We start from the raw sequence: 144,179 nt of genomic DNA, 5'->3' as shown, positions 1-144,179 counted from the left end.
AAATGGGCTTAGGCGGCTTAGATTAGGATTAGATAAGATTAGAATGAACTATGGAAGCTTGGGTTTAGAGCTTAAGGCCTGTGGCTCTCTTCTCGGGAGAGAAGAAGAAAGAATTCGAATGGATCAAGAAGGGTTTACTTAAGTGGATTATGGAAGCTTGGGGATGATGAAACTTGGTTCAAGAAAAGCCTTGGATTCTCCTGCTAAGGAATGCCCCCCAAGAAGACCCAAAAGATCCGCTCCCTCCTTTTTTATAGTAGCCCCCTTTGGGCTGCATGGGAAACTCTCCTCTTTCTATTCGCGGCTAACCCATTAGCGATATCGCTAATGGGCACAACCTCTTGATGATGTGGCGGTAGATTTTGGAGCAGCACTAAAAATGGAAGAACCGGTGCCTAAAGGGAGTGCTATGGCGAGCCAAGCCATTTTCGTCCCCTGGGTGCCGCCGTTTGAGCAAAGATGCAACAGTGCAAGCTGCTCTCTGCCTCTCACGCTACCCTGCGCCCTCCTTGCCTTCACGCCATGGCCCTTTTTTCTTTATGGCTTGACACCCCATTACAAAATAGGGTGGCCATTAACTTAAGTGGGAGGGCGTCCATTTAGTTGGCCCTTGGGCATGGGCGGCCGGAGTAAAGGGTCCAAATTTGGCATGCATATCGGGCACTGCATCTTCTTATAGTGACTTCAAAAAAAAACACACCATATTTGGTAAGCATTGCTAAGTTTTGACAATTATCCTGGGCAAGCACTACTCCTCTTTTGCCATCCATAAGCGGCCATGGTTTGCCGCAGTGGAAACCATCATTGGACTTGAAAATACACCTGCTAGTGGAGACAGTCTCCGATTGCCACCATACCTGGCATATATATTGATCAAGGCATTTCGCTCCGACGGCTCCTATGGTTTGAATAAATGAATCTGAACTGCTGTTAGCCAACCATATATATAATTCGACTGAAGCACTGGGAAGCACTGGTTGATGAATCTGATTGAGCAAGGCGACCAAAGCGGTACAAAACTGGCCCCCGATGATACTTAAACTGGCCATATCTTGTCAATCGAAACCCTGATTGACGAACTGGAAAGATCGACATGCTTCTGGAAGTTAGCACTTCGGACCCATGCATTTCTATCATCTTTGACCCTTTATCAGTAGCTACCCAATCCGGTACAGATCTGCTACTGACTCAACTTCCAACTATCATAACTTTCTCCATGTAGCTCCAATTGACGAGCCGTAAAGAGAGGCCTGTAGAGCACTTCAAGTACTTCAACTTTGATCAATAAAATCCCAGCTATGACCACTTAAGCATACTCAGTGTTAGCATTACCAAGACATCTTTTGGCCCTTAGAGCCACATCTAGCATACTTTTATCTTAAAGTTGGCTTGTTAGCAAGTGATAGCCGACTTTCGAAAATCAAGAAAAAAAAAGAAAAAAACTCATTTCACCCCCCCCCCCCCCCCCCCCCCCCACTCTCAGTACCCCCCCACCGTCACTTATTTTTTCCCCCTCCCACCCTACGGGCATCGGATAAAACCCTCGGACTCTCTCCCCCCATTTTCCCTACATACCCCCTTCCCTAATATCTCTCTCTCCCGATTTACCCTCCCCAGCCAGGCAAAATTCAGAAAAGAAACCCCCAACCCCTCTCTCGTGCTCCCTCGATGTGAGCCGTGTGAGAACCCCCCCCCCCCCCTTTTTTTCGCTCTCGGTATTCTTACACACTCACCCTACACCACCCCTCACATTACCCTCTACCCTTATTCCCCCCCCCCCCCCTCTTTGGCCCGCGGATATATTCCCTTACATCCCCCCCCCCCCCCCCCCCCATTAACTTATTTTCCCTTCGTCCTCAAGCTCCCATGCAAGACAACACACCCCCCCCCTCTCCCTCTCACCCACACATCTCCCATACCCCCTCTCCCCTCACTCTCCCTCACACACTCTCTCTATCTCTTATCCCCTCACCCCTCTCCCCTCCCCCTCTCCCTCACTCTCCCTCTCACGCCAGCGCGCACGTCTCTCTCTCTCATCTGGATACCGGCAGCATGCCAAGGCTCTCTCTCTCTCATGCGGGCAGCGCTGCAATCCAACACACACACACACACACACACACCCTCTCACTCACACACACACACACACACACCCCACAACACCCCCCCCCCCCCCTCTCTCCTCTCCCTCCCCATGCGCTGTGCGCCGTAGCTTGCATCCCCACACACACACACACACCCTATCCTACCCCCCCCCCCCTCTCCTCTCCCTCCCCATGCGTTGTGCGCCGCAGCTTGCATCCCCACACACACACACACCCTATCCTACCCCCCCCCCCTCCCTTTCCGCCTTGCGCAGAAGAACAGGCCGCCGGCCATCCGCAGAAGAAAATAAAATAATAATAAAGAATTATATAAAATTATTATTATATATATAGCCCCCCTTCCCACGCACGCTTTCGCACACACATGCCTATACAAAACACACACACACCCACCCCATGCACAACTACATACACACACGCATATACGCACCGCACCGCAATACGAAGGAAAAGGCTACGACATCAACAAACAAAAAGAAGAAGGATCCAAAGCACGCGCCGCCAACAACAAAAAAAGAAAATGCGCCAAAGGCATGCCCCGGTTGACTCCGAAAAGAAGTACGCTCGACACCGACGCACCGGTAGCACGCCATTCGCCGGCAACACGCAACCACGATGCCATCCCAGTAATTTTTAGGTTATTTTTATCATTATCTTCAGTTTTCACCCGAGCCATTGTAAATTTCCATTTTGTAAATATCCTCTCTCTAGGTGATGGTGATAAAGGCCCACCTAGAGATTCCCATCTTTTAATAACCTTCGCCAAAACAAAGCAAGGGTCAACCACACCGGGCCCACCACTTGCTTTGTCTCCCCGATTAAGATTACCCTAACCACACTGGGATTACCATAATCCAAGAAGCCAACACCTATAAATTGGCACTGAGAGGTCACTATCGGGGGGGGGGGGGGGGGGGGGGCAACTTATGTGGAACCAAGCATTGGGTAAAGTGTAGTAGGAGGGATTGACACCATCACCATCACGGGGAGGGGGGGTCTTGTGTGTTGGGTTTGCCTTGGAAATTGCATCATGCGAAGGAAACCACATCCACCTCTCAACTCCAATGGTCGATGCACACACGTATGCATGCTCTTGGCAATGAGTATTCACAGTCATTGAGTCGCCCTAGTGAACGCACCAAGTAGGTTGCACCATCTCCTTCCCCTACCTCTCTACCACCACGGCATGCCACCTTGTAAATATTGCAGAAATAACTCACCCTCACACCCCCGAGGTTGTTTTCATCAATTGCAAGTATTCTCTCTCTCTCTCTCTCTCTCTCTCTCTCTCTCTCTCTCTCTCTCTCTCTCTCTCTCTCTCGGTGTGTAGGCTTGCGGTGTTCATATCATCGTGGGCTTTGCGTCCTAGCCGCTCAAAGCTAGGTGGTGCCCCCTGTTTGCTTTACCGTGGCAGGCTCGAGGCGAGCCATTCCGCCCCCGGCGTTTTAGAGGCCGTCGGGGTTCGGGGTCCGCTTTGCGTCCGTCATTTGGTGCCCCCACTGAGGAGGGCTTTTCTAAGACCCTTCAGTTTACAATGCTGAAAGTGACGCCCACTATCAATCATGGACGAGTGGGTAAAGGAATTTTCTAACTGGAGGACGGAAGAAGAAGAGACGAAGGAGGCCTTAGCTGCCTTCATTGAGGTGCTACTGCCAGGCTGCAATGTCATCAACATTCAAGAGGTAAATTCTCCATCTCGTGTCGCTCGTTCTAACTATAAATCGAAAGGACCAGGTGGGAGATTGGTGAGGTGCCATCACTGTTGTCAACCAAGGCACACGGTCAATGAGTGCCAGCAACGAAGGCAGCGGAAGGGCTGAAGTCTTCTACATTGACATTCATCGCAAGGAGGTCATTCACGTCAAGGAAGGGAAGCAGACGGTGAGGCCTCTTTTCCCTAAAGAAACTGCAGTCAAAGATAAAACCCCAAAGTGGCCTAAAGGGGCTGCTCAAGCCAAGGGCAAGGAGAAGATAGGCTAGCCTGGAAACACATGACCCCGAAGGGAGAGGCATCTGGCCAAGCAAGTGCTTCAAGCTTAGAAAGCCGGGTTGTACCCACTTTGTCAAAGAAGAAGTCATCCGAAGCTAAGCGGCGGAAGGTCGCCTACCGATTTGCACGACGCATGCGAGTGCTACTAATCCACTTCGACAACCCAGAAGAAGAAGTGGTGAGAGTATTCCCATGTCCTAGAGAGGAGTGGTTCGGCTACTGCTCTCGCTGTTTTGGGAAGTGAGTGGAGGACCTTCCTCCCCTCCCTGTACAACTTATCCTGAAGAAGCTCTCTACCACGGGAGAGACCCAGTGGGCTGGAGATGAGTTGCAACTGAATGGAGTAGAATTCATGCAACACGCTGATTACGGAAATTACCTACAATTGCCGTTAGCCAAGAGACTGGGAGTGGTCAGACGCGTCGCCATCACCCCGTACGTGCTAAGCAACTAAGGAAGGGTAGAGCCCATGAAAGGCGACGGCCTCTTGTGGATGTGCCGACTCATCAAAACTCGCATGGTAAGAGTATAAGTAAGTATTTCACCCTTTGTGCATGATGGAAAACGGGCTGACGGCATTCCCGTTCAGATTCCTGCAGCATATGCATGTGAATATCTATGTAGATAGGAAAGTCTTCTACCAACAAAAGATCGTTTACCTATTAGGTGCGGCAGTACTAGGAGAAATCCTCAATTCCCCGAACCCTATCATTCTCCCCATACTAGATTACCATCATTCCTTTAATGTCTCTATTTTTATCCTGTTTTAGCCTATCCGTTCGCCCCTGTAAAAACCGCTATGAGCCGTTGCTGTTGATGTATATAAAAAAAAAAAAAAGGTACCACCATGGCAAGTGTTTCTTTCCCCACGTTCAATGGAAAGAAGGGTGAGGATCTCACCACTGATTTTTTGGATGATTTTGACATTGCTTGTGTCGTCTCCAACAAAGATGACGACGCTTCACGACTCAGAATTTTTCCTCTAATGATGAAAGTAGAGGCCAAGTCCTGGTATAATGCATTACCCCAAGCTACCAAGAATGCATGGGATGTGTTAAGGGCTGCTTTTGTAAAGAGGTTTGGTGGAGACACAACCTCGGAGAAGCTATGGCAGCTATTGACAGAATTAAAGCAGGCAAGCCTACTGGAGTACGCCACCTATGAGTCAAAGTTTGTGGACTTATGGGAGAGGTGGGTTGCCACACTGGAGGAAGGCGAAGGAGCGCCTAATTTCCTAAAGAAGGACCGTTTCATTGCTGGTCTATGGTCGTCGCTTAGAGAGAAGGTGAAGGGAAGGTTTCCTGCAACATATGAGTTGGCAGTCGAAGTAGCCCGCATTAAAGACAAGAAGCTACGCATGCAAGCAAGAGTGAACGAGTCAGAGGAAACAAGCTCGGCCCGACCAACCCTAGTGGCTGCAACAGCCAATCATAGAGTCCAACCACAGGAGACATCAGAGGAACAGCAAGACCTGCTCAGTCGCATCACCACCCAACTAGAGAGTTTATATGTGCATCTGGTGCAGCAAGGGCATGCATCTGGCAGAAATCTAGAACAAGAAAGAGGACAATGAAGGCAGAACCCAGAATACCATTGTTACAACTGCGGGGAAGACGAACATGGAATGTACTACTGCCCACACCCAAGAAGGCAGAATTTCAATAGAGGGGGGAGACAGAATCAGATCTCTCCGCAAAGAGAAAGACCACCACCAAGGCAGCCAGGACCAATCCCAGCAATCCAAATCTTGCGACCACCTATACAACAACAACAACCACCCCAACCTCTGATTCCGCCAGTACCCCCACCACCTGCGGTGAACCAAGCGGTGAGTTTTATTAGCTTAGAGGCTAAAGGGAAGGCAAAGGTAGAAGAGTCAGCTCGAGAGAAGCACAAAGGAAAAGCGAAGGTAGAAGAAGTGGATGCTATGGGAGTGAAACGTGCGAGGCACGAGGAGGCATCTCAAAGAGAAGAGAAGATGAAAGGGAAAGCCGAGTCTAGCAAGCAAGCAGCTAAACCGCGGCGAAAGATAGACATCGTGGAATTCTCACTACGTGAGGAAGCACAACCCTATGACTTAGTTCAGGATGTGTTAATGCAGGGCCCGAAGATAACTTGGCCCCAATTACTCCACCTTGCACCCAGAATGAGGAGGTAATGGACGAAAATGGTAAGTACCAGGAAATCAAAACCACGGATAGCTGGGGCTATCTCTGGGAGGGATCTCGATGACATCTTGCCAACCATGGACGCTTACATCAAAGGGCAGGGTATTTCAAACATCTACATAGATGGTGGCGCGCAGATATTGTCATGAGTGAAAAGATGATGCAGCATCTAGGTCTAGAGGTAAGTAGGCCGGCACCCTGCCGAGCCAAGATGGCAAACAATGTAAGAGTAAAATGCGTAGGCATTGTAAATGCGGTCAAAGTAAAAGCATTCAATACGGAAGTGGAAGTAGACATCTTCGTCATGCCACACAAAGGGGAGGGCTACCCCATCATTCTTGGAAGGCCTTGGCTTATGGCCATGGAAGCCAAACAAGACTGGAGCACCGGGATGATCCAGATGAAGGATGCTAAAGGGAAGTCCATATTCTACAACATGAGGACTGGAAAGCAGCGCAATATGATCTTGGAGGCTTCAGAAGACGAGTCCACCAGCGACTCCTCATCTACCTCAGGAGAAGACACAACCACCATCGATGGGAGTGACAGTAGCATCGAAGTAATGGGAGTCATTCTTGAAGACCCAAACAGATTAACACAATCTGAAGCAACCTCAGCAAACCAAGAGGGACCATCAGGTAAGCAGTCATTGGAAGATGCAGGTAAGCTACAAAAAATGCTCTCAAATGAGTTGTTAAGGACCTTCTGAAGAAGTTTGAAGCAGTAAAGCTCTTCCATATTCCCAGAGCAGAAAATCAGGAGGCACATGCACTAGCTAAAGAAAGAATACAAGATGTTCCCATAGGAGCAATCAAGTTAAAACTACCCCTCTTCCAAGGCAGTGACGTTATGCCTGACATCATCAGCTTCTGAATACAGTGGAATGTCCAACAGGACACACTAAAGGCCAAAAACAATGGCTGGTAAGGAAGGCTACTAGGTACCGCCTTATAGACGACCACTTGTATTGTAAGGGCAAAGATCAAATTCTCAGGCGGGTGCCAACCTCCAGTGAGATCACAGAGGTAATTTCAAGCTGCCATGATAGCGTCTGTGGTGGTCATTTTGCTCTGGATATCACCAGTAGGAAGATTCTACAACCAAGATACTTTTGGCCTAGTTTGAACAGAGATGTACACCATTGGTGTAAAACATGTAGGGCTTGTCAAGTGGCCAATGATCGCACGCTAACCTACGAGCCACAAACCCCTATCATTTCATATGGTCCGTTTGAGAAATGGGGAATAGATGCAATTGGTCCCTTACCAAGGGCCCAATCAAGTAAACTGTACATCATAGTGGGTGTAGACTACATGACGCGATGGGCAGAAGCAACGGCCACCACCCGCATCACAGCCCAAGAGGTGGCAAAGTTCATTTTTGAGCATATCGTTTGCCGTTTTGGCACTCCTCTTGAGATAATATCAGATAGGGGACCAGGATTCAAAGGTGATGTGGTAGGAGAACTGATGAAGAAGTTAGGCATCACACGTCGGCATTCCACACCATACTATCCACAATGCAATGGTCTGGTAGAGAAGGTAAATGGAATGATTTGCAAGATCATCACAAAATAGGTGAACAACCATACAGGAGATTGGGATAAACATCTCATGGCAGCTCTTTGGGCCTACAGAACAACGTTCCGAACATCACTAGGTTTCACCCCTTTCCATCTAGTTTATGGGAAGGAGGCAATTCTACCCATTGAGGTACAAATAGCTTGCTTACGAGTCTTGGCCAGCCAGACCCACCATCCAATCGTAAACCTTAGAAACCACATCTTGGATCTAGAGAGACTCCAACTGGATAGGGAAGAAGCAATCAATCACTATGCAGCACAGGGAGAACGACGCCGATTCACTTTCAATCAAGGGCTTAAAGAGAAAGGACTGGAAAAGGGCATGCTAGTACTGCAATACGACAACAAATTTGATACCAGGAAGGATAAGAAATTTCAACCCAGATGGGAAGGGCCATTCATCATCAAGAAGCGCTACGACAACGGTAGCTATAAGCTGATGGAAGTAGGTGGGAGAATTCACAAGACTAGAGTCAATGGATGGAGACTGAAGAGGTATTTTCTTAGGTTTGACCCAGAATTCGTGCTAAACATTCCAGAAGAGGGAGAACCCTCTAACTCTACAGCCGAAGAAACTGAAGAAGGGCTAGAAGCATGAATGCCTCTAGCCAAAAGAGAGAGGGCTAATGATAGCCGACTTTCGAAAATCAAGAAAAAAAAAAGAAAAAAACTCGTTTTTCACCCCCCCCCCCCCCCCCCCCCACTCTCAGTACCCCCCCACCGTAACTTATTTTTTCCCCCTCCCGCCCTACGGGCATCGGATAAAACCCTCGCACTCTCTCCCCCCATTTTCCCTACATACCCCCTTCCCTAATATCTCTCTCTCCCGATTTACCCTCCCCGGCCAGGCAAAATTCAGAAAAGAAACCCCCAACCCCTCTCTCATGCTCCCTCGGTGTGAGCTGCGTGAGAACCCCCCCCCCCCCTTTTTTTCGCTCTCCGTATTCTTACACACTCACCCTACACCACCCCTCACATTACCCTCTACCCTCATTTCCCCCCCCCCCCCCCCCCCCCCCCCCCCCCCCTCTTTGGCCCGCCAATATTCCCTCCCCCCGACCCCTCCTCCCTCTTCCCCACCCGCTCGCCTCACCCCCCCTCGGCCTCATCCCCCCCCTCTTTGGCCCGCGGATATATTCCCTTACACCCCCCCCCCCCCCCAAATGACTTATTTTCTCTTCGTCCTCAAGCTCCCATGCAAGACAACACACCCCCCCCCCCTCTCCCTCTCACCCACACATCTCCCATACCCGGCCCATACCCCCTCTCCCCTTACTCTCCCTCACACACTCTCTCTATCTCTTATCCCCTCGCCCTCTCCCTCACGCCAGCGTGCAAGTCTCTCTCTCTCATCCAGATACCGACAGCACGCCAAGGCTCTCTCTCTCTCTCACGCAGGCAGCGCTGCAATCCAACACACACACACACACACACACACACACCCTCTCACTCACACACACACACACCCCACCCCACAACACCCCCCCCCCCCCCCCCCTCTCCTCTCCCTCCCCATGCGCTATGCGCCGCAGCTTGCATCCCCACACACATACACACTCACCCACCCACACACACACACACCCCCTATCCTACCCCCCCCCCCCCCCCCCCCTCCCTTTCCGCCTTGCGCAGAAGAACAGGCCGCCGGCCATCCGCAGAAGAAAATATATATATAATAATAATAATAAAGAATTATATAAAATTATTATTATATATATAGCCCCCCTTCCCACGCACGCTTTCGCACACACATGCCTATACAAAACACACACACACCCACCCCATGCACAACTACATACACACACGCATATACGCACCGCACCGCAATACGAAGGAAAAGGCTACGACATCAACAAACAAAAAGAAGAAGGATCCAAAGCACGCGCCGCCAACAACAAAAAAAGAAAATGCGCCAAAGGCATGCCCCGGTTGACTCCGAAAAGAAGTACGCTCGACACCGACGCACCGGTAGCACGCCATTCGCCGGCAACACGCAACCACGATGCCATCCCAGTAACTTTTAGGTTATTTTTATCATTATCTTCAGTTTTCATCAATGCCATTGTAAATTTCCATTTTGTAAATATCCTCTCTCTAGGTGATGGTGATAAAGGCCCACCTAGAGATTCCCATCTTTTAATAACCTTCGCCAAAACAAAGCAAGGGTCAACCACACCGGGCCCACCACTTGCTTTGTCTCCCCGATTAAGATTACCCTAACCACACTGGGATTACCATAATCCAAGAAGCCAACACCTATAAATTGGCACTGAGAGGTCACTATCGGGGGGGGGGGGGGGGGGGGGGGGGGGGGGGGCAACTTATGTGGAACCAAGCATTGGGTAAAGTGTAGTAGGAGGGATTGACACCATCACCATCACGGGGAGGGGGGTCTTGTGTGTTGGGTTTGCCTTGGAAATTGCATCATGCGAAGGGAACCACATCCACCTCTCGACTCCAATGGTCGATGCACACACGTATGCATGCTCTTGGAAATGAGTATTCACAGTCATTGAGTCGCCCTAGTGAACGCACCAAGTAGGTTGCACCATCTCCTTCCCCTACCTCTCTACCACCACGGCATGCAACCTTGTAAATATTGCAGAAATAACTCACCCTCACACCCCCGAGGTTGTTTTCATCAATTGCAAGTATTCTCTCTCTCTCTCTCTCTCTCTCTCTCTCTCTCTCTCTCCCCTTTCCTCTCTCTCGGTGTGTAGGCTTGCGGTGTTCATATCATCGTGGGCTTTGCGTCCTAGCCGCTCAAAGCTAGGTGGTGCCCCCTATTCGCTTTCCCGTGTCAGGCTCGAGACGTGCCATTCGGCCCCCAGCGTTTTAGAGGCCGTCGGGGTTCGGGGTCCGCTTTGCGTCCGTCACAAGCTCTGCTGAATAATCATGTAGGATTCAAATAAACCTGATTGGCATCCCTTTGCTCATTTTCTTGTCATGGAAGAGAAGCTACACAACAACGTTTGTAGATTTATTTCAGTTTATAGGAGTAGGTTAAGTACCAATCTCGCCATCAATTGATGTTAAAAGAATCGAGGTGGAAATTGCCCAAAACCTTATTTTGGTACCAAAGATCATAACTCTGAAAAATTTGCAAAATTGATGGTCAGAGCTTCAAAGCTGAATTAAACTCAAGAAAACCTGGCAAAATGGGATATACAAGCTTGCAAGAGGTAAACTGAACAATTTTTTCCTAGATTGCCTACCCAACATGGATCACAATCCATGTACCTTTATGGCCAATTGACTAAAAATTGCCCTCATTTTTTCAAACTAACTCTCAGACATCAAGATCCTGAGTTTGGCCAAAAACAGGTTGCTAAAAGAACATCCAAATCAAGAAATTGGGCAAATCTATACAAAACCTTGAAAATTAAGTAAAATTTGGGGGAATTGAACTTGTAATTGTCCAAATTCAAAAAGGGGTGAGAATTGGGTTCAACAAAATGCAAGGAATCAGCAGGACAAATTTCATGACCAAATGCTGTCCAACATGGATCGCGATCCATGTTCCAAGTTGACATTTGGATATGATAATTGACCAATACACTCCTGAGAACTGAGGGAACAACCTTTCCAAAAGAGTCCACAACAAAAAAGTGCAAAAGCTTAATTAAAACACCAAAAAATAGTGGATATCCAAGAACCAGAAAACAGACACAAAATCTTGCTTTTGGCTGGGCAAAAGTGATTCAAATCTAAAAAGATTTGGGGAAGAGTATCACCATACCCAACATTATAAGCTAACCAAATTTCATGACCAGATGTTGCCCAACATGGATGGCGATCCATGTACCTCATTTGGATTTTGAGCTTATATTTGACAGGTAGATAATTGGTAAGATTTGAAGAACACTTTCCAAAACAACTATTGTCAAAAGAGTTCAAAAAGTGGGTCAAAAGGGCAAAACACAGTTCAAGGTGAAACCCTGAAACAGACCTAAGGATTAACTTCTGGTTGGCCTAAAACAGTCCAAATGCCACAAAAACCATATAGTAGACATCAGTGGACCAAGGGGAAGATGTGTGCCAAGTTTTATTGCAAACTCACACTTAGGTTCATGGATCATGATCCATGTTCCTCTGTCACAGATTGATACCAAACATGCCCCATAGCTAGAGCACATCACGGGAGAGAGATGGGGGGTGGAGAGAGAGAGAGAGAGAGAGAGAGAGAGAGAGAGAGAGATAGAGAGAGAGAGAGGGGGGGGGGGGGGGGGGTTTGGTAGAGAGAGAGAGAGAGAGGGAGAGAAGGGAGTAGTAGAGGAAACGGGTTGAAGGGGTCATGAGAGGGAGAGAGGGGAGGGGCGAGGGGGTTTGACTATTATAAAACCCCAAGGCACTAGCAAAACTGCTAGCATTCGGTTTTTTTAAAGAGAGATATAAGAAGAGAATTTTAACAAAGTAGGAAACCATCCACACACACACACAGATAGAGAATTTTAACGAAGTAGGAACCCATCCACACACACAGACACACAGACACACACACACAGATAGAGAGAAGGGGGAGGGGAGGGTTTGGTAGAGAGAGAGAGAGAGAGAGAGAGAGAGAAGTGGGCAGGAGAGGAAACGGGTCAGAGAGATCATGAAGGGAGAGAGGGGAGGGGCGAGGGAGTTTGATTATCAAAAAACCCCAAGGAACTAGCAAAATCGCTAATGCCTTGGGTTTTTTTAGAGAGAGAAAAGAAGAAGAGAATTTTAACAACATAAGAAACTATCCACAGAGAGACACACACACACACACACACAGAAGTGGGCAGGAGAGGAAACGGGTCAGAGAGATCATGAGAGGGAGAGGAGAGGGGCGAGGGAGTTTGATTATCAAAAAACCCAAGGCACTAGAAAAATCGCTAATGCCTTGGGTTTTTTAGAGAGAGAAAAGAAGAATAGAATTTTAACAACGTAACTATCCACAGAGAGAGAGAGAGAGAGGAGAGAGGGGCAACAATGGGCGATGGTGGTAGGAGTAGGGGTGGCATATGGTGGTAGTAAGATAGCACCACTAACCGTACCAGCGGTGGGCTAGGGTGGTGGTAGTGATGGGTTCTAAGGTGCGGCAATGGGAGGTAGTGGTGGTGGGATGGGAGGGGGGGGGGGGGGGGGGGGGGGGGGGGGGGGGGGGGGGGGGGGGGGGGGGGGGGGGGGGGGGGGGGGGGGGGGGGGGGGGGGGGGAGCTCTTTCCAAAGCTCACTCCATTGAGCTCGCTCCATAACCATCCCCTTCCTTTTGGTCTCAGCAGTGCACCAGCAATATTCTCTTGCATGATGAAAAAAACATTTTTGGAGCACCATCATTTTGTCGTTGTCTTTTTTTATGATATTTTTATTTTCAATAAATCCCAAAAAGAACATGAACAACATTTGCACACTGTCTTTGAGCTTTTACGTGACCATGATCTCTATGCTAACCCCGATAAGAGTCATTTCTTTCAAACAAAAATAGAGTATTTAGGTCACATCGTCTCAGGTGAAGGTATTCGCATAGACCCCAAGAAGATAGAGACCCTCTAGAATTGGCCAACCCCCAAGACCATACACGAAGTTAGGTTATTTTTAGGTCTCTCTAGCTTTTATCGCAAATTTGTAAAGAATTACGTCCGCATTGAACTCCATCTCACCGTTCTCACACGTAAGCATACAGCTTTTCGTTGGGGTGAAAGTCAGCAAAAAGCATTTGACACACTCAAGTATTTTCTCACACATGCACATGTTTTGCAATTGCCTAATTTCACACAACCTTTCTTTGTTGTTATCGTTGATGCTAGTGGATCTGCAATAGGTGATGTGTTAATGCAAAATGACTACCCCATTGCATATGAAAGTAGCAAGCTTAAACCTAGTGAAGCCAACTACATTGTATATGATAAGGAGCTTGTTGCAGTAGTTCATGCATGAGACATCTAGAAACAATATCTGATGGGCTCCAAAATCCTCATTAAGACTAACCAACAGGATATCAAGCACCTACTCTCTCAATATACTATCTCTGGTAGGCACATTAAGTGGGCTAGCTTCATTCAAAAGTTTTAGCCAATAATATAGTACCAACATGGCAAAGCAAATGTCATAGATGATGCCCTTAGTTGTAGTCCAAAAGATGATGAGAAACCCTCTAATCTTCACTCTTACACGTTTGCTAACATTCAAGAGGTGTATCTTAATCATCTTTCTGTTGTTGAAATTCGATCTTTTGATGCTTATGAAACAGATATGGATTTTTCACATGCCGGTCTAATTTGGTTGCCAATAATTAGTTTCATGTTAGTGCCTACTCTTTTATGAATGGTTTTGTCTTTTATCGTAAAAAGCTTTGTGGGACTGCACACTTTAGAGAACTCGCTATTCACAAAATGCATGCACCAAAGTATACGGGTTGCCATGGCATTCAAAGGACTCTCTCTTCTTGCACTAACTACTTATTTTGACCTGACATGAAGCACGATGTTGTACAATTTTTCTCCCATTGCATTGTTTGTCAGCGTGTCAAGAGGCACCACGGTAAAACTCATGGACTTCTCATGCTTCTGCCTACTTCAAAGGGGCCTTTGGAAGAGATTTCCATGGATTTTATCACAGGTTTCCACCCACCTCTTCACACAATGATATGATATGGACTATCGTAGATAGGTTTAGCAAGCAAGCATGTTTTATTCCCTATAAAAAGACTCTCACTGTACCTCAAGCTGCAAAAATATTTTTGAATCTCATTTTTCCTACCATGGTTTTCCTCCCGGGGCAGTCACTTATCAAAAGACCCCTATATCACGTGCGTTCAAGAGGTAATTAATAATACCCCAATATACATACTATACTTACACTATGAGCCTATTTAAAAAAACCCCACCCCCCTCTATATGTATACATTTTGGTCTTTTAATAATCCTCTCCGGTTAACTCACGTGATATCATACACATTCTAAAAAGTGACCGCCCCGGGGTTTTCCTAAAGTATTAATTTTTTATCGTGATGGTTGATTTTGCAATCATTTTTTATCTGCACCATCATCACTAGTAATGTTCTTGCGGCCAACACCCTTGCACAAGATCACGTTCGCATTTCTCAAGAAGTCACCATAGCTATCCAAAAATCTCAAGCATGCCACACCCCACAAGCAAACAAAACGCATAAGTTTGCTGAGCTCATTTTGAATGATTATGTTTGGTTGCGTATTGAAGAACATTGAAAAATACCCCAAGGTCAAGTTAGCACCTAGATTTTATGGCCCCTTCAAGATCATCAAAATCATTAACCCCAATGCATATAGGCTTCACATCCAACATCACTGACGCATACACAACTCCTTCCATGTTAGTGTGTTGCAAAAATTTAAAGGCACCCCACCTAATTGCACTTGTTTTAGGCAACTCACTCTAGGCATGGGGGGATGATTGCACCCAATGTTCTCTCTCTCTTTCTCTTACTCTATCTTGCTCTCTATCTCTCTCTGATTGTTTGCAATCTTGAGTATGTGCTATGGAATTTGCCAGGTATGCAGATTTGTCATTTTTATGGTTTGTATTGTGTTATTTTCAATATTTTGCAGGGCTCTCTGCGCCTATTTTTGTAGCTCTCTCTCTCTCTCTCTCTCTCTCTCTCTCTCTCTCTCTCTCTCTCTCTCTTCTCTCTCTCTCTCTCTCTTCTCTCTCTCTCTATACTAAGCAAGGCAGGAAGCCCGCTCTCTTGCTCTCTTGATTGAAAGAAGAGGAGAAAGGAGGAGTATTGTGCGGAGGGAATAAGAGGGGAATTTGGAAGCAAACTCTCTCTCTCTCTCTCTCTCTCTCTCTCTCTCTCTCTCTCTCTCTCTCTCTCTCTCTCTACTAAGCTCTATGTCTTGATGGATGGCATGAAGCAAGGGAGATAACATAGGGTGTGGTGAAGGATACAAAAGAAGCATGATATGAAGGGTGATAAGAGTGTTCTCTTCCTCTCTCAATTTAAAGAAATAAGGGATAGCAGGGAGAGCTCGGCTTTGAGATCATGTTCTCTTTGTCTTAACTTGAAGAAGCGGGCACAAGAGTAAAAAGCAGGGCTTCAAGATTTGGAACTCTCGATCTCTCTCTCTACCATACTTGGGAGATACAAGGATATAAATTTGCAGGTAATTTAACCTAGGTTTGCATGTTCAAGAAACAAAAGGATTGAAGGGATGGTTTATGATAAGGGTACATGAGTGCTAAAGACAGAGAAGAAAGTGAGGCTTTGGGAAAGTAAGGGTGAGCTCAGCAGCACATGGGCAGTTACCAAAGTTTGGAGCAGGGCTAGTCTATGTTCATTGAGGGGTTCAAGTGCATGCAGCTATGAGGGCTTGGATACGCAACAAGAAGAATTATCGACTAGGAGCCAAGCGGTGATTTTGATTGACTATCAAAGCTAGAGCTATTGATTAAACTTTACTTAGATTCTTTATTATAATATCATGATGATTGTTAGAGGTCGATTAGACCACATCTAGTACAATTTATTCTAGTTTTAATGATATAATACTCATTTGGGGTTCCTATTGGCATTCATCTATCTTTGTATATTGTTTTCTCTCAATTCCATCTCTCGCAGCAAGAGGCCCCATGCCTTCTCGGCTCACCTCAGAAACACATATCCCGTGACACTACCTATAGAAGTTGACATACCCCAAAAAAGAGCTCAGTTCAAACACTGTTGTCGTCACTCTACCTTGTTGAACACACTTAACTTTATCAGTGGCCATCAATTCTGGAGACAATGTGTCTGAGAAGCTGCACCATGAACACTGATTAGAAAAGGTTTAGGCATATTCTTTTCTCCATGTACCCCCGAGGCATTCACTATGTAAAATTTTTCTATATCACGTTCATAGACCGCTTTTGGCGTGTACAAAGTAGCGTTTATACGCATGGTCATATGTACAAAAAGATGTAAATACATGCATTTGGGAGCTTTGCAAAGTGGTTTCAAGTTTAAAAAAGGATGCAATGTGTACACATTGTGAATAGTCAGTTTTGCGCGCTAGCAGTCGGACACATGTACATGCCCATATAGGGTATCGGGGCCTTGGATATGGTTTTAGGTGGCTTATTTTGGCTCTAGAGAGTATGTTTGAGATTTCTAGAATGTAAATAATGCAAGTGACAAGTATGAGTACTCTCATCCTGCTCAAGAAGTTTGGGATGTGCAGTAACTGTCTATTTACGGTGCCTGATCTGCAGTGATGCGTGCACTGCCCTAGAGTGTGGTCAAAAATAGAATTGGGGATGTGGCAAAGTGATTTCGGTATCGAGGATCAAGTGTGCAAAATTTGGTGAATTTTGGAGTCTGTTTGGAGGTTTTTCGCGTGAAAAATGCCCGCTTGGGGTTAAAATTGGCCAAAACTGGGCAAAAAAAGGTCAAAAAATGGTGTCAAAAGGTGTGAAATGGCTTCAAAGTGCCACATCACTCACGATGCCATGAAGGTCCAGGCTGGGGAGAACTTTTGAAGAGCAATATGAGCACTTTCACCTCTCTGTGTGTGGGAGGAAGCAGGGTTCCTACAGGTGGTCTAGTGCAGTCCCGTTGCGTTCCTATCCTGTTTTCGAGTGTGTGGAGGAGTGAATGAGAGCTTTCTCTCTTCAATTTTTCACTTGGGAGAGTCTATGGAAGCTCTAAGGTTTCCATGGATGTATGTGTGCAAGGAATTGAGGGAAGCAGGTGCGGCTTTCTGCAAGACTATGTGACCCTGATCGGTGCCATGAGGGTTGGCGCTTCTCCAAAGAGTCCAACAAAGTGGAGTTTGGTGAAGCTTCTGCAATAGTTTGAGAGTGGTCTTTTGTGGCTGGAGTTTTTGGGTTTTTGATGGTTTTTTTGTATATTTTGGTCACCATCAAGCGTAATTTCGAGTGTTGATCACCTCGACTCACCTTGTAGTGTCTGCGGGCAGGCAAGGGCTTGTAGGTCAAGGCGTTTGGAGTTTGAATTGAGCTTGTGGGTAAAGTTTTTAGGGATATTTTGAGTGGTGGTGTGTGTGGCTTGGAATTCAAGTAAATTCCTTGTGTGGTGTTGAGTTGTCTGGGTGTGTGAGTGTGCGCATGGCGTCTTTTTCTCCATCATCCTTTGGCGATCTTGCTGGGGAGCGGAAATTTGCCGGTTGTGCACCGAGGTGAAGCGGTTTTGCTGGGAAGTCCGAGCTTCATTGAATAAAAGTGGTGGATTGGTTGAGGTGCAAGACTTCAAATTTTGTGGAGTTACTCACCCAAGGGAGAAGCAATTCCAAAGAGATGGCTTATAGTCGGCCAGTGTGCACAGGGAAGGAGGATGTGAAGGACTAGATTAAAGACTTTGGATGGCATACGCTTGGTATGCACATTGTGAATGATGAAGCAAAGCTTCATGTATTTCCTCTTGCACTCAAAGGAGAATCTCAAGAGTGGTTTGAAGGTTTAGAGGAAGACAAAAAGCAAACATGGGAGCAGGTGAAGCTAGAAATTTTTGACAGGTTTGGGAAGAAACTAATCGCAACAGAGGCGATGACAAAATTGAGAGGTTTGCAGCAAGATGTTCATGCTAACTTTAAAGAATTTTTGCAACACTTCAAAGGACTTTGGGTTCAATTAGAGGCGGCATCCCAAGTACCTCCAGGGGATTTCTTTAAAGTGCGTCAGTTTATGGATTGTCTCCATCCAAGTGTAAGGGAGAAGGTCAATCAAAAGGAGCCTGCTACATTTGAAAGAGCTGTGGAAATTGCCGAGGCCAAGAGCAAGAAGATCAAGAGAAGGTGGGAGCAAGGAATGACACATGCTGAGCCAGTTGTGGTGCAACCAATGGTCCCTGTGACAACGGATGATAGAGTGGAGCGAGTGGTTCAAGGTCCAGATCCCGTTAAGGCCTGGGTTTTGCATGATCTTGCCGGTCAATTGCAAGAATTAATAATTAACATAATGAATAGGAACCAAAGAGAAGAGTGGCCAACTGGGAGAGGTAGGGGGCGAAGGCTACAAGGCAAGTGCTACAATTGTGATGAAGAGGGTCACTATGCCCCTGATTGTCCTGAACCACCAAGAGAGAGAGCAGGGACATACCCCTTATATGGACGTGGTCGAGGGAGAATAGAAGAAAATCATCAAGAGCGGGCACTAGAAGCACCACCACCGCAACAACAACCACAACCATTGCCTGGAAATGGAGAAGGTAGAGCTATTAACATCATTACCCTTGAGCATCAAGATGTGGATGTTTTGGCCAATAAGAGAGCCAGGCATGATAAGAGACAGAAGAAGAGAGGAAAACAAGAGCAAGGAAAGGAAAGGCTAAGGTAGAAGACAGACCAGAGAGTAGCAAGAGGCGGCGAAGAAGGAAAATTGGTCCAAAGGACTACCTCCTTGGCCAAGGTGTTGAAGACTATGATATTGTCGACGACATACGAAATCAAAAGGCAAATGTATCTTTTGGTGAGTTGGTGTCTTTGAACGTTGAATTGAGGAGGCAGTGGACCAAGTGTGTGAGTATGCGGCTCCCTTCCAAGAAGGAAAAGCATCAAAGCATGGTTTCATCCTTGAGGGTTGGTCACCCAGTGGATATGGTGCCAATAGTTGAAGCTATGCTGGGAAAGAAGACGAAAGTGCAGCATATGTGGATGGTGGTGCCCAGGTGTGTGTCAAGACCGAGGCTATCATGAAAGAAGCAGGTGTCAAGATGTCAGTGAATGCTTCGATCCATATGAGGATGGCCAACCACAAAAAGGCAAGGTGTCTTGGAATAGCTCAAGATGTCAGTGAATGCTTCGATCCATATGAGGATGGCCAACCACAAAAAGGCAAGGTGTCTTGGAATAGATGAAGATGTGAAGATAAAAGTCTTGGGGATTGAGTGCTTGGTTGATTGCTACGTGATGCAAGTGGGTGAGAATGCGTATCCAATAATTTTAGGGAGGCCATGGCTTATAACCCTTGGTGCTAAGCAAGATTGGGGCACGGGTTTGATCACCATCCCCGACAAAGAGAAAGGAAGGACCATTGTCTACAACATGAAGACACACGAGAGTCGTACACAGCCCCTAGTGGAGATGCAAGATACGAATTCTACAGAAACCACGTCATACGATAGTGATGCTTCGTCTACATCATCATAAGAAAGTGTAGAGGAAGGCTTGATGCAATTATGTCCTGATCTACTTGGGATAAATGTTGAAAAGGAAGCAGCGATGCATGATGTGAAGGTCAAGGAGGATAAGGATAGTCCAAAAGTAATTGTAGAGCCTGCCAAAGTGAATGTAAGGAGCATGCTAGCAAAGGACTTGACAGAAAAAGAAAAAAAGGAGTATGAAGACAGCAGGAAGAGTGGCCTCTTTTTTATATGAACAAGTGTGTTGCAGGTTTGGATCTCCTATGGTTATCATTTTTTATCGTGGACCAGGGTTTAGGGGAAAACTTGTTGCTGCTCCATGGAGAAATTGAAAATTCAGCATAGGCATTCTTCTCCTTACTACCCACAATGCAATGGGTTGGTTGAGAAATGGTCAAATTGTGAAGATGCTATCAAAGTATGCTAGAGAGCATCCTAAAGAGTGGGACTTGGACTTGGAAAAGTGTTTGTGGGCTTATAGAACTGCGTATAGAGTGTCAACACAGTTTACACCATATGAACTTGTTTATGGAAAGGAAGCTCTTATGCCCATACAAGTGCAGTTGGATGCCTTGAAGTTGTTGTGTAGAATGCAAGGTGAGCATAATGACAAGCTGCAAGAAATAATTCTTTCTCTAGAGTTGCTGCGAAGGAAATAGAGAGAAAGCCAGTGATTATTATCTTCAACAAGCAGAGACAAGGATGGAGAAAATGAATAAGAGGCTGCCAGAGAAAGAGATCAAAGAGGGAGATCTGGTGATGAAGTATGATTCTCGCTTGGATTTTACTTTTCAAAAGAAGTTGAGGGACAAATGGATGGGTCCATACAGAGTGAAGCATGTATTTCCTAATGGCACCTATGAGTTGGAAAAATTGTCTGGTGAACATTTGCGCTACAGAATAAATGGGTATCGATTGAAGAAATATTTTGCAAGGGATGTGGTTCCAGATACAAATAGTCTCTTGGTTGAGCATAAATGCTCTACCTAGAGGGTGGACAATGATGATAGACCGCTTTTGGCGTGTACAAAGTAGCGTTTATATGCATGGTCATATGTACAAAAAGATGTAAATATATGCATTTGGGAACTTTGCAAAGTGGTTTCAAGTTCGAAAAAAGATGCAATGTGTACACATTGTGAATAGTCAGGTTCGCGTGCTAGCAGTCGAACACAGGTACATGCCCGTATAGGGTATTGGGGCCTTGGATATGGTTTTAGGTGGCTTATTTTGGCTCTAGAGAGTATGTTTGAGCTTTCTAGAATGTAAATAATGCAAGTGACAAGTATGGGTACTCTCATCCCGCTCAAGAAGTTTGGGACATGCTGTAATCGTCTATTTACGGTGCCTGATCTGCGGTGATGTGTGCACCGCCCTAGAAGTGGTCAAAATAGAATGTGGGTATGTGGCAAAGTGCTTTGGGTATCAAGGATCAAGCGTGCAAAATTTGGTGAATTTTGGAGTCTGTTTGGGGTTTTTCCTGCGAAAAATGCCCGCTTGGGGTCAAAATTGGCCAAAACTGGGCAAAAAAGGTCAAAAAATTGTCAAAAAAGGTGAGAAATGGCTTCAAATTTGAAACCTCTCTGAGTGTGGGAGGAAGCAAGGTTCCTAAAGGTGGTCTAGTGCAGTCCCGTTGCGTTCCTATCCTGTTTTCGAGTGTGTGGAGGAGTGAATGAGAGCTTTCTCTCTTCAATTTTGTACTTGGAAGAGTATATGAAAGTTCTGAGTTTTCCATGGATGTGTGTGTGCAAGGAATTGAGGGAAGAAGGTGCAGCTTTCTGCAAGACTATGTGACCCTGTATCGGTGCCATTAGGGTTGGTGCTACTCCAAAGAGTCCAACAGAGTGGAGTTTGGTGAAGCTTTTGCAATAGTTTGAGAGTGGTCTTTTGTGGCTGGAGTTTTTGGGTTTTTGATGGTTTTTTTGTATATTTTGGTCACCATCAAGCGTGATTTCGAGTGTTGATCACCTCGACTCACCTTGTAGTGTTGTAGGTCAAGGCGTTTGGATCGGAGTTTGAATTGAGCTTGTGGGTAGAGTTTTCAAGGAGATTTTGAGTGGTGGTGTGTGTGGGTTGGAATTCAAGTAAATTCCTTGTGTGGTGTTGAGTTGTCTGGGTGTGTGAGTGTGCACACAGTGTCTTTTGCTCTATCAACGTGTGTTCACCAAAATGGATTAAAAGTACCCCTTATAGGCCTTATGTACACATGTTTCTGCAACTTTACAAGAATATAAAATCCCTTCTGTTGAACTCACGTGCTATGCTACATATACTTTAGTGAAGAGTCCCCGGGCCTGTAGCTCTCAAAAACCATCTCCAAGTATAGCAAATGCATTTCCTCTATGGAGAAGATGGTGAAATCATCTAGGAAAATATCCAAAAACTTGTGCAAGAATTAACTGAATATTTCCATCATATGTCGTTGGAAAGTTGTTAGAGCATTACAGAGACCAAATGGCATAACTAGGTACATGAAATCCCCCCATTGAGTCATGAAGGTTGTTTTGGCTTGATCTTCAAGTGCAATCTTAAGTTGACTGTAGCCATTGTAATCGTCCATAAAGCTGTACATTTCATAGCTTCCAATCTCATCCAATAACATATTTGTAAAGGGTAGTAGAAAAGGTTATTTAATTGTCTGAGCATTCAACTTTCTATAATCCACACATACCCTGACTTTTCCCAAACTACAACTATTGGAAATAGCTAGTCAAAAACTTGTGTTATATACCCCGACTTGAGAAGATTGTCTATCTCCTCCTTGACTTTCTTGGCATAGTTGGGGCTCATCCTATATCTTTTCAGTCTCAATGATCTGGCATCTGGTTTTAGTGGTCTTTGATGTTGGCACACCTTTGGATCTATTCCTTTCATATCAATGTGTTCCCAAGAAAATACATCCTTGTAATGTTGGAATAGTGCCTTGCTTTTTCCTTGATCATTATCTTTAGATGCTTGTTAATTTTGATCATTTGAGGGTTCTTCTCTGAGCCAAGATTCCATTCTTCTACTTCTTGGTCATCTAGAAGCAACCAATTGGGGCCTCCTCCCTTTCACTTGGCCAGTAACTCGGGTTCCTTTTTAGTCCTAAGGCCAGCAACATAATCATTGAAGGGATTGCTTAACTCCAATAATCCATTCTGAGTTTCTATTTCATTGACTGCTTGATTTCTTCAATCCAAATCTGTCTGATTGGTTTCCTCTGTTGTTCTAAAGTCAAAGTCTAAAGTCAAACTTATCTTGTGCTTGCTACCTTGGTGGTTGTTGATCTAGTTGAACTAATCTTGCTCTAAGATTTAGCTCAATGAACTGATATGGGTATTGTTTCCTCTGCCTTTCGGCTTGTTCTTTATCCATCAAGACAACACTCAAATCTATCTCCGTTAATGGAAAAATGTTCATTGAAGCCAACACTCTCTCAATCTTCTTAGTACTGTACTTTTTGCATAGCTCCTCTAGTTTGAGAGATTTCTTCCAACTTCTAGTATTATCAATCTTTACATGTACTTTCCTGCTAGATCCCCAAATTTAGTCATGAATTGCTCCAGTTGTTCGTAACCATGGTCTGCTCAGAAGCATCCCATAGGCTCCTTGCATGTTTAGAACTAGGAAATTGGTCTTGAACTTTTCTTTACCAACTCTGGTCTCCAGGTTCTCAACTATTCCTATGCCCTGGACCACCCTATTGTCAGCCATTATAGCTTTGAATGGTGTTGGTTTCCATTTAGTAATCCCTAGTTTTTGCCTCAAATTATCTTTGAGGATGTTGACTTCCAATATTACTCCTAATAACAATTCCCACTGCTTCCTCAGCTTGTAATCAACTTGATTAGCTCCAACCTCATCATCCTTGATGGCTACAAGGTCCACTGCTCTCGCTTCAGCTTCAACTTTTCTCCTCGTATTATGAACTTTGTAGCTTCTGGTAATGTGTGTCTGATATCATCTAATTCTACCGTCAACTTTTGAATCCTTTCATCTAGACCTTTATATATATTTTGTCATGTTCATTACCATAGCTACACTATGAGCTAGAAGATTTCTCCTTTGTTTGACTGTATTCACAGTTCCACTAGGTTGACTTTCTTGATCTGGTAGATGGCCGACACTACGATGGACTCTTTCTCTGATCCTTCAACAGCTCACTACCTCACTTTGGCCAAGTCTGATCTGACTTGCCATACTTCTTTAGCCAGACTCTGAACTACAGCTATCATGGACTCATTCAATTTGGATAATGTCATCTCCCCTTCTTGTTGTACTTGCTCTCCTTGAGCTCCTAAAGGTGAGGTTGTAATTTTTGAATTTTACGAGCATCTAGACACTCTAGCTTCTTCTTTGCAAGATTTTCTATAATTTTAGATGCTATTTCTTGCTTCTCTTGCCATTTATCCATTACCTTCTCTTTGCCTTTTGCCTTCCACACAGTTCTCTGCTACTTCCACTTCTTGGTTTCAACAATTTGCTTCTTCTCAAGTTCATCAAGAATTTCTTTAATTATGACACTTTTACTCATGGGCTACTACTCTGACTGGCACTGGTTTTGGTGCCTTCTGTTCAGGTCCCTTCGGTTCGGAAGCATTGGGGCTCTATGCTGCAAAGTGACCGTATTTCCCACATGTATAACAGTTCAAGATTCTTTTTGTAAAGTCTCCTCTACCTCTACCTCTACCTCTACCTCGGCCAATAGCCCCCTCATCATCTGCCTCTATCATTACCAGTACCTATATTGGTTTCAGTTTCTTTGGAACCACTTGTTCCATCGGTCTTCACCGCCTCAGGATTCATCAATTCAATCATTAATAAATATTTTTCCTTCTTGAAATGATGAATCTTAATGCCATAGTTATTCCATACATGCCTAAAGGCCTTGCAATATGTACACTATGAGCATTCATCATATGTGTGGTATTTTGATCCGCATTTTGAACATCAAATCTCCATCTTTTTTATTGAAGGCCTTGTCTTGACTATTTCAGCAATTTGCTTTGACATCTTTTCCAACTTTTTGATCCATGATCCCTTCTTGGTTTTACCCTTTTAGTCACTCTCAGATGAGCTGGAAGTAGTGATGGACTTTGATCCTTCAATTGATGACTCACTGTCACGGGATTGTCATTTCTTGTGGCCCTTCTCCTTTTTTCCTTGCTACTCCAATTTCAATGCTCTTTGAACCAGATCATTAGATTTCTTTGTGGGTGTTGGAACCTCCCGTTCTTTTAACTTCTTGATTTTGAAACCTTTAAGGAACTAGGCTCACATCCTCTTTTTTTTAATGGAGGCTCTTGTGGTTGTTTAGTCAATTCCTTAATCTTCTTCACATAGCTTCCGACCCACAATTTGACTTGCTTGATTTTACCTAGTTCACATAGTATGTCCTCATCACCCCTATTATTTGAATACACCAAGAGAAAAGCTCTTACTAGCTTGTTATAGGATCTGAGCTAGCAAGATGGATAATGGTAATACCATTTTCTAGTTGCCTCTTTCGATGTTTGAGGAAAATATTTCTCCCATTTGTCCTCATCTATGCCCTTGAGTTTAGCATATTGTTCAAAGGTTTGGATGTGTACATCCATGCCATCTTTCTTTCCTCCTTTTAAGACTAGAAATGAGATTTTTAGGTCAGTAGAACGTTCATGGTGGCTGATTTTGCTCCTGTGAGGTGGTTTCATGTCTTTGGATCTTCTTTTATTGTAATGTTATGTATCAGCTTCCCAATCATTGTCTTTTTCAAACTTAGTCATTGTGTCTTCTACAATCTTCTTTGCCCATTTATGTCCTGTGACTTGGCTTGCTACCCTCACTTTCCTCAGTCTGTTTCTTGCCACCCTAAGATCCTTGAGATAGGGTACGTCTCTCTTCTCTCTTTGCACACCTTCACCCCTGTAATGGGTCAACTACCGAGAATCCTTTGATTCATCAGTTGTTCTTGGTTCTGGAGGAGCGTCTGTCTCATTATTAGGTTCTCTCTCACTATTAGAGCCTCACTCTAACTCTTCTAGAATTGGATTGACATGTTCCAGATTATCCATGAATCTGGTAGCTGGTCTTCTACCATGTGCAACTCGTCTTGGTGGTATGGTTGATTCTTGATAGCTCTTAACACCAAATGGGAGAAATTCTGGCTGTCAAGAGCAACTTAGGTCAAGCCACCATGATCACCAAAATGGAATGATCTGAACACTTATGATAGCTATCTAGGTTGATAGTTAAAGTTAGTTCAGATCAAATCACGACTTCACATCAGACAAGACTGGAATGAAATGTAAAGATTGGAATTGAAATATATACTAAACTAGAAAATAATACTGAACACTGAAATTGGAGACCAAAATTGGAATATATTAAGATTAGTGTAAACCAGTACAACAATATGAGCCAAGTCTGCTTTGAGTTTGATTAGAATTAGAAGAGCATAAAGAGCTCCAAGATACAAGATACAAGAGAAGGATAATGAGAGTGCTAGTGCTCAAAGATAGATCGCCATAAAACTGAGTAGTGAACCCTAGTCATAGCCATTAGATTGGAACTCTGACCGATTACACACTGTACCAATTATCGCAGTAACTGGCCGTGATAGCTACCAATCCAGCCGATTTAGGAGCCCATCTGAGTCTTTGTTTGGAAGCTATTCCCACCATTCACAGAGAGAAATATAGGGAGAGGCAGCAGGAGATAGAAGGGGATGAGAAAGAGGAGATACAGAGAGGAGAGAGGGAAAGGGGGAGAGAGAGAGAGAGAGAGAGAGAGAGAGAGAGAGAGAGAGAGAAAGAGAGAGCGAGAGAGAGAGAGAGAGAGAGAGAGACAAACTCGCTTTGAAATCTTTTTTTGGAGTAAGCTTTTTTTCTAAATTTGGTGAGTTGAGAAATATATGAAAAAAAACTCACTCCAAAGTTCGCTCAAAAAGCTCACTCCAAACCTCAACTCAATTGCTGTAGAGCTTAAAAAGAGATAAATTTTGACAAAAAAAAGTTTTGCGATCCGACCTCATTTGAGCGAGTTATGCTCAATTTAGTGAGGACTTCTCTTTTCACAAATAGTAACTTTGAAATTTTCGAGGGGATGTGGAAGTGTTCAAAGTATGGGAGTATGAACACAGAGATTTAGCCTCTTTTGGGATGTTTGAATAGGCAAATGAATTTTTCAGGTCCTCAATCCGATCCACATGCCCTTCTACCTTCTTTCACTACAAGAGATCACCTAAATACCGACGTCAATGGTGGGCGTCAATATATGTGTAGGTAATTCTGGAGGAAGAACCAATTTTTTTAAAAATCAAAATTTGACTTTTAACGGCTATTTGGGTGCATATTCCAATGGTTATTGCAACACTCATTCCGATGCGTATTTCAAAGCTCATTCCGACACTTCTATCGATGCATGTACCGACGAAACCTGGAAAAACAAAACGCGCGGGTTCTTTGTGCATGTTTTTGTCTCATTTATCATCTCCCTACTTGCTCTCCTCCTCCTCACTTGCTGCAAATCCAGTGATGTAGGGCTTGCCAGACTCGAGATGTCCACTCACACGCTCCCCCCATCAACAAGGTAAGGTTCTTTTCAAGATTCATAGTACGTTTCTTCACTTTTGTGTGCGTGTGTGTTTTTAAGTATGAAAAGTGAAGAAACGTACTATGAATCTTGAAAAGAACCTTACCTTGTTGATGGGGGGAGCGTGTGAGTGGACATCTCGAGTCCGGCAAGCCCTACATCACTGGATTTGCAGCAAGTGAGGAGGAGGAGAGCAAGTAGGGAGATGATAAAAGAGACAAAAACATGCACAAAGAACCCGCGCGTTTTGTTTTTCCAGGTTTCGTCGGTACATGCATCGATAGAAGTGTCGGAATGAGCTTTGAAATACGCATCGGAATGAGTGTTGCAATAACCATTGGAATATGCACCCAAATAGCCGTTAAAAGTCAAATTTTGATTTTAAAAAAAATTGGTTCTTCCTCCAGAATTACCTACACATATATTGACGCCCACCATTGACGTCGGTATTTAGGTGATCTCTTGTAGTGAAAGAAGGTAGAAGGGCATGTGGATCGGATTGAGGACCTGAAAAATTCATTTGCCTATTCAAACATCCCAAATGAGGCTAAATCTCTGTGTTCATACTCCCATACTTTGAACACTTCCACATCCCCTCGAAAATTTCAAAGTTACTATTTGTGAAAAGAGAAGTCCTCACTAAATTGAGCATAACTCGCTCAAATGAGGTCGGATCGCAAAACATTTTTTTGTCAAAATTTATCTCTTTTTAAGCTCTACAACAATTGAGTTGAGGTTAGGAGTGAGCTTTTTGAGCGAACTTTGGAGTGAGTTTTTTTTCATATATTTCTCAACTCACCAAATTTAGAAAAAAAGCTTACTCCAAAAAAAGATTTCAAAGCGAGTTTGTCTCTCTCTCTCTCTCTCTCTCTCTCTCTCTCTCTCTCTCTCTCTCTCTCTCTCTCTCCGCCCCCCCCTTTCCCTCTCTCCTCTCTGTATCTCCTCTTTCTCATCCCCTTCTATCCCCTTCTATTTTCGAGGGGATGTGGAAGTGTTCAAAGTATGGGAGTATGAACACAGAGATTTAGCCTCTTTTGGGATGTTTGAATAGGCAAATGAATTTTTCAGGTCCTCAATCCGATCCACATGCCCTTCTACCTTCTTTCACTACAAGAGATCACCTAAATACCGACGTCAATGGTGGGCGTCAATATATGTGTAGGTAATTCTGGAGGAAGAACCAATTTTTTTAAAAATCAAAATTTGACTTTTAACGGCTATTTGGGTGCATATTCCAATGGTTATTGCAACACTCATTCCGATGCATATTTCAAAGCTCATTCCGACACTTCTATCGATGCATGTATCGACGAAACCTGGAAAAACAAAACGCGCGGGTTATTTGTGCATGTTTTGTCTCATTTATCATCTCCCTACTTGCTCTCCTCCTCCTCACTTGCTGCAAATCCAGTGATGTAGGGCTTGCCAGACTCGAGATGTCCACTCACACGCTCCCCCCATCAACAAGGTAAGGTTCTTTTCAAGATTCATAGTACGTTTCTTCACTTTTGTGTGCGTGTGTGTTTTAAAGTATGAAAATTCCCCTCATAATTGAACCATACTTAGACAATTGTATTAAATAATATATTAAATAACAATATTTTAAAACAAGATGTCATAAATCTCAATTATCATTTCATATATACCAATACAACATTCTATATCTAATGGATAATACAATCATTTAGATCAAAAATTTGATCTTTTATCACTACAATATAATATCTTGGTGTTGTATCTTATGTACCCATCCTTTGGGATGAGCTTCCACTACATCTACATGTAGAAGGATACAGCTGGTATATTAGCTAATACATTGGACGATCTTTCGTTACTACTGCAGTTTTCGTTGTAATCCCAAGGAAAGAATCTTTTACCTGTCACCATCCAAGAAACACAAGCCCGTTAGAACTGACATTACTTGGGAAGACAGGTGTCAACGACTCTCTCCCCTTGTTATCGGTGTCAAAAATTATGGCAAAAACTAACAACATAACATAGATCAAATATTATGTTTAGAGAATGAGCCATTTATTATGATAATGTTTTCATCATTTATTTCTAGAAAAAATCGGACAGCATCTCCTTTGTAAATTGGATCAATTCTCAAAAATCTAGTCTAATGCCATCTCATCCGAGACCCCCACTTGAGGATTAAGGCTCTTTTAGCAATCTTTGGACAAATTCCAAAGTAAATTACAGTATCAAAGGTACTTTACAATTGTGAATTCACAACTACATATTTACCTTCCTCAAAAGTGCGTTCCTACATCAAAAGATAGAAGTATAAGAACTTTCTGTCCAGGAACAAGTTCATGTAAAGTTATGGTACTATGTTACGGCATTTATCTACTATGTTACGGCTATGCATACGGTCCTGGTGGCTTTGAACACTAATTAAAGTAGTTCCCAATCAATCAAGTTGGGTATGGTAGCCCTGAAGTGACGCTACAATAACTTCAAGTCACACATGATGGGCACGTTTTCCCAAAATACAAGCCATTCCTTAGTATTTCCGTTCCCAACAATATGAAACTCAAAAAAGAAGAAGAATGTTCAGCTTGAAAATACCTCCAAATCTTAGTGACAAAATACATGATTTTAAGCTTAAAAGCTAACTAGCTTGAAGTCCAAACCACTATTCACATGTTTTGCAAATGAAGTATTTATAATACTACGTAGCTGTGAAACAATTAACAGTGTCACTTTAAACTAAAGAATTCCAACATTACTTAGGTATATGCTTATAGTTCAATAATGTCCTTTATTTATGAGAAAACCTGTGAATAGAGTTCTATGAGGAGCACTTGAATACCACTCAATGTGTACCAAAAGATCAATTTTTTTTCAAGACAAGACATGATATACTGAGTAGGTGCAGCTGCACCTACCTGTGTACAATTTCGTCCACTTCCAAGATAAACAAGATTACCACCGCAAAGTAGATCTAAGTTGTTGTACTCCTAGCTTTGTGAGATTTTGTGAGACCAGCAGGTGATTCCATCTGTAGAAAGCATCCAGTAAGAGAGATGTTTTATGTTGATAGTAGTAGATCTAAAAAGTTGCCAGTGTATAATACATTCAAAGGTGTTTTGATATCACCCACAAAAGAGGCATAATCTATAGCCTTTTCTAGATCAGATGTGTGCATGTGCGCACATGTGGAAATGTGTTTGTCAAAAAGAGAAGCCAGAGTGTGTGCATGAATATCAAATGAGGTGAAGAGGAATCACTATGTTCACAAAGGAACAATAAGCCTCATCTTGTGCATGAATATCATATAAAAGGCAACAAGGAAGCCATATATTTGCAAGTGTTCTTACCTGCCAAGCATATGATACGTCTGTCGAAGCATAGGTTACAAAAAGTGTTTTTTCAGCCAGGATCATTATTCCCACTCCTCCAAATAGGTATGGTATCATTCCTTCCATCGATTGCCAATGACCATGTGTGTGTGTGTGTGTGTGTGTGTGTGTGTGTGTGTGTGTGTGTGTGTGTGTGTGTGTGTGTGTGTGTGTGTGTGTGTGTGTGTGTGTGTGTGTGTGAGACGAGAGGCATGCCGATGTGACTGCACATGATCACATAGAAGGAAGGTGAGCATGAGCCAGCATCATGCAAGAGTATGACAGGTGAGAGGCAGGTATCAGGATGTGAGAAAGAGAACGAGAACCAGAATGGGTACGCAAGAGAGACAACAATACAGCATGTGATGAAGGCGTTCACCAAGATCGTGTGTGTGTGTGTGTGTGTGTGTGTGTGTGTGTGTGTGTGTGTGAGTGAGTGCACGCCTCACAAGCAGACAATAAAGGGGAGTGAAAGATAACGCTTTTGTTTATGGAGTGCCTTGCTTATATTCTAAAAATGAGAGAGGTCACTTGCCTTGCGTTTAATGTTCTCCAAATGGCCTCCCTCTGGATTTCCCCGATTTGAGAGGAGGATTGTCTCAAAGAGATTTTCACTTTAAGAAATCCATACATTTCTTCTAACTTTAATATTGTTCCCAAGCTAATAATCCTCATTTTCTTGTGGTGTTATGGTTCTTGATGTTTAAAGGCCTTGATAAATCAAAATGCTTACCTAATTTTTACTTTGGAAGCCCCTTTAGTGGGACCATGATTGTGTTTATTGCATTTACTTCGGATACTGTCCTCGATATTGAGTTTGCTCGCGAGAAGGAACCAAACCAGAAAGGGACAGTGGGTATGCAGAGAACGACCACCATTATTATAATAAGAGAATGCCCACTCCAAAATTAGAGGGGCTATTTAAGCACCCATGCCTAATATTGTTGACTTCTTTATGACCACCCATGTTTTGTGAATTATCTCATAGACCATTAGTTCCAATGATGAGTTCCTGAGTTATGGAAAGGTCCAATGCGATTTTTTTGTCGCTATTCACGTTAAAGGAGTTAATATGCACCTACCCAGTAGCAGTAAAGCTACTTCACGTGAGGAGTTCCCGAGTTCTCGAGTTAAAGAGGGAAGCATCCAGCCAAGTGTTAGTCAAAGAATTGTCATCTAGATAAGTGTGTGTTTGTGTGTGTGTGTGTGTGTGTGTGTGTGTGTGTGTGTGTGTGTGTGTGTTTGTGTGTGTGTGTGTGTGTGTGTGTGTGTGTGTGTGTGTGTGTGGCCCTCCCCCATCCTAGAGGAGAGATCCACTTGGTGGAGGATGGTCCACCAATTAGTGGACCAATCCCCCACCAATTGTAGTAAATGCCTCCTAAAAATTTCCATGTTTTTAACTCAATCACTTGTATGGTGTTAAAAGGGTTTAGATGCGAGATTACTCATCTGTAATGTGTTAAACAGAACTTAGATGTAAAAACACCCAATTTTTGTATGACAAAGGGGTCCTCCAAGGAGGAGAGTAAGGTACTATGAAAACTACATACCTGATATCTCATGATTTTGATTGATATCGCTCCAAAATTGTGGATTATGTCGTCATGTTGGTTACAATATTATACTCCGATCCTGCAAGATAAAGATAACTTGAAATTATACACCTGTTTGAGGGTGGTCAATGATTACAGTATATCGATTATATGTAAACACGTAGATGCTTGACCAATTTAGGAGCTGAGAGCCCCGACCCATCCCTTTGGATTGGGTGGATCAAGCTAGTAATAATGGAACTTGTATTAGAGAGTAGGCAATCCAATTCTTAGGGTATAAATACTCATATCTTGACAAAAATCATTTGATTGAAGTCAGAATAAATTGGACTGGCTATATTATTATCTAATATATTATCTAATTCCAATTGCTAAGTATGGCACTAGTCTGACCAAAGACTAGTAGGGAAAAAGAGTGTGTGTGTTTAAGTATGAAAAATCCCCTCATAATTGAACCATACTTAGACAACTGTATTAAATAATATATTAAATAACAATATTTTAAAACAAGATGTCATAAACCTCAATTATCATTTCATATATACCAATACAACATTCTGTATCAAATGGATAATACAATCAGTTAGATCAAAAATTTGATCTTTGATCACTACAATATAATATCTTGGTGTTGTATCTTATGTACCCATCCTTTGGGATGAGCTTCCACTACATCTGCATGTAGAAGGATCCAGCTGGTATATTAGCTGATACATTGGACGATCTTCCGTTACTGCTGCAGTTTTCATTGTAATCCCAAGGAAAGAATCTCTTACCTCTCACCATCCAAGAAACACAAGCCCGTCAGAACTGGCATTACTTGGGAAGACAGGTGTCAACGACTCCCTCCCCTTGTTATCGGTGTCAGAAATTACAGCAAAAACTAACAACATAACATAGATCAAATGTTATGTTTAGAGAATGATCCATTTATTTATGATAATGTTTTCATCATTTATTTCTAGAAAAAATCGGACAACATCCCCTTTGTAAATTGGATCACTTCTCAAAAGTACAGTCTAATGCCATCTCATCCGAGACCCCCACTTGAGGATTAAGGCACTTTTAACAATCTTTGGACAAATTTCAAAGTAAATTACAGTATCAAAAGGCACTTTACAATTGTGAATTCACAGCTACATACTTATCTTCCTCAAAAGTGAGTTCTTGCATCAAAATATAGAAGTATAAGAACTTTCTGTCCAGGACCAATTTCATGTAAAGTTATGGTACTATGTTACGGTTATGCACAATCAATAAAGTTGGGTATGGTAGCCCTGCAGTGACGCTACAATAACCTCAAGTCACACATGATGGGCACGTTTTCCCAATACAAGCCATTCCTTAGTATTTCCGTTCCCAAAAATATGAAACTCAAAAAAGAAGAAGAATGTTCAGCTTGAAAATACCTCCAAATCTTAGTGACAAAATACATGATTTTAAGCTTAAAAGCTAACTAGCTTGAAGTCCAAACCACTATTCACATGTTTTGCAAATGAAGTATTTATAATACTACGTAGCTGTGAAACAATTAACAGTGTCACTTTAAACTAAAGAATTCCAACATTACTTAGGTATATGCTAATAGTTCAATAATGTCCTTTATTTATGAGAAAACCTGTGAATAGAGTTCTATGAGGAGCACTCAAATACCACTCAATGTGTACCAAAAGATCATTTTTTTTTTCAAGACAAGCCATGATATACTGAGTAGGTGTAGCTGCACCTACCTGTGTACAATTTCGTCCACTTCAAAGATAAACAAGATTACCACCGCAAAGTAAATCTAAGTTGTTGTACTCCTAGCTTTGTGAGATTTTGTGAGACTGGGTCATAGTCAGGTGATTCCATCTATAGAAAGCATCCAGCAAGAGAGATGTTTTATGTTGCTAGTAGTAGATCTAAAATGTTGCCAGTGTATAATACATTCAAAGGTGTTTTGATATCACCCACAAAAGAGGCATACTCTATAGACTTTTCTAGATCAGATGTGTGCATGTGCGCACATGTGGAAATGCGTATATAAAAAAGAGAAGCCAGAGTGTGTGCATGAATATCAAATGAGGTGACGAGGAATCAGTATGTTCACAAAGAAACAATAAGCCTCATCTTGTGCATGAATATCATATAAAAGGCAACAAGGAAGCCATATATTTGCAAGTGTTCTTACCTACCAAGCATCTGATATGTCTGTCGAAGCATAGGTTACAAAAAGTGTTTTTTCAGCCAGGATCATTGTTCCCACTCCTCTAAATAGGTATGGTATCATTCCTTCCATCGATTGCCAATGACCATGTGTGTGTGTGTGTGTGTGTGTGTGTGTGTGTGTGTGTGTGTGTGTGTGTGTGTGTGTGTGACCAGAGGCATGCCGGTGTGACTGCACTTGATCACATAGAAGGAAGGTTAGCATGAGCCAGCATCATGCAAGAGTATGACAGGTGAGAGGTGGGGATGAGGATGTGAGAAAGAGAACGAGAAACAGAATGGGTACGCAAGAGAGAGAACAATACAGCATCTGATGAAGGCGTTCACCAAGATCGTGTGTGTGTGTGTGTGTGTGTGTGTGTGTGTGTGTGTGTGTGTGTGTGTGTGTGTGTGTGTGAGTGCACGCCTCACAAGCAGACAATAAAGGGGAGTGAAAGATAACGCTTTTGTTTATGGAGTGCCTTGCTTATATTCTAAAAATGAGAGAGGCCACTTGCCTTGCGTTTAATGTTGTCCAAATGGAATCCCTTTGGATTTCCCCAATTTGAGAGGAGGATTGTCTCAAAGATATTTTCACTTTAAGAAATCCATACATTTCTTCAAACTTTAATATTGTGCCCAAGCTAATAATCCTTAGTCTATTGTGGTGTTATAGTTCTTGATGGTTAAAGGACTTGATAAATCAAAAATGTGCTTACCTAATTTTTACTTTAGAAGCCCCTTTAGTGGGACCATAATTGTGTTTATTGCATTTACTTCGGATACTATCCTCGATATTGCGTTCGCTCGCGAGAAAGAACCAAACTAGAAAGGGACAGTGGGTATGCAGAGAACGACCACCATTATTATAATAAGAGAATGCCCATTCCAAAATTAGAGGGGCTATTTAAGCACCCATGCCTAATATTGTTGACTTCTTTATGACCACCCATGTTTTGTGAATTATCTCATAGACCATTAGTTCCAGTGATGAGTTCCTAAGTTAAGGAAAGGTCCAATGCGGTTTTTTTGTCGCTATTCACGTTAAAGGAGTTCATATGCACCTACCCAGCAGCAGAGCTACTTCACGTGAGGAGTTCCCAAGTTCTCGAGTTCCCGAGTTAAAGAGGGAAGCATTCAGCCAAGTGTTAGTCAAAGAATTGTTAGCTAGATAAGTATGTGTGTGTGTGTGTGTAACATTGTGTGTGTGTGTGTTTTTGCAAGTTTGGCGACATTTCTTCAAGTGCTTCTTACTCAAATAGACTGCATGTGAGAGCTCTATCATTCTCTTCTCTTGCATACACACACCCATGCACATAAACATGTACACAAATAAATAAAAATGCACATTAGCTTGTCAACAATCTAAACACACTATGTGTGCATACAAACACACATTTTAAAACAAAGAAAAAATTGAAAAAAATATACATTTTATTATTTTATGAATTTTATTAATTAAAAATCATCATTAATAAAGAAAGGTAATGTAATTTGATCCTGTAAAAAAAAAGGATCAAATTAGGTCATTGGTGTTATGAATATAAATTAGAATGTTTTTAGTTAAGTTTTAGTGTTAGGTTTTTACCTTTGATTAACTTCATGCCTTTTGCAAATCGTCGATCGGCGTATTATGTCGATCGCTCATGGCAAATCAATGTGTTATGTTGATCGAACATAGTTGGCCACTTTAGGCTAGCCGCTTAATTTGGCTTAGCCGCTTAAAGCTAACCACTTAGATATTCAGTCGCTTAGCCGCTTGGAACTAGTCCGTATTTAGGCCGTTGAAGGCTAGATGCTTAAGGCTAACCGCTTAGGTATTCAGACGCTTAGCCGTGCCACTTAGGCCTACCCACTTCGTTATTTAACCGCTTAGCCGCTTAGGGCTAGTCGCTTAGGGCTAATCAATATTTAGACCGCTTAGGACTAACCGCTTAGGTATTCAACCGCTCAGCCGCGCCGCTTAGGCCTACCCAATTTGTTATTCAGCCGCTTAGGGCTAATCGGTATTCAGACCGCTTAGGGTTTGCCGGTTAAGGCTAGCTACTTAGATATTTAACCGCTTAGCTACACCACTTAGGCCTACCCGCTTCGTTATTTAGACATTTAGCTGCTTAGGGATAGCCACTTAAGTATATTTCATCCACTTAGCCGCTTAGGACTAACCGCTAAGGGCTAGTAGGTATTCAGGTCGCTTAAGGCTAGCCGCTTTTGGTTAGCCGCTTAGGGTATGTCGCTTAGGGTAAGCGCTTGGGCTATTTCAATCCGCTTAGGATTTAGGTCTTAGATAGGGCTAGTTACTTATGTGTTTGGTTGTACGAAGACGCTTACGGTTTGGTTGCTAGGATGTGGCTGTGTTTGGACGATTAACATAGAAAAAACACAAACGGACTTCAGAAATGACTTGTGCACTTCAAAAATGACAACGGACTTCGATAAACAAAGTATATAATGCAAACGAACTTCACTAATGCAAATAGACTTCAAAACTGCAAATGAATTCCAGAAACACTAATGATCTTCAGAAATGGCAGTTAGTATTAGATCGGCTTGTTGTCTTAGATCGATCCATTTAAGTAATCCGCATGTACTAGATTAGGGTATGTACTGGATTTACATGCATTGTCATGTAGACGTTGGTGTATGTCAAACCCTCGAATATAGGCATTGACCAATAAAAACGAGACTATTATGCAGTGGTCTTGATCTTCGTGCATATCTAGACCGAGGTGTGTGGGGATCAGGCATGGCTAGAGAACATGAGGTAGTTATAGCTAGCGGCAAATGGTAGAAAAAACACAAACGGACTTCAGAAATCAAACGGACATAAAAAACATAAACAAAATTCAGAAGCGCAAGACAGTTCGGTTATTTCTTGGTCTACTTGGGACTTTAAAAATAACACAAACGGATTGCAAAAAACGCTGGGTTCGGCCATTTCTTGGTCTGCAAAAATTCTAACTGCTCTAGACAAATGCTGCTTTAGTTAGAAGCTTGGTGTGTTCTAGATTAGAGTGCCATAAATACAACATTCTGAGTTAGGATTTATGACAAGAGTGATTTGTTAATTTTTTGCATCATTGGTAGATTAATTATGGATGATAGGATGACGTGTCCTTGTGTGCGATGCAAGCATCAAATCTTTCAAAAACAAAAAAATATTTGATCATCACATATGCAATAACGATCTCTTTCCCATAGAGCAATACAAGATCTATGTTATCGATCTCATGGGCTGGAAGCAGTTGATCAACCCCCACAAATAAATATTGCTCCAATTTCATAACAGAGAAGGAGAATATCAAACAAATAGCCACCGGTGGAGTCTACCCCACCAATACTCGATGCCACATTCCACGAAGTTAAGATGGAGCAAATGTTGGATGCATTCTTTGACATGGACCCCATCATTGAAAACCAAGGTGGCCACAACATTCAAGGCAACACTACGCAGCAACTTCACTCATCCCGTCCATATCGGTGGCATGAGAGTAACGATACAAAAGGTGAGATGATGGAGACTCTTGCACGTATGCCGCTTTACAATGGTGGAAAAGTCTTAGTTCTTTGTATCTCTTTGGCAATGCTTAATCTGCAATTTGTTTATGGGTGGTATGACACGAGTGTCACATAACTTTTCAGGTAAATATATTGTATCCTAAGCATCAACCCAAATTAAAGTTCAATAATATGATTGTTGTATTCACTTGTTGATGTATTGATAGGTTGCTCAACGAGCAAATCTTGCCAAAAGGCAATCACATGCCCCCTACCCGTCCAACGGCTAAAAAGCTTCTTACTAACTTGGGCATAGATTACGAGCTTCATGACGATTTTGAGCTAGAGGCCAGTAGTGAGTAGATGCCTGAACCGACAGATGAGCTCTGAGATACACAGGTAGATGCGAAGAGTGATGTAGAAGTGGAGTTTGAACGAAGATGTAGAAGTACAGATTGAGATAGATATCTTTGGCGCATCAGCTCTCATGGAAGATGAGAGATTGAATGCTAATTTTTTTTAAGAGCTCTTTTGTAAAACTCTTTTTATTATTTTACAACATTGGATAAATATAAAGAGTTGTGTTGCAACTTCTTTTTTTTGTTCTTTGCATTGCTTAAGTTGTTCTTTTATGGATATATGAACTAATGTTTTGTATCTGTGTTATTTGTGTATATGTAGCCATGGTCGATGATGACGATACATACTCTCCTAAAATTAGTTTTTCAGTCACTTCGGCCGGCATGTCACCCGAGTAGATGGGTTCCTTTCTCAGGGGGGTCACTATATAGAGACCTTGTATAGCATGTGCGTTCAAGAGGTATTTATAAAAGCCCCTATTCTACATTTTTTGAGGTATATAGAGACCCATTATATACCACTTTTCTCAATATAAAGACCACTTTTCCCATTATATACCACTTTTCTCATTGAGGTGCATGCCGGCAGAGGGGTACGATCGAATCTCAAACGATTGGATCTTGAGCGTGGCGATAGACACAATGTCACATCGTCCGTTAGAGACGAGAGACAGGTACATGGCCGATAGTCCAAGGCTGACATGGTTGGACACAGAGGAGTGGGCGAGGATTTCACGAGAGACACATGACAATTCTCAGAGATTTCAACAACAGAGAGATGCAACTAGAGTACGTTTGGAGTCTGCTAGAGCATCACATCTTGGGAGTGGGGGCTATGACACTTTTTGGCATGAGTTTGTAAGAAATATATGTATGCTTTAAATTGTCGGATATGTATATGTTATCTCAATATTTATCTTATGGTTAATTGTTTATTTTGTAGGAAGTTTCCGTGAACTCCCTTCGACATGCCGAGAGGAGAAGTATGGGTATAAGCATGGACTTGTGGCTCTTTTGATCCAGCTTTAGGAGGAAGGAGAGGCCATCGACTCAGAGGAATTACCATGAGGATGACATCCTCCATATATGCTTTTTTGTAGTTATGGTCATCCTGATGACCATATTCATTGTATACATGTACAGTTTGACGTTTATGCTTATGGTTTTGCATCCCGTTTATGATTATAACATACCGACGATTATAACATCATGTATTTTGATGATTAATATATTGATGTGCATACCGACGATACGATGCCGATGTACAAGCTTTTGGCCATTGATATGCACCTCGATATTCGTGTGACGTGTTGTAGAGTTTGCCTTCCATTCCCACCCTACGTAAGTTGTATTTTGTCATTTTGAGCCACACTGAATTCTTATAAGATCTCACAAAAATTTTACATGCACTTATAAAGTTTCATTCATCTTTTGGCGTGACATGTGCTTTCTCTCTCTAGAATAATCATTTTTAGAGAGAGGCCATGATAAAGCTTAAAATACATCAAAATCAAAACTTGATGACATTCATTAGTGAGCTGAAGAGGGGGGATGTTAGGTGTGGGAACCATCCCTATGCTAGCATCCTAGACCCGACCTAAGCTATGAGGTCAACATTCTATGACACACTCTATGATCTCATCTTTGCATTGCATCTTGGCTATAAAACCACATCTTTTACATTTTCATTATCCTAGTTAATGATTACACTTTGAGTTCCAAAGTTGTGTTCCATCGTGTGTCTACTCTCTCTCTCTCTCTCTCTCTCTCTCTCATATATATATATATATATATATATATATATATATATATACATATTTCTAACAGTACAACTATTGACAATTGTTGTCTTATTGAAGGTAACATCATTTTAGCCCAAAATGTGGTAGGGAAGCAGATGAAATATCATAATAGTACATGCTCCTAAAATAGTTAAGAGCAACCATAGCCCTTAGATTTTCAAGTCCAAAATCATTATCAACGTCTACTTTTCCTTCTTTGGATTAAAGTAAATTGAAAGCATTGATCTTTTGGTGGAAAAAGCTGTTAGGAAAGGAGGTATATTGATTGGATACAAAACAAGTTGAAGTCTCCACATGGACCTTCGAAAGGCAAAAAAGTGACTATTGAGGGGTCATGAGAGTTACAAATCTACTTTTAAAAGGTTAAAACTCACAATAATGTGTGTGTGTGTGTGTGTGTGTGTGTGAGAGAGAGAGAGAGAGAGAGAGAGAGAGAGAGAGGTAGTATTTACAAGAACATTTTACTTAGCCCTTAATGTAAAGGGTATATTTACAAAATTTAAGCTACAACTAATTAAAAGTGCATTGACTTAAGGTACAAAAAATAAAAATGGATAATTATCATTTTTAATCGAAAAGTCACTTATACACCTTAGAGATACACATTTTAAAAGACTTTGAGCTATCAATTGTTTGTCTTTGCATCCTTAGAGAACCTCATTAAAAGGGATCTAAAAGAATGCCTCCTTACAATACAACTTGCTCTATCTCAACGGAGATTGGAGCCTTAAAGAATCATGCATGTCACTATATAAAAGTACTATTTCACAAAAAATCATCCAAACATATCAAAATATATTTTTTCTCGTAACTAATTAATGTGTTGATGAGATGACTTTATATATGAATCATGCATGTCACTATATAAAAGCAAAAAACATCCAAACATATCAAAGATATTTTTTTCTTAACTAGTTAATGTGTTTGATGAGATGACTTTATTTATATATATATATAGAGAAGAAAGAACTAATGATTTTATCACTTTCTTATTGTTTTAGAATGCCATCGTGACCTTTCACTTTTTTTTTTTGGTTTTTATTGGATACAATAATAAGGTAAAGTTTTTACGGTGGCCTCAAGAAGGATATATTTTTAGTCGTAATAAATTGTGTGTGTGTGTGTGTGACATCAAAGTTCGAGAAAAATCATTTTGAAAAACATACAAAATTTCCTTTGGGTAGATTCAAAGAAGAAATTTTACAAAATAATCGGTATTTTTTGTAATTTGACTCTATTTTTATTAAAAAAATTCTAACATTGGTGTGCATGCATATGTGTGTGAGTGTGTGTGTGTGTGTGTGTGAGAGAGAGAGAGAGAGAGAGAGAGAGAGAGAGTGAGTGAGTGAGAGAGACAGGGGGGAGGTAGTATTGGAAAAAAATCGGGGTCCAATGTATTTTAATCGGCTAAAATTGTAAAATCTCATTTATATTTTGAGCTTGCTTTTAAAAAATTCAAGAAATTTACACAAGTTTTAGTATTATTACCGACAAAAGCTTCAAATTTTGACCTAAAAATAAAAAAAAACTTGAAGTTACCCTTATTTTCATCGTTAGAGAGAGGGAGATGATCTTCTTTATTCTTTTTTAATGTCTCACATCAACACCAATATAGAGACAACTTTTAAAAACACTAAAATGAAGGAAAAATCATATTGTATGTAATCAAATGGTGATGAAAAGACTAAAGTGCAAACAAAGGGTACATTACATTTAATGTGATAGTAACTTTTGATGGTGAGAGATTTGCACGTTTTCTCTACCAACTCCTCTATATGGCCTTCTTAGGCCAAAAAACCAAAACCCTTCACCAAATGTCTTAATTCCAAAGTGAGTAAGTTTGCTCAATTTTGAACCCATTTGTTTGGATAGGAATCTACAAAGATGCCCTGAGGGCTTTGAGGAGAAATAGGAGGAAATGGCACGTACACGAGAGAGAGAGAGAGAGAGAGAGAGAGAGAGAGAGAGAGAGAGAGAGAGCGAGCCAAGACAGACAGAGATAAATATGATTTTTTTGCTATCACGATCATCTTGATGTTGTGTGTCAGAGCCAAGGTGGGTAGAGACAGAGAGTTTTTTTTGCTAGCGCAGTCATCTGAATGCAGGGGGTCCTTCGTGATGGTGCTTCATCAATAATTTTTAGTGGCTTTGTAAGGATGCAATTGTAGGCATCCTGATTAGGAACAAACTCTGCTTTGTGGTGGATGATACAAAGAGCCTTGGCATTTGCGGGCATGATTGAGAGCCATGGCATAGTCTAAGGGCACAATTAGAGAGATAGTTGATATGTACGAGCATGCCGGCGAAAACACCAAAAGAAACCGTTTGTTTGAAGACGATGGCGGAGATAGAGATAGAGAGGTGGAAAAGCTTTGTACAGACGAGGCAAGGGGAGGCTTCTTTTCCTTTAGGATTCAGAGATCCGGTCCGAATTTGAAAAATGAATAGGTTTTTTGTTGAGGTTTCGGACCGAGTACCTGAACAAATGTAGATTTGTAGTTTTCTAAAGTGATTAGGTCTCGACAACTTGGAAAAAAAAAAGGTCCGTCTGAAATGCAAAAGTTAAGGGTGTAGAAAATGAAAAGCTTCTTGCATTTGGGAAATCAAAAGGCTTTTATTTTATATAAAGGGGTGGCCTTGCCTATATGCAATGTGCCATCCTTTTATGGAATTTAGTCAATTTTAAAATGATTAATAATACATAAAAAAGAATTAGAAGTTTTAAAAAATTATTACATTCAAACTTCAAATCATTTGTTTCATCCACTCCATTTTTTTTTTTGAAAAACTCAGTGCAGTTTTTTGGGAAAGATTATTTAAAAGGACATGGTTTTGGGAAAGATTATTTAAAAGGACATGGTTTTGGGGAAGATCATTTGAAAGGACACGGTCTCTTTCTTTTTAAGGATTTTTTGAGGGACACATGTCAAGCAACAAAATTTGAAGGAACCTTCATCCATACTAGTACAACGGCGCTGCCTTCGGCGGCGGCACCGTCTCTGACGGTGCTATGTGAATGCATCTGAGAGACACCCTTCTGACCAAGGTAGTGCCAAGCACGACCTTTTCTTGCAATGACCCTTGTCTCTGGCCCCACTCACCCTCTTTCCTGTCAACCCCTTTCTTGCCTTCTCTTACCTTGACCAAAACATGTTGCTGCCTGACAACTCAGACAATTGGTGTGTGTGTGTGTGTGTGTGTGTGTGTGTGTGTGAGAGAGAGAGAGAGAGAGACGACAAACATGCCATGGGAGTTTTGAGGGTGAGAGAGACTCTCAATGTGAGAGATTGCATAATGATACAACCTAATCAAAGGACAACCTGATACAACCACATGCCTTCAAGGTGCAAGAGTATGTGATTTCATTTAGAGAGATCTGCTGAAAATAGTGCAAAGCTCACTGACCTTGACCGTGGGTGACATATCGTGAAATCAATGCACTCCATGAGACAACATTGCAGACATGAAGCTTGTTGAGGACCAAGACAGTGCCTGATTCCTATTGGCCAGGAGGCAAAGGGGTCCAATGAGAGTTTAGTTGAATTATTAATTTACCTAAAGCTCTCACAAAAGGGGAAAGGGGGACACATGTCAAAAGGCTATCACTTATGCTGCTTAATAGTCATTGGCTAGCCCTAGGGAGGTCCAATGGAAAAATAGCAAGAGCAATTAGCAAGAGGGCTCGCCCAAGAGAGAGAGGGGGCTGATTTTTGCAAGGCATTCTCATACACACACTCACACACAATCTCATGTGTGAAGTAAAGAAGACTCTCTCTCCTTCTCAAGCTTTAATGGAAAGCTTACCACCTACTCCAAGCTTGTGAGAAGGGAGGCCTACACCAACAACTCTTGGCTTTGTGATGCAAATCCAACCAAGAGCCAAGCTTCAATGCATGCTCATCTCCTCTACCATGCTAATTACTAAGCTAAGCTATGCTAATATGAGTGATTATGTGAGGAGATGTACATCTTTCTCGTAAGATACTCCTTCTTCCTCTCAATCTACTCTCATACCCTGCTAGCTCTCACCATCTTCGAAGGTGTGTGAGGTCTTGGGTCTGAGACCGGGGATAATTGATGTTGTGTTTTTTAAGTGTTTTGCTTAGTGCATGAAGCTTTCATCTTCATTGCACTAGCTAGTCTTGAAGGAACACAAAGAATTGTATTGTACAATGTCTCTCTTGATGGGAGAAACCATAATACAAAGCCTTTTGGAGGGGGGACCGGCTCCATGCAAATCCGGTCCTCAACTGTTGTCAATAGATTAATTTCTCTCTCTTTTGAAAGTATTGTTGATGCTATCTAACTAGGTGTTATGCTTTTTGTTGCTCTCTCTCCACCCAAGCACTCTTGTAATTCTCATTAGGAATCTATTCTAATGAAATGCCCACTATGTTCATGCTAATTTCCGCTACACACAAGTTTTTAGGCCATTAAATGTTACACCACCACACTTGACACACATACTGACTACGGTTTTGTCTAAGTATGCATTCTTTTCAAGAAACCCACTATCACGAATATCATCATGTCTCCTCTTGCCTTGCTACAAATCCTTCGTGTTAGCACAATCTTTAAGTTAGCTCACAAAATAAAGAATGCGTGGGCCGCAAGGAATACTCACCGGAGCAAGCAGCTTGGTTAGAGCCTACCTCTTTACTCGTACATGTTTGTTGTGAAGAGAAAGAAAATTTTCTTGTATTACCCTTAATCTACATGCTTGCCAGGCACCGAAGGAAGGCGTCAGTAGCGCCAAGATGGTGCGTCCCGTTGGTGGTGAATGGGCAGCCTCGCTTGCCGGCAAGGGCATCATGGTTGGGCCAATTGCTTGTGGTAGCGTTATTGTTGTTGTCCAAAAAATAAACTTAATTTTCTAAAAATTCCTCTTGGAAAATTTAAAGAAAGGAATTTTGTATGTTTGGAAAAACGATTTTTCCTGAACACTGACGTGGGGTCAGTCTCTCTCTCTCTCTCTCTCTCTCTCTCTCTCTCTCTCTCTCTCTCTCTCTCTCTCTCAATCTCATCCCTCATTTCTCTCTGCATTTCGATCGGCCCTTCTTTACTTGTGTAGTCTTGCACTCATCGCTCCTCCACTTCTTTTGGAAGCCATAGCACTGAACACAGGGCTTAGCTACATTTTAGTTGTCTCCATTTTTTGGCAGAGAGAGTGTCGTCCACTATTCGGGAAAAGTGTGCCTCAGCTTCGGTTTAAAACTGAGGGGGAGAAGGAGAAAATGGGGTTGGAAAATTTAAAATAATAGAGTTAAATTGCGGTTATTTTGGGAAGTCTACCTAAAGGCAGCTTTGTATTTTTGTGTAATTGATTTTTCCCAAACACTAGCGTCCTCCCTTGCTCTCGGAGCTCCCTTACTCTCCTCAGCTATACTGGTTCCGAGCCATCTTCAAGTTCTCCTCTTGCTTCCTCTTTAACCGATCCCTCCCCTCCAGTTTTGGCATCCAATGCCTGGCCCTCGGAAACCCCCTCCTTCACGTAATGGACATGGGGTAGTGTTCGGGAAAAATGTGTCTCAGCTTAATATTGTGCCGTTTTCAATTTCAAAAATGGAGCAAGGGGAAAAGGAAAAATTCCGCTCCAAAATAGTGTAAAAAGCCAAAAAATAAATCTAATTTTTTGAAATTTTCTCTTGGCAAATTTAAAGAAAGGAATTTTGTATGTTTTGAAAAATGATTGTTTCCGAACACCACTGACGTGGGGTCTCTCTCTCTCTCTCTCTCTCTCTCTCGCTTCACTGTCTTCTCAAAGCCTCAGAGTGCATTTGCCCGAGGGCAGCGACATTAATTTGGACTGTCTCAGCGGCGTCTCAGCCTGGCTCAAGTCTCTCTCTCTCTCTCTCTCTCTCTCTCTCTCTCTCTCTCTCTCTCTCTCTCTCTCTCTCTCTCTCTCTCTCTCTCTCTCTCTCTCTCTCTCTCTCTCTCTCTCTCTCTCTCGTGTTCCGCCTTAACACTCAGAGTACGGGTTCGCCAACTTCGTCTTTGCCCGCAAACTTTGGGGACTCGACGTGCAACACCCTCAACGTGCAGGTGTGGCCTGTGGGCACCGTCGAGCTGCAGAACACACACTCACTGTTTCCCTGAGCAAGCCGCAAGGTGCACGAGATCATGCTAAGCTCGCCACATGGCAGGAGGAGGGAGCCGGAACCCTCCCCCTTTTATACTAGTATAGATGGATTCTAGGGCCTTTAGAGGCCAAAGACTCTCCATATGTTCATCCATATGAATACTGGGTCTTCTTGCGATTCATTAATTATTTAGACATGAAGATTCTGTCCGATAGTTATCTCAAACTAATTGCTCGGGCTTTGCGCTGGCTCCCGCCTACGCATACGCTCGGTTCTCTCCCCACTCGTGATCACCCCCACTCCCCCTTCAAGGGACTATACACAACTTCCCTTTCTCCATGGGCGATCTGGGCGAGCCGATGCAGAGAAGACACAGCTTGTCGTAGTTGTTGTTCCCCCATCCCTTCCTCTCTGCATGTTCTCTACGCACCCCTGTCTGCGAACTTGCCCGGAGCCGTTCTTCAGCTGCATCCCCGATTCCTATCCTGCCGACTGACGTCCATATCACCATAACTAGCTTCAGCAGCATGAGCTCTTGAACAAGCTCGACTCCATGGCTCCTGCTCAAACTAACACCTCGCAACAACATCCTCAAACCAGGGAGAGAGAAAGAGACTTTATCGCTGCATAAAAACCAGCGGAGAGACGGACGGAGGGAGAGAGAGAGAGAGAGAGAGAGAGAGAGAGAGAGAGAGAGAGAGAGAGAGAGAGACTCCATTGCTACATCGCACCTCTCTATGTGTGGTGCATGTCAAAACAATGCATCTCTGCACACCTCGTTCCATGCGTCACTAACGTAACGAGGCTGGCCTCATCTTTCTTTCTCTCTCTCCAGGTGTTGTAGCATAATGTTTGGAGATATTTTTGAAATCGAAAATAGGACGATATTCTTGAAATCGAAAATAGCCGAGACACATTTTTTCTGAACATGGGTGCCCTAAAAAAAAACTCTTTGCTTCTCCCTGTCACATCCACACTTCATATCCCCTTCACCCTCCCTTTCCACTTAGTTTACCTTTAATCTAAACTTTTACAAAAGCATCTTGGGTGATTCTTATCAAAAGAAATGAAAAAAAGATCGTTGAGACATACCTAAAGATTTTGGAGGCCAAAAGAAATTCTTTGTGAGCACAACAGATTCTAAGGCCTGCAGGTAGCTTTAGAGGCCAAAGAATCTCCATATGTTCATCCATATGAATACTAAGGCCTTTGGAGGGCCAAAAAAAAAGAATAAAAGTTCTTTGTAAGCACAACAGAGGTATATGATGATTCAAATTTTCTATTTGGAAAATTGAAAGGCACCAAAGTTTTTATATTGTGAAAGAAAAACATTCGAAAAGTCAAAGCTTTCAATATTTGAATCTTCATTTGTTGTGCTTGTGCATATCCATGGTCGATGCGACTAAACAAACTAGCCTACTTACTAAGAGGGCTGCCTCATATATCCCATGCATGTGCCTTATTAAAAAGGTCCCTTCATACAATTTATGATTGCCCCAAATCGTGTAAGGAGAAAAGAGACCCACTTGCAAAAATGAGGGAGGTAACTCCGAGTGATTCACTAGGGGGTGCTTCAACCATCCCCCACATATGTCTTCCACCTTTATACCCGACCCCAACGAGTCACGAGTTCCATGAGCGTGGACAGCATGCTACAACATAGTATCGTTCATCGGCTGTAGAATTATGTGTGCTACATGTATGGGACACAAAACACTATGCAAATGGGCCCTCTACTAGGTAGTGATTGGCCCGTGAAGGTGATCGTTTTTTTTTTTGGGGGGTGTGTGTGTGTGTGTGTGTGTGTGGGTGGGTGTGAGAGCCCCGTTCCGCCAAGTGCATAGAGGGGCTCAAAGCGCTACAAGAGCTGGACATGGCCGTCTCACCCAACACCTACAATGCATGGAGCGGCTTGTAACTTGTGCTGCAACTGCTGGAAAGAAGTGCTCAAAGCTAAAATCTTGTAGCGCAGAGAGTGTATATTGATTTAATAAGGCGGTTTTCTACAAGTGTCGTTCACAGATTAGCCAACGTGCACTCACACGGTCTTGAGGCATTGTGTAGCTTCTGCAATGTTGTGTAGTGTGACCGCTTTCAAGGCTTTGCAGTGCATGACATCATAGAGCCCCTCCATCCCCTTGAAGTTCTTGGTGAGACGGGGCTCTGAGTAGACAATGCTGATGATCAGGGTAATAAGCTTCAAGACTAAAAGGCCCATTGGGTCATAAATGCTCGTGGGTGGTCGGACCGATAGAAAAGAGTAGCCATAATCAGAGAATCAAAGGTCCCAAAAATGGCCAGCCTTGTGGATTTGAACCCGGGTCCCTTCGTGCTTCTAACACAAGGTACTTAAAGTAAGCACGATCAGTTACGGCCGGTCCCGAGTCGGATGGGTGAAACTTTATTGAAGATTTCGTGGGACTCGGGAGTCTCTCACCATTCAGAGTTATATTTTTAGGTTCTAAGAGATACGTTTTGTCATCTCGCCACATTTAATAATACTCTTAATTCAGCGAAGTCTCACGTGCGCGACCGCCGCACCACGTAACTCGTCACTCAGATTCAGATTTGGTTGAATCTGACGCTGCAGGTAGTGCCTCCTCTCCTCGCCCTTTCCTCCCTCCTTCGCGGTACTCTCATCATCCTCATTCGCCGCATCAATTGCAAAGCAGGCAGCAACCGCTCCTCTCTTGTTTACTCACGTAAGCTTCTGCATCTTTAGTTTGTTTTCTCGATAAGATCACTGTTTGTTGAGAAGGCTTAAGGGACATTTTGTCTCACACACACACACACACACCTCTTATCCTGAAGGGATTCCTTTCTGTTTGGGGATTTGTTCGTCATTCTGCCACACAATACGCCAGTGCAGGCATATGTTTCTGGCTATTAGGACCTGTGTGGGCTTGATTCAATCTGAAAACTTCCCATTTCCCCCGTCAATCTTGAAGGGCATGAATGAAACTGAGAAAGGACTCTTTTCTCATGTTCTCTCATGCTTGTGCAGTGAATCAAATACATGGACAGTTTTGCAAAAGATCCAGGAAGAGATGACGGTTTAATAAAGGCAGAAAAACGTGGAAATGGCATCGCCATTGTCACAATCAATCGACCTCAAGCTTTGAATGCCTTGACAAAAGGCATGCTGATAGATTTGGCAAATTTCATAAAGGCTTTAAATGCAGATTCTGATGTAAAAGTTATTATCCTCACCGGAGCTGGTCGAGCGTTCTGCTCTGGAGTGGTATTGCTCTCTCTCTCTCTCTCTCTCTCTCTCTCTCTCTCTCTCTCTCTCTCTCACACACACACACACACACACACACACACACACACACACACACACACACACACACACACGCGCGCGCGCGCGCGCGCGCGCACACACACACACACACACACACACACACAATCGTATTAAAATTGAAAGCAACCTAGTGCTTTTATTGCCTCAGCGTTTGCTAGCATATGTAGAAATCATGCTTAGGCAGTGGTCAAGTGCTGCATAGACCATTAACATGGTCATACGCGATAAGATTAGCTGAGGACGATGGGCAGCTTGACACATCTACCTGGTGTGCAGGTGAGTAAAGCCAGATTGGCATATTGCTGGCGGGTAGCCTGAGTGGGCCCTGCGTGAAACTTGAAAGGCGCCTGCAGCTAGCTACGTTGCCTCGGTACGTTTTGACTTGTGATGAACGCCCTTCATTTAATGTGTTACAACCGGTTGCCTTAGCTACTATGCTAGAAATGGCATAGTTACAATCTGTGCTGCATAGTTGTACTATGCTGATACCTGCTCAGTGACCATGGGTGCGCAATTGCTGTAGCACTTCACCTTGGAGAGATGGATTGCCCAGGGCTTATTGAAGCCTAGAAACAAGATAGTTTACAAGCATAGGGGCATCATTAGTTGCTCTTTCATTAGCAAAATCAAAGCTATCAACATTCATTTCAATCTCTTTTCCTTTGTCAACCATACTAGCAAATTTTAGATGTAAATTTTTACTTGTACTTTGGTACTTCAAGCCCTAGTTGCTACTCCTCTTTACCTTCAAAGAGAAGCACTCAAGCATCTATACTCGTGGCTCCAATATTATTAATTGCAAGGAATAGAAGAGAGGGTTTCACAGAGTTGCGACAGCACCGGTTCCTGTGAAGCTTCTAATAGCTCAATAATGGTTATGCCATAGGCAAGCCCTGTAGGACTTTATTATTACGACCATAGCTCTTGACGGTATCCTCGTTAACTGCATAAAGCAGGTGTGCTTCAAGGATGAAAAATCTCTATTCTACTTACTCTTTTGCAATTAATAACACCAACCATTTGTAGCAAGCTTGAGGACCTCTCTTCTTGAGCAAGAAAAGAGAAATCAATAGCTCTGATACCAATGTAACATTTAATGCACTAGTAACTTGTGTGTAGCGGAAAATGATTACATAGTGAGCATTTCATTAAGAACAAGTTCCTAATGAGCATAGAGAGAACACTTAGTTGAAGACAGCAACATAGCAATTACATCTAGCTAGTTTGGCATAGATAATACTTGAAAAGAGAGAGAAATAGAACCATTGACAACAGTTGAGGACTAGATTTACATGGAGCCGGTCCCCCCCCCCCCCCCCCCTCGAAAAAGGCTTTGTATTATAGCTTCTCCCACATAGTTACATGGGACAGCGGGTCAGGGTCGGGAACGGGGACGGGATGGCAGAAGTCAGGAAACGGGGACGGGGTCGGAACAACAAAAAAAAGAAGAGTTTTTTTTGGCATTTTTTGACCTACACACATGGCACACACATAGAGCATCACTTTGACCACAAATTTACACTAAATAGACCAAAGAGCACGAGTCATATAGGCGGAAATGTGCTAATAAAACATCGATGGATACAAAATGAAAAGTGCATGCCACAAGGGCTCAAGAGTCAAAAAGCCTAAAGGACTTAGGACAAGCCTCAAGGATAACAAAAAGTACAAAGGGCTATGTAGTAGGTAGAGTCGTAGACTCAAGAGTCTAAACTCGAGAGTGATCAATGATCATCAAACTCAAGAAGTGCTCGCCTGCTGAATCTCCATATCATCGTCGTAGTCGAGGTCGTTAGCGACGTATGAGGCCTCGGGAGGCTCGCATTGAGGCTCGAAGTCCTCCTCTAGCTCCTCCAAAAGTGTATGGGCCATAGATGGATTCTCTTATGCCATCTCCCACTCAGTGAAGGGTTCTGCCTTGTGTGTGACGCTCTTGGCAAGCATGCGCAAGTTAGCGCTCACAAACACTAAATCATTGGCCCTCTCGACCCCAAGGCGATTCCTCTTCTTAGAGGCAATGTGGCTGTACACACTCCATAGTTGCTCCAAGCAACTAATGGTACATGCTTGGTTAAGGACACGAACAGCCAAGCGCTGCAAATGTGGGCCATCTCCTCCATAGTCCTCCCACCACAAAACCGAGCCAATCTTGTTGCGATCAACCTGTGCATTTACACATCCATAGGAGCTCTTCTTTTGCCTGTAGTTGAGTAGCTCGTCTCTAATTTTGCGCCTAGTGGATCACTGCTAGGCTCAAGGCTCTCCAATGCAAGCCGCCATCCTTTGCTCACTTCCTTGTTGGTCTCTTGACGCCTTCCTTGAAACTCAGGGTCAAGCACATAAGCTGCTGCATGAAGTGGAGAGTAGTATCCATTCCACCTTGACTCACACAAGCCATGAATCTCCGCATACTGAACAGGGTCAAGCACAAGCTTCTCAAGTGCCTCTATCATCCGATTCATGGCTTCGTAGACTTTGCCAATGCATGGCTGCAAGCCATCCACAACTCGAAGTAGGTGTAGAATAGGCTTGACCATGGCGTCAAGAGTCTTCACCTCCTCCCATCAAGCGGCGTCGTCGGCCCATTCTCGGCATTTCAATCCTGTTGCTGATGTAGACTCCGGCATGGCTTGGAACTCATCACTGAGAAAGAGGCCCCTTAAGGCTCCGCCACATGTAGACAAGCGGCCTAGCATAAGCCAATTGAATGCAAATCTTGTCTCTAAATATTTGAGCAAGGACAAGTGGCTCCACTTTGAGAATTCATGGTGCACTTTTTGATGGTTGAGCACAAAGGAGACAATGCGAGAGGCGTCACCAATGGTGGGTGAAATCCATGACAAGTTCCCTATGTCCTTGAGGAGGTTATTGAGGCAATGCGCCATGCAAAATGTGACATGGATGCTGGGATACATGCCCTCAATGATAGCCCCGGCTGCCCTATTTGACACCTCTCCATCTGCAACTATACAAAGGACATTCTCCGGGCTGGTGATCTCCATGCTGCTTGTCCACTCCGCAGCAAGCATCTCCGCGGCCTTGCCACTATCGGATGCATCATGTGACTCCACAAAGTACATCTCCCCCCGAGAGTAGGCCACCACTCCGTGGATGGACCGCTTGCGGGTGTCGCTCCATCCATCTACAAGGAGAGAGACGCCATTGGTCTCCTACAAATCCTTTGTTGCTTGGGCCGCTTACTCCACGACAAGCTTCTCTTTGTCAAGGAGGGTGGTGCGAAGCCTCTCCGATGAAGGTGGCACGTAAGAGGAGCCATATTCCCCTATTTTCGTAACCATGGTTCGAAAGTATGAAGACCTATCCACACAAAATAGAGCATGTTGTGTTAGTATGGAGAGTCGAGAGTCGAGACCCCATAATGAATAAAAAATGGGAGATTGCAATGTGCATATGCCAAGGGAAACTCACCGCGAAGCATGGAAGGCAATGTGGTCGTGGAAGAAGAATCGGGCAGCTGACCTATCCACCTCTTCCTTCAATTTAGGATTCCAATTTTCGTTGAGGGTGCTTTGGCGATGCGCAACGGAAGAGGACGGTGTAGATGTATTTGTCTTGAACGCTTGAAAGATGTCGTCAAGGTTGGCTTCCCTTTGCTCTCGCGGTGTCGCCGTGGCGGAGGGATCAACGGCAACAAAACGGCCCCTCTTGGCCGCTTCCGCGACTTCATACACCGTGAACTTCTCAAGAAGATCCAACCTCTTCTCGGGAGTTACTCGAGGGCAAAACTTCACCTCGTGACCAGATTCATGAAGAAGATGGGCTCCCACTTTGTTTGCACCACCCGTTCTCTTGTACGGGCATAGCTTGCATGTCCATGGTCTTGCACCGCCACCTTTACTATGCGTACTAGAGTCGACTTCATCCCACCATGACCATTTTTGCACGGCGGGCCTCCTTCGAGAAGAGCCGGCTTGAGAAGTGGAGTTAGCTTGAGATGACATGATGGTGGAGAGAGAGTAGAGCTAATAGCTTAGAAGTTAGAGGAGAGCTTGTGTGGAGAGAGAGTAGAGGTGTCACATGACACATCCCAACCCTATGTGTCCGTGGACAAGCTACACCACAGCAGGGTTCAGTCAGTCCAATCAAGTCTAGATTAGCAGTGATCTGGCACTTTTGTGAGTCTATTCGTAGACCGTGCATGCCTAGTCACTTAGCATAGATGCATATCCTCCGGTTGCACACAACATGATCATCGGAATTCCCATCAGAATCCAATTGCATCAGTTACGGGAATTTTCCAGTGCATTTAGCCTATTTTTGGTTATTTTCACTTATTATTTTTAAGTGACTTTCCAACAAAAGTAGATAGGGCAATTTTGCTAAGTTAATATATAAGCAAACCCAAGTTAGCACTTTCTGGCAGAAGAGGCAGTAGGAGCTTCCCGCTCAACATGCAACTTCTTAGCAGTAACTCTCCTCAGCATTGGACCATCGCCATCCTCCACTCCCCTTCGCGTTTTTCTTCCACAGTAGAGCATCGCCATCAACCACCATTGCCTGGTGTTGTGAGCGGGATGGAAACACACAGAACGCCTCTATAACAACCCGACACACACTCTTGGGAAGATACACACACACTATGGGGCACCACTTGGCTTACACAACCACCTGGCCGAGACAGGGAACACACCGATGGAGTGAGAGGAGAGAGACTATCCACTTGCTCACTCCACATACACACACACACATACCCAAAAAACTCAGCTCAAAAGAGGAGAATTTCTGATGTTTAGATATAATAGAGCTTGGGCAAACACCAATAGGGCAAATAGCTCACACAGTATGAGTAAAATAAGCCAGATACAATCACAAACTGGAAGAGAAGCTTCGCTCATAGGAGAAACTTACACAGCCAAAACAACAGAAAAACAGTGAGGAATTTGGCAAAATGGACAGCGCCATCGCGTCCGGAACGGCCCAAAACCCCAGTCTACAATGTCAAAGTGCTCAAATCCGACCTCGGATGAGTAGTTTACGGCCAAAACAGGCTCCAAAATGAGCAAAAACACAGTTGCGGCTGTTCCTCCTCTCTTCTCCACGTTTTTTATGGTCTTCTCTTTGTTTTTTCAGTTCCCACACTTAGCTTTATTACTTGGGCACCCTTGGCCTTTTAGTTGACCTCAAACGGACCCCGAACAGGCCAAAAATTGACCTCGCAGTGCATAGTTGTCACCTTTTTGCATCATCCGCACACTTGGCACTCAGCTTTTTTCAATAATGCATCCCGCCACCACGTGAAGTGGCCCCAAAATATGGTCCTCGTGGTGACCTTTATGCATAATTATCACAAGAAAACATCCACGTTGTGTCCGTACTTCTCCACGTGTAAGTATTGACCCCATTCGACCTCCTGACGCCACTAGATGCCATCTGACGCACTTGCTTACCTCATGTCGTCGGCTTGCGGATAGCTTCCTCGAGAAGTTTTATGCGCTACCAACTCCTCATTATTGTAAAAAAAACACACTAGTACTGGTGATAGTGAAAAATGATGCACTATGTACACCGTGCCCTACCTGTACACATGTGGGCCCCACGTAACCACCTGGCTCTGGAAAATGGGCAATCCTTTATTTGATGCACCATGCATGCGTATGCACATATGCGCAATCCCTTGCTCCAAAAAACTCCTGACATAATTTGCCCATCCCCTAGCCTGTTAGATCATTCATGATCAGCAGTAGCAAAAAGAGATATGAGACTCGTCTCATCAAAGGTCTCCTCATCCCTCACAGACATTACTTGCTCCACAGACAGCTCATCTTGCTCCACCATCATTAACCTGGCATGATATAATTTAAGACGCAATCCATTGACCCTTGACTTATGCAGAATTCCATCCAGGTTAGCCAACTGATATGTACCATTCGGGAAACACTCCACTACCTTGAAAGGGCCTTCCCACTTAATTTGAAACTTCTTTTGGAAGGTGTTGTCCAGCTTACTGTTGTAGCGCAAAACCAAGTCATGCTTCTTGATACCCTTACTTTTAACCTTTTCATTTATCTTTGCCAAAGCCTTATCTTGCATCTGCCCATAATGTTCCAATGCACTCATCCTATCCAGTTGAACCTCTTGTAACTGTAAGAGCCTCTCTTTGAATGCATCACTAGACGGCCCAAGTAGCTTCTCTAGCATCTTTACTGCAGGCAACTCTACTTCCACAGGCAATAGTGCTTCCTTTCCATATACCAAATGAAATGGAGTAAACCCTGTACCTGTCTTCACCGAAGTACGGTAAGCCCATAATGCACTAGGCAATTCCAAATCCCAATTCTTTCCTTGGTGCTCTGTCACTTTTGAAAGAATTTGTACCAACTCACCATTGAACCTTTCATTTAAGCCATTACACTGCGGATAATAAGGAGTGGTATGCTGGTGCCTAATCTTCATCTTTGCGCATAAAAAATCTAGCAGTTTAGCTCTAAAGCCAGGCCCCTTATCTGAAAGTAGCTCCAGTGGCACCCCAAACTTACAACATATTTCATCATACACAAATTTTGCCACATCCTTTACAGTGATCTGTTTTACTGCTATAGCCTCTGCCCATCTAGAGAGATAGTCCACTGCAGTCAAAATATAGCTTTTGCCCCTGCTTGTGATAGGTAACGGACCTATTGCATCAATCCCCCACTTTTCAAACACATCAAATGCAATAATGGTTTTTCGTAGCTCTGGCTTCAACACTCTCTTTCCAAATGCTTGACACCTATTGCAAGACCTATACCAATGGTGAACATCCTTGTGCAAACTAGGCCATACATATCGTTCTTGCAAGATCTTATGCAAGGTGATCTTTAGAGCAAAATGTCCGCCACATGCGCCTTCATGATTCTCTTCCAACACTCTGTAAAGCTCCTCCCTCCAAGGTACACGTCTCAACACGAGATCAGTCCCTTTCATATATAAGACATCACCAATCAATTTGTACCTGTATGCTCTACGCACAAAAGTATACTTCTTAGACTTCTGAATCTCCTTTGGAATGATTCCTGTTAGCAAAAACTCCTCTTCTTGAGCCAAACTTTCCCGGCCATGATAAAGAGGTAAAGTGGTCCTCAACACAAATAACTCCCCAATCATGCTTTGAGCTGCTTCATGTGCTTCTCCATTTAGAGAACGTTCAATGTGTCTGATGCTCCATGCTTCAAACTTTTTTAACAGGCCTTTAATTCTGAAACACATTTCCTTTAATGAGCTGTTCTTGCTCTTCCACACACCTAGCACTTGCTTCACAACTAACAAGGCATCACCTTTTATGCTCAACCTTCTAACCCCATGCTTCAAACAAATGTGTAATCCGGCTTCCAATGTAGCATATTCAGTCTCATTGTTACTATGTGCATCCAACTTGAACCCTCTCTTGCATACTAGCTTCCCCTGTGGATCGTAAAGTGCTATACCCCCTGAAGCCGCATCATGGCTCTTTCTGTATGAGCCATCAAAGAACAACACATGTGCATTGCTGATCTGTGGCACTTCTTCAACTACCTTTCTCACCACCTCTTCCTTAACAATAAGGGGATTCTCCTTGTAGGTCAACAAATCAGCTAGGGTGGCCCTTGTACTATCTTCCACTAGAAAAGAGAACTCAAACTCTTGCAGCTCAATTACCCATTTCTTCACCACATTTGACATGTTAGTACCATTAATTAACTGTGGAAAAAAGACATAACTCGTTAAGAAAACAAAAGGTCGTGGTAGCAAGTAATGACGAAATCGTCGACAAGCAAATATTACACTGGCCATCACTAGCTCTACTTCCGAGAACTTTCTCTCCGCTACCAACTTCACTCGGCTTGCACAATACACTGGCCTCATATAATGGCTGCCCTTCCCCTTTTGCAATAGCATGGCTCCAATGGCATCATCCCCTACTGATGGATTTACATAAAACACCTTCTCCCAATCAGGAGCCTGCATGGCTGACAACCCCCCTAACACCTCTTTCACCTCTTGAAACACTTCTTCACACTTGTCATCCCATTGCAATGGATCATGCTTTGCCACTTGCTGTAATGGATAAAGAAGCTGCGAAGACAATGGAATAAACCGTGCCATGTACTTCACTTTGTTAGGTGCAGTGGAATGAATGTTGTATTTTCTCAAAATTAGTGATCCTTATTGCTCAAGGTTCCTTTTAGTTCTTTAGGGAAAGAGAGAGCTTTCCGTCTTGTAGAGTGCTGTGGTCACGAACAAAGTGAGTGGATATTGTGCGTGCAAGTGAATGAGACTGAGAGAAGGAGAGAGAAGAGATACGACACCCGAGAGGTTGTAAAACCCTCCTCCGAAGGCCCCACTCTCGTCGGCGAGAGTGGTCTACTTTAATTGCACAAAGGCGTACAATGCGAATGCAGTGGACTGATGCAACTTGGACTATGCTGGTGACGACGACGACGACGACGGCTGAAATCTGAGATCTTCTAATCGCTGAATTTCGGGACTGTTTCGGTGGCTGAAAATGACTGTTTTGGCCTGTGTTTTTATGGCTGAAAATGGGGAACCATCTGCAACCTATCTGGGGGCGATCGGCTACTGTGCATAGGCTGAAAACTGCATTTTCTTCATGGCTGAAAATTGCTGATCAAAAATGCTGATTGTTGAAATGAAAACGCTGAGATCTGCTGCATTTCTTGGCTGCGTTTTTAGGGCTGAAAGCACCTGCTGAAAACGCTGCAAACTGCGAAGGTTCTGCTGCTTTCCTAGCGATAGTGTTACTGGGAAAAAACGCTGAGGTTGGCTGTTGTCTTGCTGAAATTCCCTTGTCAAAACGCTGGCTACATACTCCCAAAAACGCTGGCTTGGGGGGCTGATCTGCTGATGCAATATCGCCAGAAGGGGGGGAGATTTCACGGCGGTTGATGATGCTGTGGAAAACGCCAAGGGAAGGGAGGTTATGGCGATGGTCTACTGCGGCGGGGGGGTACTGCTGAGAAGTTGCCTGTTGAGCATGTGCTCTTGCTACCTCTTCTGCTAGAAAGTGTGAACTTTGGTTTGCTTATATATTAACTTAGCAAAATTGCCCTACCTACTTTTGTTGGAAAGTCACTGAAAAATAGTAAGTGAAAATTCCAATAAATAGGAAAATAGGCTAAAATGCACTGGAAAATTCCCCTAACTGATGCTAATGGATTCTGATGGGAATTCCGATGATCATGCTGTGTGCAACCGGAGGATATGCATCTATGCTAAGTGAGTGGGCATGCACGGTCTACGAATAGACTCACAAAAGTGCCAGATCACTGGTAGTCTAAACTTGACTTGACTTGACTTGACTGAACCCTGTTGTGGTGTAGTTTGTCCACGGACACATAGGGTTGGGATGTGTCACGTGACATCCCCTCCTTTTCAAAGTGAGGTCTTGGTACCGAATCGTATGGTGTCGAGGGAGATCGCTAACAGCATCCAGAATCTTGGAAGGGGCTCTTCGCCGGCCCACTCTGCTGTGTGGGTCGTGCGGTACTTGAACTTCATAAAAGTCTGCAATGCTTGCTTCTTTGGGCCGCGTCGAAAGCGACACAAAGTCTTCTGTGGCTCCTTCGATGCTTCAACTTTGTCTAGAGTCCTGCTTCTTTCGTCTTCAAGAATCTCCATGGCTGAAAATTCCTGAAACCATCTCCAACACAAAACCATGAACATACCCATTCCATGTAAAGTGAAGAAAAAAAATCTTGTCTTCTCTAAAGACTGTGTATGCAATGTAGATGAACATAGAGACGGAGTGACAAACCGTTCATCCAACACATGCAAACAATGCGCTCGAATCTTTTCTGTTTGATCGAAATCAATCAATTGTGGCAGATCCCAATGGAAATGCCCATGCTTGGTGCTCATACTATCATGTGCTCTTTCGGAAACTGTGTCATGCCAAGGAAGAGACATGGAATGTGACTTCCTTACATACATACTTTTCAACTTTTCATGCACAATCCGCATACATGCGTGCTCATCCATGAGAGAAACGTGCTCAACATACACTATGTCATGTCTAGGAAAAGGGATCACATAACGATGCTGACTAAAATATAGGAAACCTTCACGAATGAAACACTCGAACAATGTGTGCGTATCAATCATGCGAACACATAATACTTCCTATGATGGTTCTTTGGACCAAGGCTCGAGAGCCAAGATCGCTTCTTCGGAATCTATCGAATCTTCTTATGGGGGATCTGTGGACCTCAACTCAAAAGCCAAGATCGATTCTTCCTGAATGATCGAATCGTCCTGTGGGGGTTCATTAGACCTCGACTCGAAAGCCAAGATCGGATCTTCGTGATTGATCGAATCTACAACGAGGTTAGTTTCGCTAGGAAAAGCATCCACTAACACATCATCCTTGTGAACAATCACATCGTCTTCATGCAACTCATCATGCTTGTGAGAAATCACATCTTGATCATGCAAATCATCATGCTTGTAATTGTCATCCGAATCATTATGCAAATCATTGGCATCCAAATCATCATGCTTATCATTGTCATTCAAATCATCATGCAAGTCATTGTCAATCAGATCATCATCATGCTTCACACAATCATGCAAATCTTGTGTATCATGCTTTGGAGAAGAAGAGACTGAGAGAGTCTCCTTTTTTCCGATTCTGTTGCATCTGTGCCTGAGCTTGAGAAAAGAGTCTCAATAACTCTTGCATTTGTGCTTTGTTCTCGCGATAAAATTTTTCTTCTATGGCTGCCCTTCTTTCTTGGTACTTACACTCGATGGCTGCCATATCTTCTTCGTAGGCTTTTCTTTCTGCTTCTCTTTCTTGGTCCAACTCCTCCATAGGAGTTAATGCAATCTTTGTCGTAGATGGGGAAGGGTCGGAAAAACCTCCTGGTGGGGAAAATTCTTCTTCGCCTCTCTCATGCTCATCACTTCCAAGCGAAATATCCAATCCGCTTCGAGTGATGATCATTCTGCAATCGTGGGTTCTTGTGGGTTCTTGTGTTCTTAAGTCCACGAGGGACTTGGGTTCTTGGGGGTCGTGGGTTCTTAAGTTCACGAGGAACTTGGGTTCTTGGGGATCTTGAGGTTCTTGAGGTTTTCTTTCGCTTGCAAATCGCGTTGGAGAAGGATCTTCTCTTCACCCAAGTTCTACTCTTTTCCGTGGGTGCACCCCTTGGCGGCCTTGCGCTCACACCAAGGTTGCTTTTTCCCACCTCACGTCGATTGGCCGGCCGCTAAGTGCACGGTCCGCTCTCAATGAGTGAAAAGAGACACAAGGGGAGGCTGGACAAGCCCTTCTTTCTTGGGATTCCTGTCACTCTTCAACAAAACACGATTACGAATCGCCACGCCCAAGTAAACCTGGGTTCGTGCGATCGCAACAAGCAAAAAAATTCTTGTGGTTCTTGTGGTTCTTTCCTTGAGTAATGCAGAACACTACCAAAGCTCTGATACCAATGTTAGGTGTAGCGGAATGAATGTTGTATTTTCTCAAGATTAGTGATCCTTATTGCTCAAGGTTCCTTTTAGTTCTTTAGGGAAAGAGAGAGCTTTCCGTCTCGTAGAGTGCTGTGGTCACGAACAAAGTGAGTGGATATTGTGCGTGCAAGTGAATGAGACTGAGAGAAGGAGAGAGAAGAGATACGACACCCGAGAGGTTGTAAAACCCTCCTCCGAAGGCCCCACTCTCGTCGGCGAGAGTGGTCTACTTTGATTGCACAAAGGCGTACAATGCGAATGCAATGGACTGATGCAACTTGGACTATGCCGATGACGACGACGACGACTGAAATCTGAGATCTTCTAATCGCTGAATTTCGGGACTGTTTCGGTGGCTGAAAATGACTGTTTTGGTCTGTGTTTTTATGGCTGAAAATGGGGAACCATCTGCAACCTATCTGGGGGCGATCGGCTACTGTGCATAGGCTGAAAACTGCGTTTTCTTCATGGCTGAAAATTGCTGATAAAAAACGCTGATTGCTGAAATGAAAACGCTGAGATCTGCTGCATTTCTTGGCTGCGTTTTTAGGGCTGAAAGCACCTGCTGAAAACGCTGCAAACTGCGAAGGTTCTGCTGCTTTCCTAGCGTTAATGTTACTGGGAAAAAACGCTGAGGTTGGCTGTTGTCTTGCTGAAATTCCCTTGTCAAAACGCTGGCTACATACTCCCAAAAACGCTGGCTTGGGGGGCTGATCTGCTGATGCAATATCGCCAGAAAGGGGGGAGACTTCACGGCGGTCGATGATGCTGTGGAAAACGCCAAGGGAAGGGAGGTTATGGCGATGGTCTATTGCGGCGGGGGGGTACTGCTGAGAAGTTGCTTGTTGAGCATGTGCTTCTGCTGACTCTTCTGCCAGAAAGTGTGAACTTTGGTTTGCTTATATATTAACTTAGCAAAATTGCCCTACCTACTTTTGTTGGAAAGTCACTTAAAAATAATAAGTGAAAATCCCAATAAATAGGAAAATAGGCTAAATGCACTGGAAAATTTCCCTAACTGATGCTAATGGATTCTGATGGGAATTCCGATGATCATGCTGTGTGCAACCGGAGGATATGCATCTATGCTAAGTGAGTGGGCATGCACGGTCTACGAATAGACTCACAAAAGTGCCAGATCACTGCTAATCTAAACTTGACTTGACTTGACTGAACCCTGTTGTGGTGTAGTTTGTCCACGGACACATAGGGTTGGGATGTGTCACGTGACACACTTTGTGTATAAAGGTTGCCAATTGCTTCGTACTCGTAGGTGATGGAAGAAGAATAATAGACTTAACTTTATCTGGATCAGCCTCAATGCCATTTTCTGACACCATATGGCCCAATAACTTCACCCTTGGCTGTGCTAGATGACATTTCTTGGGATTTAGTTGTCCTCCACATTCATCATATCGAGCCAATACCATCTGCAGCTTCTCATGGTGTTCAGCCGTGCTGCTGTAGACACAGAAGTCATCCATAAAAGCTTTAACACAATTGCCAATGAAAGGTTCCAATACCCAATTTGCTCTCTCTTGATAGAAAGATGGTCCATTTGACAGCCCAAATGGCAATACCGTATAGCAATAGCAACCCCATGGCGTAATGAAAGTTGTTTTTGTGCGGTCCTTAAGAGCAATCTTCAATTGAAAATAGCATGAAAAACCATCACACACATTGTACCTCTCATAACTTGCCACTGAATCCAAGATTTGATCGATGAATGGAAGAGGATATAAGGGTTTAAAATCTACACAAATCCTCCACTTTCCATCCTTCTTTGGACTGACTACTACTGGACTCACCCATTCTGTGGTCTCCACTGGGACTATGAACCCTGCCTTCAATAGCAAAGCTTCCATTTGCTCTTGACCCATCCTTCTTAGCCTTTGTCTCACTGGCTTAGCACCTTCTTTCACCTCTATATGCATCTCTTCACCCTTGAACCTTCTGATCTCTTCATATGAAGTAATGAACAAATAAGGAAAACTAGCCAGCATGTGCAAATATATCTCCTTCTCCATAGCTGAGAGGTCTCCACTGATCATTTGTGTCATCAATTCCTGCTTCTTTGACAACTCAACCTTGGTCTGTATCAGCCCTTCAATCACTTCATAAGGCCCTTCACTTTCATCCTCAACTTCATTTGCAAATGCAACTAAACTAGACTCCTGGATTCCTTTGTCCATCAAAAGAAATGCAACATCAGCATCCTCATCACTACTGGTAGTACTATCACTGTCCTCGTCAGTTACTGTGGAATAGTCTTCATCACTAGACTCATCCTCATCTTCATAAAGATCCTCCAAACGTTTCCTTGTGTCCATATTATAAAGCTTCTTAGCACCTGTCTTTCCATAGAGGCTAATTGTACCACGTCTCCAATCTTGAACAGCTCCCACTGCACGTAACCATGGTCTACCCAGTATAATAGGATATGCTCTCAACCCTGCTGGCATCACATGAAAATCAACCATCGCCTTTGCATCATATGCCTCCACTTCTAAGCTCTTTACAACACCCAAGCATTTTACTTTTTGATGGTTGGCCAATCTGATTCGAAAGCCTGACACCCCAGTCACTGTAAGACCCATCTTCTCAACGCATGAGTGTGTTATGACATATTTGGGCTCCACCGTCCACATAACCTTGTCCCAGATTTTTTCTTTTGTGCCACACATCTACTATTGGACAGATATCTGGTAGCTCGTCCATCGCCAACACCTTCACTGAACCTCTCTCTGGCTCTCTCTCCATTGGGTTAACCATCTTCTTCCATTGTCGCTTTAGCTTAGGCACCATCTCTATAAGTTGCCACCCGTCCTTGGCTGTGTTGATCCTCGTGACACACTGCAAGGGGGGTTAGACTTTAGACACTTCGTCCTTGACATACATATCGACCAAATCAGTGCTAAGCACGGCGTTTACTTTTAGCAGCTTCTTAACGGGCATTATCATTGTGAATTTTATTGCTAAAAAATTCCTAGATGACATACTAACCGAGCGGACCAGACTGCTACGGAACTGGCTCTCGGTGAATTTTTAACGACCAATATTCTGGCAACTAGAACTCCGATCGTTGATCTGAAAAGGTCGACGCGCTCCACAAAGTGGGCACTTCAGGCCCATGCATTCTCTTCATCTCTGATTCCTCAGCTGCACTTGCCCAATCCGGTACGGATCTGCAATTGACTCAAACTTCAAACTGCCTGAACTTCTTCACCATAGCTCCAATCGACGAGCCGTAAAGACAGGCCGGTAGAACCCTTCAAGCACTGGAATTCTAGATCATATGACATAAACTCCATATGTGCTCACTTCAAGCATACTCCTTTTTAGCATCATTAAGGCATCTGTTGGCCCTTATAAGCCGCATCTGGCATACATTAATTGTATAAATAGCTTGTTACCAAGCCCTGAACACTGATCAAGGATGAGGTAAGCTTCAAGTAAGCTCGATGTGCATCTTCCAGGTAAGCGGGTGTCACAAAGTGATGATGTGGCTACCGGCAGCAGAAACCCTAATTTCTTGCTAACCCTAAAATCTGCTGGAAACCCTATTTTCAGCAAACCCTAATTTCTGGAAACCCTAACTCTAACTGCTGGCTGAAAACCTAATTGGCTGAAACCCTAAAATCTGCCACGTTGGCCAGCGTACGGATTTCCAGAATTGGCGGGCCTGCTTTTTTCTCTTCCTAGCGACGCAAGTTGATGCTTTTTCTGGCTACGCTTGGAGAGCAAGAGAGAGAAAAAGAGAACTTGCTTTTACTGGCTCTCATTGAGAGAGAGAGAATCTGCTTTTGCTTTCAAGCTTTTGGGGCTCTGCTTTTGGGCATCCCTTGTAACATTTAAATATGCGGTGAGGGCCTCACTTCTCAGAGCATCTGGACGCAAAGTCTGAGAGTGAAACCCTAACCGCTCTTTGTACTTTGACATTGATTTAATACATAAAGAAATACCGAAAGGGGCAACAGTCTTTGGGGCCAATATCTCTAGGCACGGAACTCTGTCAGGCCAGTTCAAATCTATTGTGATCTGTGAATTGTTTTGAATTGGTTATTTGGTGGTGTCACGATTGATTCTTGACTTGGAGTGTCCAAGTTTGTTACAGTGGTATCAGAGCACGGCCTATTTCTCTTCTACGGGAAATCCGATCCCCAATTTTTTTTTCCGTGGCACCTATGGCTTTACGCAAGGATCAGTCGACTCCCTCTGCATCTGGAGATGCGGGCAGGGATCACAACAAAGATTCTGACAGAGAGTATGGCTCGCCTCGGCCTACTCAGGCGAAGCAAAGAGAGATGAAGCGTCGTCAATTGATCGGCGAAGCAACAAAGATGATGCTCAGTTTTGCGAAGGATCGAAAATTGGCAAAATATATGAGCGAGACTTCTTCTCAGGAAGTGCATGCACAGTGGCAGAAAACCACTACACCACCACTGAAACCCGCTCTCAAGAAGCCTTCTGATCACAAATAGTATTCAGAGAAGGAATTACAAGAGGTGGTTGATGCACGGATTGCTCAGCTTTTTGACGGCAAAAAGCACGGCGAAAAGCACTGACTTCCTGGGATATTTGGGTCGTTAGTCGACATTCGACAAGGCAAAGAAACAGAAGAAGCGTGTTCGATTTGAAGGAGTACCCAGTTCTTCTTCTTCTTCTTCTTCTTCTGACAGTTCTTCTAGCTCTTCATATTCGAGCGAAGAAGACAGAAAAGGTAAAAAGCGAAGCAAGAAACAAAGCTTCGGAAAGGGCAAGAAAAAGGCAAGGTGGCCACTCGATCAAGTTTGATACTTTTTCAGGATACTCAGATGCTTCGAAGGCTTTGTCTTTTATACAGCAGTTTGACATCGCTTTCGTGGGAGGACGCTATTCAGAGCACTCCAAGATTTGGAGAGTTGCCTCTTACTTTAAGGGTAATGCTCGTACTTGGTGGTCCACGCTTCTTTTAAACAAGACTGCGCCAGTTAAATGGCTGAAATTTAAGAAGCTTTTTATTTCTTCTTGGTTGACGCAAGAATATGAATGAGATATACGAGCTGCTTAGAACCATCTTCGGATGACCAAGAAAGATACAATCAATACTTACTGTGAAAGATTCTGGAGCTCTTTTCTACCCGCCTCTTCATTCAAGAAGATCTCATTCAGAGAACAGAATGAGCGGTTTACCTTGGGTCTCCCTACAAAGATCCGAGATCACTGCTTGGAACAGAAGCCAGCTTCTATTTAGGAGTTGATGAGTCATGCGAAGCGGGGCTTTGCCATTCACTCTGGCAGTCTAACCTACCCCACAGATGGGGCCATGACACAACAAGCCGAACAGACTTCTGGGAATGAAAGTAGAAAGAAAAAGGGCAATCCAGAGAAAAAGGATGCACGACCCAAGCTTACTCCTGAGGAGAGAGCTTGCTTTATCAGAGAGGGGAAGTGCTTTGGATGTGGGGAACACGGACATATCTTTGCGAAGTGCCCTAAAAAGGCACAGAAAGAATAGAATGATAAAGACGACGACATGCCTGAGACTTCGAGAGCAGCTGAGGAACGTGGCAGAAAAGGCAGATAGAAAAGCAGAACTGGTACCACATGGTGTGGGACCTGCACCGAATCTAATAAATGAAAGTACAAACTTTGCCGCTTTTGGGGCAAAGTGAAGGATCAGGAAGCTCTTTTGAAGGAGCCAAGGCCAACTTCTTTTCATTGGGAATTGGTGGCTCGATTTGGAATTACGCCCGACAAACTGACGCCACAGGCGGAGGTAGTTCGACTGGCACCCCGATGGGATGTTTCCATTACACCGAGCATTGGCAAACTTCGTTTGCAATGACATGGGTATTCAGGGCACGCGAGTGACGTTCTACTTAGGATCTCTTGGTACCACAAGAACTACGCCGTGGTTGACTACCGGGCCGAGAAAGCGACTTTGATAAATGAAGGGCTCAGAGAATTGTACTTGATGAACTTCAGTTTCTTTACTTATTCTTTTGGGAGAGAATTGAACGATGGATAAAGGTTGAATATGTTTTGACCGATCAAAAGAACGCCAAAATTTTTCTCCACACTCATGCCGATTGCTTTTTAGAGGGTCTGAAGATTATACCATTGACCGCAAACCTAGAAGCACGTCACCGAACCGGCCACCTTACCGTGTGAGCTGAGTACAGACTGAAAAGATTATGAACCAAGTGAAAGACCTCTTGGAACACGGTCTTGTCCAGCCTAGTACTTCACTGTATTGCTCTCTACTGTGGCTAGATTTGAAGAAAGACGGATCTTGGAGAATGTGCATCGATTATAGAACTCTCAACAAAATCACCATCAAGAATATATTTCCGATTCCTAGTATCTATGATATACTCGACAGGTTACAGGGATCCTCGTGCTTTAGCATGATTGATCTGAAGAGTGGATATCATCAGATCCGAATCGCGACGGGAAACGTCTACAAGACAACCTTCCGGACTACTTTTTGGATTATTTGAGTTTTTGGTGATGCCTTTTGGCTTAACCAATGCTCTTGCGACATTTAACCGGATGATGGACGGGATTTTTGAGAGTATAGGCTATTTGTTGGCACTTTCTTTGATGATATCATTGTTTCATTAAGAATGAGGCAGAACACAGAGATCATCTGCTTCAGAGACTTTTTGGGACACTTTGCCTCAGCAGCAGGAGTGCAAGTGGATTTGGCCAAGATAGAGACTATACGTGATTGGCCCAATTTGAAGAATGTGCTCGTACTACAGGCGGTTCATACGAAAGTTTGCAAAGGTTGCTTCCCCTTTGCATATCTTGATACAGAAAGGAGTCCCTTTCTCGTGGGGATCCACAGAAGTGATTGCCTTTCAGACATTGAAAGAGAAATTGACTACGGGACTAGTTTTGACTTTGTCGGACTTGCAGAAGTCATTTGAACTATATTGTGATGCTTGTGGTTGTAGTCCGGGTGCGGTCTTGATGCAAGAAGGCCATGTCATTGCTTACGAGAGCCGATTGTTCTCTAGGCCGGAGATGACACCACAGATATATGAGAAAGAGCTTTTGGCGGTTATCCATGCTCTTACTCAGTGGCGGCATTACCTACTCGGAGCGAATTTTACTGTCTTTACAGACCATCAGAGTTTGCGCTGCTACTTGTCACAGAAGCAGCTTTCGGAAAAGCAGATGCGGTGGGCGAACATCTTGTCCCAGTTTCACTTCCAGATTGTCCATGTGCAGGGACAAAAGAATGTGGTGGCAGATGCTTTGTCTCGGAAGCCGTTGGATCTGGCTATTTCCGCGATACATCATAGGAGCTTCGAGGATATGGTAGATCAGTATGCCACAGATACAGATTTTGCAGATATTTTCACACGGATATGGGATGGGGAGACAGTAGCTGGATACTCCCTTCGGGAAGGCTACTTGATGAAAAAGACTGTTGTGCGTTACACAGCCGTTGAGGGAAAAGGTTATGACTGAATGCCATTGTCCACCTTTTACGGGTCACCGCGGCATTGCTATGACCATGAAAGAGGTAGAGAGATACTTCTTTTGGCCGAGACTCAAAAAGGATGTGGAAGAGTTTGTGCGTAGTATGCGAGAAGGTCAAGTTTGACAGGCATAAGGCACAGGGATTGTTACAGCCTTTATCCATACCACCCACCCCTGGGAAAGTATTACAATGGATTTCATTTTTGATCTCCCGAGAACACAGAATGATCACGATGATTTTCCGATTACATGGCACGTCTGAGACGATTGTCTCCGACAGAGACCCCAGATTTATGAGTTTGTTTTGGAAGGCAATTTGGGAGAACATTGGCACGCGGTTGCAGTTCTCGTCATCGTTCCACTTGCAGACTGGCGGGCAATCTGAGATTGCCAATTCAGTGGTTTTAGATTTATTGAAGTCTTGTATCTCGGATCAGAAGACTCAATGGGAAAAGAACTTACCTTTGGTGGAATTTGCCTACAATAACAAGATACACTCTTCGACGGGGAAGACGCCATTTGAAAGTGTTGCGAAGGTTCCATCCTTCTGAGCACGAAAGATTAGATATTTGAAGCGGATGAATATTCGCGAGATTTGGATATGGCTTTTGCCAAGGTTCGCGAGACTTTGCAGAAGTCTCAAGAACGACAGGAAAAGGTAGCGGATCACCATCGTGGCGACTTGAAATTGAAGGAGGATGATTGGATGCTCTTACGTTTTGAGAAGGCACGCCTAAGAAAGAAAAAGGGAAAAGAGAGGCTTTTTCCAAAGCTTAGTATACGATACTACGGACCTTTCCAGATTACTGAAAAGATAAATGATGTCTCCTTCCGATTGAAACTGCCAGATACTTGGAGGATTCACAACGTATTGCATGTGAGTCTCTTGAAACCTTTTAAGGGTGATGTGCCTGATGATGGGGAGCATGATGAGCAACCCGAAGTGGAAGAAAACGAGCAGATCCTTGTTCCTGAACAGATTTGGCACATAAGGATACGAAGACTAAAGGTGAAGTCCGAAGGCGGTTCTTGGTCAAGTTCAAGAACTATCCTGCATTGGATGCGAAGTGGATGGAGGAGGAGGACCTAGCAGATACTCCTCGGATTGTGAAACTTTACCTCGATGCTTTGGTTTAGCATAGTCTATTCCAAACAGAACCCAAAATTCAGCTTGGCCGCAGATCTGGTGCAGTGGGGATACACAAGAGGGGAGTCGCTCCGCTCCTTTGTCAACAGATGCCTTGATTTAGATACTAGAGTCACTGATGTCTCTTTGAGCTTCAGGGATACTGAAGCTGACAGTATTCTGCTGTATGACTTTAATGAAATGGAATCCCTGATTATGATACTGATTTGTTCTTGACTTCTCTTAAGTGCAGGAACTGATAGACGAAATGACTGCAGCATTTTGGTCTGATTGATATCGAATAGACATGGTTGCAATAGGGGTTAGTCAATCGGACATCGATGAGGTCTCGATTGGACCTAGATGTGATTGCTAGCTACATTGCCGATAAATCATGCTCTAAGATCCGAATGAATGTTGAATGTCATGTGATGTCCTGTGATGTGACTGTCGATTTGGTACATGTGCTAGATGTGTGTTCCTAGTACGTAGGTACTAACAGTCAGTGTCTGCTAAGACGGTTTATGGCTTTTGTCGGTTTTGCAGGCGTAATCGCGGTCGATTAAAATGCTTTCAAGAGGGGGGGGGTATGTCACAAAGTGATGGCGTGGCTACCGGCAGCAGAAACCCTAATTTCTGCCAAAAACCCTAATTTCCTGCAAATCTGCTGGAAACCCTATTTTCAGCAAATCCTAATTTCTGGAAACCCTAACCCTAACTGCTGGCTGAAAACCTAATTGGCTGAAACCCTAAAATCTGCCACGTGGGCCAGCGTACGGATTTCCAGAATTGGCGGGCCTGCTTTTTTCTCTTCCTAGCGACGCAAGTTGATGCTTTTTCTGGCTACGCTTGGAGAGCAAGAGAGAGGAAAAGAGAACTTGCTTTTACTGGCTCTCATTGAGAGAGAGAGAGAATCTGCTTTTGCTTTCAAGCTTTTGGGACTCTGCTTTTGGGCATCCCTTGTAACATTTAAATATGCGGTGAGGGCCTCACTTCTCAGAGCATCTGGACGCAGAGTCTGAGAGTGAAACCCTAACCGCTCTTTGTACTTTGACATTGATTTAATACATAAAGAAATACCGAAAGGGGCGCCAGTCTTTGGGGCCAATATCTCTAGGCACGGAACTCCGCCGGGCCAGTGCAAATCTATTGTGATCCGTGAATTGTTTTGAAGTGGTTATTTGGTGCTATCGCGATTGATTCTCGACTTGGAGTGTCCAAGTCTGTTACAGCGGGGTTGCACGACAACGTCTCCCATATCGTGCTAGAATAGTCCTGATCCTCTGATGGAGCATTCGTCAATGTCGTGGTCGCCCTTGTAGACGTGGACGTCTAGCTCTCTTGAGCTCAGTGGCTCTGTCCACTAATATACCTCTAATATGAGTGAGCTCTGAAGTCTGCTGTGAAGCATGCTCATCTGGCTTTTGAGTCCCTGTTCTAAAGAAGTCAGGGATCTCCCTCTGTGAATGTGTCCCAGTGCATGGTCTCCTCAAGAGACTCTCGAGTAAATGAGCCGAGGACTGCTTATATATGATCTGCAAATCTAGGTCAGGCAATGCTAGATTAACCCCACGAACTTATTTATGCTGAGAAATTATTAATAATATTGACATTATTAAAAAGAGGTGCTTCATATGTTGTTAACTACCTAGGCCAGGTACTAAAGTCTATAACTACCCACTTGCGGGGTGATCAAGTGCAATCAGAGGGTAGCAACTACTCTAAAATGCCTCAACATGCATGTCTTGTGTAGAGGCTAAAAAAGGTGCCATAACTCTTTCTTAGGCTATCCTAAACCCTAGAGGTAGGAGTTGGCTTGTCCACATGCACATAGGGTTAGATGTGCACGTGACACTCTTCTTTAGATGGCCAGGGCATAGTCACAAGGGATGCCCTTTTTTTGGGCTTCCCGTCCCCACTTGCCGTCCTGCCCTCTTTTTTACACTAGAAAATCCATTCGAGCCCCGTCCCCCATCCCCACTCCTTGGGACGCGTCCCTTGTGACTATGGGCTAGGGCAGTTTTTACTCTCTCTAGGAAAGGTTTCTTTCTCTTGGCCTTATTCAGATCATATAGTTTTTTAGTTTCGGCTCTTGTGGCTAGTTGTATATGGTCTTTCGAATGTTGCCTTCGAGCCTGCTATGCATTTCAGTCAAATACCTGCCCTCAGAATTGGCATCATGTGGCCATTCTGAGGGGTCCCTTGATGCAATCACCATTGCTTGCACCTTGAAGCCTTCCGATGGCCGCCCATATGAGTCAAAGGGTGGCTACCCAAGCAAGGTAATTTTTTTTAAGTGTGAAGGGGTGTTAATGTCACAGGGACGTGGCAACTGCTAACTTTAGTTGTTGGTTTCTTTCCAATGGGTTTTGTTTTATTTTTGAGACCCTCTTTTTGAAGTAGCAAACGGCCGGACATTGTATGGCCAATGTGAATGGTAGTTTCACCCGCAGACGGGAAGTGGTCGGCAGTGGAATTCGTATAGTAAGAGGATGTCTAGGCTCATAGCAAGATCATATAGGTCCCCCCGTCGCACTTAGCAAGTTGGTGGATACTAGGAAGTGAACTCAATAAAGGCATAAAGTCAAGGTGGGACTACCAGTAGAAATTATCCTATAGTTGGCCCACATTGCATTTTTGGATGCGGTCCGAATGAGGATAGATGGTTAGAAGACCATTGGGAGCCCGACGGAATCATTTCCTAAAATTTAGGGAACTGCTATTTTGGGCCGTGAAATGTGTTCGCGTCATTACCTCCGGTATGACTAGGGGAACATTTTACAACTCTGCCGCGAAGTCAACTAAGCAACCAGTCGGGAGATTTTTAGGTGGCAAACCCGAAACGGGAAAATGCTTGTAAATGCGCCAAGTGGCACATTTCTGTGCAGTTGCCTAATGCAAAGAAGAGGTAGCGCTGAATTTATAGCTGGGAGGCTCATTTTGAGTTTTCCTGCCACAGGTTAAGACCTATGGAGTGCTTCCTTTCCCTCTATGTACAGTGTGGTGCCAGGAGTGATGCCCTGCAGGCTACACACTGCTCTCTCTCTCCCTTATGTGCAGTTATCTGATGCCCCCACAAGAGGGCTTTTCATTTGATTGATGTACAGTTGTGTGGGTTCATGCACGATTGCCGAGGCAAGAGCCTCTTGCACAGGTACTGGGTTAGCTAGTGGCTAATCCCCTGCAGGTACAGGTGAATTTGGAGAGGTTTCATGTGAGAAATCTTGTCCGATTCAAAGGGCAAGTAGCCCTACAGGTGCGAGAGCTCGAGATCTTGCTACAGATGCAACCGGCACGCAAAACGGAGCCCAAAACAGGGAATTACAGCCTGCTGTGTATTTTTTCAGGTTTAGGGTTTCGGCCCTAAACGGTCCGTAATACCCCCAGGAGGTTCGGGGACGTGAGGGGACCACTGTAGAGGTGATCTGGTGCATTTTTGGGGCAGAAAACAGAGAATTCAGCATGCTGCAGATTCTCGCCAGGTTTTGCAAAGTGTTCGTATGTGTTAGGAAAATCATCTATTGCGTGGGGAATCGAGATACTGATTGTGAAGCGTCCTAGTATAGTTACGTTGCCGAAATCGGGCCAGAACAGGTGTTTCTCAACCTGGATTATGCGGGGCAGCTCGTAGGAGATCACAGGTTTTATTCCCTCTGTCAAAGAATAAAGAAATACCGAAAGGGGCGCCAATTTTGGGGGCTACAGGTTGTCGGCGTATGCTCGGAGCATTCTAGCTTCCGAGCCGTGTGTGTATTCAAGTGTTAATTCCCGTCGCAGGTTTCCTTTGCAAAGTGCTTTGTGTGTGCATTTAAAGTAAAGAATTTTGGGTGAAAGCCAACGCTTACCGCCCTACGGGCCGGTTTCAATTAATGTGAGGAAAAATAAAGCATGGAAAGGGACGCAGGTAGCGAGCGATACAGAACGAGCGCAGATAGTGACTTGCAGCGGCGGCTACGGGCCTCAGAAGATGGCGACCAAGAAGTAAATATTGCTTAGCTTGCCAGGGCGCCACCATTCGGTACCAGCCACGGCAGAAACGACACTGCTTGAGTCGCTCACTTGCCACGTCATCGTGCTGGGTCATGTGCCACATCAGTCACGGCGCCGTGACTAATGGGCAAGAGGAAATATAGGGGAGTTTGGGGAGATAGCATAAGAAAGGGGTTGAGGAGGGAGTTGTGTTTTGCATGTACGAGGGAGAAAGAGGCTCTCTCTCTCTCTCGCTCTCGGATCTAAGCAAGGGAGAAAGGTGCTCTCTCTCTCTCTCTCTCTCTCTCTCTCTCTCTCTCTCTCTCTCGTTCTTGAAGCTAAGCAAGGGAGAGCTTGGACGAACAAAGCAAGAAGAAGTAAGGGAGGAAGGTGCTCTCTCTCTCGGTCTCGGAACTAAGGAAGAAGGAGATCACTCTCTCTCGGAGCAAGCAAGAGGTTCTCTCCCTCTCTCGGCCATAATCAAGAGGAGGCATAAGGGTTTTTGATTTGCAATAAGCAAGCGGAGCTCTCGAAGCAGGGGTCTCGGCAAGGAAGATTGGCATGAGGGAGCTCGATCTCTTTCTCCATTTTGGGCTTTAAGGCTCTTTATCTCGACCTTGATGAGCAAGAAAGGAAAGCAATTAAGAGGAGCAGAGGGGGTTTGAAGCAAAGAAATGAGGGCTCTCTCTATCTCGTTCAACTAAGCAAAACTTCAAGCATATGATCTTCCTCTCTCAATCTTAGAGAAAGGAGGCATGACCGAGAAGTCCGAGCAAAAGTGGCCTTAAACCCGAGGTCGGCAAAGCACGAAGAGGAAGGGTGCAAACCACATAACTTTTGAAAGCGAACAGAGGAGGGAGCTTTGAGAGCTCCAGATGGCAATTGAAGAAAGGAGAGCAACACCATTGTTATCAAGACCATCAAAGTTTTTTATATTTATAATTAATTACAGTGATAAGTTGGGTTAACCCATTGTAAGGAGCTTAAAATACTTAAACCTGATGTAAGCCAGTTATGGTGCCATTAACGCCCGCTTTGATTAACTTTACTTGAGTTCTATTTGTGCTCATGGAGTTTGTTGAATCTATTTGCATCTGCTGTTCTCTCTCTCTCACACCTCTCACAGCCAGAGGCCCCGCGCCTACCCGGCTCACGTTTTGAACATAGACGGACATTGACGAAGCTCTTCAGCGACCGATACATTACTTTCTTGGACAACACCCGATGCCGGGCATCCTTGGGCATTGATGATGATGATGATGATTTTAATCTTTTAGTTTAGTCTCTCACTTTACTTCATTTTATTTTTTTACCCAAACATTGGATTAGATCCACAAGGATTGTATCAGTTTGGTCTCATAGGTCATTTTGGCCTTTTGTACCCAGACATTGGATTAGATCCACAAGGATTGTATCAGTTTGGTCTCATAGGTCATTTTGGCCTTTTGAAGACGTCTAATATAACATTTCATTTCTCTCTCTACTTGCATAGGGAGATTATTCCAATAGTCAGAGGCCCAGTTGAAGATCGTGAGAAAATTATATATATCCTGAGAAAATTAGAATTGTGAAAATCGAATATTTGAAGATAAGGAACCAGCTGGACGGTCTAGCCTTGTTCAAATCGCCACTTCTGAACTTTATCGTGTAACCATGTTGTGCATTTTGCTCAGCTTTATGGGCTGGGTCTGTACAAGCTGTACTGCTTCGACAATTACAGCACTTAAAGCTCTGCAGCATCAGAATGGTGACCCACCTGTCATATCTTGAAGTGGGCATTAATTAGAAGGAGACAGGCACTACTTGCTGAAGTGTACAAGGAGTATGTTCTTGTTTTGTCTAGGGCTGCCATGCTACTTAAAACTGTGCTAGATTTTTAACAGACAGGATGGTTTGCAAAGCACTCACAATTGTGGTTATGAATTTATCAAAATTCGATTCATTACACGGCCAGTGGCTGTGAAGATTCTAAGTGTTGCATTATTGGAAAATTTACAGGACTTGACTGCTGCACAAGATGTTTTCAAGGGGGATGTGAAAAATAGAGAGATTGATCCTGTTATACAAATGGAAGCTTGTACTAAGCCCATCATTGGTGCTATAAATGGATTTGCAGTGACGGCGGGGTTCGAAATTGCATTAGCATGTGACATCTTGGTTGCAAGCAAGGATGCAAAGTTTATTGACACACATTGCAAGTAATGGCCTTTTTTGTGTTTTGAAAAACAACTATTTTTGCTCTAAAATATCTTTGCTGAAGAAAGAGAAGTGTGAATGTTAAGCTAGAGTTTGAGGCATAAAGAAGAAAGATTGGAATTATTTTTTACTGGATGGAATTCTCTATATAGGGTATATTTTGTGTGCACGGACACGTGCGTGTGTGTGTTGGGGGGAGGGGGGGGGGGGGGGGATTACCAAAGTCAGATGCTTGTGTGCATATGTGCGTGTTTGTGCATGTACACACACCTTTCTGCAGATACTGACACTTGTAATTTGTTGTGTTATTTTAGTCATCCCTGTATTACGAAGAGTCAATTGATTGCTGCCACAGGACTTTTAAATTGAACATAGAATTTTATATCGCGTTTTTGAAAGAGTGGATGCCTTTTTGTTGAAGATCAATAATGATGATTCTTCATGGTTGGTGTTGTGCTGGCTCCATATGCTTTTGGTGGCCATGGTTATTTTGCTACATGACAGTCTTTAGTGGCTGCTTAGGGGCCATTTAAAATAACAATCATCTAAGAAATGAAAGAAATGAATCCCTTTAGCAGAGCTCTTTGAGCAATGAACATTAAATGTTATTATCAAATACTAATTGGCACTGGTGATGTTTGTGGAGATGCTGTTTTAGTTAGTCAATACTTAGCTTGATCGGAGTGTGGATGACTACTATGAGCTTAGTATCTAAGCCACTTGAGTTGTTCTATCAAAGGTTCAAGAATTCCTATCCATTTAGAGAAAGAACATGAGCCAGAAAAATCCAAAGGGTCTGCTTCATATAGAAGGTTCTGTGTACTTAAAGACAGCTGAGAGCTCATTAGCACTTTATTGTATGTCTTATCAAAAGTTTTCTGCATGCTCATTACTCAGAAAGTCAAAATATAAATTTGAATATCATTCTGTTGGAATTTTATTTTTGCGTGTCCTATCTAATGCAGCATTTGGATCATGTCAGGTTTGGCATATTCCCTTCCTGGGGCTTATCGCAGAAACTGCCCCGTATCATTGGCCTAAATCGGGCAAAGGAGATTTCTTGGTCTGCAAAGCCTCTTGATGCTATAACAGCAGAGAGATGGGGGCTAGTGAATAAAGTGGTTGAATCAAGAGAGGTGCTTGAAGCTGCTATAGGAGTTGGTGAAGATATTATTAAGAACCAGCAAGACATGGTTGTACGTTATAAGGGCGTTATCAACGATGGATTTAAGTTATCCCTTGGTGATGGTGCAGTTTTGGAGAAGGTAAGCTCTATGTACAGGTGTTTCCACATGCTATATGTTTGCTAAACTCATAGTTGTGTGACCATGTATGATGGTATCCCATTAGTTGAGACCGATATTAGCACTGTACAAATAGGAGTTAAATACTTGAATTTCTGGCCTCCTTCGACTGCTGCATTAAATTGCTGTTTCTGCCATCACTGCACGCCCTTCAAAGAGAATTTTCCTTAGCCTCTTGCAACTTGCTGGCATTGCGGCTTTGCCTCAGGATTGATTGTTTGCAGCCCTCTTGTTGGAGGTGTATTGGAAGCAAGTCTTCATCAGGATCTTGGCTGTGAAGATGGTTCAAAATATATGCTGATGTGAGGAGGTGTGCATTGGTCTTCTTGTCTGTGAGCAAGGGAGCCCTCTACCTCTAGCACCTTGGAGAGATTTGCATGTATTTGTTATTTTCATAGCACAAAAATTTCTTACTGGAAGTTTCTGAGTGTTTGATATTTCAAGGGTCTTCTGCTGAGAAAACATTGGTGTTCAACTGGTGACATTTTGGGGAAATAGGATGGCCACGGTCAACCAGCAATTCACCAAAGTCGTGTCTTTTTGGTCGCTTAATGGAGTCTGTAGCTCAGCAGTCGGCATTAGACTTTCTTCGAACACTCTTCGCACGATCCATGATTCAATGACTTTATTGGAGGCTTGTTGCTCGGTCTGTAAGGTGGTCGGTTAAAGGTTGTTGATGGGGCAGCTTAGAGATTCTCTAAAGCCTTCTTCGGTCAACACGGCTTACATCAGGATTGTGGAAATTACCTGAATGGAGAGGGGCGATTTGGTTATAGTCAGGCTACCTGGTCTCCTCCTAGAGTTTTGACTGCATCTTGAGTCCTCGTGTGCTTTTAGGGACACCCCCTCTGATGTTGTCAAATTCTTGTATGTTTTATCTTGGGGAACGTGCCCTCAAGATGTTGAGATAAAGAACATGTTTGAGGAAAGTTTCTGCAGTGCATTCTTATGGCTAGGCACAAGTATCAAAGATTAAGTATAATGCAATTATTGAGCAAGAAGGGATTCCTGAACACTACAATGGTATTGTGTGTATGAACTGCCTCCAATTCTTGCTGGATGTTCTTCCATGCTAGGGATGGAACAAAATTACAATGGGCATTGTTGGATGAAGTTGGTCTAGAGAAGGATGACTTTCCCTGCTGTCATCAGATGACATAGATGTGGAGGTCATCTTATGTACAATAATAGCACATATCCCCTGAAAGCATTAAGTGGTAAATTGAATGAGATGGCAAAAATAGGAAGTTTTTGCATGCAATTTTGTCAATTGGCATGGTAAGTTATACAAATGGATCTCTAATTGGCTTCTATTGTGGTGAAGCACTAATACTCTTGCAATATTGTCCTTGCTTTGTTTAGTATGTAGCGACAGACAACAGCAGGTCCCATTTAGTCTTTCAGCAGGGGATACCCAATGATCAATCACCCAATTGCTAAGGAGGTAATAAGATCTGCAATTCAAAGGAGGAGGTACTGAGTTCTGCTATTGTGCAAGACGATAGTGGAATTACACAACAACGACAATTTTGGAGGAGATGAGGCCTTTGGTGCACACCCACAGGTAACCACAACTAGAAATTAGCAAGAAAAAGATATACACCTCAAGCACCACCAAGAATCTTGGAGGAAGATAGCATCAAAGAGACGGTTGCCGAAGAATCAGGAATCTAGAAAGAAGGAAAGTCATGGTTTCGTCCTACAGGGGCCGAAATTGCCCTATAGGACCAATCAAGTGCATCCATTTTACATTCCGTTCTGCGTTTTGTGCCATAAAGGCATAAAAAAGGAAAACTGAAAATAGCATATATTGTCCCCCTTTGGGGTCTTAAGAGTGGCAGGTGGGTGGTAGCCCCCTTAAGGGGGCTTGTGGCTGACCAGGGCTAGTGGGTTCATGATAGAAAGACATGCATGCTAAGGATGGTTTTGCAAGCACGCACATGCTTGTGCGCACGTGTGCACACAATAAAGATAAGCCCATTGAGCATTCCCAGAGTTCTTTTGTACAAAGTATATAGCTCTTGCCGTTCCGCCTCTGCCTCTGCCTCTGGATTTGCCAGAGTGTTTTGGCAAAGTTCCTGGCTCTACATCATGTGGGGGTTTGCTTGCCGCTTCTGCCTCGGTTGTTGCTGATGCCTGTGCCCATGAACGTTGTTATCATCCTCTCTCCACTCAGCTTAACAGGGCACTTTGTACTCTCTTTAGGAGAGGTTTATTACCCTAGTTTTTCAGTTTTCAGTTCTGCCCATTGGCTAGTTTTTTACAGTTGTTTAGATGTCACCTTCGGGCATGTTTTGTAAACAGTTATGTACTTGCCCTCAGAATCGGCACCATTTGGGGGTTGTGAGGGGGCTTTTCAAGTAATGGAAACCAGCTCCTTTTCCTATCGCACGCGCGTACACACACACACACTTTTTTGTAAATCTGATTTGATTGATTTACAAGTGGGAAACCTCAAAGCGAGGAAAACCCACCAAAAAGATCAGATACAAAGAGAAGAACACAACTGTGTTTTGCGATGTAAAATCGCTAAAAGCAAACATAAAAGAGTTGCAAGATTTCCAGGGATATGTCCCGAGTGTCAAAGGCAAAATGTAACAATTGCCTCAACGAAATCTTGAACAAAGGAAAAGGATGCGCCTCATGTCGGTGAAACATACGGAGATTGCGATGGTGCCACAGGGACCACATTGACCAAAATTTGACCCAAGCGAAAAAGATGGCCAAACGTTGGAGGAAAGTCGGAAGAATGCCAAAAAGCCAGAAAGGTTTATGGAAAACCGTCGAGGGAAATTGAAGATGTAGACAAGCAGAAACGCATCGAAGGAATGTCTTGGTGCAGTGACAATCCCAAAGCAGATGTCTGACATTCTCATCAGCAACAGAGCAGCTGACACAACGAGAGGAGCCAATGCGACACGCCGCAAGGAGAGTTCCAACCGGAAGAACTCCCAACAAACAACGCCAAAGAAGCAAACACTCCTTAAGAGGCAAGCAAGACTTCCAAATCGCAGTGAGAGCCTGTCTCCACCATCTTTCATATTTGTGCAAGGCCCAGAGCGCATTACAATGATCAGCCAGCCAAGAGTCTTTCACAAGGGAAGCATAGATATGTCGGGCAGAAATGGCATCCACAGGAGTGTCCCATAGATTCCAATCCTGCATACGACAACCACCTATCAGTGGTGGATTAGGGAGGAAATCAGCCAGCATATGCTGAAGCAGGCTCCAAATCTGACGATAATGCATGCCCAACCCAAAGCGTGCCATTGCTTGAGAAAAAGTAAGTAAATTCCCCATCCGTTTGTTGCCTGCCATGCCAGTAGAGATGATCCGTAATATCTTTCCAAGCGGAGAGCAAGCCAGAGGTGAATAAGAAACCGGGAACATAACCATCCATCTTGCCAAACACAATCTCCCAAAGGGAAGTCTGCCAACGACCAAAAGCGGGAGTGGTAACGTGCCGACATAAATCAGCAACCAAATGGCCATGGCTGAGATTACCACACAAGAGTAGGCAATAACATTGCCTTCCTCGCCAATGCATGTCGTCGAAGGTCCAAAATATTCAGCCCCCCAAGATGCTTCGGAGTGCAAAGTTTCTCCATTGCTAATAAACGGAGGCCTTTCTTATGAGAACTAGTGCGCCACAAGTGAGATACAACATTAGACATAAGCAATGAGAGACAGGAGCGAGGCCAATGCAACAACGGCAAGTAAAATTGAACATATGCCATCATGATACTTTGCACAATACGAAGTCGAACATGTAGCGGTCATGTAGACAGTTTCCAGTAGTGCAATTTGACATTCAAACGTTGCATGACCCAATCAATTTGCTGTGTATTAGTTACTTGCCAGCCGATAGGGTATCGTAAGTGCCGGACATCCACATGCGGATCAAGAATCTCGCCAGGCCACATAAGACGATGCCAATCACAAACATCCAGAGGCAAGAGTTTGGATTTGTGAAAGTTAACCTTAAGGCCTGTAGCCAAGCCAAATGTATCCAATGCCTGCATAATTTCATGCACATCATCGTGGTTATTGCGGGGCATGAACAACGAATCATCAGCATAGGCCTGCCCTGCGAAGTCTTCCCCATTAGGTAATTTCAGCCCATGAAGAGGACCGAGCGAATTCAAATGATCGAAATACAATAACAAGGGGCGAGTGGCAATGGCATACAACAAGGCGCTAAGCGGGCAACCCTGTCTCACAGAGCATCCAAGAGGCCAAGGTTCTGTCAGCTCCCCATCAAGGAGGCTGGAAGATATACTATGAGCATACAAGTATACCACATTGACCATCTTAGGACCAAATCCAAGGGCTCGCAGCCCATCGTACTATATCAAAAGCCCTTTCAATGTCTACCTGCATCACAAGAACATCTTGTTGGGTATAATTTGCATATTACATTCCAATCAATACATTAGCCAAATTATCCAAAATCTGGCGACGAGGAATAAAGCCATACTGCGCAGAATGGATACTAGCCATAAGAGGTTCCTCGATACGGTTCACAATGATTTTAGCCAGGATTTTATATATAACCGGCATAAGAGTTACGGCCGCCAATGCGAGAACTGCTCACAAACACTTGTTTGGGCAATAACTTCAGCAAACCCTCTTTCCAAGACATCGGCAAACATTGTTTCGCCCATGCAATGTTCATCATGTAAAGCAAAGGTTTTTTCAGAGGCTTCCAGAAGGAGATGAAAAATTTCACAGTGAGCTCGTCGCAGCCTTCCAAGAGCAAGCAATGCTGAGAGCAATTCATTTTTTGTAAAATCCGCCTCCATGGCCAAAGCATCATGAGGCAGGACAATTGAATGCTTTGTAGATAACAAAATTTTGTGTGCATTAATAATTTCAGCAGATGCCGCAGGGGGGGGGGGCGGCGAAAACATTCCTAAAATGTGACACCATGGCATCCGCAAGCTCGCGCTTTGATGTTGTCCAGGCTCGAGGTCGGAACATAACCCGCTTAATGGTTTGAGAAGCCCTTGAATGATGCAAGTGCTTAAAAAACTGTTTCGAGGCACATCCTTTGTCCACAAATGCTCGATGGCGAGCACAAATCTTCCATTTAACCAATTTTCGTTTATCATTATGTTGCAAACACACCCGAGCCTGACAAAGGGCTGTCAATTCACTTTTCAACAACAAACGTGTGTCAGCCAAGAGTTGGAATTGTTGATACATATGTTTGGCGTCCTCAACATCGCCACGTAATTGAAACATGTACTACTTGCCATACTCTTGGATTACACTCTGCACGCGTACAACAAAGTGCACCCAAGCAACATCAGGATCAAGATATATTTGTGCAACTAAAGGGGGAATAGCATCATAAATCATCTCGCGGAACGCTTCATGTGAAAGATAAGCATTGTTGATGTGCAACAGACGTTTCTTGGAAAGAGGCTGATCAGAGTGTAGTTGCCCATTGCGCAACAACATCACAATGGGAGTATGATCAGATAAAAGCAAAGAATGGTCTATGCGCATTTCGCATACAAACTCATCAAATTGTTGCATGCCGAGAACGTATCACCGATCTAATCTTGCACGATATGTAGAAAAGGCATTATGTTGAAATGTGTACCTTGAAACATTGGGATGCAATAGGGTCCACAAGTCCAACATCCGTGTGCATGCAACAAGATCTGACCAAGCCTGCAATTCTATGGTCAGTATGTGGGAGTGTCCTGTGGTGTTATTCGATAAAGTAGGTGCATTGTTAAAATCACCACAAAGCAGGGCATTGGAAAGCCATGGATAAGAAGATATCTCACGCCACAAAGCAGCTCGTTGTCCCGAGACCGTATACACATAGACACCACCAAATTTATAAATCTGGCCATTAATCATGCATTGGACCACCATCCAACGACCCTCTGGATCATTATACGCCAGAATTGGCTGGCTGCAACTCATGCCTAACCATAATCAAAACATTTGAAAAACCCGACAAACTAGCATATGCTATCCAATATCCTGCAAAATACGAGCATTGCCCAGCATATTCATGCTGATTATGCTCTTGCAAAACCACAATGTCTGCCTGACATGTATATACATAGTGCCAGGTTAATCTCCATTTGTCAGAGTTACATAACCCACGCACATTATATGAAATGCATTTAATACAACTATGCATTCAAGAGATATGTACAGAGGCAAAGTAAGGAAGGGACCAGGTTGACGTGCCCATAAGCATATCAATATCAATAGCCCGCGACTCAACCACAGTATTCTGCATGCTTGTTTCAGGGGCAACAAGGCCTGCAAGCAATTGAGAAGTCCCATGAACCACGACATCTCTGTAAGAGTGCACCACCTTGCTTCATGCATCCACAAGTGTGCGATTATCATTACAGGGAAGAGGTTTTTGCCCCGCAGATTTTACTTCAGGAGGTACATAATTACGAGAGGAGAGCTGCGAACGCATCTTAACAGTTTTCTTGGGAGTCACCCAAGGAGATCCATCCGCGAGTCCACCTTTTTCCCCTTGTTTTTGGTTTCAGGAGTAGACACAGATTTTCCTTTACCCTGAGGATTGGGGGAAACAACAGATTTGGCCTTTGCCTTTATCCACCGATAAAGCATTAGGCAACGCAGAAGTCGCAACAGCGACAGATCTGGGATTAGGGACATCTCTCCCAGTAGAAACCACAAGCTGTGGGACAGCTGAGGGAGGGGGTTGCAAAATAGTCTCAGAACATTCAGATTGCATATGTCCAAATTTCCCACAGCAAAAACATGAATTCGCAAATTTTCCCCATCTGAGCTTAAAAGGGCGTTTCCCAATGAGTGGGTCTCCCGAATTGATAGTAATACCTTCAGGGGTGGGAACATCCGTATCCCAAAGCACACAAAAACGGTTTGTATTGGCATCAAGCTTGGGAGGACAAACGACTTTCCCCAAACGTGAGGCGAGCATAGGAAGAAAGTGGTGCCAAGTGCGTGGGAAATCGAGGATTTCCACCCATACCGGGCACTTATGATGGATTAAACTTTGATAGTACTTGGTAAGGGCCCACAGCAGTACATGTGTCATCTGAGTACCAAAGAACAAAGGGGACAACTCAAGCAACATATTACGGGCATCAGTGTCTGCTAATAGAACTTCATAAAATCCTCTGGCTCCAAAGTAAACACCTCGAACCGCCTGGCGTTTAAGAAGGAAGTCTACCCACTGCCCCACATCCTGTGTAGTCGGCATCTTGCCCGGGAAGAATAAAATAACAGCATTCGAAGCATATTGCGCCATTGGGTCCATCAAAGCTTGAACAAGAATGAGCACTTCAATAGCGGGTTCTTGCCCCTCCCAAGCGTTCCGAGCACCTTCAAAATCTTCTAACAAACAAGCTCGGATTTCACCCATTTCCGAAGACTCAAATGCCATCTGTTTTCTGCGTTTATATGAGCTGATAAAGGACACACCGGAATCTGACATACACTGAGAGCTTAGCGTTTATTCACTGCTGACTACAGGAAGCCAAAAAACCCAAATTCTGTACACTGCCACAATATTGTACCCAAAAAAAGTCTCTGTACTATTTACTGATAGTGAACTGCTGATGCACAATCAACTGCTATTCACACAGACACGCACACAGAAGGTGGCTGAACACGAACCCACTCTCACACATACACACACACACTCGCTACATAGCGCTGCAGAAAAGATGGCCAACGATATGGTTCCCCACACACACACTCACACCTACGCACACACACGCAGAGCTGACTGACGAGAACAGGGCTACAGACAGCGCAGCAGCAGAAGCCCAAGATCACGAGCAGGTCTACACACATCAGACGCACACACACGCTTGCGCACCTGTGGGCAGGTTGGGACTCGCGAGGTGGAAGGCTGCAGACTGCGTAGGTTTAGGGTTCGCGTCTCTGCAAACCGCGCAGGTACAAACAACTCTTACACTTGTATGTAAGTGTATATAAAGCTCTCACTCTCTCTCTCTCTCACACACACACACACACACACACACACACACACACACACACACACACACAGAGAAATGAAATGAAATGAAATGTTATATTAACGTCTTCAAAAGGCCAAAATGACCTATGAGACCAATCAGTTACAAAATAGTGAATCTAATACCATGTCTGGGTACAAAAGAACTAGAAAAGAACTAGAAGTGGAACAAAATACTACTACTACTACTACAATCTAAAACTACGTGGGTGTAGCAGCTGATACAATAGGTACCCGGTAAACTGGATGTAACAGTGTGTGAAACAAAGATGGAAGAAATGGTGAGGATCCATCCTCATCTGCACTCTGGATGTCGAGAGAGTATGGCTCGAATCTTCTGTTGTAGTCTCCGTCGATGCTGTGTAGCTCCTCTCCTCAGTCGCGGTCGTCTGTATCTCTGTAGCTCCAATGCTCGGTCGATGAGAGTGCCAGTAGTGGTCGAATGAGTGTGGGACGAGCTCTGCAGTGGTGGCTGCTCCTCTGGCTGTCCCATATCTAGTGAAAAGAAATCTGTAATGTGTCTCTGGGACTGCCTCTCTCTAGCTCTCCCCAGTAAAGTGTCTCTATACCTGTGTAACTCAAGTAGATATAGTCCAAGACATCTCTGATCCTCATAACTCATGACCCTAGATAGAGGACCAAAACCCTCTCTGAGAGAGAGAGAGAGAGAGAGAGAGAGAGAGAGAGAGAGAGAGAGAGAGAGAGAGAGAGAGAGAGAGAGAGAGAGAGAGAGAGAGAGAGAGGTCTCGCGTAACCTCCTGCAGCCTGCTGCCGCGCGTAACCCCTGCTGCCTGCTGTTGCGCGAATCCCCTGCAGTCTACTGCCGCGCGAACCCCCTGCAGACTGCTGCCGCACGAATCCCTTGCAGCCTGGTGCCCTAATTCCGCGAAACCCTATTTCTGAGAAACCCTAATTCCGCGAAGCTGGCTGCCCTGCGCGTACTTGGCTGCTGCGTGTACCTGCTGCTACTGCTGCGCGAAACCCTAACAGCCCACGTCTGCGAAACCCTAATTCTATGAAACCCTAATTTTACGGAGCCCTAACAGCCCAAAACCCTAATTGTCCAAAACCCTCACTGTGCCCATCTTTCTACCGCCTGCACGAGAAAGAGAGAAAGAGAGAAAGAGAGAGAGACAGCCGGTCTCGAGCGCTACACACGGCGCTCCATCACCACTTGCCTGTCGCGTGGACTGTACTGGCGACCTGTTGACACGCATTGACTCCAAAATACAACACTTGGCACAGCATGCCTTGGTTGGCCGGATGATTGGACAGTCTCCACCTCGATCTTCTATCCGTGATTGGTGTCAGATTGCATTGGGCACTACTCATGGACGGGTCTCGGAGATTACATTACTTGGCAGGGGCATATTCATGGTACGTCTTTCAGATCCAGCCACTGCCTCCGCTCTCCTGGCTCGCTCTCCGATACTCTCTGATCGCAGGATGATATACTTGACGAGGTGGTATCCCGAGTTTACTACTGAGGAGTTTGACAGTCGCCACCTTATTCCCAGATTCCCTCTGATGCTCTCCTTTCCGGATATGCCTCTCCATTTCATTGATGAGCATCTTCTTTAGATGACTGCTGCTAATTTTGGCACAGTAGTTCCAGGGTCCTGCATCTTCTCATCTGGTCCACCTCGCATTCAGGTCCTGGTGTTTGGGGATACTTCTTTACCAGATACAATTACTGTGGCTGTGCGTGATCGAGACTACTCTTGCCGAATGGTAGTCACTGGCCGCCCAGGACAGTGCTTACGTTGTCAAGAGATTTCCCCACCCTGCCACGCCATCGGCGACAACAACAGCCGGCTCGTGGCACTCATGCTCAGCCATGTGGTCAACGCCCACAGCCGGCTCCTCCTACTACTACTCGAGCATCTCTGCAGCCTGCGGGTGCTCCTCGAGCTTCAGCTCCTACTGAGGCTGCATGGCAGATAGTGGGTCGTAACCATTCCTTCCGTCCTCGTCAGCAACCTCCAACGCATGCAGCCCCCAGTGTTACCTCTCTTGCTCCCTCTCAAGTTTCCACCACCCCCTTACCCCCTGCTTCTCCTCGCCATTCTTCTTCTTCAGCACAGGATCACTTACCTTTGCTACCAGCTCCTCCTTCACTTGCCATTCCCCCGCCCGCTCCTTCCCCTCTTCCCGAGGTCCCTATTCCCATGTAGATGGATCATTCACGGTTATTACCTCTCCCTTTTCCTCCCCTCCCTCTCGCCCTTACTCCCCCCTCTCCACCTTCTGGTCCACCCCCTCCCTCAGCCGCTCATACTTACGTCCCACACAGTTTTCTCAGCTCTTGCCCTCTTTCCTGGGGCACTCATCGGGCTGAAATGTGCGGTGACTCAGAAGGACCATTGCGGGTGCAGCTCTACCTTATGCATCACAAGACAGGTTGTATTCCCTCTTTAATAGGCAGTCGATCTGAGCCTATCCATTCCTTTTTCCTTCCATTCCACGCAGCTCAGGAATGGTCCGAGGATCAGGTTGTGCATTTTGTGCATGCACAAACTATGGCTCAGCTTCATTTATGGTTGTCTACTTCCGCTCCGGATGTATTGTCTCCACACTTCCCTTCATGTATTGGTGCTATGGAATGGAGTGATGTTTATGCTTGCTATTCATTGCCTATGATCATTCATGTATCCTCAGATGTGGTGCTTCCTATGTCTATGCGCATTTGGGGTGTCAAAGCTGCAGCATCGGTAATGCAATGTAAACAAGCTGAGGTCCGCAGTTGGTGCAATGAGACACCATATTTTAGAGAGGGCTTACGGATTGCTTTCCTACCGCCCGAAGCTCACCCCTTGGATGGCCCAGCTGCCTCCAAGAAGATGCGCAGTTAGTCAGATGCTTTACCAATTCATTCATGCAGACTATGGATTTACATGTACTTTCTTGGAATGCTAATGGTTTACAGACTTCTCGGGTAAGAGGTTCACGTAAGCTTTTACTTCGCAGAGATTTACACGCTCATGTAGTAGGCACTGTGGATATATTACTAGTACAAGAGCATAAGATTGCCACTCCCTTTGGCTCTCGGGCGCTCACACTTTTTGGGAGCCTGCTCTGGGCATTCATGGACAGAGTTGCGGTGTATGCATTTCAGTGGGGCCACGTAACTTGGCCTCACTTCAGCAGCATGGCACCCTTGTCGCTGGCAAAGCAGTCTATGTTTCTATTCGGATTCGGGACTCTTATCATTGGTTTTATGTCAGTCTATGCACCCACTACTCCTCGGGAGAGAGCTACTTTTTGGTCCTCCTTGGCTGCTGTTCTACCTGTTGTAGACTCTTGGGTTGTTGGAGGCGACTTCAACAACGTCGAGAGCGACTCTGACTGGCGATCCATCACACCTCCAGTTCTATCATCCATTTCTCCCGATGAGCAGCCAGCTTGGGATCGATTTCTTCTAGCTATTCAAGGTGTTGACGCCTGGCACATACCCTCTTTTGGTCACCACCCTGCTACACTTCATTACTCGTGGGGGTTTCAGAGACAGTAGGGAAGATTATTAGAGCGACTTGATCATTTTTACATTGGCCCTTGGGCAGTAGCTCTAGGTGGATTTACTACTATTTGGAGAGGGACCAGCCTCTCAGATCATTTTCCCATTTCATTGTTTATCTCCTTCACTAGATCCTCTGCACAGAGACGAGGCTGCCGCATCCCTGACAGTGTTCTCACCACTGAAGTTTTGCAGCAGCAGATTCGTGACTTATGGTCCACGGGTGCTTCTTATTGTGGTCCCCTTGGAGAGTTCCTTGCCCACTGCATTACTCAGTCTAGTATTTTCTGCCGTGATTAGACCGCTATTATTCATCGTCAGTTGAGAGTATGCAAGTCTGATCTCCACATTCCACTTGGTTCCACACAGCGCTTGCTTGAGGAGTGGCCTCATGATGCTTATCTCGTTGCTAGACAGACAGAACTCACAGAGGAAATTCGTCGCGTACAGGAGGCTAGGTCTGAGTTCACTCATCATGCTTCAGTATCTCATTGGATAGCTAAAGCTGATCAAATGAATAAGGACTTCTTCGCTGTGCATAAAGAGCGCCCTCCTGGCACCACCCTTCAGACTTTGTGCGATGCTCAGGGAACACTACATATGCATCCTGATGTTATTCTTGATATGTCTGCAGATTATTTTGAGGCATTGTTCACTGCTGATGTATGCACTACTGAGGTTTTACTTGCCCGTGAGCAGATCTGGCATCACACTCGACGTCGTTGTACAGACACTATGGCAGAGATCTTGTTGGCTCCATTGACACTTGCAGAGCTTCATGCTGCTATCGAGAGTCTAGATCCATCTTCCTGTCCAGGAGAGGATGGCCTCACTAGAGCTTTCTTTTTGACTTATTGGATGTATTGCATATACCACTGCTTCGCGGTTGTCAGGACATCTTTGCATCAGGATATATGCATCCGGATCTTTGTTCAGGTCTCATATCTCTTATTCCAAAAGGGGGTGACACCACTCAGCTCCGTCAGTGGAGACCTATTACCCTACTCCCTTCGGTCTATAAGATTTTAGCATTACTGATCAGCCATCGCTTGCGACCGTTCTTACCAGATATTATTCATACTTCTCAGACAGGCTTTGTCATGGATCGATGCATACTGGATAATATCTTTACTTTTTATGAGGCAGTAGAGTGGGCCAGATCATCTTCTGAACCTCTCGCTTTTTTCATCCTTGACTTCGAGAAAGCATATGATCGTGTTGAGTGGGACTTTCTCAAAGGATCATTAGCCAGGATGGGTTTCCCTTCGAGATGGATCTCAGGCATTTCCGCTCTCTTCAGGACTGCCAGGAGTGCTATTACTATTGGTGGTCGTGTCAGTCGCAGTTTTGAGCTTTCTCGATCTGTCCGTCAAGGTTGTCCTTTAGCAGCATATTGTATCTGTTTGTAGGAGAGACTATGTCCGACTTTCTTCGTGCTCAGAGTTATGCATTTTCTGGCTTCACCATGCCAGTACCTTCAGCTCCGGACCTTATCGATCAGGAGTTTGCTGATGACACTATGCTGATGTTGCGCTATTTGCTACCATCTCTTGATGCCATGCAGGAGGCCCTGGAGGTTTTTTGCATTGCCAGTGGTGCACGCATTAACTGGCATAAATCCTATGGGTTACTGGTTGGCAGTGATGACATACCTACTTGGGGGGTAACTGATGGTTTCACATGGCTGCAGCCGGGTCAGACATGCATATATCTGGGCTTTCAGGTTGGTTTTGACGTTTCCTCACAGCAGCAGTTTGCACCCGTACTACAGTCTATTCACAGGAAGTTATGTCATTGGTCTTCACGTCATCTGTCGTTGGCTGGCCGTGCATTGGTCGCCAACCAGGTCATTCTGGCTACAGTATGGTATACGGCCTCTTGTTGGATGCTACATTCTGGTGTGATAGCTCAGCTCCGCAGACTAGTGCGGAACTTTTTATGGAGTGGAACAGATGGGACTACTGATACTCGTGCTCGAGTTCGCTGGTCCACGATTATTCGTCCTAGGTCAGAGGGAGGCCTTGGCATAATTGATCCAGAATTACAGAGCCGCGCCCTTCTTACCAAGCTTATTGTTCGGGGTCTTTTTCCCGGCCAAGAACCTTGGAAGATGCTTCTTCAAGCCGCTCTTTCCACAGCGGCTCCATGCCTCGGCACTAGAGATGGTCATACTTGGCATGCAGGGTATCGTTTTCTCTTTACGGATGCCCCCTTGTTCACCAGCACTCTCTCACCCTTCATTCGATCGCTCCTTCAGATTTGGGTTTCCATGCGACGGGCTATCATACGCTCACCTCCCTCCTGTCGTGAGGAGATTGAGCGTCAGCCTCTCATTTGGAATGATGCAGTTCTTGATTCTTCGGTTAATCCACCCCGTCAACTTGGAGAGAGGACTCACATTGATTGGGCTGCTTGGGACACTGGCCCTGCTGCCTCTATGCGGTTGTTTCATGAGACACGTATGCTGGGTGCAGATTTTGTGGCAGAACATTATGACATTGGTCGCGGGGTAACAGACAGACTGCTTGAGATTGCCTCCGCCGTTCCTTCACAGTGGGACGCAGTCATGCGAGGCACGGTTCAGATGCCTCCACATAGTGGCTGGGAAGGTCTCTTTGCTCAGAGCACTCTCTTATTAGTTCGTTTAGACACCATGCTGTTCACAGTTGATACTGCCTACTCTCAGGGGATTCATGCTAGATTGACATATGCTACCAGCTCTCCACACCTTGTCTACCCCGGCGCTCGATGGGAGGCCATACGAGTAGTTGGCTCCCGCGGGAAGCGTCGTTGTGTTGACCCCCGTTTCGCTTCCGTTGATGCCGCACTTTGGAGGCTTTGGGTGTGGGAGGGTCGTGCCCTATGTCAGCTTTATTGGGACCCAAGAGAGTGGCATTGGCCTCACTCTAACCCCACCGGTGCACCTGTATCATTCTTTGAGTACACTGTCAGAATTGGAAGATTAGCATTGATGAGACAGCACCCAGAGCAGCCCACTCCTATGCGTTTCTGGTTACATTCAGGTCTATCCCATGCCTATCTACAGCAGTTTTGGTCAGCCATTTGGGGTTTACATGCGGCTCGTCGTATTTCTTTTCTCATGTGGATGATTGCACATGCAGGACTTCCAGTTGGGACTTGGCTAGCTACTATGGGTCATGATCTGTTATGTACTCACTGTCCTTTGCGACCTCTTGAGTCACCTGCACACTGTCTTTGGTCATGCTCGTCTTCACTTGTAGTGTGGCTAGCAGTTTTCTTTTTACTTAGCAGAGCCGGTGTTCAACATGGATTTCTCACTTGGGGATTTGTCTCATGGTTGATGCCGAATCCCGGACCGCATCTTTTCTACGAGGGCTCAGACACAGATCTAGCTATTATGCTTACCTCGATTGATTATCGGCGAGGGACTTTGGCTATGTTACCACAGATTGCTTGGCAGGGGGATCCACAGACACGTGATGAAATCTTTTCAGTCATCACTAGCATTACACTATGGAATGTTTGGAAAGCTCGTTGTCTTCACATTCTCAGTGCGGCTCCACAGCTCCTTCCGGATACCCTCACTGCCATTGGCTGGACATCATTCACGCCCTGATTTGGCAGTGGGATTCTTCCTCAGGTACATCTAGAGTAGCCGAGGCTCGTCGATTTGCCTTCCTTCGGCGTTGGGCCCGATCTCCACTCTTCTTCACACTTACAGGTGGTCAGATTACATGGCATTATGCCCCCCCTCGGTGGTTTCTCCTACACTCATCACACCGACCACCATGAGATTGTTCTAGTCGAGTTGTCACTATAGTGGCTCTCACCCTTACATTCAGCTTGTACACCCCACGTGATAGGCTATTTTGGCATCCGTTGGGGATTATATTGTACTCAGTAATATACAGCCCTGATTTTTCCACAAAAAAAAAAGAGAGAGAGAGAGAGAGAGTAGGCGACTCTGTTATCTCTCATGTGGAGGTTGGCTACCCATGTTTGCATAAACATACCAGAGTTACCCGGAACGCGGAATGGGAACGGTGACAGGGACCCCTGCGGAACCGGGGGGGGGGGGGTTCCGGAACGGGAACGGCATGGAACGGGAGGCATAAAAAACACCCAAATAATGCATTTTTTAGCTCTACATGTTTGAAATTTGAATACAAGTAGTATTTGAGTCCTTTGACTCTAATACTCACAAAAAACTCGATTTGAATACCCCTAGGCCATGGATGATGCGAGAGGGAGAGGGAGAGACTCGAGAGGGAGGGAGAGGAAGAGAGCTTGAGAGAGGGAGAGAGCTTAAGAGTGAGGGAGAGACTCAAGAGAGGGAGAGAGCTTGAGAGAGTGAGAGGGGGAGAGGTTGAGACTCGATAGTCGAGAGAGCTTAAGGCTTAAGCCTTAGACCTTGAGGGCATGTGGATTTGCTTGAGAAGGGAATGGGTGTGAGGGGGTGCATTTTGAGTCCTTGCACACTTTAAAAAACACCTAATGTTCACTACAAATTTGCAAAAAATTGCCTATTTCTCCCCATTTTGAGCGGTATCAAGTGGTCAACCGGAACGGCAAAATGTTCCGGGATGTTCTAACCTTGCAGGGGGGGAAGGAACGGCGTTCCAGGGCCTATGGAACGCGTTCCCTGGTAACTACGACACATACTCTTTGAATTCCATGTGCCTGGCCATTGCTGCTCTCTCCGTTGCCTAGCCTCTGCCCATCCATGCTTGCCTTCCCCTTGCTCGCTTACTGTTTCCTCCCACTTGAGCCTTACCATCCCGCAACCTGCACCTTGTTGCCTCCCTCTATTAGATGCTAAGCTTCAGCTATGGCGAGTAGAGCTATCTCCCTCAGCCTACACACACACACACACACACACACACACACACACACACACACACACACGCACGCACGCACGCACGCACGCATTGGAGTTCCACCCGCTCGTTTCATGGCTTCCCGTGGGGCCGACCTTTTTATGCAGCAAGAGTCCTTCCCCCTCAACACTCGGCCTCCTCAAAGTATTACCACCTTTTTTTATCTGCTAAGGGGGCGTTCATCTGCGGCCATGACCCCTTACTCCTATCGGGGTGTGTGTGTCCTAGTTATAGGATACATCACATTCCTTCCCCTTGAAGAAGAATTTTCGTCCTTGAAAATTTATTTGGAAGGACCTTTTCTGAACAATGCTCCCATGTTGAACTCACTTCAATGCAATCTTTCCACTGAACTAAACACTGTTTATAAATTGTATTTCTAGTTCTCTTTTCTCTAATGTTTAGTATTTTCTTTGGCTCATGTGGAAGAGATCGAGTATTTATGAGCTCCACTGTCTCATAATCTTGAATAAGATTATCAGATTGACCCAACTTCTTTTTGAGTCTGCCAACGTGGAATACTAGATGTATTCCACTTGTCTCTGATAATTTGAATGTGTAATCCATATCTCCGACCTTTCACAATACTGTAGTGATAATTTTGGACATGGTCCCATCTTCATGGTTTCAACTTTTCGGGCACTTTCAAATGGACTTGCTCCCCTTCCGCAAAGGTAAGAGGCCTTTTATGTAAATCAGTATATGTCGTTGCTCTATTTTGATCCTTTTTAATACTTTCTTTAGCAACTTTAAGCATTTCACTCATATCTTCTAAAATATCTTTAGTTGCCTGAACTTTTTCCTTTTGCAATCCTACTGCATAAGGAGCTCTAGGCTGAAAAATCCATGCATTAACATAAATGGACTATATCCAATGGAAGAGTGCGTGGCACTATTATATGCAAAATCTACTTTAAGTAGTCTTCTTAATCAGTTTGTCACTTACTTACATATGCTCGGAGCATATCTTCTAGGATTTGACTAACCCTTTCAGTTTGACCATCGATTTGGGGATGCTCAGCTACACTCATGCCTAATTTAGTGTCCAACCTCTTAAACATAGCTCTCCAAAAATGGCTATTACATTTCCTGTCTCTATCTGACACAATGTCTATTGGTAGACCATATAGTCAATAGAGATTTTCCGCAAATAATCTAGCCAAATCAGGAGTTTTAACATCAGATTTGGTTGGAATAAACCTAGCCATGTTGGTTAATCTATTCACTATTACCTAGACAGTCGTACCCCCTTTGTGTTCTAGGTAATCGAATGATAAAATCCATGGAGATACTCTCCCATTTCCTTGAAAGAATGTCTTAATGGATGGAGTAATCCCCCCATCTTAGCCTTTCAGCCTTATTGATGTGGCATTTACCACACTTAACTATATATTTTAGGACGTCCTTATGCATTCCAAACCAAGAAAATTGCCTTTTAACAAGACCATAAGCCTTGTTTACATCTGGGTGTCCTACACTTGGATTGTCATGACACTCATAGAGTGTCTGGCTCCTAACCTCTTCATCGTTTGGGACACATACCCTACCTTTGTAGAGTAAATAGCCATCATCTATGGCAAAATTCTTCCACTTGAATCCTTCTAAAGCACCCGTTGATGCTTTATTCTCATTGGAATCCTCTTGTTCTGGATCCCTTCCCTTTCTGGATGGTTTCCCATATCTTGGAACGTGCAGGATCAACCTAACATTTTTCTCTTTATGATTAAAGCAGATCACTATTGAATCAAGTGAAACTCAATTCATTGATCATAGGTGTCACGAGACTGTGACAAACACTAGCTTTATTTGTTGGTTTCCTTCCCTTGATTTTTATTTAATTTTTGGGACCATATTTTTGAAATCCCAAATGCTCGTACATTGCATAGTGAGTGTGAAATGGCCGTTGGCCGAGAGTTTCACCCGCAGGAGTCAAGGCCAGGTAGTCACGAGATGGTTGGGCCAATTGACAATGAATCTGACTAGTAAAGAAGCGGCTAGGCTCACTTAAAGTCTCTTAGGCCCCTTGGTAAGACTATAAGTTGGAGGGGGTTAGGTGTCACAATCTTGGACACCCCAAGACGAGAATCCGTCAAAACACACAACAGAATTACTTAAAATACTTGACAAACTTGAAAGTTTGAGTCGACACGGCTCGGCATAGTTCCGTGCCCAGAGGTATTGGCCCCAAAATCTGGCACCCCTTTCGGTATTTAGTTTTATATAAATGCTTGAGTAAGGTACAACACTCGAGGGCCCTCTGCTCTCAGACTCTGGGTATTGATGCTCTGCAAAGTGAGGCCGCAAGAGTCTATTTATTCTTACAGAGATGCCCCAAAAGTAGAGCTCCAAAAGCAATTAGACTCAAACGCAGTCAATCCCAAAAAGCATTTGGTCTAAAATCTGCCCCCAAAAGCAATCAACGCAATTGATGGAAAATCCGTATAGCTTGCCACGTCAGCATGTCAACGCTTTTTGCGAAAAAGCCGTAGGACAGCCACGTTAGCATTTCAACACAGATCGTGGGAATCCATATTCCCTGTCCACGTCAAGATCCGTACTGTCTGTCATCTGACCCTGCCCGGGTGGTCATGCCACGTCATCGGTTTGTGACATACCCGCCTCTTGAAAGAATTGTGATCGCCCTTGATTACACCTGCAAAATCAGACATGAGCCATAAACCAATTCAATAGACACTAACTCTTAAGTACCGACACACTAGACGACCCATATCCAGCACTTGTACAAAGACGACAGTCACATCACATTCACAATGACATTCAAATCATCACATAGAATCCATTCTGATCAAGGACCATGATTCCTGGCAACGTATTTTTAGCAATCGCATCTAGATCCACACCGGACCTCACTGATGTCGGATTAACTAATCCTTATTGCGATCATGTCCGTAGATTTCTCAAGACCGAAATGTTGCAGTCATTTCGTCAATCATTCCATCTGCACTTAAATACAGTCTTGTGTGAGTAATCATTTCCGGGAATTCCAATCCATCAATCAGTCACTGGGTTCATGCTGAACAGAGTGTTTCAGCCATTCAATCCTAGTCATCTTTTCACTGTGTGGCCATCTCATTCCTCGAGAACTCTTGATGCGCTCACGACAACACCATTCAATCATTCAAAATTCAAGATTCTTATCGTTATCAGGTTCATTCTGGAGCTGTCATTGCTCTGAATTCGTCATCATTCTCGCTTTTCACCTACTATCTGTTCACAAATAGAAGGATCTTCCATAAAATATTAGTTTCATACGTAAATCAAAGTCATCTTTAGAAAGTCCTACTTCAAAATTATTCATTCATAAATTCACAAAGCAAAATATATTGACTTCATCCGTAATTTTCTATCTATTATCTGTTCTGGAACAAGTATCTCCTCGGCTAGTTCTATTTTCAATCTGTCAGTCATTCTCATTCTTGTGCCTTTTTGGGGCACCGTGTAGATATATTTCCTTGTTCCCCACATTCAAAGCACTTTCCCGTTTTGAAAATTCGTCTTTCTGTTCTTCTGTTAGTCGAGGTCGTTTATCTTTCTGTCGTCTGCTTTTGTTATGACTTGTTCAAGGTTCATCTGATAGATAAGTCAAGTTACCCGAATGCATAGCAAAACCTTGCTTAGCATGTCCCATCAACTGCTGTATGGATTCAAATTTCTGTAACAAGCAGTAGGCTTGTATCTCTTTGGGTAGTCCACAACAGTCCACAACAGAATTGCTCGATTTGCTTCTTGAAACCGATCGTCTTAAAGGATGAAGCAAGTAGAAAAACATCCCAAAATCTCTCATAATAAGTACCAAAGTTTCTGCCTTGACCATCCGAAGATGATTACAATCAATAATTACGTCTCGTTCGTATTCTTGAGTGAGCCATGAAGAAATAAAAAGTTTCTTGAACTTTAGTCACTTTGTCGGTGGTTATTTTCTAGAGCATCTTGAAACCCTGAAAAGGTTTCAAACTTTAGTGCCTGTCCTCCCTCTTTGAATTCCTTGGTCTTTTTGCCCTTGTCTTCGAGAAAATCATATTGGTTGGCTATGTAAAGGTGCTTCCTTTTGGAATAAAACGTATGGTCATCGGAGTCTGAACTCTCAAAAGAGGATGAATTCTTATCAAAACTGTCAAAAAAGTGTCGGGATCCGCTTGTCTTGGCCTTCTTGTTCTTTCCCAATTTCTGGTTCTTTCATTGTTTCTTGCCCTTTCTACCCTCATCACTCGAGTTAGAAGAGGATGAGCTATCCGAGCTGTCAGAAGAAGATGGGGACGAACTGGACAATCCTTCGAAGCGTACATGCTTCTTCTGTTTTCTTGCATTTGCAAAAGAGGATTTTCGGCCCAAATAACTGGGGTAGTCAGCTCCCTTGTTACGTTTCTTTAGCTTCTTTTTCTTTGCCCCCAAAAGTTGATTGACTCCTCAAGTTCATCTTAAGTAAATATCCGTGGGACAGGAGGTTTCTTTAGGGCTGATTTTATTGGGGAATCGATGGCTTTTTCTGACGGGAATGCACCTCATCGATCAGGTGCCGGGTCAAAAATTTGGCATACTAGGGATCCCTTGCAAACTAAGCATCTGCTTTGCGCAATCATCAACCTACTGTTGGCGCTGCATCTCCATCAATTGATACTCCGTAGGCCGTGGAGGCCCGTACTCTTGTTTTGAGCGTCCCTTTGAATTTTTCGTATATTCACCCGATATGGAGTTGTCGAGTGGATTCGTCTGATTCTTGCGGGATTTGTCGTTTGAATCCATGTGTGTCGCGGTAAGAGGATTGGATTTCTCGGTAGAAGAAAAATCGGCTGGGCTCTGATACCACGGTCACAATCTTGGATACCTCAAGACGAGAATCTGTGACGACACATGAGAGAATCACTTACAATACTTCACAACTTTGAAAATTTGAGTTGACACGGCTCGGTGTAGTTTTGTGCCCAGAGGTATTGGCCCCAAAATCTGGCGCCCCTCTCGGTATTTATTTTTATATTAATGCTTGAGCGAGGTACAACACCCGAGGGACCTTTGCTCTCAGACTCTGCGTCCAGATGCTCTGCAAAGTGAGGCCCCAAGGGTCTATTTATTCTTACAAAGGATGCCCCAAAAGCAGAGTCCCAAAAGCAATTAAACTCAAAAGCAATCCCAGAAAGCATCTGGTCTAAAATCTTCCTCAAAGCAATCAACGTAATTGGTGGAAAATCCGTACAGCCTGCCACGTTAGCTTGTCAGCGCTTTTTGCGAAAAAGCCGTACGACAGCCACGTCAGCATGTTAGTGCAGATTGCGAGAATCCGTACTATCTATCCACGTCAGCATGCATATTTTCTGTCATCTGTCTTGCCCGGGTGGTCATGCCACGCCATCAATTTGTGACAAGGAATTAAACCAAATAGGGCAAATTGGACACATGTCAATAGGATAGCAACGTGCAGGCCATAGTCACAAGGGACGCTCCTAAGGAATGGGGACGGGGCTCAAATAGATTTTTAGTGTAAAAAAGAGGGCGGGACGGCAAGTGGGGACTGGAAGCCCATCCCCCTATGACTATGCTGCAGGCCAACACACCCTTCAGAAGGCCATTCCTAGCTGGGAGTGCCCAAATATGAGAGTGGAGGCTGATTTTCAGTTTTTGTGAGTGGATTTCCAGGTTTGAAGCTTTGATGGAAAGCTTGCCGTCTTCCTTGTCTCATCATGTAGCGTGATGATTTGCTCTCGTGCATCTGTCTCTCCCTTTTTCACATATGGTTATGGTAATGCCCCACTAGTTGGGCTACTTAGATAACCGTGTACAATTCTTTGGGTTTTATGTACGTTTGCCAAGGCAAGAGCCTTTTGGACAGGAACTGGATTAGCTAATTGCTAATCCCAAGAGGTACGCACAGTTCCATCATGACAAATTGCACAAACGGAGAGTTTTCTCGTGTGAAACTTGTCCAAATTAAAGGGGAAGTGTCCCATTGCATGCGGGAGCTTCTGTGACACACGTAGACGTGTTTGCTTTGCTCAAAACTATCCAAAACAGAGAATTACAGCCTGTTGTGTTTATTTGCAGGTTTAGGTTTTCGCACCTATATTGCAAGATAACACAAGGAAGCCTCGGGGAAGCCTTGGGGTGGTTATACAACGGTTTGGGCACTTGACAATGACCAAAACAAGAAATTACAACATGCTGGAAGTGACCTATAGCTCACCGGAAAGCTTTTGACACACGAGCTGAGTTTTGGTCACACATTGTGTAGTCTTTGCCTCATACGGAGCAGTGGTATGCTTGAGGGGACTTCAACATGTTGGAGGACCCCTCGGATAGGATTGGAGGCAGCCATGCTACTATGCATGGGGTTGAGTTGGTAGCTTGGGAGCGTATATGTATGACCTTGAGGATATCAAATGTTCGGCAACATGCAGACTTTGTGCGACCTTCAGACAACCAATCTTTCTCTCGATCTGACCGCAGAGTAGGAGGCGTGAATCTGTCTTGGATAGATCGCTTCTACACCAATGACCACATTTGTGACATGGGAGGATATGTATGCATTTAGGCAAGGACTACCTTTTCAGATCATGCGCCAAAGATGCTTAGTGTGGCAGATAGACAAAGGAGTGGAAGTGCCATGCTGCGCATCCCCCAGAGGATTCTACTGGATGCAGAGATCAGAGAGCGAGTGGTGGTGCTTTGGACAGAGAGTATGGGCACACAGGGCACCCTTGCTAGTAGAGTGGCCATTGGTCTTGCTGAGCTTAGTTGTTTCTTCCTCGAGGAGTCTGCAGCTCGCTTGGCTGCAGCCAAAGAGGAGGAGAAGCAACTCCGACAAGGCATTGCTTCCCTACAGCGGATGCATGAGCACCACCCTGATAGCCCTTGGATGGAGGAGCAGATGTAGTAGGCCCGACAGGAGCTGATCACCATTGAGGAATGGCGCCATGAGTTTGCCTTCCATTATGAGACATCTTAGTGGACCTAGGTGGGAGACAGAGCTGAGTTCTTTGAGATTGTGGGTCCTCGCCATGTGCACCAGAGTAACAAGGAACAGGCGGAACAGGGCCCTCCTGTTCTTGAAACGCGTTCCCAAGCTCAGTGCCTCCTCGAAATGGAAACGGGAACGGAACGCCGTTCCCTTCCCAGGCATAACCGGAATGGGGGCCAGAATGGCCGGCAGGAAATCTAGAACGCAGAAAGGCCAAATCCGGAACGCCAAAGTTTAAAAATATGACTGTTTGGGACAGGTCTTTTGAAATTTTGGGGGGGGGGGTGCTATTTCCATCCTCTCCTATATAAAGAAGGGCTTTAAAGTCTCTCTCTCTCAATGTGACAAGACAGGCACCACGTGCCAATAGAAAACAACAGACTGAACAGACTTTTAGCACTTCAATAACAACTAAATTGAAAGAGAGACACGACACGCGACACGGAATGGCGGAATTCCACGCCAGAGAGTATTGGCTCCAAACCTTGGCGCCTCTTTAGGTATTTCTTTATATTGCATCAACACAGTACAAACCGGTATTGCACGCTCTGCACCTTTGTCCAGAAGCATGTCAGAGAATGAGCCCTAGCCTCATATTTAAAGGCCCTTGGCCATTAAAAGCAGTTTACATGAAAAGCCTTCAAACTCAAAAGCATTTGGTCCAAAAGCAGATGCCCAAAAGCTGTCAGCGCAAATTACGGAAATCCGTATAGTGCCACATCAGCACCAATCAACGCAAATCACGGAAATCCGTACAGTTTGCCACGTCAGTAATCAGTGTGAAACGTGGGATTCCGTACAGTCTGCCACGCCAGCAAGCCAACGCAAAATCCGGGCTGTCCGTACAGGTTTGCCACGTCATTAGCTGGGTGTGTATCTTTTGTGTGTGTGTGTGATGGTCCTGCTCCATCTTCTTCTGCTTCCGCCTCTTCATGTAGGGTTTAGGCCCCTCAGTCGAGATTTGCATAGTGGCTCCGTTCTTCACTAGCTTGACACATCAGCAGTTTGTGACATCCCCCCTTCTTGAAAGAAAGTAATCGTCCGCGATTACATCATATCTGCAAAACAATTCAAGTTAGCTCAAAAGTTTCCGAGGGTCATTTGGAGGGACAATCAGTTTGCTTTTTTTTTGCGTAAAGCAGTTGGCTTCTCCTTTTGGCTCTTTTGATCAAGGAGTTGGCTTCTCCTTTCGTCCATATCGGAACTCTCGATATTCCGGCGTAGTTAAATTAGCCATCACACCCAGACCGCACTGATCTTCCACGAGTGTCTTGATGCACTAAAATTACATACCCAGGCAGGCAATCTCATCCAATTAGGAATATTTAGTGGTTCACACATCACAATGCAACACAAATACTCACATATGCATGGTACAGACACAACAAACAACACCGTTGAGCACTCCTCGGAGACAAACGGTCTGCGGTATGAAGCTACTCAACGACTCCCTCGTCACTCCCCCCGCAAATAACCTAATAAGGTTCTGGCCACGAGCTTAGAGGACTGTACCCAGATCGCAGCCTGCGCCGCTCGGAGGTTTTCTAGCATACAGCCAAACGCTCCCCAGACATCCCGTCTGCGTCGTTCAGAGGTTTTCTAGCATACAACGAAACGCTCCCCAGACATCTCGTCTGCGTCGTTCCAAGGTTTTCAAGCATACAACGAAATGCTCCCCAAGCATCCCGTCTGCGTCGTTCCAAGGTTCAAACAATACCAAAACATCATTTCTCAGTACTCCACTGGGAGTGCAATCACCAATCAATGGAACCAGTATTAAAACCAGAGTGAAACAATTCAAATCGGCACCAAGATAGGTTCAAAACAAATACTATCCATTTCAAACAAATTTCAAATAGGATGGCAAAACAAGTTCTCAAACAGAACTCAAACTTAAAAAGCAATCTCGACATCAGTCGAGCTTGAAAAGTCAACTGACTTTCCATCTTGAAACCTGCACCAAAAATTAGGATTAGGTTTCTTCTATAAGGTCGTAGCCGACCACAGTATGGTCCATCAGCTCTTGGACAGACAATGTTTCTTTGCGGGCGATGGTAGTCCCAAGACATAGCAATTACACCGGACCTCCAAGGTATTTAGCTCAAGAGATGTCGAGAAATTTCAAGTTATAGTCTGCTAGGGTGTCACGTGCACATCTAACCCTATGTGCATGTGGACAAGCTATCTCAGGTTTAGGGTTCAGGTCAACCTAGGAAGTGTTCTGGCACCATTGTGAGCCTAAGAGCAGGCCGTGCATGTCCAGGCACTTAGAGTAGTTGCATATCCTCTGATTGCACATAGCAAGATCATTAGCATGACATTCAGTACCCATCATGAGCATTTTTCAGAGCATAGAACCCTTTTTGCTAAAGTACACATTTTTCACTTAATTATTAATAAGTGACTTTTGTTGGAAAAGTAAGTAGGACAAATTGCTAAGGAAATATAAAAGAAACCCAGTGGTCACTTAGTAGAAGCAGAAGAGACAGCATGAGCTCAGGCTTGCAGTATTCTCTCCTGAGCAAGACGGCAAAAGACCTTGTGTTTTCAGCCAGCAAGACAACCAGCGTTTTTGGATTCTGCTAGATCCTCTAGCATTTTCAGTTGCAAATCAGCCCAGCGTTTTTCTCCACAGTAGCAGAACCTCCCTAGCGTTTCCATCAACAACAGATCAGCCTGGCGTTTTTTCAGTTTCCAGATCAAGCCTAGCGTTTTGCAGTTTCCGGCGCCAGATCAGCCAAGACCATTAGCGTTTCCAGATTTCAGCTCTTAGACTTTGCAGATCCAGCCCCTAGCCTCGCAGATCTCACCTACCCGTAGCAGATCCTCGCCGTATCGTCGAGTGATGAGTCAGCCCCCGTTTACAGTTTCAGACCGCTGTTTTCAGATTTCAGTATCTGCGTTTTCAGCGCATCGTTGTCAATCGTCGTCATTGCCATCCTCATCGACATAGTGTCAATATTCAGCAAAAAGTCAGCGTTTTTGCAGATTTCAGTATTTCAGCCCTAGCGTTTTCAGTTTTCAGCCCTTCCTCGTCGTCTTCATCATTGTCGTCGACATCCTCAACAAGTCCATTGCATCTAGACCATTGTACCAGATTTGTGCAATCTATAGCATAGACCTCTCTCGCCATAGAGAGGGGGGCCCTTGGAGGAGGGTTTGAGAACCGCCTAGTGTCGTATTCTTCTCTCTCTCTCTCTCTCTCTCTCTCTCTCTCTCTCTCTTCTCTCAGTCTCAGCACTTCCACTCACAGTAGCATTCACTTTGTTTGTGATAATTGCACTCTCTCTCTCTAAAGGACAGAAGGCTCTCCCTTCTGTAAGTAAAAGGAACCTTTGAGCACAGTTCGGAGCACTCATCTTGAGCACTATCAACATTCTCTTCCGCCGCACCTTACATAGGGTTTCCATGGCAAGCATTTTAGAATACCCCACTCTGCCAAAAGTTGCACTCCGAAGGAGGATGTCAGAAACCATATAACTCCGGGCAAAAACTTTCTTGAAAGCTTGCCAAGTCCTTAGAGTGTGCGGCTTGGTAGCTAAAGGCAGTGAGAAAAATAGTGACTTGAAACAAATCTTGGATCCTTCTTTTGCGAGTGATCTTTTTGGCTTATGGCCTGTAAGACATGAGCGGGGAAGACGGGAGCGCGCCCGATGTGCGATGAAGTAAGGGCGGGAGTCGCTAATAAGTCCGGGGTCGGGGCCCGAAGATACTTCAGATAAAATTCTAGTAGTATTTGGTTTGCTTTGTCTGCTCTTTTGTAGGACCAGTATGCTTTCAAAAAAGCACACCCCTGATGCTCTGATACCACTGTCACAAGACAGGCACCACGTGTCAATAGAAAAGAACAGACTGAACATACTTTTAGCACTTCAATAACAAGTGAACTGAAAGAGAGAGACGACATGCGACATGGAGTGGCGGAATTCCACCCGGGAGAGTATCGGCCCCAAGCCTTGGCGCCCCTTTCGATATTTCTTTATATTGCATCAACACAGTACAAGCCGGTCAGCACCTTCGTCCAGAAGCATGTCAGAGAATGAGCCCTAGCCTCATATTTAAAGGCCCTTGGCCATTAAAAGCAGTTTACATGAAAAGCCTTCAAACTCAAAAGCATCTGGTCCAAAATCAGATGCCCAAAATCTGCCAGCGCAAATTACGGAAATCCGTACAGTGCCACGTCAACACCAATCAATGCAAATCACAGAAATCCGTACAGTCTGCTACGTCAGCAATTAGCGTGAAACGCGGGATTCCGTAGTCTGCCACGTCAAGCCAAGTTGAAATCCGGGCTCCGTACAGGTCTGCCACGTCATCAGCTGGCTGCATATCTTTTGTGTGTGTGTGTGTGTGTGTGTGTGTGTGATGGTCTTGCTTCATCTGCTGCTGGTTCTGCCTCTTCACTTAGGGTTTAGGCCCTCAATCGGAATCTGCACAGTGGCTCCGTTCTTTAGTGGCTTGACACGTCAGCAGTTTGTGACACTCAAGCTCTCTACCTCACCCTCTCCCTTTCCGTCAAGGCTACCTTTCTGTCCTCCGTTTCCATTCCGCCACCCCGAGGGTCCCCCATTCCAGAAACTTCCCAGAGCCCCTCCATTCCCGTTCCGTGTAACTTTGATGTGCACACAAGTGTTTGTTAGTTGAGGAGGTTTGATGGGTCAGTCACTATAGAGCTTGAGGATATGTGTGCAATTGCTAATGTCTTGCCTTGGCTAGTTACTGAGGAGATGAGTCAGAGACTAGAGATGCCTCTCCAGTTGGAGAAGCTCCAAGAGGCCCTAAGGGACTTCCCCGGGGTAGGTGCCTAGGGGAGGATAGCTTGACTTCCAACTCCTTCTTGGAGTACTGGTAGCTGCTTGGTCGTGATCTTTGTAGCGCTTACCAACACATTCTGTACACTGCAGAGATGCCTGACAGCATGAGTGAGGGTTTGATATACCTTATCTCCAAGGAGGGAGGCTCCTTGGATGAGATTCGGCAATGGCGGCCCATCACCATTCTTAGCTCAGGCTACAAAATCTTAGCAAAGGCTCCGAGTTTGAGAATTCAGGTGGTATTTGAGAACATTATACATGAGACCCAAACAGGTGTTGTCAAGGAGTGCAGTATCCTTGACAACACCTTCACCTTTTGGGAGGCGTCTGCCCTCGTCGTCTCTGAGGAGAGGATCTTGTGAATTTGAGAAGGCGTACGATAGAGTTGACTTGGATTTCCTAGAGGGCATTCTCTGCAAGATGGGGTTTTCAGATACTTGGATCAGAGGAGTGTCAGTTCTCTAAAGATGTGGGCACAGTCAGGTGCTTCTGGCAGGGGGAAGGGGGGAATGCTTCATGCTTACGTGTTCGGTTAGATAGGGCTTGCCTCTTGCCCCATTCCTTTTTTTCTTCTATGCTGAGGCGGTGAGGAGATTTTTGATTTCACAGGAGGTTGGTTTGTGTGAATTAGGGGTGCCTATTAGTGGAGACGAGCTACTGGACGTTGAGTTTATTGACGACTCATGCATGTACTTCGAGGGTCATGAGGCGAATTTGCATAGCTGTGAGCAGAATCGTGAGGTGTTTTGTTGTGCATTAGGAGAACTGACCAACTGTAGGAAGACAATGACTTTCTGGGTTGACAGTGATCCCACGCCCGACTGGTTGCTTGGAGAGGGCTTCAGTTGGATCCCCCGAGGGACTCCTGTACGCTACTTGGCTGTCAGGTTGGTCTCTAGAGCATTGGAGCTCGACATGACTCTCTTTCGTTGGCAGGGTTATAGTGGCAAACCATATGCTTTTGGCTACTCTTGATCTTCTCGAGCTCTTGCATTAGCGAGCTGGAGAGGTTGATTTGAAACTTTTTTCCTTGGAAGGAGTTGTTGCTACACTGGATTCGTGCGTGAGTCCCACATACGGGCGGCCCTTGGAGCCGGTCCATGAGGTGGAACTTCATAGAGATGCGTAGAGGTGGCCCGAGTAGGAGTTGGGAGGACCGCTTTGCTACGAGCATGCTTAGGTCCTGGGAGCAGCTACGGAGCGCTGGAGTGGCCTTGAGCAGCACTAGGCCACATGCATCGAGGAGCGCTTGAGGCAGCCTCTTGTTCGGAACCCTATGGTCAGCACACAGCGAGGCCACCTGGTTGGTAGCAAGCCTCATGTTTCTTGGGGTCCCATGGCAGAGGCTCCAACCCGTACTTTTGGGAACTGGCTACAGATTTCAGGCCTTTGCGAGGAGATTCAGAGCATCTAGCTACGAGGCATGAGGGGGGTGCAAAGCATGTGTCAGGATATTACAAAGGTTATACCTGCTGAGTGGCATACCCTCTTGAGACAACAACTCCCAGTTGGATGGGGGCTTTCACGTGATTGGAGGTCCTCATTGCAGTCAGGACTTGCTTAGAGTCGGGACCGTGCATGTTTTTTGAGGTTTAGGGAGAAGGTCGTCTTCACAGAATCTCATCATAGGTTGCAGAGTGCTAGTAGAGCCAAGTTTTGGGCATTTTTGGGAGGACTTGTGTCATAGATCCCGACCCGGCAGATCTGGAGGCAGGACAGTGACGGCTTTGGGCTTGGGAGAGCCGCCCCTTGCTATGAGTGCAGTGGGACCCAAGAGAGTGGTTTTGTTGAGATCCTTTCTCTTTAGTCGATCACCCAAGGACCTCTTTCTTCTAGTACACAGCTCATTTGGGGCGCCACGATTGACAGCACGGAGAGAGGTTCGACCTGCTGCAACACTTCATTGCCAGGAGGAGGGTCTCATAGCGGATTCTTGGCAGGGTTTTGGGAGCGCCTGTGGGACAGCAGACAGCCGAGGAGAGTTACCATGTTTCAGTGGCTAGTTGCGCAGAGAGCTACTGCACTTGGGAGTTGGTTGGTACATAATAGCTTCTCGACAGCATGTGCAACTTGTGGCCACCCACTGGAGAGTCAACGTCACCGTCTGCGGGATTGTCCCATGGCACAACAGGTTTGGCTCCGGGTTCTTCAGCTCATGCGAGGACTTTCCACAGCCCGCTAGTACACTTTGGGTGTTGTAGCCTGGTCCACACTCATGGGCCCATCGCTTTGTTTTGAGATGGCTTCCATCAGCAGGATGATAATGATTCAATAGGGTCGGCCCACACTCCAGCCTGCCACAGAGCTCATCCCCCAGGAGCGGTGCAGTGATAAGAGAGGTGTTGTGAGCTCATCTGCGGTTTGACACTTTGGTTCATTTGGTAGGCCCGTTGCTTTCGCATTTTCGAGGCTCGTCCTATCCCTCCGAGAGAGACTGGTCGTGATATTTGGCTGGAGCTGATCCATACACTCCGAGGTCAGTTTGAGAGACTTCAGGGCGGCTCGGACCGCATGTAGGAGAGCCGCGATGCCTTCCTACGACTTTGGTGCCTTGGGCCTTTCTCCACGATAGTCCATGGCGTGCCTAGATAGCACTGCCAGCCACCAGCGTGGTTGTTTCCTCCTCCCATCTCGTGATTTAGCCCTCATTGTACATATCTTGTCTTTTCATTGAGAGAGTCTCCCCACGTTTGGTATAGTCCTCTGTAGTAGAGGCTGATTGTAGCCCTTTGGGCAGTATTCTTAACTAATGGAAGGATCTTCTCTCGAAAAAAAAGAGAAGAGGCTCAATGGGGCTGCCAAAGTACCGGACTATAGCAGAGAGGCTAGCCTTTGCAGATCCGGGCCGTGACCGGTGAGGGAAAGAGCTGAAATCTGAAAATGCTGGGCTGATCTGTTGCCAATGGTAGCGTTGGGGCTGATCTGCGATGAGGAGCCAAAACGTTGGGTAGGGAGACGATCTCATGGTGACCTGCCCTTCCCAATTGCGAGTGAAGCTCTCGGCCGTCGATCGTTTCACACTGGCCACACAATGTCCGGCCATTTGTGACTTCAAAAAGGGGGTCTCAAAAATTAAACAAAAATCAAGGGAAAGAAACCAGCAACTAAGGTTAGTGGTTGCCACAACCTCGTGACACCTGGTGGTCGGCTTGCACCACTTCAGCAGGAGTGGGTTCCCATAGGGAGCCGTTTTGACCCTCTATAGCGGGAGTGCAGTGGGACCCTAGGGAGTGGTTTTTGCGAGACCCTTTCGCTTCAGTCAATCACCCAGGGACCCCTTTTTCTAGTACACAGCACGACTGGGGCGCCACATTCTAGCTGCTCGGAGAGAGGCCCGCCTTGTTGCAGCAGGTCACTGGCAGGAGGAGGGTCTCACAGCTGAGTCCCTGGCAGACTTTTGGGAGAGCTTGTGGGACAGCAGACAACCGAGGAGAGTCCGCATATTCCAGTGGCTTGTTGCTCATCGAGCTACCACAATGGGGAGTTGGTTAGTCTACAATGAACTTATGAAGGTATATATATATACAATGGCCATGCAGTGGGCTGTGCCGCGTGTGACCACCCACTTGACTGACAGAGGCATTGTATATGGGACTACCCTATGGTGCAACAGGTTTGGCTTCGGATTCTTCGGCCGATGCCAGCCCTGTCGTCAGCGAGGTAGTATACTTGGGGTGTGGCCCACACATCAGCCTGACACAGAGTTTACGCCCCAAGAGTGGAGCAGTGATAGAGAGCTTTGCCGGGAGCTTATCTGCAGCCTAACTCTTTGTTTCATATGGAGAGCCCATTGCTTCCGCATCTTTGAGGCTCGCACCATCCCCCCCGGTGGAGACTGTACGAGATATATGGCTGGAGCTGATCCACACTTAGAGCTCAGTTCGAGAGGCTACATGGCAGCTCTGACCGCATGCGGGAGCGCTGCGAGTCATTTCTACGACTATGGCGTCAGGGCCTTTCTACACGATGGTCCATGGTGCTCCTAGATGGCACTACCGGCCTCCTGTGTGGTTGTTTCCCCCTCCCATATCTAGATTTAGCCTACATTGTACATATCTCAGTTTTTCATTGGGAGAGTCTCCCCTCAGGCTGATGTTGCTGCCCCCTTGTTGGGGCAGATTGTAGCCCAATGGGCAGTTTTATCAACTTATAGGAGGATTTTTTTTGGGATAAAAATGTATTAGATGCTAAACTTCAGCGATGGTGAGCAAAGCTATCGCCCACACGCGCGCGCGCACGCACACACACCTGCTCCTTTCATGGCTTTCTGCAGCGTCGAACATTGCATGTGGCAAGAATCCCCCCCCCCCCCCCCCCCCCCCCCCCCCACCCCCATGGACACTTGGCCATGACCCCTTACTCCTATCGGAGTGTGTGTGTCTCAGCTATAAGATACATCACACCCTCCCAGCTGCTGCAGCATGGTTTTTAGCCATTGCAGCCTCCTTCATTTGCTAGCTCCTCCACTTTTGTCACCTACAACTGCTCACATCCATCAATCACACACATACACACTATCTTTTGCCATTTTGGGGTGTTAAGAGGGGCGAGAGTGAGATAGAACAAGTGGATTAGGGTCAGGATTTCCTCTCTCAAGTATTATGGTACCAACCTTTGTTAATTTTGAGGATCTACAGTAGAAGATTGGGATCATGTTGAGGCTCTCTCTCTCAGAGGTGTAGTCGGATTTTCCTATGCTAGGGTTAAAATCAGAGAGTGGCTAACGTGTTGTTTAGCCGTTGCGAATGAAGGCCAAGTGGAGGACAATATCATGCTGGGCAGAGGTACTTTCAGTGCTATTTTCTCATCACAGGAGCTTGCCTCTTGAGTCATCGGTCACTCTCCTCTCACCTTTGAAGACTCATTGATTTCTTTGCATCTGTTGTGGTATGAGGATTTTACATTGTTCAGACATCTATGCCATTTATTGAGGTGGCTACCACCCCTTCCACAGAGTTCCGAGACGCTATCACATTTGAGTTGAATGGGGTGTTACACTCGTAGAGGATTGTGGTTATGGGTAGACCAAACGAGTGCCTTAGATGTCATGTGATAGGGCATCTAGCGAGGGATTTCCCTAGAGTGCGACAGTAGAGACAGAGTCGCACGAGGACGGTTCTTACAGCCACATCAGAACCAACAGAGTTCTGCACAATAGCAGGACCCTGCGCGAGAGCGTGATAGAGCTTAGAGGATCAAAGTGAGTAGCAGCAGAGTGATTAGCAGTTAGCACAATGATAAGCAGATTGAGAGACGGGCAAATAGATAGGTCATGTACAACATGTTTTTGTTTACAGATGGATAGTGAGACAGGTTGGATGAGGTAGAGCAGTCTCCAGATAGACCTTTAGAGGAGAGCTGACGAGATCTGGATCAAGGTAACATCTTAAAGCAGCTAGACAGACAAACAGTGCATGAGGATCAACAATCAGAGGCACCTCAACATCAGCCTGATCAGCATTGCAACAACATTCAGCCCTCATCCAGAACCAATGTTTTCAGTTTTCAGCCCTAATCTTGCTGCACCGTCGTAGATCCAACCAGTCACACCAGCATTTTCAGATTTCAGTCCATTTCCGTCGTCGTCATCATCACCCTCGACCTCAGCAATAGCAGATCAGCCCATAGCCTCATTAGTTTGCAGATCCCGATTCAGATTCCCTGCGTTTTGCCCTAAGCCTCGCAAATCTAAGCATCCATAGGCAGACCCCATCATCAGGACCATTGTATCAACATTTGTGCAATCTGAAGCAAATACCTCTCTAGCGATAGAGAGGGGCGGCTTGGAGGAGGGTCTGGGACCCCGTCCGGGGTTAATCTTCTCTCTCTCTCTCTCTCTCTCTCTATATATATATATATATATATATATATATATTTATATTTATTATTATTTTTTTTCATTGTGGAGAGCAGCAGAGACTAGATTGACCAGAGCCTATGCAGCATTGGGTAGATTGGAGAGGATGTGTTCACAGATCCAGTTTCAGGAGCCTCAGTCGAAGCTCTAGCTTTTTGACACTCTAGTGGCTTCTGCATTGTTATACGGAGTTCATATATGGGGGCCTTCCGTGGACCACCACGGGAGGAAAGGTTGCATTGATGGATGGGGAGGTATGGAGAAGTCTCTGATCTCTATGATTGCACGGCTTATTAGAGCCAAGGCTTCAGTACCACATGACATTATTCGGGCAGAGCTAGCTGCCCCCCCCCCCCCCCCCCCCAATAGCGGTTGAGGCGCTTACCAAACTAGACTTCTTCGTACACCGTTTGGGACCTTCCCAGAGATAGATATGCCCGCTTAGCACTTGAGTCCTCTCGACAGTTAGCTTTGCAGGGAGACACGACATGCTGGTATGGAGAGATGACATCATGGTTTGAGCTACATGGATTCAACATGGACAGACTACTCCCCTTCCAGTACTCATTGGATGCCCCCTCTCCGACTCTTACATAGTCCGAGATCAGTAGGCTCATTCGTCAGGACATGACTCAGCTGGATACCAAGAGGACTTGGATTCAACCGACTCGGTATTTGGGCACGAAGATGGCTTTCTATAGGGAGCATCTTCTCCAGCTCACTGAGGATGGTTTTGTGGTGAGGCCCAGATACATGGACACCCACTTATCTCATGGGATTTGGTGTGCTATTGGCCAGATACGCACATCTTCACATCAGCTTCGTGTGGAGATTGGCAGATATATCGGAGTGTCAACAAAGGCCACGACATGTCCCCTATGTCATACGGAGGCTGAGATAGAGTTGCACTATGTATGTCATTGCCCAGTTTACTATGAGATACGAGGTCGCTTCCATTGCTTGTTCAGAGAGGGTTTTGGACCGCTTTCTAGTGTCATGGGGTCTTAGGACCAGAGATGTCTGGGATTGTTCTTGCTGGAGCTACGAAGACACAGAGAGAGCTTGTTGAGAGGAGAGGCTAGCCAGTCTCAGAGACGAATCACAGACTTTTTTTGTGTAGAGCGGATATTGTGCAGTCGAAGGTGCAGCGACCACAGTAGAGCTCATACTCTCCTCACACCAGAGGCACGTTGATCAACCGAGCGACTAAGCTCGGGAGATCCAGGCACCCATGGCTAAGGAGGACTACACAGCATCGACGGAGCCTACATTAGCAGATTCGGGTCACCCCGGCCCGCTATGCACAACGTCCGGTCACACTACTGACCATTGAGGAGATTGATGAGACCCGCCAGTGACCGATGATGGATATTGTGATCTTGATGAGGATTGTATATCATGCCCACTCTTGTATCTGCCCTTTTATCACTTCTGTATGAGCCCCCCCCCCCACACACACACACACACACACACTTACGATCTAGTAGGTAGGGATTTTTGATATTTTTTTAAGCACCCCACTTTTTATCTTTTGTACCCAGACATTGTACTAGATTCCACCATGTTGTAACTTTGTGGTCTCATAGGTCATTTTGGCCTTTTGAAGACGTTAATGTAGCATTTCATTTCTCACTCACTCTCTCTCTCTCTCTCTCTCTCTCTCTCTCTCTCTCTCTCTCTCTCTCATAAACTAAAACGAACCTTGAGTACCACTAAGCTCTCATCTTGAGTTATCACCTTAAATCACTTCCGCTTCACATCACAAGGAGGCTGCAGATCACCACCAGGTACCCGCTCAAAAGAACCACTGCAAGAGGGAGCCGCAAAGTCGCTGTTGAAAGCAAGCAAAGCAAATACCAGCAACAGAAGGAAGAAATGCCACTAGTGAAGTGCGATGAAGGAAATTGAGAAGACTCTGGTTCAACCACTAGGTAGCCACTAATAAGTACCATCGAAAGAGGGTGCCAGCAAGGTCATTGTCGAAAAAATCCAACAAGGCAAGGGATAAGCAACAAGGATGACTGAAGGGAGAGGAATAGCAATGTGAGGTTCAAAGGCAGGGGTAGAGGTTCTCATTTTGAACCCATCCAACTACCATCTTTGTAAGGAGGACACACGGAGAGGAGGGGTGGGGGCGCAAACCCCAGGCAGCAAGTGGGGGGAGACGATGGAGCTCAGGGGCAGCGGCAGGCAGCAAAGGTCTGGGGGGGGTGATGAGGCGAGCAGGCAGCAGAGCGAGGGTCGGCACAGACAGTTGGGCACAACAGTGGCACAAGCAGGCAATGCACGGCCATCCGTCGTTGAGCAACAGCTAACATGCCCCAGTTCTGCAGCATGCAAGGCAGCAAGGAAAGGGGTCAGGCAGAGCAGCACGTCGGTTGCTATTGACGCTCTCTCTCTCTCTCTCTCTCTCTCTCTCTCTCTCTCTCTCTCTCTCTCACACACACACACACACACACACACACACACACACACACAGCCTTTTTTTTGTAAATCAATTTGATTAATTTACTGGTGAGAAACCTCAAAACGAGAATATCCACCAAAAAGATATGTACAAGAGAAGGAACACAAAAGTGTTCGGCTGTACAAAAAGGCTAAAAGCATTCATAGGAAAGCTGATGTATCTCTGGGGTGACATCACCAACGTCCAAGGCACAGCCTTTATCCATAAAAGCCTGTTGGCGGGCACACGTCTACCATTTATCAAATTTTCGCTTATCATTTTGCTGAATACACGCATTAGCTTCACATAACTCTGCCATTTCAGAGTTTGACAGAGGCCGCAAATCAGCCAATTCTTGTAGTCGTTGACACACCTGTTTTGCATCACCAACATCCCTCGGACTGCACCACATATAATGCGTGCCATAGTCATGAATAACACTTCGTATCCTCATGATAAAGCGATACCAGGCAGTATCCAGATCAAGATGCATGTGAGCAAGCAATGGGGGAATAATGTCAACAATCATGTCTCGAAAAACCTCATGGGTAAGATAGGCATTGTTAACATGCAACAAACGCTTCCTAGGAAGAGGCCGATCACAAAGAGACTGCCCAGGTGCCTTGCCCCCGCGGGGGGTCAACCTCGCCAAAAAGGGGTTGGGAGGTGCAAAGGGAGACACCACCAACCTCAGCGGACGCCTCCTGTGCGCCGACGCCCTTTCAAGCAGTTATGGCATTTCCTAGGGGAAAACCGTTGGGTTACAAGGGCAATTTAGCGTGGTGGGCGATAAGTTACCTAGAGGAGGAAACTCCGAAGGGAAGACCGAAGAAAGTCCGGCAGTACTTGGGCCTTTGAACAAAGTTACTTGGTCTCTGTCACGCCCATAACTAGTCAGCGAGATGGGTCTCTCAAGGGCATTGCCCTAAGAGTGTAGATAATCTTGGCCTCTTGGGGAAGCAAAGCCTCACGTAGTCCAAAGGAAACTAGTGACAAAAGCGTCTGCCCTAGGAGCCTGTGTGCATAGTCTCGGTCGTTCTTCTTGTGCACTTCTTTGGTGTATGAGGGGAACGGCCGGGAGTGCCCTACCTGACTCCTAAAACAAAAACAAAAAACAACAAAAGAGGGTAATGGTCCGATAACCGCAGGGTGTAATCTATCCTTATATCACATACAATCTCTTTATACTGTTGCCCATTAAGCAAGTACCAACGATCCAACCGTGCGCGATAAAAAGAATGAGTAGTGTGCTGAAAGGTAAATCGAGAAGCATTTGGATGAAAACATCGCAATGGATCAGTCATTCAAGCAAAGGCAAAGAGATGATCCCATTCTTGCCTTTCTGCAAGTAACATGTGTGAATTGCTTGTGGTACTATCATTCGTAGAAGGGGTATTATGAAAGTCACCACAAAAAAATGCATTGGAGGTCCATGGGTGAGAAGAGATATCTCCCCATAAAGCCGCTCTGCTCCCAGAGGCTGTATATACATAAACACCTCCAAATTCATATACTTGACCATTCAACAAGCATTGCACAACCATCCACCGGCCATGTGGATCATCATGCAATAAAACAGGCTTAAGCTCATGACGAAATGGCATCAATAATCCCGAGGAATTTTACAAGTCAGTATATGCAATCCAATAACCGGCAAAATAAGAACATTGGCCAGCAAACTCGTGCTGATTATGCTCTTGCAAAGCAACTATGTCTGCCCTACATGTATATACATAGTGCCAGGTAAGTCGCCATTTATCAAGGTTACATAACCCACACACATTGTAGGAAATGCATTAATGTGACTTTGCATTGGGAATCATATGTACAAGAGGCAACAAACATAGGAATCAAGTAGAGGTGCCCATAGACACGTCTCCATCCACTACATCCATACGAGAACCCATCCTCTGAGTCAATGTAAGAAACGATTTACATGTGAGGTGGAAGTCTCACCAAGAAGTGCATTTTTGTAAGAGTGCATGGCTTTTTCCCATGCGTCAATCAATGTGCGATTGTCATTACAAGGAAGTTGCTCAAACGACTCTTCTTATTAGCATTAATAGGGGGAACATAATTACGAGAAGAGGGCAGTGTGCGAATCTTCACCGACTTTGGCACCACCCAAGAGTTAGCATCAATAGGCCCAACATTTTTGCCTTTTGTAGCAGCTCCATTCCCAGGATCAGTGGACTGCGGTGTCTTGCCTTTCCCTTTCTCCACATTCGAAACCACCTTAGCAATAGAGGCTCCATTCTGCTTAGCTTCACCGGTTGGTTTACCGCAGAGAAACCACAACAGTATTACATCAACCCAGCACTGCCCTTGCCACACTTCTAAGCATAACACATTGCGAGTGCCCACAAAGTCTCTGAACAAGCTGAGATAAGAAACAACACCACCTGCTGGCTGAAATCGCCCTCAGACCCTGACACACCTTCTTATCCACACCCCCACAGGGTTGCAAAGCGTGCACATTGCCCAACAAGGTGCTGCAGAGAGAGCCTGCTGACGGGTGCAAAGTCTGTCACGCAGGCAGAGCGAAGACAGGTCGAACTGCCTCAGGGCTGCAGGCATGCGTAGGGGGAGGCGCAGGCTCACGAAGGCAGGGTGCAGGCCCGTGTATACAGGGATCGCGTAGACAAAGAACCTCTCACTTCCACACACACACACACACACACACCTAGGCCACACACGCAGACACCCCTTGACCTGCGTGCGCACACACACAGATTTATCTGAGTATATTGATATTTGTGATAGATTCCATCTCCTACTCAGGCCCTCTCTTCTTAGAATGTTGTACCTGCTTCATCCTCTATTGAGGCTGGTGTTACACTACCTGTGACTTCCCCCTTAGTTTGGATAGAGATGACATTCCTTTAGCTGTGTTGATGTCATAGTATGAGGAGAGCTTTTCACCTCTTGTTTCTGTTTAAGGTGCCTATGTTCGGAGATGTAAGAGGTTGCAAAACAAGATGTAGCCGTGTTTTACCCATTGCATATGACAGAGTAGGATGTTTCCTCTGATGTAGTGTGTACTTTGAGAGAGAGAGAGAGAGAGAGAGAGAGAGAGAGAGAGAGATTTTCATATTTACAGGAGAGAGCTCACAAGTATTATGAGGGTATGAAGCCTGAACAATTCAAAGAAATGCAAAAGTATATTTCTGGTCGTGGGTCTGGCACCAAGAAACCAGTTTCAAAGCTGTGAGGGTGTTGTTTGGACAGTTTATAGAGTCTTACAATGTCTGTATGCATCTCTCAAACAGACTAAAATGTCTTTGTGTATCTTATTTGGCCAAATGTAAATGTGATGCCTTGTATAAACATACTAGCCAGGTTTGTCGATGATTGATAACACCCCCCCCCCCCCCCCCCCCCCCCCCCCCCCCCCCCAAATCCCAAAACACACACAACCACCCTACATAACAAAGAAAAGTCATTACCAAATGAAAGAGAGATAATTTTCTAAATAACTTAATCTCAAAAGAAACTAATAAGAATTAAAAGGAACATCTTCACTTTCTTCTCAAAGAATAGCCAACTCTTATACAATCATCTCATCCTTTATTTGAGCCACGAGAAAATGATTGTAAAATGCTGAAAGATATTGGAGAACCAAGAGAAAGCACACAAACTCAATATGAAATGGATCATTATCTTGAGTTAAGACGACACCCCTCAAATAAAACTTATCATTATTTGGGACAAAACGCCAAAAAAATTTCCTTAGGCCTTGCTTTCATGCCTCACTGGTTGATTTTTGAGGTCACTTGGAATTGTTCCTATGATTTTCTCTCTCTCTCTCTCTCTCTCTCTCTCTCTCTCTCTCTCTCTCTCTCTCTCTCCCCCCACAGGTCTTGAGTTCAACTCTCCTTGTCGGATAGATTTTTAAGGTCTCTTGGGATAGTTTCCTATGAAGTTAATTTTTTTATTTTTTATTTTTTTGGGGGGGGGGGGGGGGGGGGGTGTGCAAGTGTGTGCGCCAATAAAGAGAGGAAAATGGTGTAACCTCTTTGTCACCCAAGTGTGGTAGATTGGTTATGCCATTTTCCTCTTGAATAACAGGTAGTTCAAATCTCCTTGTCGGATAGATCTTTAAGGTCTCTGGGATAGTTTCATACGATGTTAAAATTCTCTTCTTCTTCTCTCCCCTTGCCCCGGCCCCATCAATAGGTCTTGAGTTCAACGCTCGTTGCATAGGCTTGTGAGGTCTCTTCGGATTAATTGTATGATGTTAAAAAGATTCTCTCTCTCTCTCTCTCTCTCTCTCTCTCTCTCTCTCTCTCTCTCCACCCACAAAAAGAAAGAGTTGTTGAAATTAGCGAGCTTTTCAAAAAACTATCAATGTAGGTAAAATGATGTTGTCGCGTCTCTTGCCATGCTTCTTCTCTTGCTGGTTTGAAACACTCTTATGCTTTCATCCTTGACAGGGAAAGAAAAGGCCCTAAAGTCATTTTTCATGAGAGACTCTTGAAATGCCGTTTGATTGGAAATTGCTGTAATTGTGAAGCTTTGTTAGAATTGCTCTTGAGGTCGATTGAGGTATTGTTGTAGGCCATGGGGCACTCACTAAGTGGTGGGCCTCATTTAGCTCTTTTCATCAAAGCTTCAAGTGTAGCTTCTATGAAAGTGCAGGTTTTTTATGCCTTGCAGTTGTGTGATTGTACATGGCACTCATCAACTATTGCCCTCTTGTTGTGCAAACCTTGTTGCTTTGAACTTCCATTACTACCTAAAAGGTTACTTTCATAAATAAGCACACACTCAACACTCTCAACATACATGAGCATCCTCGCTTGCATGTTACAATGAGCATCCGTGAGTGCTATCAAGGTCGCTCGGCTGCACTTGAATCCATGACAAAGGTCATAGAGGACAAGTGCTCAACCAAGCTAGCTCCTTAATGTCCAATTGGTCTACAATTCAATTATGGTGTGCCGCTAGTATGTGAATGCTACAAGCTTTTGAGTTATGTCAAGTGGACACTTGGATTTCTTTAAAATTAATGTTACTCTAATCATCATCACCTTTTCAAATAGCTAACCCTTGTAGCAGTTTTATAATCGATGTCCCTTTCATGAACATTATCTTTTGCATCAAGCTTAGCCTTGTAGCAAAGTAGTATTTCTCGAAACTAGGGAAATAATTTTTCATAGGAAAACTACACAAGTACATGCCATTCCTCACAATAGATCGAGCATAATATTTTGATGCCTAAAAAATGTTTAGTTTCGCATGTTTCCGACCCTTTTACTATTGCAACACATAAAAATGCAATCTATTTTTGTGAGCAAACACATGCAAATATGCAATAAAGAGTAAAAGCCCGCATCGGCAATTTATATATGAAACACATGATAGCCTCTAGTGAGAAGTGTATGTACTATGGTGAAAGTTTCTATTAAAATAATTATATGCGTGAAACTTGTTTTTCCTCTTAGCTACACCATTTGGTTAAGGTGTATACACACATTGCATTAGTTAAGGTGTGCCATGTTCCCGTGCAAATTTTCTTGCACATACATCCATCTTTGCTCAAAATAGAGTGTCCACTTCAGAACCGAAGATATTTCAGCCATAAAATCAATTTGTTTAAAGCTTCAAATATAGGCGTCAAAGGAAGTAATGATCAATGGTGCTAACAAGGGTTGTACACACATAGATAAGCTGCAATTTATGATCGAGCCTCATGACCCATCCCTAAAAACTATGTTGCATACTACAAGGTGTTTCAATGCTATCTAAAGGGAAAGGAAAAGGAATTCCAAATATATTTTTGACACACATGCAAATTCATATATGTGGCAGATTTTTAGAGTTGCACAAGCACCCTCTTTTATACAAGTATCATATTAGTCTATATATATATATAATCTTTTTTTCTGTTGCAAAACTCACAATTGTGAGTAGATTATATTGCAAAGCGAAAAAAATACAAGTTCTAGCAGCCATGAAAACTTCCTTGGGTCATCATTACATCAACTAAAAGGGGAGCCACCCCATGGCAAGAAACCAACCCACTCTTTCATTGGATCCCACTCTCTCGTTACATTACTCGAAACCAGTGCAACCAAAGGGGAGATTCAAGGATTAAATCTACCTAACAAAGACCAAAGCTTGGCTAAGGTCTTTGCGTATGACTCACTGCTCTTTCTCAAAGCATGTCTGCAGGTCACTAGAAAGGCTGTGAAGATTGTGCAAACATATGCTCTAGCATCAGGGTCAAAGTGCAACATTGAAAAGTCAAGGTTGATCTCTCTAGCGGAGAACGACTCATTCCACCCTTCAATGTGGACAGGGGAGATTGTAACAAAAAGGAACATATTTCGACACTTGGGAGCCCCATTAGGGTTGAGGTAACTCACAAGCAAAGATTCATGTGGGTGATGTAGAAGGTGAAGAGAAAAATGCGAAGGTGGGTGTATGCGCTCCTCCCCTTGTCAAGAAAAATTAAGGTTATCAATTCTTTCTTGCTCCCTTATTTAGCCTTCAATGGGCCGTTGCTTAATCTAGCCAAGTGCAATTGGAAAGAGTTCTTGAAACCAATTAGGAGATCCCTGTGGAAGAACAATAAAGGCTCAGTGCCCTGTCAGTAGACTAAATGGGAGTTGTTTCTAGACCAATGTAGCAAGGCGGTCTTGGTATTCTTAATACTAGCATTCATGCAGAAGCCCTGTGTGCCAAGCTGGTGGTTGCGCTCGCAAAACAGGACCATGCATGGGCTATGATGGCTAAGGACATGGTAGATAACTTTAAGTTTTGACCGAAAGGTGGTATGTGGAAAGGGCTTGAAGTGCACGACAAGTTGCTTGCCCCTCGGTGGGCTGTTCTTAAACTTGGGGGTATGACATGAGAACTTGTTAGGAAATGCAACACGACCACGAAGTCCTTGGAATGGGGATAGTTGGTTAGGTACTTCCATAATTCGACAAGTCACTGGTTCCCTTGGCTCTCCAAGGCTGGAAGCATCCTGATGACCCCTTTTTGGAGAGAATTTGCTAGGAAAATTAACAACAGAGGTATTAAACGTCTTGGGTAACTTTGTGATAACAACAGGTGTAATTGGAAAGGAATGGATCAACTGGCTCTCCAGTTTTCGTAATGCTAAGGTTTTAAGGATTAGCATCCTGAAGAACCTCAAAGATGCTAATAAAGAGTATGGAGGAGAATGGGATTGATTTGATGGAGGAGAACAACGGGAAAGAGGGTACGAAAGTAGGAAGTCTTCCCTAAATACGTATGTTGCTCCCATTTGAAGAATTGGCATCCCATAACGATGATGTCAGTTGCCTATAAAATCATTGCCAAATCTATAGACCTTTGACTCTCCCCTCTATTAGACAAAGTCCTCACTCCTCACCAGCATGGATTCATAAAGGGAAGGTCAATATATGACAACATTTTGGCAGCAATGGTCGGTAATGAATATGCCTCTGTCTCACTAAGCAAGAGTGTGTTTTGTTGCAATTGGATCTAGATAAGGCCTATGATAGGAATACATGGTCATTCATCAAAGATGTCACGACTCTAGGCTTTGGGTCCTGGGTGTGTCGGCTTGTCAGGACTCTGTGTGCGGGGAGCCAGTCGAAGCTCCTCTATAATGAAAGGACTCCATATATATATTCCTAAGATAAAGTGACCCTAACAAGTTCTTTTTTCTTGGTGCACAATACCTTTGTCAACATGAAACAGTGCCATTCGTGACTTGTTTTACCAACTGATCTCAGTTTTGGTGATACTATTGTGCCATCTAGTACTTTGTTTTGTATCAACTTAATGCACACAAGAAACGTGTGGAAGATTCAACGTGCACAATTCTCTATTTGAATGCTAGTTTGGATGCAAAACATTGCCATGCTCATTTTGGTCATCTACATTTTGTCAACCTATTGCTTTTGCAAAAATTAGATATGGTTGGTTCGTTGCTCCCTCTTGAGGCCCCACTGAAAGATGTTTTTGAAGGGTGTATTTTGGGCATAATGTATCCTTTTAAGTTTCAAAATAATAGTTCTCTATGGAGTGATTTAAAGTTTGTAAAATCTGGATTTTGCTTAAGTTCCCATCTCGTGGCTCGTCAAAAATTGTAGCTTGTACAAAGTGATATTTGTGGTCCAGTGCACTCCCTTCTTTTGGGAATCATTTGTACTTCATGACTTTCATTGATGAATACTCCAAGCATGCATGGGTGTATCGGCTTAAGGCAAAGTCTGAAGATTTACGTGCTTCAAGAGATTTTGCTTATGGTTGAGATCTAAAAGGTTGTAGTGTGGCTAACCTCCGTTCTGATCGAGGGATGAAGTATATGTCTAAAGAGTTCAATGTATTTCTAGGTTGCATGGGATAAAACACCAATGTACAATGAAATATCCCCCTCAGCAAAATGGAGTTCGAGAGAGGAAAATTAGGTCAATTCTAGAAGTGGTACAATGTATGGCAGAGCCAAGCTTGCCACATGCATTTTGCCTTGAGATTGTAATGTGTGTTGTGTGTGTACTCAGGAGGTGTACCACTAGAGCGTTAATAGTCTATCACTCCGCAATGCGGGTGGGAATTCCAGGAAGACATCCATTGATCACTTGCGTGTGCTTGGTTGCTTGGATTATACTTTGGTGCCCTTGAGAAACAATTCAAAAAATTGGACGATAAAGCTATGAAATGTATTTTTTTTAATTATAGGTCTAGAAAAGTTACATGTTGTATCATCCACAAACAATGCATATCTTGATTAGTAGAGATATTGTCTTTGTGAAAGATGAAGTTTAGTTTATTAGCATATACCAATGAGACAAACTTAAGTTCACAAATTGTGTATGACATGTTGTTTCCTCTATTCAGTGGTGGGAGTACAAATGTAAGTGCTAATGAGGCACATATGCAGCTTGTGCATGTTTCAAATTACGTTAAAGATCATCAATTTTTTGATGCAAATCTACTAGATGTGATAGGGCTGAAATGAGATGGCTAGAGGTATGACAAGATGACTGGTACAAATTTTTTCTGACAATAAATTGGGTATACTTTTTCTAGTTTTATTTGTTCATGTTTTCAACATACCTCTTATGCATCAAATTGCTATGTTTTGGTTGTGTCTAATATGTAGGATGAGAAAGAACCTCTATCATTTGATGAAACACAAAATTCAAAAAAATTGTTGGCTACAATGCAATTCAAAGATGATACTATTGTGAAGAATTGCATATTGTTTTTGTATGACTTACCCCTATAAAAAAGGAAATTGGTACTAAGTGGGTTTTCAAGTGTAAACATAAGCTTGCTGGTAGTGTTGATTGCTATAAAGTTAGACTTGTGGAAAAAGGGTAGTGGCAGAGGAAATGCAAATATGAACTCATGACACTATATATGAGTATGTTTTAGTAATATCATAAAAAGACTATATTTTTGATCGAGTAGTGATTTTCATGAGAACATGTATGTATCTTAGCCTCATGGTTTTGTTCAAAAAGGGTAGGAAGCAAGGTATGGTGGTTTAAAAAGGCATTGTATGGTTTGAAACAAGTACCACATGCTTAGTATGAAAAGAGTCGTGCTTAGTGTTTCACACGTTGCCTCTCTCACCTTATATTCCCCCCCCCCCCCCCCCCCCCCCCCCCCCCCCCCCCCCCACCCCCCCCTTCCTTCCCCGCCCCCTCTCCTCCTCCTCCTCTCTCTCTCTCTCTCTCTCTCTCTCTCACACACACACACACACACACACACACCACAACACACACACACACACACACACACACACACACACACACACACACATTTTGGCTCAACAAAATCCAACGGGTCACCCTTCATACATAACACCACCCATATTACCCTCAACTACAAGACCAGGTTCTTCGCTAAAAAAGGAAATCATACTCGTCCTTATATGCTTGAGGCTATCCCCTTGTCAAAATGATACACACTATCTGAATCATTCGGGTTGGATTGCACTCCCCTCGATGCAAGACGAGACAATAGGGCAATGGAAAAGTGTCACATCCACTATGCACATTATGCTTACATACTACAAGTTCAAGAGTATAAGTACCACACTACTAGAGTGCTCAGTGTTTGATCACATCTGAACTTGCTTCCCTCACACTTTTAGCCATGAGTTAGACCTATACACTTTTTCTGCGAGGCACAATTTGGGCTCTCCAGGGGATTCTCATCACCAAAATCTTGGAGCCTTGAGAATCAATTACCAACCCCATACAAATTACATCAAATGTATGTTTGGTTCCATAGGTCATATTTTCTTTCAAGGATGATAGTAGAATCTCTCTCTCTCTCTCTCTCTCTCTCTCTTTCTCTCTCTCTCTCCTCTCTCTCTCTCTCTCTCTCTCTCTCTCTCTCAATGATGCTCACACTAGCACTTATCTCTCTTATTCTGCTTTTTCTCATGCTATGCCACACCCTCTCTTATGCATGCATGCATGCATTCTCTCTCTCTCTCTCTCTCTCTCTCTCTCTCTCTCTCTCTCTCTCTCTTCTCTCTTCTCTCATCTCCTTGAAATAGTGCAAAACGCAGCCAAAAATATGGACAAAACAAGGTTGCTGGCAATGCTTCTTAGCTAACTATTACATTGAGGTTGTACAAAAATCTATAAAAAATAATTTCATGTGTGATTCCTTGAACATGATGTCAAAGGTTATTGCGATTATTTTAGTTCAAAATGCATTACATAATGGAATATGAAAGGGTATGAAAAGGGATGTTGCATTAGGAAGAGGATGGTGTCTAGGAGGGCCTCTTGATTTATCATGAGCTTATGGAGGCAATTAACATTTTGACAAATAGGTGTATTCCATGTGTGCAAGAATGGTGGGTGTGTATGAGATGTGTAAGAGTGGTCAAAGGATTCACTTTCCCCCCAAAAGGGGGTGGACAATTTTTTGACTTTTGTCCTTTCGTAACCACCACATATAATCAATTTTTTTGATTTTTTTTCCTTTCGTAACCACCACATATAATCTTTGATTTGAGAGAAAATCATAGATCTGCAATCTACACGTAGAGATCTTTCCATAGATATGCTACATGATATGGTTTTATTCTCTAGATTTTCAATTCGACCCCCCCGGTGGGGGTGGGGGGATTTGAATTCAAATAAACTAGTCATTTTGTCTGTTTAATTCAAAAGCTATCCTTTGATTACTTTATTAATACTAAAGGTTTGACTTCCTTAAACTACCAAATACCCCATTCTCTTCCTAATGGTGTGTCATGTGATCATGCATGCCACCATCCATTAAGAAGCCGCGTTGGACGCATAGTGGAAACAACATCTATACAAAGATAGACACTCTATTGCGTACAATTCAAATATTGGATCATGTTATAGATCTAGAGAGTATTGCTGAGAGAGTGTCTTAGATGTGTTTGAGAATTTTAAATAAGATGAAAGAGCTACAAGCTTCTCTCAAGCTGAAGAATGAGACGTTGTTGAGATATGAGGGTTCAAATACTGTAGCGAAGCGAGTGAAAGATGACATTGAAGTGTTTGAGTAGAAACTAGCCCAACTGAATTAGAACCATTGACAATGCAAATGGAAACCAAAGAAAAAGTTTTATCAAGAAAAGTTTCCATCACAAAAAATCCTCTAGAAGAAGCCGAAGAGAGTCAACCAAGTGTTGGTATCCAAAGAGCACATCCAAGTCAAACACCCAATTCAGAAACACGAAGCACAAGTTAAACCTCAACAACATAAGGGAAAAGGGTGGGTCACATCAAATGAGTCAATCACTACTCAGGGCTACTTTTAAGGAAACACCAGTTTTTAGGCCAAAAAGCCTAAGGTAATAGGCTAGACCTACTCACCTCAACCAAAGAGTTCTACAAAGAGAAAACCAAGCTATCAACGAAAACAAACACCTCCACTAGGAGAAAGAACAACCACGAGAGGCAAAAGCAAAGACCTTCAAAAAAGCAAGACACGCGACAAGTATGGGTACCACAGTTAGATTTCAACCAAGCTACCCGACAAAGATAGGTGCAACAAGGGATGATTCCGGTCAAGCTACTTGAAGCACAAGGATTTTATAAAGGTAACACTCAAATATGGCTACCAAAAGTAGTAGCTCAACATGGAACAACAAAACTCAGTCATGTAGCACACGAGTCAACATAAGAGCAAGCAATCACAACAAAGAGCCAACAAAACCAAGCTACAATTAAGGGTGCTACAACCTCTAGATGGATACCTTCTATTCAGCTACAAAAGCAAAGCTTCTACAACAAAAATACCAAGGAATGGATATCGAATCTTGGTGTCCATCAATTTATCAAGAAAAAGGAGAAAATGCAAAAGATGATCACATAGCGACCAACAACAAGGTGGTTCCAAAATCTCTAGTGGGGAATCAATCCCAAAGAACCCACACACATCAACAACTGCTTCACATGGAAGATAAAGCAAAGGCTCCATCAGTCCTGACTATAACCTCAAAGCTGGTTTCACAAAGCAATATCACCATACGGCAAGCAAATTAAGAGGAGCCAAAGTATGCTAGCCTACTGGACAAAATGTTGGCATCCATAGACCAACACTATGAAAGAGGCCTAAATCTCCAAGAACTTATGGAATTGGGTTTTTGGACTTAAACAGATAAGTCCAAGATTCCCTTAAAAACACATGGCATAAAAGTCAGAGTCGGACAACTAAGCCACAAATGAGCGAGGCGTTAGTCCCAAAGCTTCAAGTAATCTCTAAGGTCTGAGAGTATTAGCTATTCTAGGTACTTCTCAAGATGGAAGAGTTGAGCATAGTTATGATGTGTTTCTCATGCTAGTATAGGTGAGCATAAGAGTCGAAGTCTACGCATTTTAAGTTTGAAGTGAAGAAGGAAGTCCAAAGGACACTCACGCACTGCGCACAGTGAGGCATGAGTGGAGAAGCTTCTACATTGAAAACCCTTCTTGGAAACATGGAAGCTATTGAAAAATCCTTTGATGTCACATGTGCTACATTTGTTCCTTGAAGCACCCATCAACTCCATCTTTCACATTGCATGATTTTGTTCAACAAATTTTCTGTATGCACATAGATTGCCCCATAATTGGCACTTGCATTTGGCACTCTTTCTTTGTTCCTCCCAAGCACTCACCTTGCATGACAGGTACTTCAAGTGGAATTTCTCAACTTCAATAAGAGCATATACAAAAGACAAGGTTTTTTCCCTTTGATCATCCAGGTTTCAGACCCTTATCTAGAAACCCCATCATCATCTTCTTGTATATATTCCTTCTACATTAGTAAATAAGGTGTGAAACTCTACAACTTGTTCTACTCTTAAGACCTGCTTAAAAAGTGAAACATGTACCTATGGATCTCTTGACCCATTGTACTTCTTGGAAACACATTTGGCCAAGTTGAGATGGTTGCATTCGTTTCATTTATGTACCATTCTCATCGTTCTAGGCTCCCCTAATACAACATCTCTCACTTCATATCCACTAGTAGGTGCTCTAGACGGAGTTTGGTTAGATACGCTCTCATCGGGTCTTGCATATCTTGATTCTATCTAGTTTGTAAAACCCTTGTAGTATGAATCATATCTGGAGCCTCATTACCTTAATGCATGGTCATTGTAACCATTGAGCTCAAGGACCCCATCAGTCTAGATGTAGAAAAATATGGTCGATTGAACGAGTCTTTCACTCTAGTTCTTGTGAGACTCGCTCTTGCGGTTTTTGGCCTCGTTTCATAGACAATTGATCTATACGTGCTAACAGTGACATAGTAATGATGAAGATGTCCCCCAAAGTATGTATATCTCTTCAATTCCTTGTAGTTTACGATTGAGTTTCATCATCCATATTTATCAAGCATTATCACTTGGGTCACATTATATTAGAGCATCTACTCTCCATTATCATACTTGAACAAACCCACATGTGTATCTCCAATGTTGACTTGAGTTTCCATATTCACTCACCTAAGCTTTGCCTTAGGAATTTACACCTCTAGCAACTTCTCTTAAGGCTTGATATCAACCTTTTCCTTTGTGCTTGTTAATCCCCACTTGTCCACAATTCACTTGGAAAAACCCTAACCTGCTACCTCTTATGATGCGTCTATGTCCTCCAATCGAAAGCACTTTGAGACACACTCTAGCTATTGCAATCTGTACAAAAATGCTTGGTGGCTACGAGTTTACAACCGCTCTGTTCGTCAAATCCTAAAACTAGAAAATATTTATCGCACTTTTGACAAAAATTCTTGTTTTGCTTGTAAAATCCACAATAAAATTTCAAATTGAAATTTGAAAAGACCACTATGCTCCTAGGGACTAGTGCTAGCTATGGTATGAGTATGAGCTTACTGTGTGACATAGGAACATGGATCACGATCCATGTACCTTTGTGTCAAATCTTGTTAAAACTTTGGACACAGTCCATTGATCCTTTCTGTATGGTTTCTATGTGATTTGGATCAATTTAGGTCACTCAAAAGTCAAACCCTAGGTCTATCTGGACTTAAATTTCTTTTTCCCTCTTTTGACATACTTCTTAAAGTTTTTTTGGCTATATTGCTTTTAGATGTTTTGTTGTATTGGTATGCTACAAGTCTGTATGGTTTTTATCCCAAAAATGAGAAAATATACATGGACCGCAATTTCTATTCCATCAGATCTTGACCCCAAATTTGTCTTGATGATTACTTGGAGTCTAAGTAGTCTACTCCACCACTTATTTTTAGATTTAGGAAAAAAATAATAAATCAAAAGAAAATTTTTGTGTCTGCCCTGTGGTTTTTGTCTATTAACTGGTTTTTTGATGATTTGGTCTACTTATGTGCAGTTTTTGCTATGGTGCCCTTTGCAAAAGTTGTTCCAATTGTTGTCAGCTCTACTGCTCAAATCGCACCCTCAGATGGTCAAAATATACATGGATCGCAATCCATGTTTGACCACATCTGCACATGAAATTTGGTCAGTTGAACGTTTGCATTCTGTAGAAGTCGGTTTTTCACTCCTTTTTGGACTTCGATCTCAAAAGTTAAAAGGCCCAAATTTTGGTTAGTTTCCAAGGTTTTTGTGCCTTTTGCCCAATTCTTGATTTTGAGTGTCTTTTCAGTGTCAATTTTTTCCGACCTTGTATATTCAGTGACTAGGACCCACCCTGGACCTAATGGTCTCAGTTTTTGTTCAAACAGTCACATGGGGATGATGAGGAGGAGCTGGGAGCACAGCAGAAGAGGAATACGCACGCACACACTCACACACACATCACCATAGCCATACACATAGGTTGAACGGGGAGAGCCAACGTACTGTATGCCCCCTTTCTTTCTTCTCTTTTCTTATGCACTAAGGCACAATACACAGTGTTAGTGGCTCACACAAGTGTATAGCTGTATACTTAGGGTTAGTGGCAGTTAGTGATGGGCGGTCGGCCACATGGCCATCAAACCTAACATTCTCTCACTTGATGTCCATTGTGGGAGACTATAAGAATGGAAGAGAACCACTCTTCACCCAATGCCCATCAACTCACGACAGTGCTGAAACTAATGGCTAGAGAGACTCTTAGTGAGTTCGTCCGCTGTGTTTTCTGATGTAGGAATCTTCACTAGATCAAGGCTCTTGTTTGCCAAGCATTCACGAATGAAGTGATAACGCACATCAATGTGTTTTGTTCTGGAATGAAACACTGGATTGTTAGCCAAGGCAATAGCAGTCTGACTATCACAATGAAGAATTGGTATACACTGCTCCAATCCAAGATCTTTCACTAGGCGAGCAAGCCAAATAGCTTCTTTGCATGCTTCACTCAATGCAACATACTGTGCCTCTGTGGTAGAAATTGATGTACAATCTTGAAGAACATATCTCCAAGAAATAGTAGAACCAGCAAATGTGTAAATCCAACCTGTTGTTGATTTACGATTGTCAACACAGCCTGCATAATCACTGTCTACAAATCCCTGAATGGATGACTCTCCACGACCATAGAATAACTGTCGATCTGCTGTGCCACTCAAGTATCTGAGAATCCACTTGATAGCATCCCAATGCTTTTTACCAGGGTTAGACATAAATCTGCTGACAACTCCCACTGCATGTGAAATGTCAGGTCTCGTAGCCACCATGGCATACTTAAGACTACCACAAGCTGAAGCATAAGGAATTTTAGCCATCACAGCTTTTTCCTCAGTAGATTTGGGACAATTGTTCTTGCTAAGTTTCAAATATGTAGGCAATGGAGTACTCAAGGCCTTCCCCTTCTGCATGTTGAAACAATCAAGAACCTTGTGCACATAATCTTTTTGAGAAAGGTACAACAACCTCTTCTTACGATCACGAGTAATGCGCATACCCAAAATGTGATTGGCTTCACCCAAATCTTTCATGTCAAATTGACTTTTCAGCTTGGTTTTCAAGTCAGCAATGTCCTTCTTAGAATGACCAGCAATAAGCATGTCATCTACATAAAGGATAAGCATAATAAGCTGTCCATTTGGTTGTCTTTTCACGTAAAGACATGGATCCTCATTACTGTGCTTATAGCCTAGGGAACACATAAATGCATCAAACTTTTGATACCATTTTCTGGACGATTGCTTCAATCCATAGAGACTTTTTAGAAGCTTACAGACCAAATGTTCCTTGCCCTTGAGTGCAAACCCTTCAGGTTGCTACATATAAATCTCTTCCTCGAGATCACCATGTAAGAAAGTTGTAATGACATCCATTTGATCAAGCTCGATATCTTCAGTGTGCAACCAAAGCAAGCAACATTCTTAGTGTCGTCATCTTGACCATTGGAGAAAAGATTTCCTAGAAATATACACCATATTCTTGCTTGAAACCTTTGGCCACTAAACGAGCTTTGTAATTCTCAACATTGGATGCAATCTTCTTCTTGTACACCCATTTACAAGGCAAAGCTTTGCTACCTTTTGGCAATGGAACAAGTTCCCATGTTTTGTTCTTTGCAATACTAGATAGCTCCCTCTTCATAGCATGTTCCCACTGAACCTTATCATAGCCTCTTTGTAACAAGAAGGCTCACCACTATCTGTCAGCAACACAAAGTCCACGCCTGGAACAAATCGTTCTGGTGGATGTGAGAATCTTTGAGATCTCCTCGGTGTTGGGGTATAAAGCCCAATGTGGTCTCCCAGGTAAGTGGGCGGGCCGCCAGGTATGTACACATATTCTTTTGTTAAAACCTAATAAGAACTCACTATGCTCTACACATTATAGTAGAGCAAGTTCACCATATTGTCGTGCTCTTCTTCTCGCACTCTCTCTCGCGTCGCACTTCCGCTCGTACTCCTTCAACTGGTATCAGAGCTCAGATCGAGGCTCGGGGTAGCACTGCAGGAGGCTAGAGTCACCAGCTCAGATTGGAGTGAAATTCGACAGGCGAAGACACGGCCCCAAATCTTGTGGGGAAAGCCAGAAGGGCTTGGTGTCGTCAGAATTTCATTCTGAGGTCATCTCGACCACCGTTCGGCTTCGACAAAGGTCTGCGCAGGCCATTTTCGACTACGTGGTCTCAGCGGGTGCAGATCCGACTCTGCAAATTTGGGGTTATCGGCCTACGGCTACAGGTGTTAGGATATCGACACTCCCAGAGTGTTGATTTGTGGCTGTCTACACATTGAAGGACGACTCACAGTTCTTGGAGGTGTGTCACATACGACACGGGCGCATCTACACACGACTGTAGGCGACATCCACTAGTTCATCAGGTAGCTTGTGTTTGCTGCTTGATATTCCAGATTTCATCCTGACATTGCAGGTACTTCCACATGGGATGTATTGTCAGAGATGATGTATTTTGTTGAGGGTTTGCTGGCTGTGAGTCACGCAGCAAACAACCGCCACAGCGGTTACAACATATAGTGGGAAATTTGTGGATGTATGACTTTGTGGGAAGTCTATGTACTGTCAGATTTACTACAGCCTTTGTTGAGGGTCGAGTGAGGTTTTATTGAGCTGGGGGATTCTCGAATGTTGAGATCCTTTCGGTGATACAGGTCTTGGAGCGATCCCTCGAGCACCCTTAGATAGGCAGCTAGGATGTATTGACTGTGAGTTAGAGAGTTGGGATTGCATCTTTGCTTTACTGCCGTTGAGGCATTGTCGCAGTCTATGCTTATAGGACAGTGACAGGACAGTCAGAGACAATACAGGTGTAGGAAAGGTTTACCCGCAACTTACAGTGTCAGAGAGACAGTGTTTTTTGAGCTGTTTTTTGGTCTGTTTTTAGTACACCAGAGCCATTTTACAAAGGAGACTCTACCAAAATTTTTGCAGAATCTGAAGCTTTCTTGGTTCATTTGACAGGTTGATATTGGTTCAGCGGTCAGTTTACAGGGGAAACTTTGCCGAATTTTTCCCAGAAAAGTAAACTACTGTGAAGCGTAGCTATGGCTGGATCACAGGACACTTCTCTTTACAATATCAAGAAGCTGGATGGAACCAATTTTCCATTGTGGAAGAAGCAGATTTGGCACGTGTTGGTACAAAAGCAGCAGATAAAACCTATAAAGCTCAAGGGGATAAAACCAGAAGATATGGACGAAGATGAATGGAGCGAAATGGATGAATTGGCACTTTCTACCATTATGCTGACTTTGGCAGAAAGCGTTTACTTCAATGTAGCAGACGAGATGTCGGCTTATCAAGCATGGTTAAAGCTGATTGATCTTTATGAGAAGCAGAGTGCAGCTTCACAGGTATATTGGCTTAAGAAGCTTGTTGACTTGAAGATGAAAGAAGGGACACCTATGTCCAATCATCTGAATGAATTCAACACAATCTATAGTCAGTTGTCAGCTCAAGGTGTCAAGTTTGATGAACCTGTTAGAGCTATGTTCCTGTTGATCACATTGCCAGAAATTTGGGACACTTTTCGCACAGCTTTGAGTAATTCCTCACCTCCAGATGGTTTGAACATAGCAGGTGTAGAAGGAAGTCTGCTTACTGAAGAAACCAATAGAAAGACAATGGACAAAGGCAAAGGAACAGCCTTAGTTGTCAGGGGAAGGACCAAAGAAAAGTACAAAGGTGGAAACAGGAATCAGTCTCGTAGAAAGTCCCGCAGTGCTAAAGGCAAGAGTGACATAGAATGCTACCATTGTGGCAAGAAGGTTCACATGAAAAGAGACTGCAGAGAATGGAAAGCAGAAAAAGGCAAAGAGAAAGCTGAAGACCATGGTGAGAAGAACAAGTCCTCAGTGAAGATTCAAGAAATAAATGTGACAAACACTGTTGCAGAGGATGACAGTCTAGTGTCAGGAGACATCTACTTCTTGAAGAATACAATGGACTCAGCTCTTCTTACAGCATCTGATGGAAATGCACTGAGTGACTGGATTATAGACTCAGGGGCATCACTTCATGTGTCTCCAAACAAGGAGTGGTTTACCTCTTATGTGACCACTAAAGATCATGTTCGGCTAGGCAATGGGCAGACATGTGAGATCTTAGGTGTTGGAGATGTTCAATTGAAGTTTCAGAATGGCTCTTCTTTCACGCTGAAGAATGTGAGACATGTTCTCACAATTACAAAGAGCTTGATCAGTACAGGTTTACTTGATGATGCTGGCTACGTCACCACTTTTGGACAGAACATGTGGAAGATATCCAAGGGTTCTATGACAGTAGCACATGGAGTAAAGTCTGGAGGACTTTACATGATTTATGTATCAAATGTCTCTAAAAATGTAATCAATGTAACCGAGCATCCGAACGTTTCTTTGTGGCATAGCCGGTTAGGACATATGTCCAAGAAGGGAATGGAAATCTTGTCTCGTTCTGGTTATTTGCCTGGCTTTTCATTTAATGATTTTGAATTCTGTGAACATTGTCTGTATGGTAAGCAAACACAACAGCCACATAAGCATAGAAGCAGTAGAAGAGATACACAGTTGGCACTTGTTCATAGTGATTTGTGTGGACCTATGCCTAACCTATCTCTAGGGGGAGCTTCTTACTTTATGACATTTATAGATGATTACTCGAGGAAAGTATGGGTTTACTTTCTCAAGCACAAGGATGAAGCGTTTAGTGTTTTCAAAACGTTTGTGACACTTGTGGAGAATCAGAGTGGCAAGAAGCTTAAATGCTTACGCACTGACAATGGTGGAGAGTATGTTTCAAAGGCCTTTTAGGACTTTTGTGAGTCAAAAGGTATAAAACGTGAACTTACTGCTCCTTACAATCCTCCTCAAAATGGTGTTGCTGAGAGGATGAATAGGACCATACAAGAGAAGGTCAGAAGTATGTTGTCTAATGCACAGCTGCCAAATGGGTTTTGGGCTGAAGCTGTATCAATAGCTGTTCATCTTGTAAATAGATCTCCTAGCAAGGTTTTGCAGAAGGATTCAGTGCCAGAGATGGTATGGTCAAGCAAAATGCCCTCATACAAGCATCTCAGAGTCTTTGGCTGTGAGGCATATACTCACGTTCCAAAGGAATTTAGGAACAAACTTGAGCCAAAGAGTAGAAAGTGCATCTTTCTAGGCTATGGTAATTCTGGTGAGATGGGGTACAGACTTTGGGATCCCGAATCCAGAAAGGTTGTCCGCAGCAATGATGTTCACTTTAATGAATCCAAATATCATTCTAAACCAGAGAGGGTTGAGGAGATTAGAAGAGTTGTCTTCCAAGAAGATGGACCTGCACGTGCAAGACAAAATGTTAGGGCTCAAGAGGAGCAAGGACAGGATAGATTGGAACCATAGGTTGTGGCTGAGCTTGAGCCACCCATTGTGCGTAGATCTGGATGTGTCACGCGACCTCCTGATAGGTTTGTTCCATCTATGAACTATGTCATGTTGACTGATTGCAATGAGCCTTCATGTTACAAGGAAGCAGTGCAAATGAAGGACTTCGGGAATTGGCAATTGGCCATGCAGTCAGAGATGACAGCTCTGCATAAAAACCAGACATGGAAGCTAGTTAAATTACCACGGGGCAAAAAGGCTCTACCTTGTAAATGGGTTTACAGGTATAAGATCACCGCTCATGATAGTCAGCCAAAGTACAAAGCAAGGCTTGTTGCCAAGGGCTTTAAGCAAGAACAAGGCATTGACTTTGATGAAGTCTTCTCTCCGGTGGTCAAAATGACTACATTGAGATGCTTTCTTGCATTGGTTGCCATATTAGATTTGGTGTTGCACCAAATGGATGTCAAGACATCGTTCTTGCATGGTGATTTAGATGTGGAAATTTACATGCAGCAGCCAGAAGGGTTTGTTGAGAAAGGCAAGGAAGATTGGGTATGCCAGTTGTTAAAGAGTCTTTATGGCTTAAAACAATCACCGAGGGCATGGTACCATAAATTCCACAAGTTTATGCTTTCTCAAGGCTACAAACGTAGTGAGTTCGATCATTGTCTATATACAAAGAAGGCTAAGGATGGTAGTTGGCTGATCCTTATTTTGTATGTGGATGACATGTTGATTGCTGGCAAGCACTTGGAAGAAATTTCAGCTTTGAAGTCAAAGATGGCAAAATCGCTTGACATGAAAGACATGGGTGAGGCAAGTCATATACTTGGTATGCGCATTGAGAGAGACAGATCAAAGAAGTTGATTTGGTTATCTCAAACAGAGTATATTGACAAGGTTTTGCAACGTTTCAATATGGAGAAGGGAAAGGCACTGAGTGTTCCATTGCCACCATATGTGAAACTTAGCAAACAAGATTGTCCTGTGTCTAAGGAAGAACAGGCTGAAATGATAAGATTCCATATGCTCTGCAGTTGATGTATGCAATGATTGCTACTCGAAACATTGCATTGCATATAAGTCGATACATGTCAAAGGCAAGAAACATTGGCAGTATTGAGATGAAAGCTACAAAGAGTATGCGTATATGCTATGTCAGCTAAGTGTAAGCAGTGCTATGTCATATGGTCTGCAGTGCAGTTTGATGTATGATCAAGATTGCTACTCGCCCAAACATTGCATTTGCAGTGGGAGTAGTAAGTCGATACATGTCAAACCCAGGCAAGAAACATTGGGAGGCAGTGAAAGGAATATTGAGATACCTGAAAGCTACAAAGAGTATGCGTATATGCTATGGGAGTCAAAAGCTAAGTGTAAAGGGTTTTACAGACTCAGATTATGCAGGTGACTTAGACAACCGAAGGTCTTCGTCAGGGTATGTCTTTACATTGGCTGGTGGAGCAGTATCATGGCATTCTAGATTACAAGATTGTGTTACTCAGTCTACTACAGAGGCTGAATATGTTGCAGCATCAGAGGCATGCAAAGAATCAATTTGGCTTAATCGACTAGTAACAGATTTGGGAATCAAAGAAGAGATGCCTGTGTTATATTGTGATAGTCAAAGTGCTATACAATTGGCTCGCAATCCAGTTTATCACTCAAAGACAAAGCATGTGGATGTGAAGTATCATTTCATCAGGGAAATGCTCGAGGATAAGCAACTTCAGCTTGTCAAAGTTCACACCACAGAAAATCCTGCTGATCTACTTACAAAAGGACTTCCCTCAGGGAGCTTTGCGCATTTTCGCAAGCAGTTAGGTGTAGGGTAGTACATCACTTCTCTACATCTCTTGTATATTAGCTTGTATAGTAGCTTCTCTCACACTTAAAGTACCAAATTGGACTTTAAGTGGGAGGTTGTTGGGGTATAAAGCCCAATGTCGTCGCCCAGGTAAGTGGGCGGGCCGCCACGTATGTACACATATTCTTTTGTTAAAACCTAATAAGAACTCACTATGCTCTACACATTACAGTAGAGCGAGTTCACCATATCGTCGTGCTCTTCTTCTCGCACTCTCTCTCGCGTCGCACTTCCGCTCGTACTCCTTCACTCAGCTGATCAGAGCTTGTACTAGCCTGTGTAATAATTGGCTCTGGAGCTATCTGTGCATGAGGTGATACATCGAAAAACGTCACTTTCCAGAATTCAACCTCTTCTGTTGGCTGCCTATGCATCTTGGTCTCATTGAAGACAACATCACTGCTACGGATTACTGATCGACTTTCCGGATCCCATAAACGATAGCCAAATTGACCATCTACACCATAGCCAATAAAGATGCATTTTCTAGACTTAGGGTCAATCTTAGCACGCAACTCCTTGGATACATGTGCATAAGCTTCGGAGCCAAATGTACGGAGTTTTTCATAAGACAACTTATGTCCTGACCATAACTCACGAAACTGTAATGAAGCATGTGGTGATCTATTGATCAAATACACAACAGTGTATAATGCTTCAGCCCAAAACGCTTGCGGTAAATTATCCTATGATAGCATATACATAATTCACTCTTGGATGGTCCTATTCATTCGTTCTGCAACACCATTTTGTGCAGGGGTATAAGGAGCTGTAAACTCACGCTTAATTCTCCTACTTGAACAGAAGTCTGTAAACTCTTTGGAGACATATTCTCCACCATTGTCTGAGCGTAAAGATTTCAACTTATGTTTAGACTAAGTTACAACACTTGATAAGAACTTCTTGAAGCAAGAAAAAGTCTCATCTTTAGACTTCATGGCGTAAACCCAAACATGTCGTGTTGCATCGTTAATGAATGTTACATTATAAGATGCACCGGTATGGGATTTAGAAGGCATAGGCCCACATAAATCACTATCCACAAGCTCTAAGGGCTTTCTTTCTTTGTCAAAAGACTGTGTACGATGTGCTCGTGTTTGCTTACCATATTGACAGTGTTCACAAAAGGGAAAATCAAAAAATGATAAAGACGGTAAGTAGCCCAAATGAGAAAGAATTTCCATTCCCTTCTTTGACATATGACCTAACCGGCTATGCCACAAAGCAACAGTTTGCAGCTCGGTTACAGAAAGAACATTGTTCTTGTCAGATACATAAAGAGGATAAAGTGTACCAACTTTAGAACCATGGGCTAAAATAAGATGACCCATCGCAATAGGCCAAGACTACTGATGAAAAGTGACTTTGTAACCCAAGTCATCAAGACGTCCAACCGAAATCAAATTTCGTGTCAAAGCTGGAACATGACGCACATTATGTATGGTAAACCTCACCCCATTTTCCATAACCATAGCAATATCACCTATGCCCACAATGTCACAAAAGTAGCTGTCACCTAGCGTAACAATGCCAATGGTTTCCTCATATGTAGTAAACCAATGCCTATGCGGTGTGACATGCAACGAAGCGCCCGAATCAAGAATCCATGTATGGGACACTTCACCACTAACAAGTAGCTCTACTGGCATAGAACTTTGCAAAGATAGAGTTTCTTGTGCATCATAAAATACATCATTATTTTCAGTCAACATATTGATGTCTTGTGCATCACAATCATCTTGCACTATGTTCACTTCTTCAATCTTAACCGAACTCTTGGGTTTCTCCTCTTTATCATCATTGTCTTTGCCTTTGCCTTTACCTTTGTCACGCTTCCAAGCATAACAATCCTTGTTTATGTGACCAAACTTATCACAATAATGGAATTGAACATTGCAACGACCATGAGACTTTGATCTACCCTTTGAAGCATCTCCATTTCCCTCTTTCTTGGATTCACGATTCCAAGGACGACCTTTACGTTGTTTTCCATCCTTTTGCACATAATGAGCTTCGCCATGATGCGAGCTATCCATAGCCTATCCATAGCCTTGCGGCGCATTTCCTCTGAAAAAAGAGAACTAGTGACATCAATGTACACTAGCGTACCATTAGGAGCACAGTTACTGACAGCTGTGCAAAAGATATCTCATGAGGGTGGCAACGAACAAAGCAAGAAGATTGCTTTCATCTCATCATCAATATTGATCCGTTGTGCACGAATCTAGGCAAATAGAGAGTCAAAGTCATTAATATGACTAGAAACACTGGTTGACTCCTTCATGCGAAGGTTAAACAGTTTTCGCATCATGAAAACCTTATTTCTTGCCGTATCCTTTTCATAGGTGTTGCATAACTTTTGCCATAAAGCATAGGCAGATTCACATTCTAGCACTGAAAAGTATACTAACTCAGCAAGGTGCAATCTAATAGTAGATCTACATAGTTCATCAAGCTCCTCCCACTGAAACTGAGTCAAATTCATCTCTTCAATCAGTGTCGCATAAATAATAGGCAATTTCTGTTTCTTTTGGACAAGCGCATCTTTAATCTGATTCTTCCAAAGCTGAAAATTAGTGCCATCAAACTTCTTTATGTCATAAATGTCATGGTCTTTGCTAGTAGACATGGTGACAAAACTACCAAAAGATTCTGAGAAAATTTCGGGAGTCTTCTTTGTATTTGGGACTATGTCAACCAAAATATGAGACAAAATGACCAAATATGTCACTCACAAAGCTTAGATGAGAGCAATGCCTCTCAAAAGCACACTATATAGAGACCAACTGAGGCGCATAAATAGTCAAATTGACCATAGACTGCCAACTCGGTGTCAAAAGCACGTATACCACTCTATACATGTCCTATGGCGAGGCCTTGTAAGGGATGCTCCAGCTACCTGTATCACCGAAGGTATCTCCACATTGAGAATACCCCAGCTCAATGAAAACCTCACGCTATCGACCCTCAACAATGTAGGTTATGCAGAAAAAAACGTATAGCCAAGTCTCAAAAATGGCTATCTTCCGGACCGTCTCAAAAATGGCCGGGACTACCGTACTAGCCAAAAGATGGCTCCACAAAAGGCGAATCCACACAAGTACCTGTCAAGACGCTCAAACATGGTCGTAAAAGCAAGCCTAGAAAACTGACTCGGGGAGTCAATCCGCTCTCAAAAGAGCTCAAACATTGTCAAAAGTGTCAACATATGCATGTACACATAAACAACTACTCCCACTGGAACCATAATATCGCAAGCACTGAAAGCTGTAGCCTATGAGTCGATGCCAATGTTGTAAGCCAAAGCCGAAAGCGAGGTCAAGAAGCACAAAGAAAATCTAACCAAGCCGCTCTATGTACCTGTACCTGTATCTGTACCTGTAGTCGAAGAAGACAATGCTGTCAAGCTCCCACTCTATGTGTGTGTATGAGGCCACTCCAAAAGAGGCTACACACTCCCGAATGAGCCATGGGCTCTCGTAGATGGAAGAGACTACAACAATGGTACCTGTAATTGGCTATGGAAGCACTGCAACACAAACTACCACAAGAGGGCTTAAAATTTCAGCTCCTGAACCGTAGCTCGAATGGGGTTTCTATTGGCTCGAATGGCTCTAAAAGGGGGGTAAAATTGTAGGACACCTGTTGGAAACTCTCTCGAGAAGCTGAACTTGCCAGTGGAAAAATCGGAATCCTGTTTGCACTCTTGAAAGTGCACGCGCACGTGGAAACGATTTCGGGAATGAAACCGCTCTGATACCATATGATGAGGAGGAGCTGGGAGCACAGAAGAAGAGGAATACGCATGTACACACTCACACACACATCACCATAGCCATACACACAGGTTGAAGGGGGAGAGCCAACGTACTATATGCCCCCTTTCTTTCTTCTCTTTTCTTATGTACTAAGGCACAATACACATTGTACTTAGTGTTAGTGGCTCACACAAGTGTATAGCTGTACACTTAGGGTTAGTGGCAGTTAGTGATGGGTGGTCGGCCACATGGTCAGTAAACCTAACAGGGGACACGGGTCGCGATCCATGTTCCTACACCAAACAGATTGAAACTTTCCAGATTGACTCTTTTTGGTTTCGTTGTCCCCTTTTTGCACTTGTTTTTGGATTTAGATCAGCTTTTGAGTTTTGACCATCAAATTTCCAAAATTTCACAGTTATGGTCTCACTTACCAACATATGGTTTTTGCAGTTTTTTCCTGAACTTCTCAGGCCAATTCGATGGTTTTGGTTTTTACCTGACATACTTCTAAGTGCTGAAATGAATCCTAGGAATGTAAGTGCTGAAATGAATCCTACGAGCAAAAAACAAACAAACAATACAAAATTGAAATTAAAATGGAATAGTAATTTCAAAGCATCAAGAAAAATGCAAAAATGAAATGCGTTTCGTACCTTGAGTCTAGCTGCATGATTGCTAAAGTGTAAATGGAAATCAAATTCTAAGGTCTCAAAAGTAAAAGCTACAACTAGGCCACTCACCACCTAAGGACCACTTTCCCCGACAGCGTTGCCAATGTCAGTAGGTGGCCGCGATCGGTAGACGTTTGCAACATAGTTTTCTGGCACTAAGATAATGTGAATACTCAGGAAAGTGAGTCGGATGGGGCACAAAGACTCTTTGAGGATGTTGACCTCAAGAAGTGAACCGAAGGAATGAAGCCATCTCTAGCACTAGCAAATATATCACTCTTTACTCAAGAAATCTGCTTATGTCTTGTCTCACCGCTCTTGATCATTACACCATTTTGGTATTGAAACGAAGTGGAAATGCAACAAAAGTTTAGGATGAGGTCTAAGACGTCTATGGCCACTGTCCTACCAAGTCTGGTCATGGTTCGACAGGGTTTCAAAATCAGGATTTATCATAATCAAGGTCCTAAAAACTGTGACATAACTATCTAGAAACGTCTCCCTATGATCTAGAAACACTCTCCTATGATCGAAATGTCAAAAAACAACTGTTTTATGCACTCAAAATCTCACCAATGTGTAGTCACAAACCACATCAAAATTGAGAATGGTTATAATTAAATTAAAGAGCACTAAATAAGTAACACAATGCAATTGTGAAAAACAAATTTGTATTACTATCAAAGCTCAAGAAAAATGGATTACAAGTAGCTTGAGAGTAGTCGCTCTCAATTGTATGCCTCAAAACCTCCAAAAACCTTTGATTATGATAAGTGATTTTTTAAAACTTACAAAATTAGGCTTTATACCTAGGGCTTCCTTTGTCCAGTGACCTGTCCAGGACCAACTTACAAGGCTTAGACTCAAAATCAATCATTACAACACAAATTTTACAAATGTTGGACTCAAAGATCACTTGGCTAAAAAATCAGAGTTCCTCTTTGTTTGCAAGTATTTTCTTTTTGGGAAATATAATGGAAGTAAAAAATTGGCATCTTTATGACAAGGTGGCCAACTAGGGGGGTGTATGTTAGCAGATTTCCATGATCGAACGTCTATAGCATAGCTATCTGGCACTAAGATAATGCCAATACACAAGAAAGCGACTCGGATGGAGCACGAAGACTCTTTGAGGGTGTCAACCTCAAGAAGTGAACATACAGAACAAAGCCATCTCTGGCACTAAGATAATGCCAATACACAAGAAAGCGACTCGGATGGAGCATGAAGACTCTTTGAGTGAGAAGTGAACATACAGAACGAAGCCATCTCTAGCACTAGCAAATATATCACTCTCTACTCAAGCAATTTGCTAATGTCTTGTCTCACTACTCTTGATCGTTATACTATTTTGGCACTCAAACAAAGTCCAAATGCAAAAAACTTTAGGAGGAGGTTTAAGACACCTAGGGGCACTAACATGCCAAGTTGGTCGCAATCCAACAAGGTACCAAAATAAAAATCCATCATGATCAAGGTCCTAAAAATTGCAACAGAACAATCCAGAAGGATCACCCTATGTTCTAGGAACACTTTCCTATGGTCAAAATGTTAAAAAATAACCGTTAATGCACTCAAAACAACCAATTTAGTAGCAATTTAGCTCACATATAGGTCTTTGCAAACCACAACAAAATTGACAATGGCTACGCTTAAATTAAAGAGCAGTAGACAAGGAACACAATGCAATTGTCAAAAACAAATTTAGATTACTAGAGCTAAAAAAAAAGGATAAAAATGCACGAGAGAGTAGCTGCTCTCAGTTGCACACTTCAAACTCTAAAACCTTTGATAGTAGATTATGTTCGAACTTATAAAATTGGGTTCTATACCTAGGGATTCTATTGGCTAGTGGTGCCGACATACAAGACTTAGACCCAAAATGAGACTTTACAACTCAGATTTTACACAGGTTAGCTCAAGGATCATTTGGCTAAAAACTAGAGTCTCTCATATTTACAAGGCTTTTTTGGGAAATAATAATGGACTTACAAAATTTTGTGGCTTCATGACAAGGTTGTTGGCTAGAAGGGTGGTCGTTTGGTCCATCTGTCAACATTTCCCTTTCCTAGACATTGCACGTTCTCTTGCAATTTGGTTGAGCGACACCTGAATCTTCAGTATTGTTGAATGTCCTCTTCTCTAGGGTCTTTGTGATGTTCTTGAACTTTTTTGCCAGTGCCACTATGTTTGCTTGGATTTCTAAATCCTTGAAAGGATTGTTCATTATTGTGCTCTAGTAGGGAATGTGACACATCGAAAGATCCTTTGTGAGTGGATTGAAGATGGTTGAATCCATCTCAAAGAATCCTATCATGAATGCCTCCTCAAAGCTTTGCATGTATTGGGAGGGCAAGAACATGACTCTAGCAAACATTCACATTTTTATGTTCTTGTTGGGGATCTCTATCTCTAAATTCCATGAAATGCCCTTGGTTCCCTCAAGGAACACTTGCCACAGATGCTTTGATGCCTCGCTGTCCTGAAATATTCTGATACAAGTCATGAACATTTTTTCTATCTTCACCAACATTTGACATGTGAGATTCGAGACATCACACATCTGTGTGATCACCGCCTATAAGGTATGTACCATATATGACTCTATGGGCGGAAAGTTGTTGTTGGCCTTTGATAGGATTGGGTAATTGAGCATTGACAGCCTTCTACTTTTCTAGGGGTAGTAGCTATCCTAGGACCACCTTTTTGGAATTGGAAAAAAGGTTGGGTCAATTTGAAGATGTGGCACATTTTTTGAACCATGTCTTGCGCTAGAGGGGTTGATTCTCTAGAATAGTGAGCACCTATTTAGCTGTCCAAAAACATCTTTGTAGTCCCCTCTCTTGTTTGGCTCAAGAGCTGGAAATAGATTTCTTTTCCACAAGATGGCCTCTTGCTTCATGAGAGGTAAGGGAATCATTTCATCCCAAAAATTCTATACAACTTTGTCTGGCTTGATCATCAATAAGGTCACTGATTCCAATACCTTGATCTCATACTACATGTATTCTCTATGAGAGGGGTTTGGAATTTCTGATATCCATCTCTAGAGCTCCTCTCTTGCATCAGGTGTCTCCTTTGTCTCTTCAAAATCATGTAGTTCTCCCTCAGTAGATGTACTTGGAAGATCTATTGGGGGTATGTCTACCATTGTGGGCATTGTCTTTGCTGATAGTGTTTGTTGGATAGGAGCATTTGCTTTGGCTTGGGAGGGCACTGATTGCTAGATCCTTCTGTTGTAGCTTCAAAGAATTCTTTTCAGCTTGGGTAGCTACTGGATTTGTGCTTGGATAGCCATATGACCAACCATCATGATATGTTTGTCAAACTTGGCTTGGGCTATCTCCACTTTGACTACATTTAGCTCCTTCGACAACACCACAGTTGGAGCTTATGATGTGGAAGCTGGAGCTGTGGTATCTTGGATTTCCAAGAGCTTTGAGAAGGTGTGCTTCACGATGTCATAAGAGTTGCTTAGCTTGGCATTTTGTTGCTAATCCTTCTCTAGCTCCTCTTCCAATCTTTGTTGTTCTAATTGCATCTGATTGTTTACCGCAACATGTTCTTGGAGCATAGTATAATAGCAAGCAACCTCTTTCTTTTCTATGGATAGCTA

The 144,179-nt window shown here is 43.9% G+C and overlaps 1 protein-coding gene across 1 annotated transcript; it reads left to right on the top strand.

Moving 5' to 3' along the window:
* Nucleotides 1-48,772: 48,772 nt before the first annotated feature.
* ECHIA (enoyl-CoA hydratase/isomerase A) lies at nt 48,773-116,930 on the top strand. The gene is made up of 5 exons (XM_086525168.1): nt 48,773-48,999; nt 49,302-49,538; nt 75,613-75,812; nt 76,793-77,075; nt 116,683-116,930. The coding sequence occupies exons 2-5, from the start codon at nt 49,314-49,316 to the stop codon at nt 116,791-116,793; spliced, it is 819 nt and encodes a 272-aa protein (XP_086381294.1). The 5' UTR covers nt 48,773-48,999; nt 49,302-49,313; the 3' UTR covers nt 116,794-116,930.
* The last annotated feature ends 27,249 nt before the right edge of the window (nt 116,931-144,179 follow it).

Source organism: Adiantum capillus-veneris, chromosome 12, assembly GCF_014529385.1.
Source record: "Adiantum capillus-veneris isolate H3 chromosome 12, ASM1452938v2, whole genome shotgun sequence".
Classification (NCBI taxonomy): Eukaryota; Viridiplantae; Streptophyta; class Polypodiopsida; order Polypodiales; family Pteridaceae; genus Adiantum; species Adiantum capillus-veneris.
Note: the sequence above shows the minus strand (reverse complement) of the source record. Positions and strands in the feature narration are given on the sequence as shown.

Excerpts from the sequence above, each read along its gene's own strand:
- ECHIA (XM_086525168.1), top strand. The coding sequence starts at position 49,314 with ATGGACAGTTTTGCAAAAGATCCAGGAAGAGATGACGGTTTAATAAAG. Across the intron at positions 75,813-76,792 it reads TTTATTGACACACATTGCAA|GTTTGGCATATTCCCTTCCT; the intron begins GTAATGGCCTTT and ends GGATCATGTCAG. Across the intron at positions 77,076-116,682 it reads ATGGTGCAGTTTTGGAGAAG|GAGAGAGCTCACAAGTATTA; the intron begins GTAAGCTCTATG and ends TCATATTTACAG.